This window comes from Hordeum vulgare, chromosome 6H (genome assembly GCF_904849725.1).
Source record: "Hordeum vulgare subsp. vulgare chromosome 6H, MorexV3_pseudomolecules_assembly, whole genome shotgun sequence".
Lineage (NCBI taxonomy): Eukaryota > Viridiplantae > Streptophyta > Magnoliopsida > Poales > Poaceae > Hordeum > Hordeum vulgare.
Genome location: NC_058523.1, coordinates 53,776,132 through 53,920,310, shown reverse-complemented (window position 1 = coordinate 53,920,310; position 144,179 = coordinate 53,776,132). Strand labels below are relative to the sequence as shown.

Below are 144,179 nucleotides of genomic sequence, written 5' to 3'. Positions count from 1 at the left end.
TTTCCAGTATAAGAATAATTCTAGAAATGTTTAAAACTTCAAAATTCATAGAAATTAATCTGTAACTCCAATGAAAATAATTTATACATGAAAAAGTATCAAAAAAATTCAAGGAATCTGAATATGTTATTTTCAATCATGTTTGAAAAAGTTACAGAACCCAGAAATGTAGATTAATGATTATGTCAATTCTTATAAATACTTTATAAATGGAATATGGAAAATATTTAATTTTCTGTATGAATGACATGATCACACATTGTTCTAATTACAAACCAGTACCTTAACATGACATCTCATGCATGTTAACATCAAGTTGATCTCAGCATCACGTCGAATCAATTAAATCGGTATCCGAGAATACCTCGTTTGAAGTGATATTTGAATGTGATTCAAATCAACTTCAAACCTAATACATGTTGATTATAATAGTATATCACCTTGCATTCTCATGCCATGCTCATGCATCATCTTGATTGCATATGTTAGTTATTGATTGTTGTCATTCCTTCGGTAGGCTTCGCTCCCCCGGATTCCATCGAATATCCGTCTGACGGATATTGTCACTCCTCTGAGCAACAAGGCAAGCAACCATTTTGATCATCCCGATAAATCCCATGTTCTTGCTCCTGCACTTACTTATTGCATTAGGATCAAATGATTGAACTGCTTTTGCCACGTTAGTTGAACCCACTTCCTTTGCATGACCTATCCTTGTCACAGTAAATAGCCGAACCTTGCAACCTAGCATACCTGGTAGTTGCTTGAGCCATGATGTGTCTTATCCTGCTATGCATGCTATGCTTAGAGTTGTGTATGGTCTGTCATCTGGGAGATGAACAGAATTGTGATAATGTGTTCGGTAAGCAAAGGTTGTGTGTTGAACCTGATTTGGTAAAGGTACCGGTGAAAGGCTGTGTAGGAGTACATGGCGGGTTGTTTCATTGGAACCGTCCTTAGGAACTGAGTTCCGTGTATGTAATCCAAGACTAGATACTACCACATGCTCGGCCCTGAAATATGACCCCGCTCGGCCTATTAGTCGCTTAGTACTCGGTCCAGGAGTTGCAAGTAGTTTCTGGTGTTTATAGTAATGCTGGAGGCCGTGCATAGTGCTGACCTGAGAGGTGAGCTATGATGCGGTAGGCAGTGGCATGGTGTACCAAGTGGCACCCGGATGGTGGGCTTGGGAACCCTGCGCACATCGTTTGAGGCCGTGGCGGAAACCTCGGCCGGACTTCCGTACGGGTTACTCTCAGATAGGCAATAAACCTGGACTAGGTACTAGTGTGGTTAACGGTCGTGGCCGACTCCCTCGCTAGGCTTCCGCTTGAAGGTTGCCGAGGTGCATGACGTGCACATGGCGATAAGTGGCGAGAGCGTGTGTGACGAAGTACACCCCTGCAGGGTTATGATCTATTCGAATAGCCGCGTCCGCGTATATGGACTACTTGGAGGCATATGTTGTTCATAGATAACTTAAATGGCTACTCATAAAATTGTCAAGATAAGCGTGAGTGTCGTGGACGGCATTTCCGTATGGAGACGGGATGATTCCACGATGGTGTATTGTTGTGGTGTTAGTGGACTCGTGTGCGAGAAATCAAGTTGTCAAAATTATTTAAAAATGCAAGTTGTCTAGCCACGAGTCAAATGCTGGCTTTCCGCATGAAACCCCACAATACCTTCTTGATACTTTGCATGAGTAGATAGTTATCCTAAAGTCTTGCTGAGTACATTCGTACTCATGTTTGCTTAATAAATGTTGCAGAGGTTGCTAATGACCCTAATGGAGGGTTCTTCGTAGACATCGACGACGACGAGTAGCTGGTGTCCCAGCTACGATCTGGCCCTACGTTGGGTCTGTAGTATAGTAAGGCCATGTGCCTTCTAGTTGCACCTGTCTGTACTCAGACAGTTTTAAACTCTTCCGCTGGCTTGTAACTGAATGACTGCTATTATGGGTCGTGAGACCCTTAATGTGTAATATTATGTGTGTGGCTCTTCCGAGCCTCTTAAATAAAGCTTGTATGTTTATGGTTATGTTGTGATGCCATCGATGTATCTATACATATCGGTATGCCATGCGTACGTGTGTCGTACTTGATATGTATGGGGTTCGATTACCTAGTCGTGAACTTTAGTAGCACTCCTTACAAGGAAATGCCCCTTTGTGATCCAACGAGCCTTGGTAGTTCGCTACTGCTCCGGACACATTGGTTGACCGGCATGTGTCCTCCTTAGCTGATGTGTCTGTCCCCTTTGGGGAAATGTCATGCGATGTAATGGAGTCCTTGTAGCTTGCTACGACTCGTCTACACTCGCTGGTGATCGGCACCTGCTTTGTTGGGTCATGTATGCCTGTCCTTGTGCGGTACTACCACTTTGGTTTGTGACTAGACTTGTCGATCCGGGTTCTTTGACATTGGAATGCTAGCGACACTATTGCATACGTGAGTCAAAAGACGCAAACGGTCCCGGCTAAGGTAAGGCTGCAGCCGTGGAGTTAACCGTGCGTGAGACCGCAAAGGGATGCGATGTGTTAGAGGCTGGATTCCTATGACTTAGGATCGGGGTCCCGACATAAACAAAACATTCAAAGTTGACAAGATAACAGCGTGAAACCATCAAAAATTATATATACGTTTGAGACGTATCACCAAGCTATAAGTTTTATCATTATAAAGGGCTTCTTGCAAGACTGCAAGATCTGGGGAACTAAGTGACCCAGCTTTCTGAGGCCAATCAAACATTTTCCCACAAATAATGAGAAGTACCTAAGCACGGGAAAATGAATGCTAGCAGCTCTAGCGCAAGACACTCCTCCCTCCTCTCCTACAGCAATTGTGTCGATGAAAGCTTCCAAGTACTATGGACGAGGTTCATGAATATCCCCAACGTAAGGTAATTTGCAAACATTGCAAAAATCCTGGAGTGACATGCGTTGGGGGATATCATAAAGTTTGAACTCAATCATAGGATGATTCTTCCTCGGATAGAAGTTAAAGCTTTGTATGAAGATATTAGTGAGGAGGAGGTATTGCTGACACTTATCTTCGAAGAAGGCGGTAAGGCCTGCGGTCTCCACCAAGTGATAAAAGTCCTCATAAATTCCAGCGGCGCGTAAGAACATGTCGCTTGGCCACTCGCACGCTCGAACTTCTGCGACTCGAGGGACCATGTACTTGGGCTTCTTCTCACTTCTATCATCCTTGGGGTCACGGCTTGAAGAGCCTCTTAAGAACCTCCTCATCTTTTCCTTTTTCTATCTCTAAAAATTTTAGTGACTCTAAGGAAAAGTGAACAAGGCTCAACGAAACTCGTAGCAACTACTCCAACAAGTGCCTAGAGGCCATATTACACATCAAAACTACTTGGGACCAGCTTAAATTAGCATGCAAATCTCGAGAACAGGGTCACCAAGGCAGCAAAAATACGCGAAGTATAAGGCACTAGAGCAAAAACTAATTGGACCAATGGTGGAGTCACTTACCAAGGAGTAATTTCCCCAAAACAGTTCGGAGAATGGTGCTTTGAGCAAAGAGATTGAAAATCCCAGCAAGAGGAGCAAGAACACGGTTTTGAGCTGCAAAATGATTTTTTCTGGAGATAGGAGAACCAGATGAGAGCAAGAATGAGTGGAGGGGGTGCCTGTGGGCCACACAAGCCTGGGTGGCACGACCAGGGGGGTGCCCGCGCCTCCAGGGCTTGTGGCCCGCTGGTGCAGCCCCCACACAAGCTCTTGGTCTCAGTATTTTTCAAAAAATCCAGAAAAAATCATACTTCATTTTCAGGTCGTTCGGAGAACTTTTATTTTCGGGGTACTTTTCTACCGGACGCTAAAGCAGAAAACAGGGAAAACTAAACTAAATCTATCATTTTTCTTCTAAGCAACCGGAGGTGAAAGCTTGGAACAGAGGTTTGTGACTCCTCGATTCATCCATCTCATGGTCATCGAAAGAAATCCGTCAATGAGGTCGATCAAGTCTTCTCGACAAACCTTTTCGAATCGCAAAAGAGAATGGAGAATTTTCGAATAGTCACTAAGTCACCTCAATGGGGATGTGTATCTCCCCAACAAGCAAATCATACTTCATCTTGGTAGGAGGAATAGGGCATTCAAAGCTCCCAATAAGAATTGATGAAGTTTTTTCGATAGCATTGATGCAATGTACTCGATATTGTTTCTTTGTAAAGTGCAGTGTATGCTCATTACCGTTGACATGGAAAGTGACATTGCCTTTGTTGCAATCTATAACAGCCCCTGCAGTGTTTAAAAAGGGTCTTCCGAGGATGACCGCCATGGCATCGTCCTCGGGAATATCCAAGATAACAAAGTCTGTTAAGATAGTGACATTGGCAACCACAACAGGCACATCCTCACAAATGCCAATAGGGAAAGGAGTTGATTTGTCGGCCATTTGCAGAGAGATTTCAGTGGGTGTCAACTTATCCAGTTCAAGTCTATGATAAAGAGAGAGAGGCATAACACTAACACCGGCTCCAAGGTCGCATAAAGCAGTTCTAACGTAGTTTCCTTTAATGGAGCAAGGTATAGTGGGCACACCGGGATCACCTAGTTTCTTAGGAGTTCCACCCTTGAAGGTATAATTAGCAAGCATGGTGGAAATCTCAACCTCAGGTATCCTCCTCTTATTAGTCATAATATCTTTCATGTACTTAGCATACTAGATATTTTGAGCATATCTGTCAAACGCATTTGCAGAAAGACATGTCTAATCATTTCAACAAAGCGCTCAAAATCATCATCATCCTTTTTCATGGATGGTTTGGGAGGAAAGGGCATGGGTTTCTGAACCCATGGTTCCCTTTCTTTACCATGCTTCCTAGCAGCAAAGTCATTCTTATCGTATCTCTTAGTCTTAGGCTGTGGGTTATCAAGATTAACAGGTTCAATCTCCACATCCTTTTCATTGCTAGGTTGAGCATCATCAGGAACATCACTATTGATATTATCATTAAGCTCATGTTCAACACCAGATTGTGTTTTAGCATCAGAGGCAGAGACATCGTTTGGACTCTCAGGTGTAGCAGCAACAGGGTTGCTAGCGTGCAAATCCCTATCATCTTTCTTCTTCCTAGGATGACTAGGTGCATCAGTGCTAACTCCTTGAGAATCTTGTTCAATTCCCTTTGGATGACCCTCAAGATACAAAGGTTCCTGGGTCATTCTACCATGTCTAGTGACGACTCTGACGGAATTGTCATTCAACTCATTGAGCAAGTCATTTTGAGCCTTAAGTACTTGTTCTACCTGAGTAGTAACCATAGAGGCATGTTTACTCAGAAGCTTAAGATCATTGACATTTCTGTCCACACAAGCACTTAAAATGACTAAGCTAACATAATCATTGAAACTCTGTTGTTTGGCAACAAATTTATCAAATTCATCCAGGCATAAGCTAGCAGGTTTATCAAAAGGAATATCACTCTCTTCAAACCTACGCACAGAATTTACTTCTACCTGTATAGGGTTATCAAGACCATGGATCTCTTTGATGGGTGGTAGATTTTTGACATCTTCAGATTTAATGCCTTTCTCTCGCATAGATTTCTTAGCTTCTTGCATATCTTCAGGACTGAGGAATAGAATACATATTTTCTTTGGAGTTGGCTTAGGAGGTGGTTCGGGAATAGTCCAAGCATTCTCATTGCACAAGATGTTATTCAATAGAATTTTAGCTTGTTCTACGGTTCGTTCCCTAAAAACACAAACAACACAACTATCTAGGTGGTATTTGGAAGCATCAGCAAGTCCATTATAGAAGATATCAAGTATTTCATTCTTCTCAAGAGGGTGATCAGGAAAAGCATTCAGTAGCTGGATGAGCCTCCCCCAAGCTTGTGGGAGACTCTCTTTTTCAACTTGAGCAAAGTTATATATTTCCTGCAAGGCAACTTGCTTCTTATGGGCAGGGAAATATTTTTTAGAGAAGTAGTAGACCATATCTTGGGGGCTACGCACACAACCAGCAGCAAGAGAAGTGAACCAGGCTTTAGCATCATCCTTTAGTGAGAAAGGAAAGAGCTTGAGGATATAGTAGTGGCGGATCTTTTCCTCACTCGTGAATAGGGTGGCTATATCGTGTAGTTTGGTAACATGGGCTACAACCGTTTCAGACTCATAACCGTGAAAAGGATCAGATTCGACCAGAGTAATTAACTCAGGGTCGACAGGGAATTCATAATCCTTATCGGTCACAAAGATAGGCGAAGTGGCAAACTTCGGGTCGTATTTCATCCTAGCGTTCAGAGATTTTTCTTTCCACTTGCGCAGTAAATTCTCAACATCATAGCTATCCTTACACGCAAGAAAATCCTCAGCTATCTCTCCCTCCATAACATAACATTCAGGCATAACAGGCAATTCAGGCATAATAGCAGGTTCTACTTCAATAGTATAAGCAGTTTCAGAAGTATCATCACATCTAGCAGCAACTCTAGCAATTTGTGCATCAAGGAATGCACCTAGTGGCAAAGCAGTATCAGGCATAGCATCATCAGGCAAAGCAGTATCAAGCATAGCATCATCATAAGCATCATGGGCAGCAGAAGTAGCATCATCAAGCACAGGCGACATATCAAGATTTCTAGCAGGAGGTGGTGTTGCAAAGTTACTCATAACTGAAGGTGAATCAAGTGCACAGCTAGATGGCAGTTCCTTACCTGTCCTCGTAGTTGAGGGCCAGACTTTAGTTCTTGGATCTCTCAGATTCTTCATAGTGACAAGCAGACGTAAATCCCAAGTGACTCAGAGAATATAGTTGTGCCTCCCCGGCAACGGCGCCATAAAAAGGTCTTGATAACCCACAAGTATAGGGGATCGCAACAGTTTTCGAGGGTAGAGTATTCAACCCAAATTTATTGATTCGACTCAAGGGGAAGCGAAAGAATATTCTCAAGTATTAGCAGTTGAGTTGTCAATTCAACCACACCTGAAAGATTCAGTGTCTGCAGCAAAGTATCAGTAGCAAGGTAGTATTATAGGAGCAGTAGCAACAGTAACCAGTAGCAGCAGAGTAACAACAGTAGCAACAGAGTGACAGCAGCAGCAGTGACAGCAGTAGCAGCAAAGTAACATAACAAGGACCAGTAGTAAAAGACTCGTATGCATTGGATCGGTGATGGATAATTATGTCAGATGTGATTCATCATGTAACAGCTATAACACGGAGAGATATGTAACTAGCTCCCGTTCGTCAATCTAATGTAGGCATGTATTCCGTATGTAGTCATACGTGCTTAGGGAAAAGAACTTGCATGACATCTATTGTCCATCCCTCCCGTGGCAGCGGGGTACTAATGGAAACTACGGGATATTAAGGTTCTCCTTTTAATAAAGAACCGGACCAACGCATTAACACTTGGTGAATACATGAACTCCTCATAATATGGTCATCTCCGGGAGTGGTTCCGGCTATTGTCACTTCGGGGTTGCCGGGTCATAACACATAGTAGGTGACTAAAACTTGCAAGATAGGATCTAAAACACACATATATTGGCGACAACATAATAGGTTCAGATCTGAAATCATGGCACTCGGGCCCTAGTGACAAGCATTAAGCATGGCAAAGTAGTAGCAACATCAATCTCAGAACATAGTGGATACTAGAGATCAATCCCCGTCAAAACTAACTCGATTACATGATAGATCTCATCCAACTCATCACCGTACAGCAAGCCTACGATGACATTACTCACGAACGGTGAAGAGCATCATGGAATTGGCGATGGAGGAAGGTTGATGATGACGATGGCGACGATTTCCCCTCTCCGGAGCCCAGAACGGACTCCAGATCTGCCCTCCAGATGAAGAACAGGAGGTGGCGGCGCCTCCGTATCGTAAAACGCGATGAATCCTTCTCTCTGATTTTTTTTCGGGTGAGACAGACTAAATAGAGCTGACATTGGAGGCGGTGGAGCTCTGTGGGCCCCACAAGCCTGGTAGGCGTGGCCAGGGGGGTGGCCGCGCCTCCTGGGCTTGTGGCCCACTGGCTCACCTCCTCCGGTGGATCTTTGAGCATGTATTTTTCATTAATTCTAGAAAAATTCTCCGTAAATTTTCAGGTCATTTCGAGAACTTTTATTTCTGCACAAAAACAACACCATGGCAATTCTGCTGAAAACAATGTTAGTCCGGGTTAGTTCCATTCAAATCATGCAAATTAGAGTCCAAAACAAGGGCATAAGAGTTTGGAAAAGTAGATACGACGGAGACGTATCAGTGAGCACCAAACTCGAAACTCGGATATTCACCCCCACGATCAGACCATAGGAACTTGATCTTCTTGTTACGATGATTTTCAACTTCACTCTAAAATTGCTTGAACTTCTCAAACGTTTCAGATTTGTGCTTCATCAAGTAGACATAACCATATCTACTCAAATCTTCAGTGAAGGTGATAAAATAACGATATCCGCCGCACACCTCCACAATCATCAGAACGCACACATCGGTATGTATGATTTCCAACAAGTCACTTGCACCTTCCATTGTTCCGGAGAACGGAGTCATAGTCATGTTCCCATGAGGCATGGTTCCCACGTGTCAAGTGAATCAAAATTAAGTGACTCAAAAAGCCCATCGGTATGGAGTTTCTTCATGCGCTTTGCACCAATATGACCTAAGCGAGAGTGCCATAAAAACATGGCACTATCATTGTTAACTCTAACTCTTTTGGTCTCAATGTTATGTATATGTGTATTATCGCTATCAAGATTCAATATGAATAATCCTCTCACATTTGGTGCATGACCATAAAAGTTATTACTCATAGAAATAGAACAACCATTATTCTCTGACTTAAACGAGTAACCGTCTCGCAATAAACAAGATCCAGATATAATGTTCATGCTTACCGCAGGCACTAAATAATATTTATTTAAGTTCATAACTAATCCTGATGGTAACTGAAGTGAAACTGTGCCGACGGCGATTGCATCAACCTTGGAACCATTTCCCACGCGCGTCGTCACTTCATCCTTTCCCAGCCTTCACTTATTCCGCAGTCCCTGTTTCGAGTTGCAAATATGAGCAACAGAACTGGTATCGAATACCCAGGCACTACTATGAGAGCTGGTTAAGTACACATCATTAACATGTTTATCGAATATACCTTCTTTTTCCTTGGCCGCCTTCTTATCAGCCAGATACTTGGGGCAGTTGCGCTTCAAGTGACCCATACCCTTGCAATAATAACACTCTGTTTCAGGCTTAGGTCCAGCTTTGGGTTTCTTCGTCGGATTGGCAACAGGCTTGCCGCTCTTCTTGGAATTACCCTTCTTTCCTTTGTCGTTTATCTTGAAACTAGTGGTCTTATTCACCATCAACTCTTGATGCTCTTTACGGAGTTCTGAATCTGCGACTTTCAGCATCGCGAATAACTCGCCTGGTGATTTGTTCATCCCTTGAATGTTATAGTTCAACACAAAGCTTTTATAGCTCGGTGGCAGTGATTGAAGAATTCTGACAGTGATAGCCTCTTGCGGGAGTTCAATCCCGAGCTCAGCTAGACGATTTGAGTACCCACACATTTTGAGCACATGTTCACTGACAGACGAATTCTCCTACATCTTGCAAGCATAGAATTTATCGGAGGTCTCATACCTCTCGATCCGGGCGTTCTTCTGAAAGATAAAGTTCAACTCCTGGAACATCTCAAATGCTCCATGACGCCCAAAGCGACGTTAAAGTCCCGGCTCTAAGCCATAAGAGACTGCACATTGAACTACTGAGTAGTCCTCCTTACGGGTTAACCAAGCGTTCTTAACATCTTGGTCAGCCGTAGCGGGTGGTTCATATCCTAGCGCAGCATTAAGGACATAGTCCTTCTTCCCAGCTTGCAGGAGCAACTTAAGATTACGAGCCCAGTCTACAAAGTTGCTTTCATCATCTTTCAACTTAGCTTTCTCTAGGAACGTATTAAAATTCAGGGTGACTATCGCGTGAGCCATTGATCTACAACACAAATATTTTCAAAGTGGACTTAGACTATGTTCAAGATAATTAGAGTTTAACTAATCAAATTACTTGCTAAACTCCCACTCAAAAAGTACATCTCTCTAGTCATTTGAGTGGTACATGATCCAAATTCACTAGCTCAAGTCCGATCATCATGTGAGTTGAGGATAGTATTAATGGTAAGCACTGATACGTCCATTTTGCATCATGCTTTCATGTTGATATTTATTGCTTTATGGGCTGTTATATTACTTTGTGGTACCATATTTATGCCTTTTCTCTCTTATTTTGCAAGGTTTATTTGAAGAGGGAGAATTCAGGCAGCTGGAATTCTGGACTGGAAAAGGAGCAAATCTTAGCCCCACTATTCTGCACATCTCCAAATGCCCTGAAAAGTTACGTGGATTTTTTTGGGATTATATAAAAAATACTGGGCGAACGAAGTACCGGAGGGGGGCCACCAGGGCGCCACAAGCCCTGCCACCGCCACCCCCCTGGTGGCGGAGGGCAAGCTTGTGGGCTCCCTGACAGCCCACTAGCCCCCTCTTTTGCTATATGAAGGGTTTCGTTCCAAAAAAAATCATTCGGGAGCTTTTTTGTGGTTTCGCCGCCGCCACGAGGTGGAACTTGAGTAGATCCAATCTAGATCTCCGGCAGGACGATCCTGCCGGGGAAACTTCCCTCCCGAAGGGGGAAATCGTCGCCATCGTCATCACCAACACTCCTCTCATCGGAGGGGAGGCATCTTCATCAACATCTTCATCAGCACCATCTCCTCTCCAATCCCTAGTTCATCTCTTGTAATCAATCTCCGTCTCACGACTCCGATTGGTACTTGTAAGGTTGCTAGTAGTGTTGATTACTCTTTGTAGTTGATGCTAGTCGGATTACTTGGTAGAAGAGTTTATGTTCAGATCCTTGATGCTATTCATTACACCTCTGATCATGATTATGATTATGCTTTTTGAGTAGTTACTTTTGTTCCTGAGGACATGGGATAAGGCATGCTGATAATAGTCATCTGAATTCGATATTCGTTCGGTATTTTGATATGATGTATGTTGTCTTTTCTTCTAGTGGTGTTATGTGAACGTCGACTACATAACACTTCACCATACTTGGGCCTAGAGGAAGGCATTGGGGAGTAGTAAGTAAATGATGGGTTGCTCGAGTGACAGAAGCTTAAACCCTAGTCTATGTGTTGCTTCGTAAGGGGCTGATTTGGATCCACTAGTTTAATGCTATGGTTAGACATTGTCTTAATTCTTCTTTTGTAGTTGCGGATGCTTGCGAGAGAGGTTACTCATAAGTGGGATGCTTGTCCAAGTAAGGGCAGTACCCAAGCTCCGGTCCACCCACATATCAAACTATCAAAGTAACGAACGTGAATCATATGAACATGATGAAACTAGCATGACAGAAATTCCCGTGTGTCCTCGGGAGTGTTTTTCCTCCTATAAGACTTTGTTCAGGCTTGTCCCTTGCTACAAAAGGTATTGGGCCACTTGCTGCACCGTTTCTACTACTTGTTACTTGTTACTTTTCGCTTACTACGTTTCACCTCACTACACCATCACTTGTTACCGCTACTTTCAGTGCTTGCAGTTATTACCTTGCTGAAATCCGTTTATCAGAGGCTTCTGCTCCTTGTTGGGTTCGACACTCTTACTTATCGACAGGACTATGATTGATCCCCTATACTTGTGGGTCATCAAGCATCTCTATGCTAACCATATCAACTAGACGATTCATGCTCGACCTTTTGGTCTCATGTGTTCCGAGGCCATGTCTGTACATGCTAGGCTCATCAAGCTTAACCCGAGTGTTCCACGTGTGCAACTCTTTTGCACCCGTTGTATGTGAACGTTGAGTCTATCACACCCGATCATCACGTGGTGTCTCGAAATGACGAACTGTAGCAACAGTGCACAGTCGGGGAGAACACAATTTCGTCTTGGAATTTTAGTGAGAGATCACCTCATAATGCTACCGTCGTTCTAAGCAAAATAAGGTGCATAAATGGATTAACATCACATGCAATTCATAAGTGACATGATATGGCCATGATCTTGTGCTTCTTGATCTCCATCACCAAAGCACCGGCATGATCTTCTTGTCATCGGCGCCACACCATGATCTCCATCATCGTGCCGCCATCGAGGTTGTCGTGCTATCTATGCTATTACTACTAAAGCTACGTCCTAGCAATATAGTAAACGCATCTGCAAACACAAATGTTAGTTTAAAGACAACCCTATGGCTCTTGCCGGTTGCCGTAGCATCGACGTGCAAGTCGATATTAACTATTACAACCTGATAATCTCATACATCCAATATATCACATCATGTCTTTGGCCATATCACATCACAAGCATACCCTGCAAAAACAAGTTAGACGTCCTCTAATTTGTTGTTGCATGTTTTACGTGGTTGCTATGGGTATCTAGTATGATCGCATCTTACTTACGCAAAAACCACAACGGAGATGTGCAAATTGCTATTTAACCTCTCTCCAAGGACCGTCTCGGTCAAATCCAGTTCAACTAAAGTTGAAGAAACCGACACCCGCCAGTCATCTTTATGCAATGAGTTGCATGTTAGTCAATGAAACTAGTCTCTCATAAGCGTACAAGTAATGTTGGCCCGGGCCGCTTCAATCCAAAAATACCGCCGAATCAATAAAAGACTAAGGAGGGCAGCAAATCGAACATCAACACCCACAAAAAAATTTGTGTTCTACTCGAGATAACATCTACGCATGAACCTAGCTCATGATGCCACTGTTGGGGAACGTTGCATGGGAAACAAAAAAATTCCTACGCACACGAAGACCTATCATGGTGATGTTCATCTACGAGAGGAGATTAGATCCACATACCCTTCTAGATCGCTAAGCGGGAAGCATTAAGAAACACGGTTGATGTAGTGGTACAGCTTCATGATTCAAATCACCGTCGTCCCACGATCCATCCCACGATCCGTTTCGATCTAGTGCCGAACGGACGGCACCTCCGCGTTCAGCACACGTACAGCTCGATGACGATCTCGGCCTTATTAATCCAGCAAGAGAGATGGAGAAGTAGATGAGTTCTCCGACAGCGTGACGGCGCGTCGGTGGTGGTGATGATCTACTCCTGTAGGGCTCCGCCCGAGCTCCACAGAAATCCGATCTAGAGGAAGAACTACGTGGTATAGGTTTCAGTTGCACATGGCAAATTAAAAGTTGTGTCTCAAAAGCCCAAAAACCACCAATATATATAGGAGGAGGAGAGGGGCTAGACTTAGGGCTCAAAGGAACCCCAAGGGCGCCGTCCAAGGAGGAGGAGGTGGACTCCCACCTCAATTCGGTTTGGGGGAAGGAGTCCAGTCCTTCCTTCCCACCTCCCTCTTTCCTTGTTTTTCTTTTTCCTTCGGATTTTTATTCTTGTGGTGTCATAGCCCTCTTGGGCTGGCCTTACCAGCCCACTAAGGGCTGGTGCGCCACCCTAGAGTTACTGGGCTCACTCCTGGGTGGGTGCCCCCCGGTGAATACCCGGAACCCATTCGTAACTCCCGGTACACTGCCGGTAATGCCCGAAAACTTTCCGGTGAACAATGAAACCATCCTATATATCAATCTTCATTTCCGGACCACTCCGGAAATCCTTGTGATGTCCGTGATCTCATCCGGGACTCCGAACAACCTTTGGTCACCAACACATATAACTCAACTATACTAAAACATCATCGAACCTTAAGTGTGTAGACCCTGCGGGTTCGAGAACTATGCAGACATGACCCGAGACATTCCTCGGTCAATATCCAATAGCGGGACCTGGATGTACATATTGGACCCTACATATTCTACGAAGATCTTATCGGTTGAACCTCTGTGCCAAGGATTCATATAATCCCGTATAACATTCCCTTTGTCCTTCGGTATGTTACTTGCCCGAGATTTGATCGTCGGTATCCCTATACCTATTTCAATCTCGTTACCGGCAAGTCTCTTTACTCGTTCCATAATACAAGATCCCATGACTTACACTTGAGTCACATTGCTTGCAAGGCTTGTATGTGATGTTGTATTACCGAGTGGGCCCTGAGATACCTCTCCATCACACGGAGGGACAAATCCCAGTCTTGATCCATGCTAACTCAACGGACACCTTCAGAGATACCTCTAGAGCACCTTCATAGTCACCCAGTAATGTTGTGACGTTTGATACACACAAGATATTCCTCCGGTGTCAGTCAGTTACATGATCTCATGGTCATAGGAATGAATACTTGACACGCAGAAAACAATAGCAACAAAATGACACGATCACATGCTACTTTCATAATTTGGGTCTTGTCCATCACATGATTCTCCTAATTATGTGATCCTGTTATCAAGTGACAACACTTGTCTATGGCCAGGAAACCTTGACCATCTTTGATCAACGAGCTAGTCAACTAGAGGCTTACTAGGGACAGTGTTTTGTCTATGTATCCACACATGTATTTGTGATTCCAATCAATACAATTATAGCATGGATAATAAACGATTATCATGAACAAAGAAATATAGTTATAACTAATTTATTATTGCCTCTAGGGCATATTTCCAAAGCCCTAACAAAACTAACTCAATTACATGATGAATCTCATCCAACTCCTCACCGACCAGCGAGCCTACGAAGGAATTACTCACTCCCGGTGGGGAGCATCATGGAATTGGCGATGGAGATGTGTTGGTTATGATGAAGATCGAAGATTCCCCTCTCCAGAGCACCAAACGGACTCCACATCTGGCCTCCTGATGAAGAACAGGAGACGGTGGCGGCTCCATATCGTGAAACGCGATAATTCTTTTTCCCTGATTTTTTCTGGAATAATGTGATTTTACAGTGTCGGTCTCACGGTCATAGGGGCCACTAGGTGGGGACAACCCACCCAGGCGCGCCTGCGCGGGGGGGGGGCAGGCGCGCCCTGGCGGGTTGTGCACACCCAGGTGCCCCCCTCAGGTGGCTCTTTGCTCCAGAAATTCTCCTTATTGATATAAAACATCCTCTCATAGTTTTGTTCCATTCCGAGAACTTTTATTTCTGCACAAAAACAACACCATGGTAGTTCTGCTGAAAACAGCGTCAGTCCGAGGTTAGTTTCATTCAAATCATGCAAATTAGAGTCCAAAATAAGAGGAAAAGCGTTAGGAAAATTAGATACATTGGAGACGTATCAACTCCCCCGAGCTTAAACCTTTGCTTGTCCTCAAGAAATTCAGTTGATAATCTGAAAGTGAAAAAGAAGAACTTTTACGAACTCTTTTGCTCTTGTTTCATAAATAAGCTTAAACAACACCCATGTTTTCAGCAAAGATTATAACTAACCATGTCGATAATAACTCCTAAAAATTATATTAACTCATATCAATGACATAATCAACTAGAGAGCAATAATAAGATATCTCAAACAACAACACGTTTTCAAAACAACCATGATACAATATGACAATAGTTGTATCTGGCTAGCCCTTTCTGAGACCGCAAAACATAAATGCAGAGCACCCCCAAAGTTCAAGCAGCAACTAAACATTGTAATTCATGGTAGAAAAGATCTAGTCATGATGCAACCAACATTAGCTACACATAATGCATTAACATGACAACAGTGCTCTCAGGTTCTCGTGATGTCGAGGTTCTCATCCGGGACTTCGAACAACTTTTGGTCACCAACATACATAACTCAATAATATCGAAACGTCACCAATCCTTAAGTGTGCAGACCATGCGGGTTCGAGAACTATGTAGACATGACCTGAGACACTCTTCGATCAATAACCAATTGTGGGACCGGGATGGCCATATTGGATCCTACATATTGTACGAAGATCTTTATCGTTTGAACCTCTATGTCAAGGATTCAGTTCATACCATATAACGTTCCCTTTGTCCTTCGGTATGTTACTTGCCCGAGATTCGATCGTCGGTATCTCTATATCTATTTCAATCTCGTTACCGGCAAGTTTCTTTACTCGTTCCGTAATACAAAATCCCATGGCTAACTCTTTAGTCACTTTGCTTGCAAGGCTTGTTTTTGATGTTGTATTACCGAGTTGGCCCCGAGGTACCTCTCAGTCATACGGAGTGACAAATCCCAGTCTATATCCATGCTAACTCAACGGACACCTTCAGAGATACCTATAGAGCACCTTTATAGTCACCCAGTTACGTTGCGACATTTGATACACACAGGGCATTCCTCTGGTGTCAGTGAGTTACATGATCTCATGGTCATAGGAATGTATACTTGAGATGCATAAAGCAGTAGAAATAAAATAACGCAGTTACATGCTATGTTCATAGTTTGGGTCTTGTCCATCACATCATTCTACTAATGATGTGATCCCGTTATCAAGTGACAACACTTGTCTATGGCTAGGAAACCTCAACCATCTTTGATCAATGAGCTAGTCAACTGGAGGCTTACTAGGGACAGTGTCTTGTCTATGTATCCACACATGTATTTGTGTTTCCATTCAATACAATTCTAGCATGGATAATAAACGATTATCTTGAAATAGGAAATATAATAATAACTATTTTATTATTGCCTCTAGGGAATATTTCCAACAATCTCCCACTTACACTAGAGTGAGTAATCTAGCTTCACATCCCTATGTGATTTACAATGTAACGAATCTAACACCCATACAATTCTGGTTTTGATCATGTTTTGCTCGTGGAAGAGGCTTAGTCAACGGGTCTGCAACATTTATATCCGTGTGCACTTTGCAAATATTTATGTCCTCCTCCTTGATGTAATTGTGGATGGCATTGAAGCGTCGCATTATGTGTCTGGTCCTCTTGTGAAACCTTGGTTCCTTGGCTAGAGCAATGGCACAAGTGTTGTCAGAGAACAAATTTATTGGATCCAATGCACTTGGCACAACTCCAAGATCTGTCATGAACTGCTTCATCCAGACACCCTATTTAGACGCCTCCGAGGCAGCTATGTACTCCGCTTCGCATGTAGAATCAGCTACGACGCTCTTCTTGGAACTGCACCAGCTTACCGCACCCCCATTTAGAATAAATATGTATCCGGTTTGCGACTTAGATTCAACTGGATCAGTGTCAAAGCTTGCATCGATGTAACCCTTTACGACGAGCTCTTCGTCATCTCGATAAACGAGAAACATTTCCTTAGTCCTTTTCACGTACTTCAGAATATTCTTGACCGATGTCCAGTGCTCCATTCTTGGATTACCTTAAAACCTTCCCACCATACTTATGGCAAGGCTGACATCAGGTCTTGTGCACAACATTGCATACATGATAGACCCTATGGCTGAAGCATAGGGGACGACACTCATCGTTTCTCTATCTTTTGCAGTCACCGGGCATTGAGTCTTACTCAACTTTATACCTTGTAACACACGCAAGAACCCTTTCTTGGATTGTTCCATTTTGAACTTATTCAAAATCTTATCAAGGTACGTGCTTTGTGAAAGTCCTATGAGGCATCTTGATCTATCTCTATAGATCTTGATGCCAAATATGTAAGCAACTTCTCCCAGGTCCTTCATTGAAAAACTTTTATTCAAGTAATCGTTTACGTTTTCCAAAAGTTATATATTGTTTTCAATCAGCAATATGTCATCCACATATAATATTAGAAACGTTATAGAGATCCCATTCACTTTCTTGTAAATACAAGATTCTCCAAAAAATTGTATAAACCCAAATGCCTTGATCACCTCATCAACGCAAGCCACGGCCCCCAACTGTCATGGAAGCACGAGCATCGCGCGCCCCATGAGGGTCGTGAAGTGGGCCCACGGGAGCGTTGCCGCCCATGTCGCTTCGCCTATCCACCGAGCGGTCACGTCCGCGAGGGCCGTTGGGTGTGGTCAGGCCGCACCTATGCCATTCAATGAGAGCAATAATGGCATGCGCGGTTCTCGAAGATCGTGTCGTCGCGTCCTGGCGCACCCCGGACGCCTCGAGGAGTGAGAGCGTCACCATATGGCTGATCGACACGTGTGCCGCCTGGCCCGCAGGAAAATAGGGCCTGCGACGGTTCAGGCTGCCCTCAAGGCTTCGCCAAGAAGCCAACCCGAGTGCGTCATGGGCCCGGGGGCTACTATCGGCGTTCTGGGAATGAGTACCTAGACTTGCCTGCCTACGGCCCAAGGCTGGCTCACTTCATCAAGCAAACCAACGGGCCTGGCATCGCACAAGGCAACGCCCTCGTGAGGGGCCAAGCCTCACGAGGAGGAACGACATCAGGACCCGCAGGGGACCTCCTGAGGACCCCTCCAGAGCGACGGATATTCCGAGGCGAGGCCCGGCCTCAGGAGTCAAGGCTGACGCAGAGGAAAGATAGGCGGGTAGCAGACAGCAGGACGGAGCAATTTTCCCTTTGGTGCAAAGGGGGCAAGGACGAACGCAAGTTCCCAAGGCATCTTCTAAAGGTTTCCATTCTTGTGCAACAATACCATGGCCGCCCGCCGGCAGGACGGACGTCATCCCTGAACCCACCCGTGCAGCGCTAGCAGCCACTTTGCAGGCGAATACCCCTTTTGTACATGGGAAGCATATTCCCTTGTCCCCCTTCAAAATTGGCCGTTGTGGGATCCCTTCCCGCCGAATGATAAGGGGAGAGGACCAGGGCCTCCACTATAAATACAGAGGGTAGGACACTTCGTAAGGGGAGGCAATTCATTCTCATTCACCCACCTTCACACCACTAAGGCCACCTAGCCTCAGGAGGACAAAGAACACTATACTAGTTCATCCACCAACCTCCACGAGAGGCAATCCACCGGAGCAGGAGTAGGGTTTTACGCTTCGTAGCGGCCTGAATCTGGGTAAACTGTTGTGTTTTGTGTTTCCCTCGCCATCAGTGAGCTCTTCGTCGTTCCCATCGAGTAGCGTGCTAGGCGAGGTTAGGTCGTAAAAGATCTACGTACACGCCCCTGAGTTCGAATCTTTAGGGTTTTACGGAGCCCGAAATCCGACACACTTGCTCTCCAAAGTGGCTGGTTTTATTGACTCGATGACAAGTTGTTGGGATGCTGATCTGGTTACGAGTTCTTTCCACCATGATGATGCTCAGATTATCCTTCGAATTCCCATCTCATCCCAAGCTGAGGATTTTCTGGCCTGGCATTTTGACAGCAAAGCGTCGATCAAATCGGCGTACAAAGTCCATGTGCAAATGCTAAAAAAATGAAGCCACAAGAGAACACGGTCAAGTTTCTGCGGATTGATAATCATAGTGCTAGTTTCTTCAGAATACTATGAAAATTCCGTGCTCGCCGCGTTTTCACCACTTCCTCTAGGCTCTGGCGGTTTGCTCACAACAACCACCCTGTGTATATGAATACGGAAAGGTGTGACACCACCCGGGAGTCTCGACACCCTCTAATCTTGTCTGTCCAGTTGTATTACGATTCATGCGAGCCACTGTACATCTACAGATGTTATGCAGGACCAGCTTGTTTTTTTTTTAAGAGTACGCGGAAGCATACCACATTTTTATAGAAGGCGGAATTTCAATTACAAGACGACTACAACTTGTTGCGAACAACAAGCCTAGCACAAACTCCACACCAGGGCCAGTCCGAAGACAGCCGCCACCAACAACACAACTACACATCTACAAGAGCCTGACCGCAGGTAAGCAACATCGCCGCGTCATGACCAACGCCGATCACCTCCGAAGACAGCCAACTCCAATTGTACTTTCCTCGTCAACGCACCATCCACCATTGATGCCAAAAAGAGGTGGCAAGTAGATGGCGGAAGTTGGTCGACACACTAAAGCCATCGTCTTGGAAGCACCAGTTGTGACGTAAATTGCGCCTCTAAAGCTCACCTTGGACAGCAGCGAACACCATAGATAGCACAACAAGGAACCTCAAGACCCGGCCTTCAAGCACGATGCTCCCAACAGAGTAGCGACGATGAGGATGCCGCCATCACGCCGGTTCAACTCCGAACCTAGGCTTTCGCCCGAAGACACATACCAATCCAATGAGCGAGTGAGGGAGATGCCAACTCACCTTTGTGACGCCTCCAAGGAGGGAAACGACACCCACAAACGGCGTTGCCACCTGCACCGACCGAATACGGGCTGGAAATTCTTTAGAATTGCCGCACACCTCCATCCCTGCCCTTTGGATTGGGGCCACGCCGTCCAAGTTTACCACTCCGCCGTTGCCACGGCACTTCGCCGATGTAGTCGAGCTGTCGTGATCCACTGAAGACACGCAAAGACAAAAGCAAACAATCCTACAACCAACCTCCCCGCGGCTATGAACTCGCGGCTCTCCCTATTAGCCGAACCAGGAACGGCAGGAGCCGCACACACAACCGCCAAGCCAGCTCCGGTAGACGCCTGTACCGCGGCCCCACGGCCCAGATCGGGCCCATTCGGCCCGCGCCGCCACCTCCATCTTCCACAACCGCGACCTGGAGCAGGGACCCCGACGGAGGCGTCCGAGGATGCAGCATACTCGGCCGCTGCAATCCAGCCACTCCTGGCCGAGCGCCACCACGCCTCCATGGCCTCGTCGCGCCGCCACCCACTTCCCCGCGCTGCCACCTCCTGGAGGATCCACCGCGCCGCGACCGTCTCCTCCCACGAGCCGCAGCCGCCTTCTCCTCTCCGCCCCAAAGTTTCGTCGCGCGCCATCTGCCCCGCCGTGTGCCATCAGATCCGTCCCGCACCGCCCGGAAGACATCGCTCCCCTGCGCGAGGGAGGCCTATCGGGGCGTGCCGACCGTGCCGACGGCGTCGGCAGCAAGGGGAACTTGGGGCACGTGGGAAGGTGGGGCCTAGCTAGGGTTTCGGCTCCCCGGGGTCGCCCGTGCGTGCGACCCGGGAGGGAGGGGATTTTTTTTGAACCAAAGGTTTTAGGACCAGCTTGTTTAGTGAGGCTCTTTTAAGCAGACAAACAACAACGGGAGGAGGACGTGGCATGGAGAAATAGGTTTGGCAGAAGTAGGCCTGGCAGAAGGTGTCCACGCGATGGTTGAAGTGACCGCAGATGGAGCAGGTGCGAGTAGTTTGCATGCAGCATGGGACAACCATCTCTCTTCTCACCCTTGCATGTAGGGATTTTTTCACTGTTTTGATGTATTGTTTGAAGTTGTGCACAAAATGAAGCCAGTTTGAAAGTATTTCACGATCTGACTATTTTATAAACACCACAGTCCGTGACGTTGCTGCTGCACTTAAAAACACTGTTCTACCTCGCGTTTCTGTCCAATTTAGACACGCCGGTCTAGCTCGCGTTTCTGTCCAACTTAGAAATGCCACAAGCTATGACGTTGTTGTCCAATATATAAACGTCGTGCGCCACTGGTTACTGGCATGACCCACGACAATCTGGCTGCTGATGTGGCTAAGCTGAAAACGCCATTATTGTCGGCGTTTCCACCAACGCCACAGAGCATGGCGTTTGCTCATGGGCCGGCTAGCTTGCGCTCTATTTTCTTTATCTTATTCAGGCTGCTCTTCTTGCTTTGTGTTTTAGGAGGGATTAATAAAGAGACTAATTATGTAGTATTATAATAGGCAGCTAAAGAGAAGTTGGCCTCTCTTTTCCACTCTTGTTTTCTTTTTGACATTTTCTACTACAGAAGAGATTCCCCATCTACACTATTTCAGCTGTGATGTAAGAGCATCTCTAATAGAACCCTCAAACCCTCAAACCCTTAAAAATAACCGCTTTTTTACAGTTTTCATCGGAAAAACGGCGTAGACTAGAACCCTTAAACCCTTAAACCCGTAAAAAAATTTAGAGGTCGAACCCTCAAACCCCTTCCCAGCCTGTAGAAGTGAGGGTTGGGGGGGGGGGAAACTGCCCCCAACCCGCACTCATTTTCCCTCCTCGCGCGGGAGGCAGTTGGTTCCCCCGCGCGAGAGGAAATCCCGCGGCCGCATCTCGCCCCGCCGCCGGCCCGCGCTTCGGCCGCCGCCCCTCCACGCTCTGGTCGCCGCCCCGCCGCCCCTCCGCGCCCCCGCCTCGTCGACCCGCCGCGCTGCCGCATCTCGCCACCGGCCGCTCCGCCGCTCCGGCCGCCGCCTCGCGCTCCGGCAGCCGCCCCTCCGCGCCCCGGCCACCGCCCCGCCGCGCCCCGGCCGCCGCCCCTCGGCACCCGCCGCCGTCCGCATCTCGCCTCGCCGCTGCCCCTCCGCTCCGGCCGACGCCCCGCCGTCCCCACGCTCCGGCCGCCGCCCTGCCGGCCCTCCGCGCCCCGGCCGCCGCCCCACCGCGCCTCGGCCGCCGCTCCTCCGCTCATCGGTGAGTTTTTTTTTTTACTTTTTTAGTTTTAAATTTTTGCTTCATTGACACTAATTGTAGCCACTTCGTATGCAGATGGACTCGTTGTCGGATTCGTCGGATTGGTCGTCATCCGACGATTCGGACATTAACGAGTTGTTGCAAGACGACGACGTCGAGATGATGAGCCTCCTCGTCGACGTGCAAGCGTTTGAAGACCGCGTGAAGCTTTTGGATCAGAGGAGAGGGTCGAAGATGGGGCGACTCACCATCTACCGGAACCGCGCTCTCGGACACGAGCATTTGATGCGAGACTACTTCGCGGAGGTACCTACATACCCTCCTCGTCTCTTTCGCAGAAGGTACCGGATGAGACGTAGTTTGTTTGTGAAGATTGTCACCGATTGTGAGGCCGCCTCGTATTATTTTACACGTCGTAGATCCGCCGCCGGTATCATGGGGTTTAGTGCATATCAAAAGATATCGGCTGCAATGCGGGTACTCGCTTATGGCATACCCGCGGATTATACCGACGAGTATCTTCGCATTGGGGAAGATACAACCACGGAGTCCGTCCGTAGGTTTGCCAAGTTGGTCATCCGGTTGTATGGTGAGAAGTATCTTCGGGCATCAAACGAGGAAGATACAAAGAGATTAATGGAAATGAATGAAAAAAGGGGATGGCCGGGGATGCTTGGTAGTCTTGATTGCATGCATTGGAGGTGGAAAAATTGCCCAAAGGCATGGCAGGGAATGTATTGCGGTAAAAGCCGTGATGCTACCATTGTTCTTGAGGCCGTAGCATCGGAGGACACATGGATTTGGCATGCATTCTTTGGGTTGCCGGAAACACTCAATGATATCAATGTCCTCAATAGATCTCGCTTGTTCAAAAGATTAATTTCTGGGGATGCTCCAGCTTGCAACTACAAAATCATGAACAATGAGTACTCAATGGGATATTATCTCACCGATGGCATCTATCCCGAATGGGCAACTCTTGTGAAGTCCATCAAGGAGAAAAATGGGGTGCCTTTAATAAGAAAACAGGCTCATTTCACCAAGGCACAAGAGGCAGCCCGCAAAGATATTGAGAGAGCTTTCGGTGTTTTGCAGGCAAGGTTTGCCATAGTTCGGGGTCCAGCAAGGTTTTGGGACAAAAAAACCTTGATGAACATCATGAAATGTTGTGTGATTCTACACAACATGATCCTGGAGGATGAGAGAGGGTTAAACCTCCCATGTTTCTATGACAATGTTGGTACCCGTGTGCAACCGGAAAGAAACCCTTCTCGCATACAAGCTTTTCTTGAAGCACATCGTGAGATTGAGGATGGAACCACTCATGGTCGGCTCCGGGATGATCTAGTAGAGCACCACTGGCATTTGGATGGGCGGCGCATTGGCCCATGATGTATCTTTGTTTTACTTTTCTATGTCCTATTTGATTCGAACAATTGTTGTTATTTGCTCAAACATTTTTGTAATGATTTGAATGATTATTGTTTTATTCGGTGTTGTAATAATAACTAGAATGATTATTGTTTTATGTCAAATGTGATTGAATTTGTGATATGTCATATGATGAAATGTGTGATATATGAATGACAGTTTTAAGGTTTGGGGTTGGGGCAAAGACTAGAACCCTCAAACCCAACCCTTATAACGGAATATTCCGTTATAAGGGTTGGGTTTGAGGGTTCTAGTCTTTGCCCCTGTTTTTCAACCCTTAAAAGAGTCAAAAATGTGCAATTCTCAATCCTTAAAACTGGTTTTTATTTGAAGGGTTTGAGGATTCTACTAGAGATGCTCTAAGCAGTTGCTCTAAGCAGTGCAAAGAAGGGCCTTCCGTCTCCACAACTCAAAAGTCAGTATAGAATGTAGCTAGCCTTAGCTAGCTAGTAGCTAGATAAGGCTAGAGGCCACAGCGCCACATGCACATTGCCAGCGCCACAGCCAAACATCTCCTCGCTCCTCCATGCACGGCAAGAGGCGGCATGCATGCATGCATGCACGGAACAGTGGCCGGCTGGATGGATGGTGCATAGGTCATGTTCATGGTGACTGCTTCATGGCGCCGGCGTTTTTGTTAGCAACTCCAAGCTGCATGGCGTTGCAGCCTGTATAAAAATGCCAAAGTGCATGGCGGTCTGCGTCGCAGTAGACTGGCGTCTGTATTTAAAGCGAAAACGCCAGAATAGACTGGTGTTTTGTAAAATACTTTTAGATCGAGTTTATTCTGTGCATTCTTTTTATCTCATGGGTTAAAACAGTAAAAAAAACCTGCATGTAACACTCTCTCTTTCTTAAAATATTACGCAACACATACTCTCTTTCTCTCTCGGGTCCCTCTCTATCCTTCCGACACACTCTATTTTCCTTTAATTTATTTCAATTCTAAGCATCTTGTGCAACTGAGCAAGCACAGAGTGACACTGTTGTGCTGGTGTCCTTGTGCATCCTCCATGCAAAAGCTGAAATTGGTGATCACATGGTTACAGGACGAGCATGCTAAAGTGTTTAGACAAGATCGATCCTGAGATTTCGGGGCCCGGGGCCGGGACGAAAGTTTAATTCTGAGGCCCCTTAATACAAATACTAAAATGATTTTGTTAAAGCACACTAGATGTATTCTAAGTATTTATATCTAAATCATATAACACTGGTTTTAGACCGAGATTGGTGATGTGCGCTAGGCAGACCATAAAACAATAACTAATTTTGTAGCAGCATTATATACGTGAGTGTTGCTCATTCGATAGAACGCATTACGACAATCTAGCGGAGCACTTACACACCAAGCGTAAACATGAATCATTCAGAGAGTGCATGAGCGTTACTGCATTAAAATATGTGACATATATGCATGAAATATTATCAATAGACACTTAAAAGTGCATCAAAACAATGTTCATATGATATCGAAACATACCCTATGTAAACGCATCGTGTGAAAACGGTGCGGTCTCCTCTTGGTGACTCAATATCTGGCCTCTCGACGTGGCCATGAGAGGTGTCAATGGGGAACCTCGGAGTCACATACACATTCTGGGGGGCTACATATCTTTTTGAAGAAAAAAACTGTCAAGATTTGATGGTTTATAAATCACATTTGTTCGACGAGAGAATCGCAAATTTGTGTAAAAAGATCGAATGATACCTTACAAGTTCTTCAGAAGTCAGCGAGATGTCCATCTACCCAACATCAAGTTGTAACCTTCTTGAATCAAATTCAGAAGAAGAATAAAAATACTGCTGCATCCTTTATTTGGTTTTGCTGCTGCTTTACATGTGCCGTTCCTGAAACTTCATAGTCAATATATGTTCACAAGTCATATAAGAAAGATGTTAGGCAGGCTAATGTTAGGTTTATCTCCATCTTCATCTCATAGCGACCATACATGGGCAATAGATAATGAATTACATCATGGGTAGGAGAAATCAGACCATCAGAATGGGTTGACGTGGACGAATTAGGACAGACTTATACCCTTTCGTACCCTACACATCTACTGTCAGACTTATACCCACGACAGTTGGCGCCCACCGTGGGGCAGGCGTCTAAGCGACTTCCGGCGAGTTTGCGACTACATCTTTTTGTCATGTCATCCGGTGGAGATTCGAGCATGGGTCGCGAGATCCTCTTCGGTGCTCTCTCCTTCATCGTTGACGATTTGGCATGGCTCCGGGACGGCCCTCTCGGCGTCGAGGCGCTCCCCCGTCGCGGAGCTACTCACTTCCGTGCCGGCGCCCGCGACATTCTCCTTCTCTAGCAGTCGGCTCTGGTGTCGACTTACACCGCCGTCACGCGCCGCAACAAGCGGTCCCGCCGTCCGCGGCTCGAGCGTTGGGTGCAACACGCCCAGGCGCGCCAGAACGCGTCTTCACAAGTGGCGGTTCTAGAGTCGGTTGTGGTTGCCCCGCCGTCCCAGCGCTCGGACTCGGTTCCGACTGAGTTTCCTTCCGAGTACTTGGGTCGCGGGCCTGCAGCAGAAGTACACATGGCCAACTCCCATGAAAGTCCCCGCCAAACTGGCCGGAACGAGCACGAGATCGGCGAAACATCCGGCGCTCGCTGTCCACCTCGCCGTTCTGCCAGTCGGCACACTCGGCGAAGCAACGTGGAGTTGTTCCGCACACCCATCCTCAACTTGGCTGCCGCCGCCAAGATAGCAGATTCCCTTCAGCCGACTGATTCAGAGGCTGGTAGGGGGATAGAGCAAATCCGCGCCCTGCTGCACACGGCGCAGCAGCAAAATTCGGCGGTCTCCCAGTCGCACAACAGGGTCCATAATAGTTCTGTTCATGCGAACACGCATCGGTCAGTTCACAGCCCTGGTTCTCATCAACGACAGAGGGGAGGCAGCCGTTCCATAAATCCCGAAGATCGTCGCCGTTCACGCACCCCTCCGCGGGGTGGGCCCTACGGGCCCCGACATCATGATGATCGGCGTTCAGTCGGCGACACTTACCTCCAAGGCCCGATGCAAGAGGGCATATCGCCCAGCGGAGGGTCGACAGGGGCCGAGCCCACCGCGATGGTCACGATATTGACCGTTCGAGTGGAAGCAGGACCATCGTTTCTGGTCCCGAGTGTTTCAGTCGAGCCATCCGTTCGGCTGACATCCCTCCCAACTTCCGATTGGCGACGGGGATCAGCAAGTTTACAGGAGAGTCCAAGCCAGAAACGTGGCTGGATGACTACCGAGTGGCAGTACAAATCGGAGGAGGTGATGACCACGTCGCCATGAAGCACCTCCCTCTGATGCTCGACGGTTCGGCGCGAGCGTGGCTGAACCAATTGGCCCCCTCAATCATCTACAGCTGGGCCGATCTGGCCCGAGTGTTCATCAGGACCTTCGAAGGGACGTGCAAGCGCTCTGCTGGCCTCGTGGAGCTCCATCACTGTGTCCAGAAGCAGAATGAGCCCCTGCGCGATTTCATTCAGCGTTGGACGACCCTCTACCACACGGTGGAGAACGTCACAGAGCACCAAGCAGTCTGCGCCTTCAAGGCAGGCGTGCGGTACAGAGATCTGTACCTGAAGTTCGGTCGAACATGCGACATCTCCATGAGCAAGATGATGGAGATAGCGGCACGCTATGCAAATGGCGAAGAAGAGGACCGCATCCGTAGCGGCAAGCACAAAACAGTCGCCGATGGAGATGGGAATAACACCCGGAAGCAGAAGCAGAAAGCTCCGTCCACTCCGCAGGCAGAAGCCGCAGCTGTTACCAATGCCAAATTCAAGGGCAAGGGGAAGGCTCAGTTCACCCCCAAGAAGAAGCAGTTCAACAACCCCATCCTAGACCAGCCATGTTCGATTCACACAAAGTTGGATGAAGAGGGCAACGCCATATATCCGAAGCATACCACTCGGCAATGTCGCCTCCTGTTCCAGGGGTTCGGAGAAGGGCAACCGAGTGAAAAGGGTAATGAACAGGATGAGGAGGACAAGGAGGATCCGTTCCCCCAAGTCCATGCAACGCTGATGATTTTTGCTGACGTTGAGAGCAAGAGTCGACTGAAGCTGGTGAACAGGGAGGTGAACATGGCCACGCTTACCAACCCCAAGTTCCTCAAATGGTCTCAGATTGTGATCACCTTTGACCAGTCGGATCATCCAGCACACGTACCCACCCCAGGGAGACAGGCTCTGGTCGTCGACCCGGTGGTGGAAGGAGTCCGACTGCGCAAAGTCCTCATGGACGGCGGCAGTGGCTTGAACATCATGTAGGCCGACACTCTCAAGGGGATGGGCATTCCGATGTCCAAACTTAGAGAGAGCAGCATGCAGTTCCATGGAGTCGTCCCTGGACGAAAGGCCAAGTCACTCGGCCAGATCGCGTTGGACGTCGTTTTCGGCTCCGACAAGAACTTCCGCAAGGAAAAGCTGACGTTCGAGGTGGTGGACTTCCAGAGCGTGTACCACGCAATTCTGGGCCACCCGGCGTATGTGCGTTTCATGGCCCGTCCATGTTACGTGTACCTGAAGCTAAAGATGCCAGGCCTGAAAGGTGTGATCACTATCACAGGCAATCGACAGCGGGCCGAAGAGTGTCTGCAGCAGGGTTCAAGGATCGTCGATCAGCAGATGGCTATCCTCGAGCTTGACGAGTACGAGAAAACAGTCGACCCCGCTGACTTGATGCGTGCGAAGAAGCCAGCTTCGGAGTCTGCATTCCAGTCAGCAGGAGAGACGAAGAAGGTCAGCATCCACCCGACAGACGACACCGCTGCCCCGACGAACATCTCCACCACCCTCGATCCTAAATAGGAAGCCGAGCTCACCCAATTCCTCCGTGAGAACTGGGACATCTTTGCATGGAAGCCCTCTAACATGCCAGGTGTACCCACGGAGTTGGCTGAGCACCGACTACATGTGGACCCCACCGCTCGGCCTGTCCGAGAACGCCTGCGCACAAGAGGAAGGCAATCGGAGAAGAAGTGGCCAAGCTTTTGGCAGCCAACTTCATTCGCGAGGTACACCATTCCGAGTGGCTCGCCAATGTTGTCATGGTGCCCAAGAAGGACAAGTCGCTCCGAATGTGCATCGACTTCAAGCATCTCAATAAGGTCTGCCCGAAAGACCATTTTCCGCTCCCCCGGATCGATCAAATTGTCGATTCGACTGCGGGTTGCGAGCGTTTGTCATTTCTTGATGCCTACTCGGGCTATCATGAGATCCGTCTGTATGGCCCCGATGAATTAAAAACCACCTTCATCACCCCATTCGGGTGCTTCTGCTACATCACTATGCCATTTGGTTTGAAGAATGCAGGAGCAACCTTTATGCGCATGATCCAAAAATGCCTCCTCGACCAGATCGGTCGGAATGTGGAGGCGTATATGGATGATATCATAGTCAAGTCACGCAAAAGGTTCCGACCTGCTGACTGACTTGGCAGAAACATTCGCCAACTTTCGTAGGTACGATATCAAGCTCAACCCCGCCAAGTGTTCATTCGGCGTTCCCAGCGGAAAGTTACTCGGTTTCTTCATTTCCGAACGAGGGATTGATGTCAACCCCGAAAAGATAGGGACCATCGTCCGAATGGAGCGGCCGGTCAGAATACACGATGTTCAACGGCTCACATATTGCCTAGCGGCTTTGAGCAGGTTTATCAGTCTACTCGGCGAGAAAGCACTTCCTCTGTACCGACTCATGAAGAAATCAGATACTTTCGAGTGGACAGACGAAGCCCAAGTTGCATTCGACGACCTCAAAGTACTACTTTCCACCCAGCCGGTTCTTACTGCTCCGCTGAGTAAAGAGCCCCTTCTTCTGTACATCGCGGCTACAAATCAAGTCGTCAGCACTGTTCTCACAGTCGAACGAGAAGAAGAAGGCAAAGCATACAAAGTTCAGCGGCCAGTGTATTACGTCTCCGAAGTCCTGACTCCTTCCAAGCAGAGGTATCTCCACTATCAAAAACTTATCTACGGGATTTACATGACTGCGAAGAAGGTGGCTCATTATTTCCAAGACCACTCGGTGTCTGTCGTTTCTGATGCTCTGTTGTCGGAAATCCTCCACAATCGGGACGCATCGGGCCGAGTGGCGAAGTGGGCAATGGAGATGTTGTACTACGACATCAAGTTCGAGGCCAAGAAAGCTATAAAGTCTCAAGCTCTGGCTGACTTCATAGCAGAATGGGTAGAACAACAGCAACCGACCCACATCTACTCGGCTCATTGGACAATGTTCTTCGATGGGTCCAAGATGTTGAATGGCTCCGGCGCTGGCGTTGTGATCGTATCGCCAAAGGGCGACAAACTCAAGTATGTGCTGCAGATACACTTTGATTCCTTCAACAATGAGGCAGAGTATGAAGCTCTTCTTTATGGAGTGCGCATGGCCATCGCACTCGGCGTCCGTCGACTGATGGTCTATGGCGATTCGGATTTGGTGGTTAACCAAGTGATGAAAGAGTGGGACGTCAGGAACCACACCATGACCACATACTGCAATGCAGTGAGGAAGCTCGAGAAAAAGTTTGAAGGTCTAGAACTCCACCATGTTCCGCGACTGAAGAACCAAGCAGATGATGAGTTGGCAAAACTCGGATCCACTCGGAGACCCGTCCCGAGCGACGTCTGGCTCGAGCACCTCCACCTTCCTTCAGTGAAAGAAGATCCTTTCACAGAGGAACCAGTACAACCAAAGAGCTCGACTGATCCGACTGAAGTCGACGTACCTGCTGTGGTTGATTTGATCATGGAGATTCTTGCTGTCATCCCCGATTGGACTGTGTCGATCATTGCATACATCCTGAGGCAAGAATTACCAGAAGACGAAGTCCAAGCCAGACAGATTGTCCGCATGTCAAAATCGTTCACTGTCATCGACGGCCAGTTGTACAAGGAAAGCGTTTCAGGCGTCCTTCAACGATGCATCTCCCCAGAGGAGGGACAGTTAATCCTGGAGGAAATTCACTCGGGAACCTGCGGTCATCACGCCTCTTCAAGAGCAATCGTCGCCAAAGCATTCAGAGCTGGCTTCTTTTGGCTGCAGGCGAACGAAATGGCTAAAGATATGGTCGACCGATGTGAAGGCTGTCAGTTCTACTCCAACAAGTCCCACAAGCCAACATCTGCGTTGAAGACAATCCCCTCTTGTTTGGCCATTTCCAGTATGGGGATTAGATACAGTCGGTCCATTCAGGACAGGCCAAGGGGGATACACACATCTGTTGGTGGCAGTCGACAAGTTCACAAAATGGATTGAAGCCAAGCCCATCAAGAAGCTCGACGCCCTAACGGCCATCAAGTTTGTCAGGGACATCATCTCCAGATTCGGGGTACCTCACAGCATAATCACGGAAAACGGGACAAACTTTGACTCGGACAGATTCAAAGGTTTCTGTGCAAGCCAAGGTATCCGAGTGGATTTTGCATCTATGGCGCATCCTCAAACAAACGGACAAGCAGAGCGGGCGAATGGACTTATTCTGCAAGGTTTGAAGCCTCGACTCCTGCGAGAGGTGGGACATGCCGCTGACGCATGGGTCACTGAGCTACCTTCGGTGCTTTGGGGTCTCCGCACAACCCCGAATAGATCTACAGGGCGATCCCCGTTCTTCCTCGTTTACGGAGCAGAAGCGGTCCTTCCGAGTGACTTGCTTCACAACGCTCCACGAGTTGAACTCTTCTCCGAAGCTGAAGCAGAACAAGCAAGGCAAGACGGAGTGGATCTTCTAGAGGAGGAGCGCGAGATGGCACTGACTCGCTCAACCATTTATCAACAAGATCTGCAGTGCTTTCACGCGCGACACGTCAGGAGTCGTACATTCCAAGCAGGCGACCTGGTGCTCCGAGTGGATCAGCAGAGACCTCACAAGTTGGCTCCAGCCTGGGAAGGACCCTTCATCATCTCCAAGGTGCTGAACAACGGAGCATACAGACTCTACAACATCGACAGGGAAACGAACGAGCCGCGAGCATGGAACGGAGATCTCCTGAAGCGCTTCTACACGTGATCGTCGACTGAAGCAATGTAAAGAACAAGTATCGGTGAAATAATACAAAGCAGATTGAGTTTTTGCAGGTTCAAAATTCTTCCGCGGTCGCAGACTCCGGTCTCAAAAAAAAACTTAGCTACGATCAAGAATCGCCTAAGTATTAACTTTCTCTGAGTGTGCACTAAACATCGCACTCGGGGACTTAGCTGCGATCCAGAATCGCCTAAGTATTAACTTTCTCCGAGTGTGTACTTAACGTCGCCTTCGGGGACTTAGCTGCGATCAAGAATCGCCTAAGTACTAACTTTCTCCGAGTGTGCACTAAACGTCACACTCGGGGACTTAGCTGCGATCAAGAATTGCCTAAGTATTAACTTTCTCCGAGTGTGCAATTAACGTCGCACTCGGAGACTTAGCTGCGATCCAGAATCGCCTAAGTATTAACTTTCTCCGAGTGTGTATTTAACGTCGCACTCGGGGACTTAGCTGCGATCAAGAATCGCCTAAGTACTAACTTTCTCCGACTGTGCACTAAACGTCGCACTCGGGGACTTAGCTGCGATCAGGAATCGCCTAAGTATTAACTTTCTCTGAGTGTGCACTTAACGTCGCACTCGAGGACTTAGCTGCGATCAAGAATCGCCTAAGTATTAACTTTCTCTAAGTATGCACTTCACGTCGCTCTTGGGGACTTAGCTGCGATCAAGAATCGCCTAAGTACAAGTTTTCTCCGAGTGTGCACTAACCGTCACACTCGAGGACTTAACTACGATCAAGAATCGCTTAAATAGAAAGCTTCCTTCGACTGTATCCAACAGATACACTCGGAGACTCAGCAGACCCTCAGTGAGGCTCATGCAGATGTCAAGACAACTGACAATTACATGCTCCGCATGTTTGCCATTGGCTTCACCAAGAAACGCCAAACAAAAACCACGAGCCAAAATCGTATCAACAACTCTTTGGCAAAAGAAGAGCAAAAGATTCGATTCAAATTCAAAGTTCACCTAAGGATAGTTGGCTCGGTGTAGGTCAAGCTTATCCACACCGAACCAAGAATGTGACGGCCAACAGCAGTGGCCAAAGTTTCTTACAACCAACACTCGGCATACCGAGGTAAAAGTTTTCTCAAACGTCGTCAGGACTAGCGCTGGGACTGGCAGGCTCTACGAATGTGTTGAGGTCGATCCCGTCGGCGATGCGAGTGGCACTCTCAAGGAAGGTCTCCATGAAGTCTTCGAATCGAAGCTTTTTCGTGTTGGCGACTTGCAACGCCTTCAGCTTCTCTTCGCGAGCCTCCTTGCAATGCACTCGGACCAGAGACAGAGCAACGTCCGCACCACAGCAAGCCGCAGACTTCTTCCATGCCTGCACTCGGTTCGGGACCTCCTCCAGCCGAGTCATCAAGCCTTCCATCTCGTGTCGAGACTCGTCTTCAGGCCAAAGCTCCTTGTCGATTCGGCCGACGACTTCTCTCAGTCGACCAATGAAAGGTCCAACTTTCCTAGGCGAATGTGCGCTCGGAGCAGATCTCGATTGGCGTCCTCGCCGAGTGGAACGTTCTCAAGAATCGACTGCTCAACGTCAGCTGCCTCAATCTCAGCGTCCATGCAAAAATCTGCAAAGATAGGACGAGCAAACAATAAGCGCCGAATGAAATGCACAGTCCACAAGCACTCGGAAAAACAGAACTTACCACCGAGAAGCGCTATCATCTTCCGGGCCCAGTCACTGACGTAATTTTCCTGTGCTATACACCGCCTGTTCAACACTTTCATTTGTCCCATCAACTCGGTCCTTTGTTTCCCCATTTTCTCCACTTCAGCAGTCAATGCCTTGTTTGCCTCACGGGCCTGCTCCAAGGACTTTTCTCGTTCCGCCAGAACATCCTTCATACCAGCCATTGCAACCATCGCTGCATCCAGTTCCCCAGCAAACTGAACATTCTCATCCCTCAGAGTCTCGTACGCTGCTCCCATCTCGCAAGTTTTCTGCAAGTCAGTGCCAAGAGACGATCAGACAGATTCAACAAGGACAACAATAAAAATCCTAAGTTCTTCAGACCCCTGCCGACGCAAGCAGTCGACAGCGGTCTCGGGGACTACACCCAGTGGGTTCACTAAGAGTGACCCCACTGTCATGAACCTCAAACAGGTCCGCCCTATTGAGGTACATGGCAAAAAACAAGCCTATGAGGTTACTACTACCCGACCTGAGTAAAATTACTCTCGGGGACTCATCCAGTAGGTGCACTCGGAGTGCCCCCACTGCTAACATTCGAGCAGATTAGTTTTTTATCTGATCAAGTTAAAGAAAATATGTATAAAGACAACTGCCGGTGCAAGCACTCGACAGAAGTCTCGGGGACTACACCCACTGGGTTCACTAAGAGTGAACCCACTGCAAAATAATCATACAATATCCGAGTGCAATGCTCAAACACCCAGTGGGTTACAAGAGGAAAGTAAATACTTACTAGCCCACTTACTCGGATATCGTGTCGCAGTTCCAAGCTTCGCTTGTACACGGACGCGATGGAGTCGTACGCTTTCTTGGCTTCTCCCGCCATCAGCTCCGCCTGCACCATGGCCCCCTTGGCAGCTCCCACCTGATCTTCCGGGAGGCGCTGGACGTTGTACTCGATAGTCGACGGGCCCGCCATCGTAAGAGGCTCCTTAGGCATCACAAGGCCTGCTCCAGTCGGTTCAGCCGCGATCGGCGCCGTTTCAGTCGACGGCATCGCCTCAGTCGGCGGCGCGTCCATGGCGAGAGTGGTAACCGGCGGAACAACCTCAAGGACAGGCACCGCAGCTTGCTCGGACCTCCTCTAGTCGCCCTCCTCCACATAAATCACCCCTGAGGGAAACCCGACCGAACGGCGTGAGACCGCAGGAAAAAGGCAAGACCAAAGACACAATTCATGATGCAATAATGTAAACTCTCGGAATCGCCACGACGCACCTGGCTGGGATGTGACAACGTTGTCCAGATCCATGGGATCGTCCCCCTGGTGTGCCGGAGAGGTGGCAGAGGTGGCAACTCTGTCGAGTAAAATTCATTCGACCAATAAGCAGGAGTTCGATCAAATACTGAAAGAAGATAGAAGAACCATGCACTTACGTTGAGGTGACGAGAACTGTGACCCTCATCCGCGGCAGAGCCTTCCGAGGCTTAGATCCACTCGGTTTAGCCACCTTAGAGGGCTGACCTGCAGGCTCAGCAGCAGAGTCCCTGGTCCTCTTTGTGCTCCGAGCACTCGGAGCCACGGGAGCGGCTGGCGAAGCACTCGGTACCACAGGAGCAGCTGGTGGGGCTGGCGGCGCACTCGAGGATGCTGGTGGAGCTGAAGGAGCCACAGGTTCATGACGGTGCTTAGTCCGAGGCTCTGGCGGTGGAGGTGGCGAGTTCTGCTCCTCATCTGCCTCTTCTTCTTCTGCGGACTCCTCCTCCGTCTCCCCACTGTCGGAGACGTACTCGACGCTCTCCACGCTGCCCTCCTGGCTGCCTTCCTCCTCCTCGGCCGGATTCCCGTTCGAGACGGGAGAAAACCAGTTAGTCCACTCCTGCACAAGATACAGTCGACAACATCAGACGTCAGACAGCGATTCAAGAAAGCAATAAATCTAAGACAGTTGTGTGCACTCGACAAGTTGTACTCACTGCGTTTGGAGGAGGGTTGTCCGCGCGGAAGGCCTTCACTCGCCGAGCTCCTCTATGCTTTTCGCAGGCGCCAGTGATGTTGAGGACCCACGACGCCACCATCTCCCCGGTCACGCACTCGACGTTAGTCCGAGTGGAGTCCTCAGGTCCTGTGTAGTGCCACATGGCGTGGTGTCGAGCTTGCAGAGGTTGGATACGCCGACCTAGGAAAACCTCCAACAAATCTATGCCAGTGACTCCCCTTCGAACGACCTCTACAAGCGCATCGACCAGAGGCTGGATCTGGGTTTTCTCCGCCTTCGTGAGCGCGAGCTGCCTAGGAGGAGTCGGTCAGTCTAAGCTAAAAGGAGGGAGTCCAGTGGTAGCATTCGGGCAAGCAACGTCCTGGCAGTAGAACCATGTCGACTGCCAGTTCCTAACAGATTCACACAGCTGCAGAGCAGGATAGCTGCTTTTACTTTTCTTTTGGAAGCCTAAGCCTCCGCAGAGCTGGAGAAGGTGGGTTTTGTCATCCGACTGGCTGAGTCGTTTGATGGTCTGAGACCTAGCAGAGAAGATGTGTTTGAGAAGCCCCCAATGGGGAGGACAGCCGATGAAACACTCGCACAGCACGACGAAGGCAGAGAGATGAGCTATGGCATTGGGAGGAAAATGGTGGAGATGCGCCCCGAAGTGGTTCATGATACCTTTGAAGAAGGGATGAGGAGGCAGAGAGAAACCTCGGTGCACGTGGCTCAGCAGCAAGACGCGCTCCCCCTCCCGGGGCGCTGGCTCGGTCTCACCTTCCGCCGGCAACCTCCACGACTTGTGCCCAATCATCCCGTGCTCCACCAACTCTAGCAAGTTCTCCTCCGTCACCGTGGAGGGGAGGAAATCCCCTTGGATCCACCTCGCCGGTAGCGCTCGCTGCCGCCGCTGAGCAGGAGCCGCCGCCTTCCCCTTCTTCTTCCGCGCCTCTAGCTTGCTAGTCTGCCCCTTTGTCATGGCAAAGGCTGCGGATTCACGAGGGAGAAGGAGAGGGCAGGAGCTTAGGATGCGCAAAGGATGGCGAGAGGAGTGGAGCAAATGCAAATATCCGGCGAGTGTAACGCAAAAACCCTCGCCGCAGAGGGTTAAATAAGGTTCCGACTTGGTCACTGGCAAGTGGACCTGAAATCTTATCCCCCGACCGGTCACGGCGATATCAGTGGAGAAGATGAAGGCGCGGGAATCGAGGCGTCAGGTGCTACTCGAGCGCGATGTCGTCATCCCCGCTGAGCACACAGCAACCAAAATTTGAGGATCCCGGAAAATCTGCCGCTGTCAGTTGACTGGTCACGTCAGAAGATACCACGGAAGCACTCGGTCCCCGACAGTTTGTTTCACAAATATTTCCACTCGGATCGTTGGTCAAAGAAGATAAAATGGATCGAGGCAAGCAACGCCAAAGTCGCATCCGTACCAGTCGGATCCGTACTCCAAGCATCGCTTCGTCGTTCCAACCCCAATCCATTCGGGGACTAATGATGGGGTTATAGTCCTAGGGTAGGGTCGTAGGCGTGCCCTATAAGTCCTACCCAAGGACTATCCTTCATAAGGGATAAGGTCCTTAGTCAGTTCCGACTGAACTAAGGACTTTCCATTATCCAATCAGTAACGAATCATCCACCATCCAGTCGGAGATGAGCATTCGGAGTGTATCAAACTAACGACTGGATTCCACTCTATGCATCGTAACCCCCCTGGAGGGAAACGGTCGTACGTTTCCCTGTGCCTTTATTAGCATTTAAGACATACATTACCTGTAACGTAGGCATTTATTCGCCACTACTCCACCCCTGTGCACCGAACCGTTGTGGAGGGCAGCGCACTCTATATAAGCCGCCCTTCCCCACTGGTGCAAGGGTTATCAATTCACTGTAGGGCTATTACCTCCACCGTAGAGGGGCATGAACTCATACAACCTCGCCGTAGCTAAGGCTCTGCCCATCCTTTCGTACCCTACACATCTACTGTCAGACTTATACCCACGACAAGCGGAAAAAGATAGAGTGGAAAATAGAGATGCATGTGCATTAGAGTTTTTTTTATGATGCATTCTAATGGTATAGCTTGCATTGGAGAAAAAAGATCAATATAGATGCATCAAGATACTTTTTGTCATGGGGTATCTGTATCCATATGCCACCATTGTATATGCCGTAAGGACATGTACAATGCATAGCCTCAGGGTGATGCCACATATGCCATGTAAGGTCGAATATAAAAAAATATGTTCGAATAAGGAAGCCGGATCCTATGCAGGAGGCGGGTGTTTGAAGAGAAAATGTGTGATCCGGTGTAAAAATGAAAAAAAAATTGAAAGTAGAGATGCATGTGTATTAGAATCTGTATTTTTTATGTTTTATTTTTTAATAAGGCATCCTGATGATAACTTGTATTAAAAAAATCATGCCTCAAGCTACTTCTATCATGGGACATTTGTATTTATATGTCACCGTTGTACATGTCTTTGTGTTGTTAAAACTAATTATGTAATTAGGGGAAAATCTCCCCTTGCCCAACCGTCAAGCGGTTCCTCCCGCAATGACGGTTCTCTCTCTTTTCTTCCTGGAACCGACACATCCCTTGGATGATCGCGTCTCCTCCCGTTGTATAAAATGGCAGATCCCTGTCATCATTGAATCAAGAATCTCATTTTCTTCAAACACGTTATCAGCACGAGTCTACCAGAAAAGGAGCGAATAGAGAAACAGAGAAGGAAAGAGAGACTCGCCGCTGGTGAGATGTCGCCCTTGACTACTTTCTTCCTTCGCCTCATCAAGGAGGACAACCGCCGGAACCGCCTCGTTGCCCGTCGCCCCCGTACCCTCGCTGGACGCGGCCTGAACGCCGCTGGAAGCGGCCGGAACGCCACTGCACGTGGTCGGCGTGCCACTGGACGCGGTCAGAATGCCGTCGGTGGCTTCGCACGGGGCGGTTACCGCCCCCCCAGGCATGCGGGTGGCCAGCGCGCCACAGAGGACGCCGCCCAGGGCGCTCCTGTCGGCCTTGGTGCCGCCGCGCATCCCCCCGTCGACCTTGATCCGTGGCTGCTCGCCGGCCCGGCCGCGCCGATGCTACGCGCGGATCCATCCTCGCCTCCTCCCCCGCCCGAGGCATGGCTCCCGCCATGGACGCCAACGCCTGGCGCTGCAACCGCTGGTCCGAGTCGCAACCCGCCTGGCTACGCCCCGGTGCCCATGCGTTCCGAGGTGGATGCGGAGGCGGCCCTCGCGTTCATCTCCGCGCCAACCGGCGCCTCCGGCGTCGTGCGCCTTGGAGCCGGGATGGAGGCCTCACCACAGCAGGAGGTGGCCACGGATCCGGGCAGCCGCGTGGAACGACGCTTCGGGCGCGGTGTCGCTGCCATCGACCGTTGTCCCGGCCGCCACGCCGGCTCGTGGGCTCCGGCGAGTCTCGGCCTTGGCGCCGCTCGCTAGGACCCCGTCGTCGGCGCCTCCTCTTCGGACGAGGAAGGGCCCTCCTGGGGGCGCCGGTGATAGCCGGAGTTGTGGAGCGAGTCGGCGGCCCTCACTCCGCCCGCCACCGCCTGGCTCTTCCATGGCCCTGTGGCGTGGTGGAGAAGGAGAGGCGAGGTGGAGAAAGAGATAATGGGAGGTGGTGGTGCGGTTCGAGGCTTCCAGCACTAGATCTGCCCACTCCCCTTTTTCTTTTTTTCTTTTTATCTCCTATGCATGCGGTGGTGGGGTTTGACCCGTTGGGCTGCTGACAAACCGAATCATTTTTTGATTCGATGGAATATGCTGGGGCTGCTACTCGTGTGGTTGTATTCCTGTAGCGTTTAGTACTAGTTTTTTTTCTTGTTTAGTACTAGTTAGTACTAATTATTGTACATAATGTAGTTTTACACTATGCTTAGTACTGTTTTAGTACTACTATTTACACTTAGTCTAGTTCTAGATTTACTCTAGATTAAGATTTGTGTAATTATAAGTGTGTTTATGTTATGCAATGGATTGATGATATAAATAAAGTACCGGATTTCATCTGGGAAGAATGACATGTTTCATGTGTTTACCACATATTTTTTTGAACATGTTTCTTATTGCGATTGAGATCAGCTTCTCTCGCATATCAAACTTGCAAATTTTTGAACATTTCTCCCTCGTCTTATTTGGAATCACAAGGTGATGAGTTGGGATCTACTGCTCATTTGCAGACTATCCCCTCTTACTGTAAGGTCTACGCTTTGTCAATCTTGACATGCGATTACCTTCAACGTGTATTCCTTTATATCTAAATTGTAGCATACACAAGGTAATGGCCATGCAGCCTATTACTGTGAGATCTAAGTGATCTTCAATGTGTTATGTTCACACAATTGAGGTTGAGAATTTTTCAAGTTTTACACTTGACTATCAAATTTTTGCATTCTTATTACACAACCATGCTGGGTTTTTTAATTTACCGCCCGTAAATTAATTATCTCTGGTTCCCCATGTAGGCCAAGATGACTGCCAAAGAGTTTGAGGAGCTTGCCCTCAATGGCCACAACTATCCTACATGGGCCATGGACATCAAGATCAGTCTTGCGTCCCGTGGGATTGCGCGTGCAATCCAGCCCCCGGAGACTCATCTCCCGGCTGGAGCCACGCCGCTGATAGAACAACAGAATTATGCTGCTTTATTCATCATAAGGCACCATATTCATCCAGATCTCAAGTCTGAGTATTTACAGGAGGAATCTCCTAGTACTCTGTTTCTGGCGCTCAAAACGAGGTATGAACAGCAGAAGGCAATGGTCCTGCCTGAAGCACTTCATGATTGGACTCATCTTCGCCTTCAGGATTTCAAGTCCATTGGTGAGTACAATCATGTTGTTCATAAGATATGTTCCAAACTGCGCTTTTGTGAGAAGGAACCTACTCAGGGGGAGATGATAGAGAAAACTTTATCTACTATGATCCCTTCTGATAGGATCCTCCAACAGCAATACCGTGCTCGCAACTACATTGTCTATTCCGAGCTTATTCACATGTTACTTCAGGCTGAAAAGCATGATGAGCTACTCGCTAAGAATGGCTCTCAGCGCCCAGTTGGGGCACAACCTTTACCTGAAGTTCATCTGAATGTAGCGAATAGACAGAAGTTTAATGGTACCTTTCGAGGTAAACATTCCAATTCTGAGCACAAGCACAAGCGCAGTGGGAACAGAAAATTCAGAAACATGGGCAAGGGCAAAGGCGCTGCAAAGCCAAAGTTCGATAAAACTAAACTTTGCAACAAGTGTGGATGCTACTCGCATTCTACTGAAAAGTGCTCAATGCCCAAGCATCTGGTCATGCTGTACCAGCAATCTCAGGGACGCAAAGCACCTCAAGGGAAAAGGCTTGAAGCTAACTTCAACCTACATCCGCATAGCGCAAATGGAGCTCGCGATTCACAGGATATTCCTCCTGGACCAAGCAACGCCAAGATTCCTTATCCACTTGAGGACCGTGCTGAAACGGAGGCCATGTTACTTGAGTACACCTCAAACGATGTGTTTGGTGACTTTGACTAGTCCCTCGACCTCCTTAGTGATCTATTTAACTATGTCCATTTGTGATGATTTTAATAAGAACATAAGTTTGTTGTTGTCTTTATATTGTATTGTATCAGCACATTTTATATAATAAAGATTGTATTCTATGTATTAACATAAGGTTTTCTTATTGAAAATTCTTTCGTTTTTATATAGTTTTTCTATGGGGACAATCCGATGGAAGAGGAATTATGCCTTGTGGACAGTGGTACCACAAACTCCATACTGAGGGAGATAAAATATTTCCAAACTCTGAAAAAGATGAATGGTGATATTCTAACTATCGCTGGACGCGATACAGTGATTGTTGGTACTGGACATGCCATATTCACACTCCCAAGTGGTACACAAGTGATGATAGAGGATGCTTTATTGTATCCTGACTCATCACATACCCTGGTCAGTTATCGAGATATCTGTAAGAATGGTTTTCATATTGAAACCCATGAAGACAACAAAGAGGAGTATTTACTCTTTACTAAAGATCACAGATATGGCAAAAAGGTACATGAGAAAATTCCTTCTCTATCGTCTGGTTTGTACTATACGTACATCAAACCCGTGGAACATGTTGCATACAAAGTAATTTTTCAGAATGTTGATGCATTCTAAACCTGGCATGATCGCCTGGGCCATCCCGGAATCGGGATGATGAGAAAAATTACTAGCAATTCCATTGGTCATAATTTGATTGAGTCAAAATTTCCTCAATCTTCTGATTTTGTGTGCACATCTTGTGCCATGGGAAAGCTAATTTTGAGGCCCTCGCATCTCAAAATACAAGCTGCACCACTTCAGTTCCTTGAACATATTCAAGGAGACATTTGTGGTCCTATTCAGCCATTATCTGGACCATTCTGGTATTTCATGGTTCTGATTGACGCATCTACACAATGGTCACATGTGTGCCTTCTATCCACACGAAACCATGCATTTGCCAAGATAATGAGGCAAGTCATTAAGTTTCAAGCCCATTATCCTGAAAGTCGAATTAAGACAATTCGAATGGACAACGCTGCAGAATTCTCCTCACGTGCCTTCAATGATTATTGCATGGCTTTGGGGATTGAAGTTCAGCACTCTGTTCCATATGCCCATACACAAAATGGTTTGGCTGAAGCATTGATTAAGAGGATTAAACTCATTGCAAGACCTTTGTTGATGAATTGCAACTTGCCAACCTCTTGTTGGGGTCATGCAGTTTTACACGCTGTTGACTTGATACAATTGAGGCCAACTGCATATCACAGTTCTTCCCCTCTGGAATTGGTACGTGGAAATCCTCCTAGCATTTCCCATCTGCGTAAGTTCGGATGTGCTGCATACATCCCAATCTCACCACCACAGCGGACATCTATGGGCCCACATAGAAAGTTGGGGATCTATGTGGGGTACAAATCACCGTCGATTATCAAGTACCTGGAACCCCTAACTGGGGATCTGTTCACAGCCCGTCACGGTGATTGCATATTTAATGAGGAACATTTTCCGGCATTAGGGGGAGATTTCAAGTACCAGAAAGAATGCCCGGAAATTGATTGGAATGCTCATTCCATTTCATCCTCTGATCCACGTACCCATGAGACCGAACTTCAAGTTCGGAAGATCATTAATTTGCAACAACTTGCAAATAATCTGCCAGATTCATTTACTGATCTAAAAGGTGTTACAAAATCCTTAAATCCGGCCAGAAACGCGCTAGAAAGAGTGGAGGTACCAATAAAAACCACTCAACTCCCTGTTCCTAAAAAGAGGGGGAGTAGTATGGCCTCTGACCTGGAGCTAGCTTCTAGCAAGCAGCAAAGGAAATCGAGGAGAAAATCCTCAGAGTTAGTAAATGTAGGTCAACTCAACGTTGACAAACACCTGATGTGTAGTTCACACCCAGTGGAAGGACAACCTCCACAACCCAGCTCCAGTGTGCACAAACTGGCTGGAACATCGGAACACCCAGACTCAACCATATTGGGAAATCACGAAGAGTCTCTAGGGGTGCAGGAAATTTCTATCAACTATGTTGATTCTGGAGAATCATTTGACCGCAAGACTACGACTGTCGACATATATTTTGCTGAAAAGATTGCAGATACCCTTATCACTGATCATGATCCAAGGTCTATCGTCGAGTGCCAAAGGCGCTCCGACTGGCCTAAATGGAAGGATGCAATCCAAGCAGAAATTGCCTCGCTTAACAAAAGGAAGGTATTCACTGAAGCAATACCTACACCTCCCAATGTTTTCCCCGTGGGATTCAAATGGGTTTTCCTCCGGAAACGGAATGAGAACAATGAGGTGGTGAGATATAAAGCAAGGCTCGTAGCACAAGGTTTTACGCAGAAACCCGGCATTGATTTCAATGAAACATACTCTCCAGTAATGAGTGGAACCACTTTCCGATATCTTATATCTATGGCAGTGCAAAATCGTATATCCATGCAGTTGATGGACGTCGTGACCGCATATCTTTACGGGTCACTAGATTCAGACATATATATGAAGGTTCCTAACGGAATCTCCGCCCCGAATAACAGTGCAAAACGCAACATGTATTGTGTAAAGCTGAATAAGTCATTGTATGGCTTAAAACAGTCGGGACGGATGTGGTACAACCGACTAAGTGAGTTCCTTCTTCAGAAAGGTTACTCAAATAGTGATGATTGCCCATGTGTCTTCATCAAGAAGTCCTCTACAGGATTTTGCATCATTTCTGTGTATGTTGATGATCTCAACATCATTGGCAGTGCACCAGACATTGATGAAGCACGCAATCACCTAAAGATGGAATTTGAGATGAAGGATTTGGGTAAAACCAAATTTTTCTTAGGTATTCAACTTGAGCACCTTCCCTCAGGAATCATAGTACACCAAGCTGCCTATATCCAAAAAATATTGGAGAAATTCAATATGGACAAATCCTATCCATCTAAAACTCCTATGGTCGTTCGATCTCTAGACGTAGAGAAAGATCCGTTCAGACCGAGGGATGATGGAGAAGAGGTGTTGGGACCTGAAGTTCCATATCTCAGTGTTGTTGGAGCGCTTATGTATCTTGCAAATTGCACAAGACCTGATATTGCATTTGTAGTGAATCTACTTGCTAGACACAGCGCAGCTCCCACCAAGCGACATTGGTCTGGAGTAAAGAATATCTTTCGATATCTCCAAGGCACAAAGGATCTTGGCCTATTTTTTCAGTTCCAGCAAAATCTAGACTCTGATATGATTGGGTATGCAGATGCCGGTTATTTGTCTGATCCCCATAATGCCAGATCTCAGACCGGTTTTGTGTTCCTACATGGTGGTACAGCTATATCATGGAAGTCTCCCAAACAGACTGTAGTGGCTACATCTACCAATCATTCTGAAATAATTTCATTATTTGAAGCATCATGTGAATGTGTATGGCTTCGCAGAATGATAAACCACATACAACAGTCATGTGGAATTGGTTCTATTGAATCACCCACCATTATCTATGAGGATAATGCGGCATGTGTTGCACAGATGCAGACAGGATATATCAAGAGCAATATCACTAAGCATATTTCTCCTAAATGGTTTTTCCCCCACAATCTTCAGAAAAGCGGGGAAATAAGCATTCTGCAAGTCAAATCATGTGACAACCTTGCTGATTTGTTTACTAAGTCTCTACCAAACTCAACATTCCAGAAATATGTTCACGGAATTGGTATGCGACGACTTAGAGATTTGCAGGCAACAGGGGAAGTTTCTTCTTGAGATATCCTTGTTCGAATAACATCACATTATGCTATCTCTTTGTGAGTTTACATTTCAGGTTCACATCAAAGTCTTCATGAAGAACTTTTGAAGAAGAGTTTTTGAGATGATAAAGCTTTCCGGACAATCATGAAGATAACTCCACATGGTCAAGTATAGATTAGGGGGAGTGTTAAAACTAATTATGTAATTAGGGGAAAATCTCCCCTTGCCCAACCGTCAAGCGGTTCCTCCCGCAATGACGGTTCTCTTTCTTTTCTTCCTGGAACCGACACATCCCTTGGATGATCACGTCTCCTCCCGTTGTATAAAATGGTAGATCCCTGTCATCATTGAATCAAGAATCTCATTTTCTTCAAACATGTGTCTCTGCCAATTAATCATTGCCAGCGAGCCATGCATGGGCTGGGCAGCAGTTGCCGCCAATCTCCTCTTTTTAAGCACGCTAAGCTCAGCCGATCCCACACCCCACACTCCCACAGATCCAGTCTTTTCGTTCCGACCGATCAGCGCGAGACAAGCTTGGTGAGTTGGTAGGTGTCGGCAGCGGCCGTCGGCATGTGGAGGCTGAAGGTCGGGGAGGGCGGCGGGCCGTGGCTGCGGTCCACCAACGGCTTCCTCGGCCGTGCGGTCTGGGAGTTCGACGCCGGCGCCGGCACGCCGGAGGAGCGCGCCGCGGTGGAGAAGGTGCGTCAGGAGTTCACTGATGGCCGGTTCCGGCGCAGAGAGTCTGCCGACCTCCTCATGCGTTTGCAGGTATGCCCTATATATGCATGCATGTTAACGAGTACTCGTTACGTAGATGTCTGTTCGACACGGACGTAATTTTTTTGTCAAATCGATTAATTAAGCAGAGAAAAAGATGTCGGGTTAGTTCGTTATATGCATGTACAGTAAGTAGATGGCTTCTCTGGAGAACAACGGTTCCCTGCCTTTCTGCAGGGGCTGAATCTTGATTCTTGAATGAAGTATGACCCCATATATTCCGTCTACAGTGGTGATGCTGTCCTCTGTGAAGCTCTAGCATGGCCGTCCTAGCATAACATTTCTATATATGTCCGGTTTGGTAGTTTGTACTACTCCCTTTGTTTCATCATAATATAACGTGTATTGGCATTAGTGCAAGTCAAACTTGTACTTCCTCTGTTTCTAACTATATGAAGCTAATAAAATGTCATATACTCTCTCTGTTTTTAAATATAAGTCTTTTTAGATGTTTTACTAGAGGATCAGGGGACTATATACGAATGTGTATAGACAAATTTTATAGTGTAGATTCACTCATTTTGCTCCATATGTAATCTCCTAGTAAAATTTAAAAAAAAAATAGGAATGGAGAGAGTATTTAGAAATGGATAAAATATACATTTGACTGAAATTAGACAATAGATTATCAACATCTAGAATACAATGTAAATAAAACAAGAAAATACTTTCATCATGGATGTAATGATATAAATTTGATATTATAAGATATTGATATTTTTTTCTAAAAATTTGGTCAAACATGAATATACTTGATTTCCTGAAAAAATCCGCCATTGCTACTGCATCATTCCTGTGTCTTGTCTGTGTGTGCCAACTATACTATGTAAACTTTTATTCCAAAGCACCTAACCTGGTTGGTACGTGTTAGGAAACTTGTACGATCTGCTATTGTTGTTAATCTTAAATTCTTAATTATGTTTGTGCGGATCTTTTGATTAAACAAATACACCTTACATTTTGAAATTTTTCTAACAAAAATGCAACTTAGATAAAGGAACGGAGGGAGTACTTAAGAACATCTACAGTCGGGCGCCTCAAATAATCCCTCGCACGTTCATGAATGTGTCCGGTCAGTGAGCGGGTAGGGGAAAGAAGAAGAAAAGTGCAATCAGATCCCTCATATTATCCCTATATGTTCACGCTGACTATAAATTCTCATATCCTTCTCAAATATGTGGAGGATACGAGGGTTTGCGGACGCGTTCGGACCCGTCCGATCAGTCTGTCACATTGGACGCGACCTTATTCTGGACCACATTTTTTCCTTATCTTTTTTTCTTTTTTCCTCTTCATCAATTACGTGCAAGTGACCGGACATGTAAAAAAGAAAATAAGAAATGTTAGTATGTACTCCCTCCATTCCTAAATAGAAGTCTTTAATTTTTTTTTCATTAGTGGACTACATACGGATGTATATAGACATACTTTAGAGTGTGGATTCATTCATTTTGCTCCGTATGTAGACTCCTAGTGAAATATCTTAAAAGACTTATATTTAGGAACGGAGGGAGTAGAAAATAAGAAATGATAGTCCCAAAACACTAAGGCACATTACATTAGTATTTGTTGCATGCATATTAATTAGACCCCATCTATTAATTGAAGGACGAATGCATGTAATTTATGTGGCACGCTTTCTGAATTTGAAGAGGTCTCTTAATTAATAGCATGTTTTAGTTAAAAAAGAAATAGTGTGATTGGCTTCCTCTGTAATTCAATTTTTTTTATCCAATCTTTGTGCCTAGGTTGGAGTTCAGCTTTTAAAATGCCTATGCATCGAGACAGAGGGAGTAGTAACTTGGACTATACACCCGGACGGAGGAAGTTACTCTATATTACCCCTTAAGCCTCGTTTGGTTAAGGGGGATTGGGAGGGTTTGAGAGGAAAATCCTCAGGGGGCCCAGAAACCCCACAGATCACCGCGCGCCCATTTGGTAGAAGGGGTTTGCTTAACCCAATTCCCTCCGTTCCCCTTCAATCTCTTTCTATCCATGTGTTTCAAAACCCTCCTCGGAGGACTAATGGAAGCAAAACCCCGGGGATTTGAGAGGATTGGCTGGAACAAAGGGATTCATCCAATCCTCTGAAATCCCTCCCTCCCAAAACCTCTCCAATCTCCCACCAAAGGGGGCCTTATTGTGAATAGTCTTAATCAAATAGTAGTACGTATACCTCCATCTTGTTGGAATCTGTACTCCTGGGTCCATCAATGTGACGTGCAAAAGTCGTTCCTCAATTGTTCGTTCTGAGACTTCACAGCCGAATTAACACTGTAACAACCAACTTGTCAGGTGATTGAATGCGCCATTTACGAGTGCCTAGCTGTCTGCCTGTCTCTCACAAACCTTTATTTCTTACCACACCGCGCAATAGTTGCTACGCACTTGCTCACTGTGTATTTCTTCGAAATTTAGTCGTCCAAGTGCAGTCTTACTGTTGTTGATTGTCGGAGATGCTACAGCATGATGCGGCTCTCTTCAAGGGTTTATTCTCAGAGCCACTCCAATGCATACAAGACTAGCGCCAAGCACATAACAATTCTTAAACAACAAACCTCAACAACCAATTCTGAACTTCACCGCTGTCTCTTCGCCATCGTTTTCGCACGATTGTTTTAAGTTTTAACTAAACCTGTGTCCATCGATAGATCTGACGTAGGAATCGTATATATCCTTTCCAAATAGCACCAACTCTAGTTTCAAGATTGCTTTTATTAGCAATTGGGTATGAGCTGCCCCGCCTATCTCTTGTCTTCGCCGGATATGGGATGTTGAGGAAGATGAACAGTAAGCTCTTGGATTAGATCCTTGCTCCTTTTTGATCAGGCAACGGAGGGAATGCTGGTAGATGTAAAGTAATGGTCTAGCTGCAGCTCGAAAGAGAGTTAATGCATTGTGTCCTGTATTCTAATGTTCGTCATGCACACATATTAAATGACCACGCACAGATCTGAACTGTTTAGGTGTGTGTCGGTTAGTATTCACTTATTACGAGAAACTAGACTAGTTGCTGCGAAAAACTTGTTAAAAAATATATGGATAAATTTTAGAAAACAAATGGTAATGCAAAACCCATTATAAAAATGCGTTGCTTAATAACCTAGAAAAAATTCATGCATGAGGATATGTTTTGCATGAAGAGATTAATAAAAAAAAGTAACTTATAACTACATGCATGGCTTGATGATGTGACATTGTTGCATGAAGAGGAAAATTGAATAATGGGTTCTAGCTATTTAAGAATAGAAGATTACTTTGTCAAAAAATGCATGCATCCCGAGATAGCACGGGAGCGGGCGTAATTTCAATGTGCAGCGTCGCCGAGTGTTCGTACTCCACTTTTGCAGGACCAGTTGGTTTCTTCATAATATGAGTGACGTAATGTATAACAAGATAAAATAAGTCTATAAATAAAATAATAAGTAAAAGTCCCAATGTTATTATTTTACTGTGAAGGTAATAACTTAGATTAATAACATATACTTACTTCTCATTTAAGTAGTCTGAGTAACTAACTAATTTCTCTTTACTGTGGAGTACTCAATTTTTTTTTCTTTTTATTAATTAGTTATCACATTACATTTTTTGCTTAGGTGACATCTATGTTACATTTATTATGGTTAGTCTTAATGAAAATTGAAGAGAGTGGTCTTTTTTATCATTTTTTCCTATATATGTCCAGAAGTAAGGACAATTATTATACTCCTATACAGGTTTGGGACCGAATTATGGAAAAGTCATGGTTGCACCCAACTTCGGTGCATCCATAGGTGCATCCATACAATGAACAGGAAATCTTTTAAAGAAATCTAAAACTTCGTCGATATGATTATGAGCAACTGTTTTAGGAGACTGCAAAGTTTGGTTACCAAAAACATCAAAATGATCTCAATACAAAATGAAATCTTCTGTTTTTAAATAGCTATAATCCATTACCTATGTTTTTTAGCCATGCAATCATAACATATAAGCAAGTATGCATGCAAGACATAAATAATATCTTTTGCATTATTCTACGCATGCCATGGCGCCACATCGTCAATTTATGCATATTAGTCCTAAGTAGTTTTTGCATTAGAGTTCATCATTCATATTTTGTTAGAAACTACATTGTAACTATAATTTTCACTCTCTTTTTATACGCTTTGTACTTTATTGTTTTTAAGCTTTCATTCGCAATAGTAGAAATAAGGGCTTTCGTCCCAGCTCGAAAAACACATTAGTCCCGGTTCCTTTACGAACCAGGACTAATGTTATTATTAGTCCCGGTTCAAGCGGCAAAGGCGCCGGTCGGGCATTAGTCCCGGTTCAAATGGGACCTTTAGTCCCGGTTTGTGTCTCGAACCGGGACTAAAGGGTTTGGAGGCTTTAGTCCCGGTTCGTGTCTTGAACCAGGACTAAAGGGTAGACCTTTAGTCCCTGTTCGTGACACGAACCGGGACTAAAGCACGAACAGGGACTAAAGGTGTTCAGATTTTTTTTTTCTGTTTTTAAATTCTTGTTTGTAGTTTCTGTTTTAAATTGCTTATATCTTTTAGGATATTTGATGTTTTTGATTGATTCTTTTTGCATTAGATTCAAAATTTTGTCTAGTTTCTGTTTGTGCCATTAGTTTTCAAATTTGAATGGTTTAAATTTGAATTTGTTTAAATTATTTCAAACCCAGTTTTTGAATAACTTGAGTTTACAAATAGTTTTTGATTTAATTCTTTTTTCTCCCACTCATGTGTTAGATTGTTGTCACAGTAAGATTTATTTGGTTATTTTTATAATAACTTAAATTAGGATTTTAATTAAAGAAATATTGTTTTGCTTATATAGTTGTTTTAGTCATTTAATTGTTGTTTTTATTATTTTTAGTTAGTTCTTTTTGTAGATTTTAACATGTTGTAGTATGGTGCATATTTAATGCACAAAAAAAAATTACAGTTCAATTAATTTTTAAAAAATGCCTTTGTAGCAGATGGGTTTTCGTCTGAAACCTTGATACTTTGAGTTTTGTAGAAAATAAACAAAAATGATAAAATCTTCAAAAATTAAACAAAAATGATAAATTCTTGAAAAAATAAAATCCTTTGAGATGTTGTTAGGTTTTAGTGTCTAGTCGGTATAGAAATTTTGAGATATGAATTTTGACCGTTTTTTCAAACAAAGGAAAAAAATAAACGGCCATAACTTTTGCATACGACGTCCAAAAAAATTTAATATATAAAAAAAAACTAGAAAAAATTGGTACTCGATTTCACCCGGGCTTGCCTGGTGAAGTTTTCTCACATGCTCAAAATTCCAAATGAAAAAAGAGTTATTTCAAAAAGAAGTTTTTTCCAAAAAAGAAAATAATAATTTTATTTAAAAATATTAGGTTGTTTTCATTGAAATTCACTATTATTGTTACTTATTAAGTTTATTTTAATAATTGTTTGTAATTCAAAAAATTAAATCATGTGACATGACATCAAGACCCAAGTTGTTTAGGATTGATAGCTTACTATTGTCAGGAAAACAACAAGTGCACACTTGCAACTAGGGGCGATAGAACCAGAAAGTTAAGCGTGCTCGGGCTGAAGCAGTGAAAGGACGGGTGATCGGCCAGGAAGTTAGACGATTTGAAATGAGTGATCCACGCTAGAGCAGTGAGGATGGGTGATTAGAGATTAAATTGTCAAATAATTCAAAGATTTGAAAATTGGAATAAAACATAAAAAATATTCAATTTTAAAAAAATCTACCTTTTCGGGTCAAACAAACAAAATAAACAGACGGATCCTTTAGTCCCGGTTCGTAAGTAGAACCGGGACTAAAGGTACTCCCTCCGAGGCGCCCACGTGGAGCACCTTTGGTCCCGGCTTGGAACAGGGCCGGGACTAAAGGTTAGGCCTTTAGTCCCGCCTCTTTGGTCCCGGTTGGTGAACCGGGACTAAAGCCCCTTACGGGCCGGGGCTATAGGCCCTGTCCCCACTAGTGTCGCTTTCGTTTTTGATTTTTTATAACAACTATTTATCTATTTTTAGCAATGTTCCTGCAGCAACGCCCGAGGCATCATCTAGTACAAATAATGTTGTGCAATCAAGTTTACTGTTCACATGTTTATAAAAACTTTATTGTTGTTGTTTTTTTTACAGAGCTCCTTAGATGCCATTTGGCCATCAATTTTGCAAGCACCTAAAATATTTGGTCATAATCATTCACAAAACTTTAGATTTTCTTTTGATATATTTTGCTAAGTTTTTTTTATCGTGGGTGCACAGGCACGCAAAGGCACTGGGTACACAAAAACCACACTCACTATTATTTGGACCCACAATTCCAATCATGAATTAAATGTGCCGATCTACCAACCTATAGCTATCTAGATAGTTTGGAGTTGCCAGCCAACAAGCCTTGGACACTCAGTCCACATTTTTCAGGACTGACATGTTACTTTAGCTTTAATTTGTGTCGTAAGTATAGGTGACACCCACAAACTAACAAACTAAACTTAACCTACTATATTTGTAGTATGCACAACAGAACAAGCATCAAGGGAGGGACCGTTGCCTACCGCCCATGCAGAAGCTCGAGGAGAAAGACAAGGTCACTGAGGAGACCGTGTTGGTGTCGCTGAGGAGAGCCCTTGATCAGGTCTCTTTGCTCCAATCGGATGACGGTTGTTGGCCCGGGGACTTCAGCGGGATAATGTTCATCATGCCTGGTTTGGTTTGTAATTTTTGATGACTATTTTATATGTCAAAAAACATCTTACATTTGGAGACAAAGGGAGCATATATGAGTAATTATAGCCCGGTTAACTTAGAAATTATTATTTCTTAATCAACATTGATAGCCTTCTGATCATATAAAAGTGTTTTTGCATGAATCACATGTTCAAATTACATGGTTGTTGACGGTAACTTGAAAATAGTTACTTCTTAGATGTCTAAGAAATAGCCAAAAAAAGTCATACATGTACTTGATATTCTCGTTATTTTTTGTTGTTGTGTGCACTTGCAGATATTTGCCCTCTATGTAACTAGATCACTCAACACCTTGGTGACGCCAGAACATCGACGAGAGATATGCCGCTATATATACAATCATCAGGCATGACATCACACACTTTCATATTGCACTTTCGGGTGTATAGGCTGGGAGAATTATTCTTCAATTGTGTGATTTTTTTTTTGTTCACACACCGATCATTCATATTTATTTCCTTTACCTTTTTATTTATTGTAGAACGAGGATGGGGGATGGGGCACCCTAATTTTAGGATCGAGCAGCATGTTTGGTACATGCTCAAACTACATCACTCTGAGACTTCTCGGAGAGGAGCTAGATGGTAACGGGGCGTTGGCTAATGGGCGCCAATGGATATTGTCCCACGGAGGCGCTACTCTTGTGCCACAGTGGGGGAAGATATGGCTCTCGGTATGTTTACTTGTTCATGAATAGCACCCCAACACATAAATAATCTTGGAGCATTAATATACATGGACGGATTAAGGAGACAAACAAGCTACTTAAGTTTGGATTAAAATAATGGTCGCAGATACTTGGGGTGTATGACTGGTCCGGGAACAACCCGATCTTCCCCGAACTATGGCTTGCGCCGCAGTTCCTCCCGTTTCATCCAGGTATGTTGTCGATCCATGGATATATTTTTCAGGCAGTCCTAATCTTTTGATGCTGGATTTTCATGTAGTCTTCCATCATTTGAAGCATTTACATATACTTATAGTAATACCTCCGCAAACGAATATAAGATGTTTTAAATCACCGTAGTGGCGATCTAAAATGTCTTATAATATTAAAATAATGATCTAAAATGTCTTATATTAGTTTACAGAAAAGTACTATATTCAAAGTTTTGTTTAGAAAAACATAATCGATAAGGTCTTTTTTATAAGAAAACATAATGGTTTTTTTAAATATAAAGGTATTTTTCTTTTGCATGTACATGTAGAGGACACCTATATAAAGTGTGGGGGTAGAATATTTGTTTGCCCTGGCCACATGCGAATTTCTTTACGAGGAAAGTATTCCCTCTATACCTAAATACTCTATTTGTTATTAAAGAACACTAATACAAATATCCCAACTACAAATATTATGGTATAAAGAAAGTACTAATTAAAGTTTCACGTGTTGTGCATAGGGAAATTCTGGTGCCTATGCCGTATGGTGTACCTTCCCATGGCTTATCTTTACGGGAAGAAATTCGTCGGGCCCATCACCCCAATAATTTTGGCGCTACGGGAGGAGATCTACGACATGCCGTACCACAAGATCAACTGGGGCATGTCACGTAATGCATGTGCTAAGGTTCGTTCAGTTTTTAATGAACGCAATCTTTTAAGGGAAACACTAACAATCAACTGATGGATCTCTCGGTCGCATCCATCACCCTCTCCACTTGCCACGTGCCCTTTTAGACCTACTCGTTTCTATCTTAAAACAAAAGCAACATGTGTTAGGTGCTCTGCAACAGGACCAATGTTGTAAAAAGTTTCTGCAAAAGAAAAAAAGGTTGGGAAGACCTCTATTTCATAAAAAAACTGCAACGGAACCTCTGTTGCACAAAGCTTCTGCGAAAGAAAAATGTTCGAAAAAAATCCGTAACAAGATCCCTGTTGCACCAAAAGTCCACAACAATACCTCTGTTGCAATAGTTTCCGCAACATGATTTTTGTTACAAAAGATTCTGCAACACAACCGTTGTTGCAGTGATAAGACGAGGCTAACCGGTGGTTGACACCAGATCAAAGGGCTGGCATGGTGGCTCATAGAATTGCCATAATCCTCAAAAAATTGAACACAACCCTGTTGTTCATTTTTCATTTTGACAGAACAGAACATGGTTTTGTTAACCAAATGAAACATAAAACTGGATAAAACAGAAAGAACAATTGTTTCCATATCAAGTTTTATTCATAACCACAGTAAATTCCACCAAGTAAATGAGAACATAACGTGGAAGATATATCACATCCGCTTCTACCGTGTCCCGCATCGAGAAAAAACAGTTGGCGGGAGCCCAACTGCCACGGAAACTTCTGCGTCCGCCGTCCACGTCCACCGTACGCCGCCCCGGACGTCGGCCCGGACGTCCCCGAACATTAGTCTTATCAAGAAAGGCTTGGCCATGAAGCTCTACAACCGGACAAATAGGGGACGCGCCCAACTTTAGAGCATTTAGGGGATCATATTTACTATGTCCAGTTGTAGATGCTCTAAAGTTTAAATTCACCACTTTGATTGGCCATGAAGCTAAGACGAATGGAAACCGACTAACAAAGCATCAAGAGGGACATCATCTCGTGAGACCGGTAATCCAAATCCGTAACCGCAACACTAGCCTAATTACCTTGCAATCAGCAACCAAGAAAGGCCAACACATAGATGGAGACGTTGGGACATGATTACATAGGAAGCTACTATTGTCCACACGGAAATAACCCAGAATAAACCTCAAACATACCCTGAACTATGGTGATAAATAAAGAAACAAGACTACTTCTATCTCGTGAATCCAAAGACTAATTTGAAGCCAACTGTGGCAATGAGTTCAGTTCAGAAAAAGCGAGCCAAAGAGATTTGGATATTGGGAATGGCTAGAGACTAACGTTTCAAATGGTAATGTCGTGGTTTTGATAACCTTAATTTCCACTTCACGAGCTAATGTTGTACTTTCTCCATGCTTCAAAAGAAGGGGTATAAATTTTGTTGGAAGAGAAATTGCACAAAGTTCAAGTAAATTATATAAAAGATTTCAACCAGCATAATACCCCCTCCGTCCCAAAATAAGTGCCTCAAAAATGACTCAACAACATTTTCTAATACACGTCTAACATTTTCTTAATACAAATTAAACATTTTTGTAGCATATGGTGAATATTTTTCTATACACATGTTAAACATATTTCAAATACTTTATTAATATTTATAAATATACGAACAATGTTTTTTGTACATGTTCAATATTTTTCTATACATTTAGAAAAATGGTTGATTAACATTTTAGAAAAAAAATACATGGTCAAGTATTTTCTATACACATTTAACATTTTCCAAAAGCTTGATTAACATTTTCTAAACACTTTGTGAAAAAACAAATGCTTTATTTGCTTGATTATCATTTTTATATACATGACCCAATTTTTTCATTATTTTTTAATACATGGTCAATTTTTCCTATACACATTTAACATTATTCAAATGTTAAATTAACATTTTACAAATACTTGTCCAAAAAAATTCAAATGTTTGATTAACATTTCTATATACGTGATAAAAAAATCATTTTTAATACCTGATAAACATTTTTTGTATGCACATTTAACATTTTCTAGTTTCTTGATAAACATTTGTCAAATACTTTTTCAACATTTTTTAAATGCTTGATTAACATTTTTATATACATAATCAATCTTTTTTTATTGTTAAAATACATGTCAACATTCTTTCTGTACACATTTAACATTTTTTAAATATTTGATGAAAATTTTCAAAAATTTGTTCAACATTTTTTTCATAATGCTTCCTTAACGTTTTTATAAACATGATAGAAAATCCTTTTTTAATACATCATGAATAATTTTTATATACATATTTAACATTTTTTGAATGCTTGTTTGATATTTTTCAGATACTCAACACTTTTGAAATACTTATGAAAAATTGAATTTTTTTTGGTAAAGTGCTTTTTGTAATGTATATATATTTAAAATATTTTAAAGCATAAAGAAATTGCAGTAATAAAGGGAAAACGAAAATTAAAAACAAAAAAAAGGTTGTGACCCGCCGCACGTGTGGGCCGGCCCATCTCGCTTGCCACTTTAGTGAGTCGGAACTTGGACTCGCTAAAGGCTGAGATACACGGTCCGTGAGCAAAGTGGCGGCACACCCACATGCGGAGGTGACCGCAGTAAGTAGTGGCTCCGAGTGGCCGAAGGCACATCACCGGCCTCTGCGTGCATGCCTTCACCAGCACGAGCACCCTTCACTCTCTCTCTCTCTCTCTCACACACACACACACAAGTAAATGGCGGCTAATTCCTTCATGTTGTTGCTCGTCGAAGAAAAATATTTTTGAATGAAAAGGATTTTCCCGTCGCCCACTTTTTTTATAGATTTTTTTCGGAAAGGAGGCAAAGATTGCCTCATCCGTTAAATAAGCACAAGATAATTGCCCAGTTAATTATGGAAAACTGGGCGAAAACGGTTACAACTGTTGAGTGACACACATAAAAAAGCTCACGCACACGACTTCGAAGAGGGTCTCGACAAGACAACACTAGGCGTCATCGTCATCACTCCTCCCCTAGAGGCGTCATCGTCATCACTCCTCCCCTAGAGGCGTCATCGTCATCACTCCTCCCCTAGAGGCGTCATCGCCATCCATACACTGTGGGAAAACTACTTTGACTCCGCCGTAGGCGATCATCGACTCAACCCACCCTGAAGAGGACACGTGAAGCTGCATGAAGAGCTATGCCATAATCTGAACTAGGTGCGACCAGATGACGCAACTCCGACTCTGACGAAGAACTTTGAGGGACAAAACCAGGCACGGCTGGCGCCATGGGAGATCACCGAACGGGTTACCTGCAGCCAGTCATCGTATACCATAGGCCCCCGCCGCCGCACCTTCGACTCCGTAGCAACAAACAAACCGAGGCAAAAACCATGGACACACCAAAGAAGAGTCAACTACCACAACCATTGCCGCGTCGCCGACATCGCTCCCACCATCATCGTTGTCACAGAAGCCTGGACGCCACACCCGTCGCCAACCGCCATCCAACGGTCCTGCTCGCCGATGCCAAGCTCCCAAGACGAAGCTCCCAAGAGGGAATACGACACCAAGGCACCGCCATCGTCCGATCATAGATCGGGATTTCCCCCGGAGAGTCCAAAATTACCGGATCCGCGCAGGAGGGGTGGGAGAACAATCAACGATGCCTCCAAGAAGGTCAACAACGGCCATAGCCGCCGCCATTGCTAGTCACGACACAAGTCCAAGACATGGTTTTCACCAAGATCCACACCGCCTCAACCGCACATCATCCTGCAATGGCGTCGGTAAGCCCACCCAACAACACCACCACTGAAGCTTCCCATCGACAAAGAAGCACAAGATCCACTGCAGCCAACCGCACCTCGCGGAGGCCACCGACGGCCGGAGACCGGAGCGCACTTCGTCGTAGCCATGGGCCTCCGATCCGCGCACCTCTAGGGGCGTCAATGCGGTGCCAGACCGCGCAGACATCCACCAGTCGTGCCCTTCAAGGCTGAAGCTGCTGCTCGAGCACCGTACAGGCCGCTCAAGCCCCTCCACCATGAGCTCCATGCCAGATTAGCCGCACACCATGCCCATCACATCCTTGTGCGTCCGCCCATCGACTCCTGAGGAGCGATGCCCGTAGAGCATGCCTGCCCCCACGCCACCCAGCTTGCCCCGCCGCCGCGGCCCGCAAGCAGCTGACCGTAGGTGAGCCAGATCCGGGTCTGGATCGAGATCGAGAGGCCCAACCCCGCCACCCCCATGAACAGACACACACCACCTGCCCACGCAGCCACCGCCGCAGGCAAGCCTACGCCGCCAACGCAGGCGCACATCTCATCGTCGTCGCGCCTCGCGCTAAGCACGGTGACCTCGCCGGCCACCATGTCCCACGCCGCGAGTCACCACCGACGCGGGCCAGGCTTTGCCCGGCAGCTCCCTCTGGTGGCGGCGATGAGAGGGAGATGCGAGAGGCGGACTAGGGCCGATGGCGCTTAGGGCTCCGCCCAGCCGCTCGCGGGAGGGGTCGGGACGAAGCGAAGGGGAGAAGAGGCTGAGCTCCATCGTCGCTTAAACACAGGAGAAAGTTTTTTATAGAATGAAGCAAAGCAGTTCAACATGGTTCGGTATTGCTGCTCCAAAACTGGAGAACAGCTAGAGAAACTAAACAAACCTGGCCTCATGGCCCTACAACTCTAAAAACAGACATATGTGAAAGCAAAAGTTCCCTCAAGCTATGAATTAACTCTTGTATTACAGGCCCAAATAGAAATCAAACGCTAAAACCACCATGTAATCAACACTGATGCACTTTCCCAGCGATTTCAGTATCTCCTCCATGGACTCCTTGCTTGACACCTAGGCGACCCGAAGTAGCTCCCCACATCGCTTGTCCAGAAGTCGAATACAGTGTTGAACAAGCGCTCCATGAGCATCGTCGCAGAGAATTTTCCACTAATTCAGATAGATGCTTAACTTAGCAAGAATGCACTTTACACTTCTCCAAGTACGACCCTAAAAACAAAATTCATTTCTCAGTTTTCAGATGCTCTACAATAAGGCGACAATAACCAAGTTAAGCACTGCATTTTTCTTAGGATTATGCCAAAGAGTGATAACCTCTCCAAACCCAAAGATCTTTTGGATTACAAAAGCGTGAGAGACATAATCCCATAAGTGTTGCACAACAACACATTCAAAAATAAGGTGATGCACTGATTCATTTTCATCATAGAATAAGCAAGTGAAATCATCCACAGGTTTACGTTTATCTAGATTATACCTAGTGAGAACTTTATTGCAAACACACAACCACAAGAAAACATGAATTTTGTTGCGGGCAGACCACTTTCCATAACTTATTGCCAATAGCAAAAACTATGCCACCAAAATTATTTTTCTCATAAAATGATTTGACCGAGTAAATACCATTAGGCTCTAGTGTCCAGATAGGCTTATCCGCAATATTCGGAACACCAAATTGCCCCCACCGACCCCACCAACTGATCCCAAAGAACTAAACCAGATTGTTATACCCATCTCCTAAAAGTCGATTTCAAAGTAGTCCCTTCCCACACCTATGACATAGTGCAATCTCATTGATTACACATTCTAAATAACTCCCAAAACTGCACTTTAAAGGAACAATCCTTAATCCAAACATCATGCCAAAAGCTGATGAATTCCGCGTTACCTAGCTCCTATTTATAAAAAAATTAACCGTAAATAATGCCCAGGTGACAGTCTTCCAAAAGGTCGGACCAGTCCCAACCCTAGCCCAAAAAATCTTTGGAGAATTCACTCTATATTTGTAAGCAATGACCTTTTTCCAATCCTTATCACCACCATCATAATAATGTTTACCCCATGATGCCAGTAAGGCCATATTAAATTCCCTAAGGCTGGGAATTCCCAAACCTCCAAATTCCTTCTTTCTAGGAATCAACCCCCAATTGGCAAAGTGATATCTTTGTTGGTCACCCACATTCCCCCAAAAGAAGTGGGACATTTGTGAATTGATTGCATTAGTTGCCCATTTGGGAAACTTCATCATGGACATAAGATAGGCATGAATACTAACAATGCAAGCACAAAGCAGAATTATTTTTCCTCTTGAAGTAAGAAACCTCCCCAACCATCCAGAGATTTTTTTATCCTATCAATAATAGGTTGCAGATCCTCTCTTTTAAGTTTATCATACTACAGAGGGACTCCTAGATATTTGATAGGGAAGGAACCCAGTTTACAGCAAAAAATCTGGGAAAATTCCCTAGCAACATCTTCTTCCATATTAATGGCTATAAAATCACTTTTGTGGAAGTTTATTTTCATACCCCGAGAGATTCACAACCATTTAAATTCCCTAGCTTTATGTGGTGATTTTTTTTTGAAAAAAGGATAGTCTTATCTGCTTATTGCAGACTTAGCCACCCCGTGGGATGACATGAGGCAGAAGCCCCACAATCGAACCTTGAGCAACTGATTTTTGTAGCATTTTAGTAAAAACATCAGCTACCAAATTAAAAAGAATAGGAGCAGAACGATCCCCTTGTTTAAGGCCACCCCCCAAATTGAGTATGAACAATGACATTAATCTTCACACTAAAGGTGATATTAACCAAATTACTTTTAATCCAAGAAACCCATTTAGAACCAAACTCCCTAGAATGTAGCATATCAAACAAAAAATCTCGGCTAACTCTATCATAAGCTTTCTCATAATCAAGCTTAAAGAACTAAACCTTGCGATCCAATTTTTCCACCTCATAAATAACCTCATGGGCCATAACCACACTTTCCATAATATACCTACCTTTAATAAAAGTTGTTTGATTAGAAGAAATCAATTTATGACCAACAGGGGAAACTCTATTGGTCATAGCTTTAGAGAAGATTTTAATACCACAATTACTTAGGCTCATAGGTCTAAAACAATTCATATCTTTCGCATCAATTTCTTTAGGAATAAGCACAATCAAAGAAAAGTTTAATCTATGCACATGTAAAGTACCAACTTTAGAATCCCTAACTAGCGCCATAAAATCAGCTTTAATAATTTTCCAAAAAGCCTGGTAAAACAAAAAGGAAAGCACATCTGGGCAAGGTGCCCCATGGGCATAGGACCCAAATAAATCTTCCTTAATATCTTCGTCAGTGAAACTCCTTTGAAGGAGTTCATTTTGATCATCAATAACTAATTTTTCTTCCTTCCAAAAGGAAGGGCCCAAGCTGATATTATGTTTATGTTGAAAATCAAAGAGGTTTTTGTAAAATGAAGTGGCCATCTCAAGCTTTTCTTTGGTAGTATGCACTGGTCCATTGTCACCATTTAATTCAGGGAGGTGGTTTTTTCTATGTCTATGGTTAGCTGACGCATGGAAATATGTATTTTTTGTCTCCATCTTTAATCTTACGATCTCTTGATCGTTGTCACAAGGCAGTTTCTTCATGTTGCTCGATTTGCGCAAGTTCTACCTTAATCTCGGCAAGACTTACTTGTTCTCTTGCTTCAAGTTGTATTTTCTCAAAAAAATACATTTAGAATATGAAACTCCACCAAAAGTTATTTTTTTCTTCTTCTTAATACCCGCCTCTATGTTAATGCTCCAACCTTTAATGTTCTTCCAAAGAAGTCTGCTTTTGTTCATCCAGATGTCAATAGCACTATCCTGAGGAAGCAAAGTGTTCTAAATGTCCGCAACCAGCGTCCTGAATTCATGGTGGTCAAGCCACCAATTTTCAAAATGAAATAATTTCGGAGAGGTAACCCTTCGAGCTCTAGTATTAATGATCAGCAGGGTGTGATCACTACCCACTCTAGGACGGACTATCAGAACTGGCAATGGGTAGTGAGCATCCCACGACACAAACACAAACACTCAATCAATCACAACAAATATAGGATTGTCCTGATTTTTACTCCATGTATAACTCCTATTAGCAATGCTAATCTCCATCAATGCCCACTTATTCACCCATTCATTGAACATGTAGGCGAATTGAGTATTAACCACACCATTATTCTTATCAATAGCAGATCAAACCAAATTGAACCCCCCCCCCCAAATCACTAGATACATAAGCCCACACATTGTTTCCATTACAAGAACTATGCTAATACACGACGCTATATTTTCGTCGCTACATCGTCATGGTTTTTAATTTACGACGATCTTACGACGAAAAAACAAGCGTAGAAAACGAAGCATAAAAAACTGTCAGCAACGATGTTTTGATCGAAATCGTTGTAACTTTTACGACGATTCCTGGATCGTCGTAACCTTTACGACGATCCTAAATCGTCGTTGGCAATCTAATCCCGTGGCAGTCCTATGTGGAAAAATTACGACGAAATCAAAACGTCATGGTTGAAATCAGCCCAACCCATTTCAATTGATCACTTGGGTTGGTTTTATTTTTGGGCCTTTTTCTTATTGGGCTTCTTTTTGAGCCTTAGCCTATTTACATCCACTTCTAGTATTTTTTTGAATTTTTGGTATCATTATAATTTGGGCCCTGGCCTTTTAGTGCCCAAATACATTTGGTCCAGTTTCAGTTTTGGCCTTTTTTCATTTTTGAATTCAGCAACTTTTTGTTCCAGAACTTGGTTTCATTTCTATTTGTTGGGCCTTTTCAACCCAAATATTTGTCTAATATTAAATCCAACACTATTTCATATTCAAATCAAGAAAACTCCAAGTCAAATTAAAATTATCCATCATATAACATCACATAATACATCTCCCAGGTTTACATAACACAATAAGTCATCTACTAAATAAATTTCCTTACACAGGAATATAGCAAAAACAAACAGAATTAGACAATAGAACAATGACACATCTGCTACTGTCACTACAATGGACTTCATTCCACTCTCCTATGATACATGCTCGAGATGCGACAACTTGTCATCCTACAAGTAGACTCTCCTGCTCATGTATCTTTGTAGCTTGTGCCTTGTCCAACATAGCACCAAGATTTGCCCCCTCCCGGGCTCCTAGACCATAAGTCTTGCGGCACTCGGCAACTACTCTCTCAGCAGTTTCACACGCACTCGCAATCATCTCTATCCGAGCCTGAAAGAGCAGCAAATCCAATTTTATTTAGCAGACAACCAACAAATCAATCAATAAGTGATACATGTTTGTATTTTCCGCATCAAGAACCTTTAACTTTGCCATTTGAGAAGGCACAAGTAGATTTGTTATTCCAGATAACAACTGTTCCCTCTTTGTAGTTTCCTCGACTTCCATCTCCGGTAAGAGCTTTGACGACAGCATCACAAGCAGTACTGCGATACTCATACAGGTCAAACAGGAAAAATGATGTGATACTAGTAGAAAATGAAGAACAATTGTATGCATCAAAAAAAGTAAGACGGGACAACTAAATTACAACGCATCAGACCAACTTAGAGAAATCAAAAATAGCATTTTGGCAGTTCATTTGGTACTGATTCCTGTCACACTTATCTATCCGTGAAAAAACTCACAACAACATCACCAGTATATGAAACTATACACGGTTCTTCGTATAAGATTCACACCTAAAATTGCATTTTGGTAGTTGATTTGGTACTGATTCCTGTCACACTTATCTATCCCTGAAAAAAAACTTACAACAACAACACCAGTATATCAAACTAGACAGGGTTCTTCGTATAAGATTCACGCCTAACTTAAACTGATATATCTGAATCCATTCACAGAAAAATCATGCACCACACGTAGGTCATGATGACTACAGAACAAAGAGCGAGCAGCATCAACGTCAGGAAACAGACCAACATTTGTGTGAGGAAACCACGGGTGCCCAATCGATAGAGAGAAAGAGGGAGGCGCAGGGAGGAAAGGGAGGCGACCTTAGACGAGATCCATGGCATTGGGAAGAGCAGAGTCCCAAGAAAAAGCGCATGAACAAAGGAATCACTGGTCGATCCCACGCTCGAGCACCTCCGGACTCCTTCTCCTGAAGTTGCGGAAGATTTGGAAGCGCTGCTGCGCATGCTTGGTGTTGATGCCATCGTGGTTGCAACTCTGCTTCTTAGACACCACCTACACAAACAAAAGAGGGAGAGAGGGAGTAGCATCAACTTCACGAACATGGCAACATGGGCAGGAATGTCACTTGCATGCGTGCACGAGAGCCAAATCGACACACAAAGAGAGGCGTAGGTAGGAGAGGAGGATCGACCTTGACGAGATCCATGGCGTCGGCATGCGCGGAAGAGCATCGTCTCTAGATCCATGCAACTGACGTGGTGGCACAAACCATGGCTGATGGTAGTTCATGCATGGCCACAGGAGAACACGCCCATCGGATCCTGTCGACACCATCACCGTCCTACTTGCTAGAGAGTCGTAGCCGACGCGGGACAAAGCCACCGCCAAACCCTAGATAACGTGTCGCCAAGGTTCGGCCCCACTCGATCTGTTGTGGGAGGAAGGCTGGGTGGAGCGACTGGGGCATGAGCCAGTGGAGGAATGGAGGATGGCGGAGGCTATGGGAGGAGGGGGCGACAAGGGAGGTGCTCTGGCTAGGTGTGAGAGGCGATGGCATCAATCTGGATCAGTGGATCGGGGAGAGGGAGAGACAGTGAGGCGGCAGCGTCGATCTAGATCCGAAAGAGGGAGAGAGACAGGGGGCTCTGGGAAGGTGTGCGGCAGCTGCTAGGGTTTGGGTTGGCCTGCTGAGCGACATTGGATCGATCGGGTGTCAAACGGTTGAGATCGTCAAAGGTGGGGTGATCCATAGGAAGAGTGTTGATTGGTTCAAAACATATGTGATTTAAAATAGTTTCGAAGTGCTATAAATAGAGGAATTTTGTGAACCATCTATCAAAAATTTGTTAAAAAGATCTAATATTGTGCGTAAGGGTGCATATTGGAATGGCAAACAATGTTTCTTTAAGGAATTTATATTTTGTTTGGACGAAAACAATATTTTTCATTTTTCGAGTGCCCAAAATGAGTTTTTTTATGAAGGACGTACCATATATTTGTTGTGAAATTTGACCAAATCATTTTTCTAAAATACCAAGTCATATTTAATGTACAATTGCCCAAATGGTTGGGTGTCGAAATCTTTTATCCACCTCTCATGAAAAAGATAAATTTTCGTCGATACAGTTGGAAGCGGGTCAAATTTAAACTGCAGCTGCCTCATATTTTTCTCTTTATTTTTTCCAAATATCATTTATAGTTACAAAAGTATCTATTTTATCAGAGAAACACCAACAGTTTTCCAAGACTCCACCACTAGCTTGGAACGATCATACTAGCCTTTTTTGACCGCATTTTGAATCAGCTCGAAGCGGGTCAAATTTGAAGTGCAACTACATTATAGTTTGCTATTTATTTTTCCCAAAAATCATTTCTAAGTACACAACTATCTATTTAATCAGAGAAACACCAAAAATATTTCCAAGATTCAACCACTAGGTAGGAAAGGTCATACCCGTTGTTTTGGCCGCATTTTGAAATGTCCATGAAAATTTAAAAAACACAAAGAAATGGAAAACCATTGTATTGTGTCATTATATGTGACAAAGTTACCAGGAAAAATAATAAACTTGTAATACGATAATTATTTTTTAAAAATATTCTTAGAAATGGGCTATCATGTGTGAAGATTCATGGCTTTCAAGCCAAATGATCAATCTTATGACCACATTCATGACATAGTTTGTTGAAATGATATAACATTATACACAAGGGTGCATATTGGAATGGAAAACAATGTTGATTAAGGAAGTTTTCATTTTCCTTGTATGTAAAAAATATTTTCCATTTTTCAAGTGCCCAAAATGATTTTTTTTTGTGAAGGACCTACCATATATTTGTTTCAAAATTGGACCAAAACATTTTTATAAAATACTAGGCCATATTTAATGTAAAATTGACAAAATGGTTGGGTGTTAAAAGCTTTTATCCACCTCTCGTGAAAAAGACAAATTTATGTCGATTCAGTTGGAAGCGGGTTAAATTTGAACAACAGCTACATTATAGTTTGCTTTTTATTTTTCCCAAAAATCATTTATAGGTACATAAGTATCTATTTAATCATAAATACATGGTGTGGTGGCTTAACGTCGAGGTTTGGATGGTGGTCGAGGGCCCCACCTCCAGAGCGCGTGAACTTGCATGCCAGCCGCATGGTCATCGCCTGACTGTTGCGTTGCCATTCGTTCTAGGTGGAATAGACATGTGTGGTGGGTTGGACAATCCCTCGGTAGGTGTTAGGAAGAAGAATACAATAGAAGAATCTCACGAGGAGACTGAACTAAGCTCAAACATGAATTAGCAGCCAAGTGTTTGATTAGCGGTGCAGGTAAACAACATAGACAATGTGCCTAAATTTTGGTGAGGATAATCATCTACTAAGGAGATTCTCGTGGCAAATTTTTAGCTCAAATGGATGAACCTAGGTGGCACTTGCTTTGCAAAGTAACACACTATGCAGAAATATGGATGTTGAAGCTGGGATCAAATGAATGAATGGATTGAGCTAAAATTTGGTGTATGATGTTAATTTAGGCATATGAAGGCACTGTAAAAAATTATACCATTTGGACATGCCAAAGTCACACTTCCTTCACACTATGCCAATCTAGAAAAAAATGGTAATTGAAACTGGGCTCACATAGATGATTGGATTGAGCTGAAATTTGGAGGAGGATGATAATTTGGACACATTAAGGCACTGTATTTTTTTTATAAAATTTGGATAAACAAAAATTGTACTTCCTTCACAATGCTCTCTACTGAACAGAATATTGGGAAAAATATTGAGGGAAATTGGCTGAATTAAATGAGGTCAAATTTGGTGGAGTGAGGTTATATGGTCAGTTTTATTCCGTGGTAAATTTTCGTCAACTATAAAGCACTATAAAATGTAGTTGCTTCACAAACTGAAAATATTACCAGAAACAAAGATTGAACGATGAGATCACATGGATTGTTAGATGGGGCTAAAATTTTGTGGAGAGCTATGTTTTGAGCACAGAGAAGATGTAGAAAAAATTCAACTCATCGGGATATTCCTATCTAGTACTTCCTTCACAAAGCTGTTAGCTGAACACAAACTTTGGAAATTTGCTGAGAAAGATTTACTAGGCAAATGGTTACGTAAGTTTTCATGAGGCAATGATTTGGATAGGAAAGAGTGCCCAAAAAATATGAGGGTAATTAAAGAAATTGAAATAGCACTTACTTCACAAAGTGCTATTCTGAACATAATAGGAAAATGAATATTGTTGAATTATTTTTGAACTATGAAAGGAAGGATTTTCACATAGTTGATGAATATATGATGAAAAGTATTTATGAGAATTTTTCAAGAATTTTTGGAATGACAGAATAGTAGTTTGGTTCACAAACTTGGATGAGGTGGGATAGAATGGACCCACGAGTGACATGTCAACATAGTTAGAACATGTTTCGACATTTTTATAATCGTCGTAAAAGTTATGAGGATCTCATCTTATGCGGTTACGACGTTTTTGACTCACATCGTCGTAATTTATATGTAGATTTGATCACCTCAAATGGCTTACGATAATCTCGGATGCAATCGTCATAGATTTATGATGAATTCATCAACGACATCTTAAAGAATGTCATGTATGAGCATATTTCTTGTAGTGGTCATGCAACTCAGCGATACAATCTAGTTTTTATTGATTATAAGCAGTACCATATATTGCAACAAGATGCCAAATAAAATTATCATTCTTCATTTTTAATAGTCACAACAATGCAATTTTTTTTAACAAAACCAGTAATGTCAAAGAGATCATTCTTTAGACACACAAGGACCCCCCCACACACACACACAGTGTTGACAACAGGTAGAACATGCCTACTAAAGTCATTCCTACCCGCAATACTTTTGAAAACATGGTTCTCAATAACCTCTCTTTTGGTTTCAAAGAAACCAACAAAGTCTACTCTATTATTATTTTAAAAATCCCATGGGAACTGTAATTTACCAGGTTGTCCTAGACCATGAATATTCCAGAATGCAACAATAATTTAACTTTAAAAGGATGTGACAAGACACAAGGCTTCCTTTTAGTATTTAAAATTGCGCTTTCCTCCTCCGTATCAGTAGTGCCCCTCATACACAAGGATAAATATCCCTAGGTTCTCTAGTATTACTGATTTTAATGAAATTATGCATATCTAAGGTATCAGGAAGAATAGTCTTAGGACTAGTATCCACAAAATGAAGGCATCTAATTTTTTTCATCTCTAATTAATTCACTTATGATACCATCTAGCTCTGTTTTGTTGTCTTCAATGCAAATATCAACCTTATTGGTGTGAGAAGCCAAAATGTCAGGAGTTATGGTAGAAAAAGATTTACCTTTGAAAGTAGATGGAATTTCCAAGTTCTTATTTTGCATGTAAGCAACAATTTTATCCATAATCTTGACATCCCCATGGTCTTCTGGTTTTTGGTCTATTGATAAGGACTGGTCCCCAAGCTGTAGTTATTTGAGTGTTTGGTTTCTTGTTTTGACCTTTCTCCTTTTCAAAAGTGTCCAGTGGAGACCTCTTCACAGATCGTAGTGCAATAGATAACTCTTCAGGCCACACTGCATCTCAGGCATCAAATCCTCTCCCTCCTCCTCATATTCGACCATTTCAAACTTACTAAGTTGCTTAGAACAATAATTTAAATGGACTTACATAGGTGTGGAACTTGCACAAGCAGGTGACATATTGTACTTGAAATGACTCTTCTCTTCATCAATCTCTTGATCACCCACTTATTTCCTGGGAGAGGTTTTCCTAATTTCATCCACAAAATCCTCATGAACTTCATCCAACATGATGTGTGCATAAAGCTCAGCTGCAGAAACAACCAACATGTGAACATCTTTACTAGTACTTGCATGATCAGTAGATTTGTGAGGAAAGTTTGCTTTGTCCAGTTCATCAATTGCTTCCTTTTATTGATCATCGCCCAATCCTTCTTTATCAGAGTTTTTTCATGTGTCATTATTACCTTCTTCAATGTTGTCTTCCTCAGGATCCGGGTCATCTCCATCAGATTCTTCCCCAATTTTCTCAAATCATTCAACAGTGAAGAACAGTATGTAGAGCTTTCTTTTCATCTCCACCAATCTTTGAAAAGGTTTTTTCTTGGGATATCTACATGCAAACTTAATCCCAATTATCTCATAGAAACTTTTGAAAATCCCATTCCAGTCCACATCCACCAGAATCATAAAGCAAGCAGCATTTGTGCAAACACTTTCCAAGCACACCATTTGGGTCAGATCCCCTCAATATGCACCCATGCTTCTGTCAGTTCTCCAAATGAGTCCAGCATCCCTTGCCATTCACAGACTTTATCAGATATACCATCAATTGGCGGGTCAAAAGCAAGAAATTCAATCAAATCATCTACATTTTTCCAAGGAGAAAAACTTAGCAAGAATTTCTTGTCCTCGAGCTCTCTAATCTGCCAAGGCCACTCTTTGTTTTTGCAGAAAATCCCATTCAACTGAATCAACAACTCCGAAGCAGAAACTTCACCCTTTATCACTTTAAGGACAACTGGACAACACAATTTTTGTAATTTAACCAACTATATTCAGCCACCACCGGAGTGTGAATATGATAGAACCCCAGCCCGGCTGCTCCACTTTGAAAATAGGTCGTAGTAGGTTGATTGTTCACATTATGATTACCAGCACAAATGAAACACTTTTTAGGATCTATACAATTCCCTTCATAATGCCCTGGCCATCTGAAGTTGAAGCATACCATATCCTTGTATTTTGGGGTCAACAGGTTGGACAGTAGGAACCTGAGGTGGTGGTGGGACGACAGCAGCCCGAGAAAAAGTTGGCCACAATTCCTTTTAGGTTTGGTTTGTGCTCAGTCGTAGAATTCACAGCACGCTTGTAATTTGAAAAAAATATCTGCTGCTCGTGAAAACCAACACAGGGGGAGAAAGACACTAGCAAACCCTGAATTCACTCCTTAATTACATGGTGTTTAATCATCTGTTTTTTCTTCTTCTTCTCGGTAATTTCAGGAGGACCTTGTGTGCCCACGTACAATGCTGCAGAACGTCGTGTGGACCTCACTCTACAAGTGCATGGAGCCGATGCTGAGCAGTTGGCCGATCAGCAAGCTCAGGGACAGGGCTCTGAAGAACCTCATGGAGCACATCCATTACGAGGATGACAATACGCAGTACCTCTGCATATGCACCGTCAACAAGGTAACGTGTCGTCTGCGTTATTCTTGATCTTTCGTCTAGGCGGAGGGGATTGGTATCACACTTGGTTATTATGTTTTTTTGTGTGATGTTTAGGCTCTGAACATGGTGTGTTGCTGGGTGGAAGATCCAAGTTCCGAAGCATTCAAGCGGCATCTTGCGAGGGTACCTGATTTCCTATGGATCTCGGAAGATGGCATGAAGGCGCAGGTATGATGATATTTCAGTTTCATGCACTTAAGTAGTAAGAAAGTCTTAACCTCCTTTTCCAAAAAAGTAAGAAGATAATATGTTTTCAGTACTGTTTGCCATGATTGGATGATTCGTGGATGCACTACTGGTATCAAATTAGAATCACATTGCCTTACCCTGAATATTTATCTCAATTCAAAATAAATTAAGCCGATTTATGGGAGAAACCAGGTTGAAAACCATTGTACTTTATGCTCTCGGTAATTTATAAACTAATTGAGGAGAAGGAGAAAATTATTGTCAATTTTACATTCAGTGATACATATTGCATGTGTAGGAGTTACAACAGCTAGAAAAACATATCTTGTTTTGACTCGTCAACGGCGACCTTACACCGGCCTGAACCATATATTACTTCGAAGTGATAGTTACAAGGAAGTTGGTTACAGGGGGTTGGTGATAGTGGTAAGGGGTAAAGTGAAGAAGTTAATTTACATAGTGGTTACAATCTTGCGGCAAGGTGTGACAACATGGTACCCTAGTCTCGGAGGAGTGCTTTAACGCTGGATATTCTTGCATCGTTGAGACCAAAGAGTTAGATCATCAGCCGCAGACCTAGCAATGTGGTGAATGTGTATAGTCTCATGTAAAAAGACATTGGCATGACGACATTTCCAGGTGTTCCAAAATATTGCCAAGAGAACCATAGATCGAACTTTTTCTGCCAGAACCTGCTGCCGGACGTCCCCTAGGATGTGCGGCGTCCCTCCATAGAGGCTGTCCAGTTCAGCCCAGAGAGGTCGGAGAGAGGAGCAACTGAAAAGCAGATGGGTGATGCTCTCACATGAGCCGCAGAACGGACAAGCACGCGAGGTAGTGAGAGATCGCCGTAGCCTTCGCTCGATGGTGTAGACACGATCATTGTGAGCAAGCCAAAGGAAGATACTGCACTTGTTGGGTGCGTAGTTTTCCATATTGCTGTCACCATCGGATCAGTGGGGTGGTCATGCCAGATTGCTTTGTAAGCCGGACTGGTGGAAAGAGCCTTGCCGTCCTACCTGCTTACCAGGTAGTCTGCAACCTACAAATCCAAGATAACTAAAGCCAAAATACTACGCAAGCTGTTCAGCTCACTCTGCACCACATGGGATAATCTAGGTGTAAGATCGAGGTTCAAATCCGGAGAATTAAGCACCCAAGCAGTGGATGTCGTCTGTGTGTTGGAGTGAGTGTATAGAGCAGAAAATTGGCATGCAAGAGTAGTCTGGTGGTTGGGAAGTCAGATGCCATGCCAGAAGGAAGTGGTAGCCTCATTTCCGATTTTGACGGCGGTAATGGACCAAAAGAAAGTCAATTGTTTGAAAATGTCTCGCCACACCGGCGTGGCATTTGCGATCCCGGTGCCCAAGGTCGTGCACAGGAGACTAGCCATAGTTGTTAACAATGTATGTGGACGCCGGTGTAGAGATTGAATCATAAAGTTTAAATAGGTGTATTAGTAGAAGGCATACGTTCATATGCTTAAGAGAGGTGAAACCTAAACCCTCATTTGCGAACGGCATACACACGAGGTCCCACGCAACTTTGGAATGCCCTCATGTAGTTTTCGCATGGCCAGACCAGAAGAAAGCCTGACATCGCTTGTCAATTTCCTGCAACGTCCCAACAGGCAGCAGCAGTGCGCTCATAGCATAAATAGGCAGAGCACAAAGGGCAGCGTGCACTAGGATGGCCCTACCTGCCACTAGGATGGCCATCCAGCTAGTCGTCGATCTATTTTATCAATCAAGAAGGAGAAGGCGGAGATGTTTAGCATTGCGGTACACATCGGAAGGCCTGGGTAGGATTGAGGGAAACCAGCCACAGGACACCCTAGGATCGCAGGTAGTCTTGTAGAAGTATCGGTGTGATTAATGTGATCTTCTGCATCCTCGCAAAGGGGTTCGCTAATAGAGTGACCTTGCTCGCTGACCACATCACCCACCCGAACCAGAGGGCATTCATTCAGGGCCGGTTCATCCTGGATGGGGTTCTGGTGTTCCATGAGTTCCTTCACGAGGTTTGCGCCAAGCTCTTGAAGGCGATCTTCGTGAAGATGGACTTCCATAAGGCCTATGACACTGTTCACTGGCCATTCCTTTGGGAAGTTTTGCTCCGCAAGGGCTTCGATGACCATTGGGTTACCCTGGTCCTTCACATGGTCTCCTATGGTTGTATGGTGGTGAACATTAATGGCGAGATCGGCCCCTATTTCCCCGCCCTTTGTGGGATTCGACAGGGTGATCCTTTTTCCCCGTTTTTGTTTAACATGGTGGTGGATGCCCTCGCTACCATCCTCGACAAGGCCAAAGTTGCTGGCCACATCCGTGGGGTTTTCCCTCATCTGATTGGAGGGGGTGGGTTCTCCCTCCTGCAATATGCCGATGACACCATTATCATGGTGGAGGGGACTCACGAGGACATTGCGAATGTAAAATTCTGCTCCTGTGCTTCCAGCAGATGTCCGGACTGATGATTAACTTCGACAAGAGTGAGGTGATGGTCCTTGCATACTCCCCGGAGGACTATCAGAGCATTGCAGACTGGCTTAATTGTCAGCTGGGCACCTTTCCCACGACTTATCTAGGGGTGCCCATTAGTGATTTCTGTTTGACCGTGGCAGATCTTCGTCCCACTGTGTCTGAGCTCCAACATTGTGTGGAGCCTTGGCATGGGCGTTAGCTCTCCAAAGCGGCATGGGTGATGCTCATAAACTCCTCTCTCTACAGTGTGCTCCTGTTTCTCATGAGCTTCTACAACCTGCACGAGACCCTCCACCAGGAGAGAGCCAGGTACCAGTCTGGCTTCTACTGGGCGGACGATGGTGATAAGCAAAAAATGCCCCATGGTTAGTTGGCCCGACATCTGCAAGCCCCGCACCCAAGGTGGTCTTGGGATCATGTTGTCCCGCCGCACGAACATTGCTCTCCTCTCCCGTTAGCTGTGGCAGATTGTCAAGGGAGAGGGGCCTCTGGCTTGACATCATCCATGCGAAATATCTGTGTGGGCAACCGCTTGCGTTCTGTCAACGCTCGGGTGGCTCCCAGTTCTGGCAAGAGGTCGTCCAGCTCCTCCCGGTCCTTCGCATTGGGACCTCTATCTCGGTGGGATCGGGAGCAGCTACCCTATTCTGGTTTGACCAGTGGGTTGGGGACACCCCCTTCGCCGCCCGCCTTTCGGAGTTGTTCACCATTGCGATCGAACCTAAAATCTCGGTCAAGATGGCCATTATTGACTTAGGGCGGCTCGTGTTCCCGAGGCCATTTAGGCCTCCAGAGCTCTCCGCCTGGGAGGCTCTCCTTGATTGCATCGCCCTGCAGCCTTAGGAGGTGGATCATGCTGAAGACCTCATCTCCTGGCACCTGGAACCCTCGGGTTGCTTCTCCACTGAGTCCTTCTACGGGGCAATCGCGCTGACGCTTGAGCCTGCTGCTTTCCTCCAGATTTGGCCCATTAGGTTTCCCCTGAAGATCCGGATATTCTTGTGGCAACGGATCCGTGGTCATCTCCCCTCGAGTGTGGGAGTGCTCAAGCGGAATGGCCCCGGTGATGGCCTCTGTCCGCTCTACGGGGCGGTGGAGGACTCCAATCACACCTTCTTCTTGTGTGTTTCTGCTCAGTTCTTGTGGAGTTGCTTCCGGGAAGTGGTCGGTGGATCGTGGAGTCACACTAACTTCCCCAATCTTATGGAGAATCATGCGTTCCCACCCCGCTCCCGCCACATTAGGTGGTTGGCTGTTGGCGTGCTCGCTTGAACCCTGTGGGCCGTGCACAACAAAATTATGATTCAGCGTGTTCCTCTCCGATGGGCTACTGATGCAGTGTTTAAATTCTATGGTTATTTGCAGCTCTAGCGCCCGCTTAGCCGCCCTTAGGATCGAGACGCCATCAGTACCTTCATTGCAGATCTGCGCATGATGGCTCTCAGCTTGGCGCCGCCGCTCCCTTCTCCGCCTCCCGAGCCAGATTAGCTGTCGCGCTCCTGCCGCCGATGCTGCTGCTACTATTGCAGATGCAGCCTTTGTCATATATTTTCTTTGGGCTTGTTGAGTTGTGCCCTCAACATTAACCTTTCGTATTTTTCATGGATCTATTTTTCTTACGTGTGTGTGTGTGCGGTGTGAACCTTGTTGGACTTTATGGCTCTGGTGGTTGCTTTATATATAAACCGGGGCGAAAGCCTTTTCTCGGAATAGGCGAGTAAGTGCTTTTGTGGAATTTGATAGTCAACCCAGTGGCCTTGGAGAATTGGAGGAGCAATCGTTTTAGGTGATGTAGTTGTTCCGCAATAGCAGGGAGAACGATTAGAGTATCGTGAGCATATTGGAGTACCGGGCATGGCAGAGTGTCATCAAGGTGGTGAGAGAGAAGGCCAGTTTCTGAATCCTGGATTATCATGCGCTGGGGAACATCGACGATCACAAGGAAAAGGTAGGGAGAGAGAGAGTCTCCCTGCCTAAGACCACACTTACACGGGAACCAAGGGCCAGTTCGTCTGTTGAGAAAAATGGTCGAGTGAGCATTGTTGTTAAGAAGAGTAATCCATCTAGCCCAAAGCATAGGGAAGCCTTTGGCTCGGAGGACCGTGGTCATGGCGTCCCACTAGACAGAATCGAAAGCCTTATGGAAGTCAAGCTTTAGAACAATGGTCGGGGTTTTCCTTTTATAGCAAGACTAGGCGGATCCACGTTGGCACAACCGGTGTCACAGGACACCGGGTAAAATTTCTGCTTACCCTGTATAGCCCCGTATATTTAGGCTATGACACCGGTCAATTCCAGAGCTGGACACCGGTTGGACCGGACTTTTAGGCTAGAGAAACCAAGCGTGGGATAGCTAGGAGTGGCAGCCCATCCGATCGGTTGGAGGCAGATCGATCTTCTCCTCGATCTTCTCCTCTGTACATGTGTGTCTACTCGCCTCCTGACCTCGAATCTAATCACGGCGAGATGGCATCGCTTGCTCGGCTAGCCTCCGTCGATGCGTCGCCACTTCACCAGCCGCCCCTGTTCTTGCGACCACGCACACTTCGGCCACTCGCAGATCGCAGAATCACTCCCCGCTTGTAACGTCGTCAATCTCTCTATTGTTCGTCTAGTTCCCTTTTTTCTTAGTTGTATTTCTAGGGATTATAAATTTAAGTCTATTACAGTTGAAATTAGATGGCCACGAATTGCTAACTTCTCACGGTTTCACACCTAATCGCATTATTCGTTGATTGTGTGCAGTGGGGAGTAAGACACAATTCAAGTTCTGTTATGCTAGACGGTCAAGGTCTATAGTTTTTCTTTTTGAAATAAACCCAACCAAGGTCTATAGTTGTATGTTGTAGCTTTTATTTTTGTTCTTTGGTCTTGTGATATTTTAGTGTCCATGTTCACATAATCATCAAGTATTTCAGGTGAAACACTTTATTTCGGTAACCATCTTTACTACAAAACATTTTAAGTTATTTTTCAAGAAACACAGTACATTACATTCTTATGAGACACACAAATGTTATCTTTATGTAAAGTATTGTTTGGTATCCGTCATGTATGGTGTACACATGGACACCGGTGCATTTTGGTCCTGGGTCCGCCAAGACATATCTTCTTAATACTTTACCTCTGAAATTGCAGGGATGTATTACAAAAAGGGGTAATCGATCCACATGTGCATTGTTAAATTATGAATTATTATTTTCATAATAACTTTGATATTTGGTCATGTAAAAGGCCAATACAAATACTGGTGCAACCGTAAGTTGCTTGGACATATTGAATAGTGAATATTGTTCCATACAATTTTGTCATCATTAGATAGATACAATCATATAAACAATTGGTTACATATAACATGGATTCCATTGTTTCAGAAATTGCTATTTTTCTAGAGAGAAAATGGAAATATCTTTAATTTTCTATCATATCAATGATAGGTATATGATGGTGTTCAGAGCTGGGAGACATCTTTCATTATTCAAGCATATTGCGCTACAGATCTCGAGAGCGAATATGGCCCAACCCTCGAAAGAGCCAATGCATTCATGAAAAAATCGCAGGTTCTTCGGTACCTTATAGTCATTTGAATTGATAAAGTAACCATTACATTGTAATCTAACACAGTGGGCATGTCCATTCTTGAAGGTTCTTTGGAATCATCCTGGTGACCAAAGTTATTCACATCGCCACAGATCAAAGGGTTCATGGACTCTTTCAAGTGCAGACAATGGATGGTCTGTATCGGACACTACTGCAGAAGCACTTAAGGTCTTTTTTTATATCTTACTATTAGTGTGTGAAATTATTTATTAAACAAGTGGTAAGTGATATTATCTTTACCTATATATATATATATCTTTACCTATATATCTTTACCTATATATATATTCGCATATATATATATATATATATATATATATATATATATATATATATATATAAAATAAAACTAATAAAGCAAATAGTGCTTCTTCAGTACATCATTCAAATTGTCCTTAAAGTTGACTAAAATTACCCATCAATGCCACCTATAAGTCAGAAAAAACTTTTCAAACAGGAAAATCTTCGTACCGGGCCGGCCCATGTAGGCACCTCCTATATTACGCTCTGGGCGTTGGAAAATGATGCAGCACACCTGTTTGGGCCAGCCCATGCGTGGGCGCCTGTGTTTTGAGTTTAGTTTTTTTTATTTTTTCTTTTCAGTTCCATTTTGTTTTTCTACTTTAAATAATTTAGAACTTCAAACAACTTTTCTCAATTTTAAGAAATTGAGAATTTCGAAATAAAATATTCAAAAAAACAATTTTTTTTCTGAGAATTCAAAAACTATTCAGGAGTTTTGAAAAATGTTTGCATATAAAAATATATTTAAACTTTGAGAAAATGTCCATAAAATAAGAAGTCAACGATTTTAAACAAAAGTCCGTGTAAAAATCTTAAAAACAGTCAATTCCTCTGTTTTTAGTCTCATTTTTTATTTTCATTTTTCTGTTCCATTTTTTAGGTTAAATAATTTAGAACTTTGAAAAACTTTTGCAATTTATAAAACTGGGAATTTTGAAATAAAAGTTTGAAGAAAATATAAAATGTTTGTGAATTAAAAAAATGCTTAGAATTTTTATAAAAATATTCGCATATTCAGAAAAATGTTCATAATTTTGAGAACAATGTTGGTGAAAACAATAAAAATTCATGATTTTGAAAAAAAGTTTGTGTATTATTTTTTGAGTGCAATCAAAAAAAAAAGTTTGCTAATTCAAAAAATGTTCATGCATTTCAAGAAATGTCCTAAAATTTTAAAGACATAATATGATCAGCATCATTGGAGATTATACTCTCTCCCTAATAATAAAGCAAATTCGGTTTTTAGTCGTCCGTCTTGAAAATTACCTCTAAAGTTCGCACAAATTACCCACCATGCCACCGGTAAGTAATAGAAAACGTTTCACAAAACGAAAAATCTTGGACCAGGCCGGCCCATGTAAAAACGTCCTATATTACGCTCTGAATGCTGGGACCATATCCAGCACACCGTATGTGCCGGCCCATGCACAGGCACCTGCTTTTAGTTCCGTTTATTTATTTATTTTCAGTTCCGTTTATTTTTTTTATTTTAAATAATTTAGAACTTTAAATAACCTTTAAAATTTTAATAAACTGAAAATTATAAATCAACATATTTAAAAAATTAAAATGTTTGTGACTTCAAAAACTGCTCGGAGTTTTGTAAAAAAATGCTCGCATATACAATAAAATGTTTGCAATTTTATAAAAATATTTGTACAATAAGAATAGTTCATGATCTCAAATACAATTCCATGTATTAAAAACTATTAAATGCATTTAACAAAATGCTTTCTAATTCAAAATACGTCCTAAAATTTTAAAAATAGCTAATGCCTGTTTTGATAGTTTCTTTTTTTTATTTAAAATTTTCCCTTACATTTTTGTTTATTTATAATTTAAATAATTTAGAATTACAAAAACTTTTGCATATTAAAAAATAGGAATTTGTATTAAAATGCTGATGAATTTTGATTTTGAATTAAAAATAGGATTCAAAAAAGCGCCGGATTTTTATATTTTTTGCAAATTCCAAAACAATGTCCATGAATTTAATAAATATATTACTGATTTATAAAAATGTTTGTTTATTCAGAAAAACTTCATGCATTTCAAAAAATGTTTGTGAATTTAAAATAAAATCCTCCAACATAAAAAATTATGTTCGTGTTTTCTTAAATTGGTGGCCAATTCAAAAGAAAATATTTAAACCCGTTCGAAATATAAAAAATATTCACGATTTTTAGTAATCGTTTGTAAATTGTAAAAAATGTTCTCGATTTTAAAATCGTTTCCATATTTGTAAAATTGTTCACGAAAGATCTAATGTATGTAGTTAAACATTAATGCTTCTAAGTCTTTGTGACAATATAACTGTGTGAATTTTGAAGAATTAACTGTTCGATGGGTCGGATTATTATTGTATGTTTTCTAAAAAAAAATCTTGAAATTCAGAATAAATCTTTGAATTACCAAGATTTTTGACAACCATGATATATATTTTTTGAAAATGTAAAGATTGCTTCAACTTGTGAATAAATTTAAAACAAGAAACATTTTCTTGCGTTTGTGCACAAAATTTCTAAATCAAGCGATGATATATGAACATAATGTGGTCACCATCATTGGAGATTATGTTTTTTTCTTCCGTGGCAACGCACAAGCCATTTTTCTATACTAATAAAGCAATTAGTGCTTCTGTCGTCCGTCATTAATATTACCCCCAAAGTTGACATAAATTACCTACACCTCCCAATGTTTTCCCCGTGGGATTCAAATGGGTTTTCCTCCGGAAACGGAATGAGAACAATGAGGTGGTGAGATATAAAGCAAGGCTCGTAGCACAAGGTTTTACGCAGAAACCCGGCATTGATTTCAATGAAACATACTCTCCAGTAATGAGTGGAACCACTTTCCGATATCTTATATCTATGGCAGTGCAAAATCGTATATCCATGCAGTTGATGGACGTCGTGACCGCATATCTTTACGGGTCACTAGATTCAGACATATATATGAAGGTTCCTAACGGAATCTCCGCCCCGAATAACAGTGCAAAACGCAACATGTATTGTGTAAAGCTGAATAAGTCATTGTATGGCTTAAAACAGTCGGGACGGATGTGGTACAACCGACTAAGTGAGTTCCTTCTTCAGAAAGGTTACTCAAATAGTGATGATTGCCCATGTGTCTTCATCAAGAAGTCCTCTACAGGATTTTGCATCATTTCTGTGTATGTTGATGATCTCAACATCATTGGCAGTGCACCAGACATTGATGAAGCACGCAATCACCTAAAGATGGAATTTGAGATGAAGGATTTGGGTAAAACCAAATTTTTCTTAGGTATTCAACTTGAGCACCTTCCCTCAGGAATCATAGTACACCAAGCTGCCTATATCCAAAAAATATTGGAGAAATTCAATATGGACAAATCCTATCCATCTAAAACTCCTATGGTCGTTCGATCTCTAGACGTAGAGAAAGATCCGTTCAGACCGAGGGATGATGGAGAAGAGGTGTTGGGACCTGAAGTTCCATATCTCAGTGTTGTTGGAGCGCTTATGTATCTTGCAAATTGCACAAGACCTGATATTGCATTTGTAGTGAATCTACTTGCTAGACACAGCGCAGCTCCCACCAAGCGACATTGGTCTGGAGTAAAGAATATCTTTCGATATCTCCAAGGCACAAAGGATCTTGGCCTATTTTTTCAGTTCCAGCAAAATCTAGACTCTGATATGATTGGGTATGCAGATGCCGGTTATTTGTCTGATCCCCATAATGCCAGATCTCAGACCGGTTTTGTGTTCCTACATGGTGGTACAGCTATATCATGGAAGTCTCCCAAACAGACTGTAGTGGCTACATCTACCAATCATTCTGAAATAATTTCATTATTTGAAGCATCATGTGAATGTGTATGGCTTCGCAGAATGATAAACCACATACAACAGTCATGTGGAATTGGTTCTATTGAATCACCCACCATTATCTATGAGGATAATGCGGCATGTGTTGCACAGATGCAGACAGGATATATCAAGAGCAATATCACTAAGCATATTTCTCCTAAATGGTTTTTCCCCCACAATCTTCAGAAAAGCGGGGAAATAAGCATTCTGCAAGTCAAATCATGTGACAACCTTGCTGATTTGTTTACTAAGTCTCTACCAAACTCAACATTCCAGAAATATGTTCACGGAATTGGTATGCGACGACTTAGAGATTTGCAGGCAACAGGGGAAGTTTCTTCTTGAGATATCCTTGTTCGAATAACATCACATTATGCTATCTCTTTGTGAGTTTACATTTCAGGTTCACATCAAAGTCTTCATGAAGAACTTTTGAAGAAGAGTTTTTGAGATGATAAAGCTTTCCGGACAATCATGAAGATAACTCCACATGGTCAAGTATAGATTAGGGGGAGTGTTAAAACTAATTATGTAATTAGGGGAAAATCTCCCCTTGCCCAACCGTCAAGCGGTTCCTCCCGCAATGACGGTTCTCTTTCTTTTCTTCCTGGAACCGACACATCCCTTGGATGATCACGTCTCCTCCCGTTGTATAAAATGGTAGATCCCTGTCATCATTGAATCAAGAATCTCATTTTCTTCAAACATGTGTCTCTGCCAATTAATCATTGCCAGCGAGCCATGCATGGGCTGGGCAGCAGTTGCCGCCAATCTCCTCTTTTTAAGCACGCTAAGCTCAGCCGATCCCACACCCCACACTCCCACAGATCCAGTCTTTTCGTTCCGACCGATCAGCGCGAGACAAGCTTGGTGAGTTGGTAGGTGTCGGCAGCGGCCGTCGGCATGTGGAGGCTGAAGGTCGGGGAGGGCGGCGGGCCGTGGCTGCGGTCCACCAACGGCTTCCTCGGCCGTGCGGTCTGGGAGTTCGACGCCGGCGCCGGCACGCCGGAGGAGCGCGCCGCGGTGGAGAAGGTGCGTCAGGAGTTCACTGATGGCCGGTTCCGGCGCAGAGAGTCTGCCGACCTCCTCATGCGTTTGCAGGTATGCCCTATATATGCATGCATGTTAACGAGTACTCGTTACGTAGATGTCTGTTCGACACGGACGTAATTTTTTTGTCAAATCGATTAATTAAGCAGAGAAAAAGATGTCGGGTTAGTTCGTTATATGCATGTACAGTAAGTAGATGGCTTCTCTGGAGAACAACGGTTCCCTGCCTTTCTGCAGGGGCTGAATCTTGATTCTTGAATGAAGTATGACCCCATATATTCCGTCTACAGTGGTGATGCTGTCCTCTGTGAAGCTCTAGCATGGCCGTCCTAGCATAACATTTCTATATATGTCCGGTTTGGTAGTTTGTACTACTCCCTTTGTTTCATCATAATATAACGTGTATTGGCATTAGTGCAAGTCAAACTTGTACTTCCTCTGTTTCTAACTATATGAAGCTAATAAAATGTCATATACTCTCTCTGTTTTTAAATATAAGTCTTTTTAGATGTTTTACTAGAGGATCAGGGGACTATATACGAATGTGTATAGACAAATTTTATAGTGTAGATTCACTCATTTTGCTCCATATGTAATCTCCTAGTAAAATTTAAAAAAAAAATAGGAATGGAGAGAGTATTTAGAAATGGATAAAATATACATTTGACTGAAATTAGACAATAGATTATCAACATCTAGAATACAATGTAAATAAAACAAGAAAATACTTTCATCATGGATGTAATGATATAAATTTGATATTATAAGATATTGATATTTTTTTCTAAAAATTTGGTCAAACATGAATATACTTGATTTCCTGAAAAAATCCGCCATTGCTACTGCATCATTCCTGTGTCTTGTCTGTGTGTGCCAACTATACTATGTAAACTTTTATTCCAAAGCACCTAACCTGGTTGGTACGTGTTAGGAAACTTGTACGATCTGCTATTGTTGTTAATCTTAAATTCTTAATTATGTTTGTGCGGATCTTTTGATTAAACAAATACACCTTACATTTTGAAATTTTTCTAACAAAAATGCAACTTAGATAAAGGAACGGAGGGAGTACTTAAGAACATCTACAGTCGGGCGCCTCAAATAATCCCTCGCACGTTCATGAATGTGTCCGGTCAGTGAGCGGGTAGGGGAAAGAAGAAGAAAAGTGCAATCAGATCCCTCATATTATCCCTATATGTTCACGCTGACTATAAATTCTCATATCCTTCTCAAATATGTGGAGGATACGAGGGTTTGCGGACGCGTTCGGACCCGTCCGATCAGTCTGTCACATTGGACGCGACCTTATTCTGGACCACATTTTTTCCTTATTTTTTTTTCTTTTTTCCTCTTCATCAATTACGTGCAAGTGACCGGACATGTAAAAAAGAAAATAAGAAATGTTAGTATGTACTCCCTCCATTCCTAAATAGAAGTCTTTAATTTTTTTTTCATTAGTGGACTACATACGGATGTATATAGACATACTTTAGAGTGTGGATTCATTCATTTTGCTCCGTATGTAGACTCCTAGTGAAATATCTTAAAAGACTTATATTTAGGAACGGAGGGAGTAGAAAATAAGAAATGATAGTCCCAAAACACTAAGGCACATTACATTAGTATTTGTTGCATGCATATTAATTAGACCCCATCTATTAATTGAAGGACGAATGCATGTAATTTATGTGGCACGCTTTCTGAATTTGAAGAGGTCTCTTAATTAATAGCATGTTTTAGTTAAAAAAGAAATAGTGTGATTGGCTTCCTCTGTAATTCAATTTTTTTTATCCAATCTTTGTGCCTAGGTTGGAGTTCAGCTTTTAAAATGCCTATGCATCGAGACAGAGGGAGTAGTAACTTGGACTATACACCCGGACGGAGGAAGTTACTCTATATTACCCCTTAAGCCTCGTTTGGTTAAGGGGGATTGGGAGGGTTTGAGAGGAAAATCCTCAGGGGGCCCAGAAACCCCACAGATCACCGCGCGCCCATTTGGTAGAAGGGGTTTGCTTAACCCAATTCCCTCCGTTCCCCTTCAATCTCTTTCTATCCATGTGTTTCAAAACCCTCCTCGGAGGACTAATGGAAGCAAAACCCCGGGGATTTGAGAGGATTGGCTGGAACAAAGGGATTCATCCAATCCTCTGAAATCCCTCCCTCCCAAAACCTCTCCAATCTCCCACCAAAGGGGGCCTTATTGTGAATAGTCTTAATCAAATAGTAGTACGTATACCTCCATCTTGTTGGAATCTGTACTCCTGGGTCCATCAATGTGACGTGCAAAAGTCGTTCCTCAATTGTTCGTTCTGAGACTTCACAGCCGAATTAACACTGTAACAACCAACTTGTCAGGTGATTGAATGCGCCATTTACGAGTGCCTAGCTGTCTGCCTGTCTCTCACAAACCTTTATTTCTTACCACACCGCGCAATAGTTGCTACGCACTTGCTCACTGTGTATTTCTTCGAAATTTAGTCGTCCAAGTGCAGTCTTACTGTTGTTGATTGTCGGAGATGCTACAGCATGATGCGGCTCTCTTCAAGGGTTTATTCTCAGAGCCACTCCAATGCATACAAGACTAGCGCCAAGCACATAACAATTCTTAAACAACAAACCTCAACAACCAATTCTGAACTTCACCGCTGTCTCTTCGCCATCGTTTTCGCACGATTGTTTTAAGTTTTAACTAAACCTGTGTCCATCGATAGATCTGACGTAGGAATCGTATATATCCTTTCCAAATAGCACCAACTCTAGTTTCAAGATTGCTTTTATTAGCAATTGGGTATGAGCTGCCCCGCCTATCTCTTGTCTTCGCCGGATATGGGATGTTGAGGAAGATGAACAGTAAGCTCTTGGATTAGATCCTTGCTCCTTTTTGATCAGGCAACGGAGGGAATGCTGGTAGATGTAAAGTAATGGTCTAGCTCCAGCTCGAAAGAGAGTTAATGCATTGTGTCCTGTATTCTAATGTTCGTCATGCACACATATTAAATGACCACGCACAGATCTGAACTGTTTAGGTGTGTGTCGGTTAGTATTCACTTATTACGAGAAACTAGACTAGTTGCTGCGAAAAACTTGTTAAAAAATATATGGATAAATTTTAGAAAACAAATGGTAATGCAAAACCCATTATAAAAATGCGTTGCTTAATAACCTAGAAAAAATTCATGCATGAGGATATGTTTTGCATGAAGAGATTAATAAAAAAAAGTAACTTATAACTACATGCATGGCTTGATGATGTGACATTGTTGCATGAAGAGGAAAATTGAATAATGGGTTCTAGCTATTTAAGAATAGAAGATTACTTTGTCAAAAAATGCATGCATCCCGAGATAGCACGGGAGCGGGCGTGATTTCAATGTGCAGCGTCGCCGAGTGTTCGTACTCCACTTTTGCAGGACCAGTTGGTTTCTTCATAATATGAGTGACGTAATGTATAACAAGATAAAATAAGTCTATAAATAAAATAATAAGTAAAAGTCCCAATGTTATTATTTTACTGTGAAGGTAATAACTTAGATTAATAACATATACTTACTTCTCATTTAAGTAGTCTGAGTAACTAACTAATTTCTCTTTACTGTGGAGTACTCAATTTTTTTTTCTTTTTATTAATTAGTTATCACATTACATTTTTTGCTTAGGTGACATCTATGTTACATTTATTATGGTTAGTCTTAATGAAAATTGAAGAGAGTGGTCTTTTTTATCATTTTTTCCTATATATGTCCAGAAGTAAGGACAATTATTATACTCCTATACAGGTTTGGGACCGAATTATGGAAAAGTCATGGTTGCACCCAACTTCGGTGCATCCATAGGTGCATCCATACAATGAACAGGAAATCTTTTAAAGAAATCTAAAACTTCGTCGATATGATTATGAGCAACTGTTTTAGGAGACTGCAAAGTTTGGTTACCAAAAACATCAAAATGATCTCAATACAAAATGAAATCTTCTGTTTTTAAATAGCTATAATCCATTACCTATGTTTTTTAGCCATGCAATCATAACATATAAGCAAGTATGCATGCAAGACATAAATAATATCTTTTGCATTATTCTACGCATGCCATGGCGCCACATCGTCAATTTATGCATATTAGTCCTAAGTAGTTTTTGCATTAGAGTTCATCATTCATATTTTGTTAGAAACTACATTGTAACTATAATTTTCACTCTCTTTTTATACGCTTTGTACTTTATTGTTTTTAAGCTTTCATTCGCAATAGTAGAAATAAGGGCTTTCGTCCCAGCTCGAAAAACACATTAGTCCCGGTTCCTTTACGAACCAGGACTAATGTTATTATTAGTCCCGGTTCAAGCGGCAAAGGCGCCGGTCGGGCATTAGTCCCGGTTCAAATGGGACCTTTAGTCCCGGTTTGTGTCTCGAACCGGGACTAAAGGGTTTGGAGGCTTTAGTCCCGGTTCGTGTCTTGAACCAGGACTAAAGGGTAGACCTTTAGTCCCTGTTCGTGACACGAACCGGGACTAAAGCACGAACAGGGACTAAAGGTGTTCAGATTTTTTTTTCTGTTTTTAAATTCTTGTTTGTAGTTTCTGTTTTAAATTGCTTATATCTTTTAGGATATTTGATGTTTTTGATTGATTCTTTTTGCATTAGATTCAAAATTTTGTCTAGTTTCTGTTTGTGCCATTAGTTTTCAAATTTGAATGGTTTAAATTTGAATTTGTTTAAATTATTTCAAACCCAGTTTTTGAATAACTTGAGTTTACAAATAGTTTTTGATTTAATTCTTTTTGCTCCCACTCATATGTTAGATTGTTGTCACAGTAAGATTTATTTGGTTATTTTTATAATAACTTAAATTAGGATTTTAATTAAAGAAATATTGTTTTGCTTATATAGTTGTTTTAGTCATTTAATTGTTGTTTTTATTATTTTTAGTTAGTTCTTTTTGTAGATTTTAACATGTTGTAGTATGGTGCATATTTAATGCACAAAAAAAAATTACAATTCAATTAATTTTTAAAAAATGCCTTTGTAGCAGATGGGTTTTCGTTTGAAACCTTGATACTTTGAGTTTTGTAGAAAATAAACAAAAATGATAAAATCTTCAAAAATTAAACAAAAATGATAAATTCTTGAAAAAATAAAATCCTTTGAGATGTTGTTAGGTTTTAGTGTCTAGTCGGTATAGAAATTTTGAGATATGAATTTTGACCGTTTTTTCAAACAAAGGAAAAAAATAAACGGCCATAACTTTTGCATACGACGTCCAAAAAAATTTAATATATAAAAAAAAACTAGAAAAAATTGGTACTCGATTTCACCCGGGCTTGCCTGGTGAAGTTTTCTCACATGCTCAAAATTCCAAATGAAAAAAGAGTTATTTCAAAAAGAAGTTTTTTCCAAAAAAGAAAATAATAATTTTATTTAAAAATATTAGGTTGTTTTCATTGAAATTCACTATTATTGTTACTTATTAAGTTTATTTTAATAATTGTTTGTAATTCAAAAAATTAAATCATGTGACATGACATCAAGACCCAAGTTGTTTAGGATTGATAGCTTACTATTGTCAGGAAAACAACAAGTGCACACTTGCAACTAGGGGCGATAGAACCAGAAAGTTAAGCGTGCTCGGGCTGAAGCAGTGAAAGGACGGGTGATCGGCCAGGAAGTTAGACGATTTGAAATGAGTGATCCACGCTAGAGCAGTGAGGATGGGTGATTAGAGATTAAATTGTCAAATAATTCAAAGATTTGAAAATTGGAATAAAACATAAAAAATATTCAATTTTAAAAAAATCTACCTTTTCGGGTCAAACAAACAAAATAAACAGACGGATCCTTTAGTCCCGGTTCGTAAGTAGAACCGGGACTAAAGGTACTCCCTCCGAGGCGCCCACGTGGAGCACCTTTGGTCCCGGCTTGAAACAGGGCCGGGACTAAAGGTTAGGCCTTTAGTCCCGCCTCTTTGGTCCCGGTTGGTGAACCGGGACTAAAGCCCCTTACGGGCCGGGGCTATAGGCCCTGTCCCCACTAGTGTCGCTTTCGTTTTTGATTTTTTATAACAACTATTTATCTATTTTTAGCAATGTTCCTGCAGCAACGCCCGAGGCATCATCTAGTACAAATAATGTTGTGCAATCAAGTTTACTGTTCACATGTTTATAAAAACTTTATTGTTGTTGTTTTTTTTACAGAGCTCCTTAGATGCCATTTGGCCATCAATTTTGCAAGCACCTAAAATATTTGGTCATAATCATTCACAAAACTTTAGATTTTCTTTTGATATATTTTGCTAAGTTTTTTTTATCGTGGGTGCACAGGCACGCAAAGGCACTGGGTACACAAAAACCACACTCACTATTATTTGGACCCACAATTCCAATCATGAATTAAATGTGCCGATCTACCAACCTATAGCTATCTAGATAGTTTGGAGTTGCCAGCCAACAAGCCTTGGACACTCAGTCCACATTTTTCAGGACTGACATGTTACTTTAGCTTTAATTTGTGTCGTAAGTATAGGTGACACCCACAAACTAACAAACTAAACTTAACCTACTATATTTGTAGTATGCACAACAGAACAAGCATCAAGGGAGGGACCGTTGCCTACCGCCCATGCAGAAGCTCGAGGAGAAAGACAAGGTCACTGAGGAGACCGTGTTGGTGTCGCTGAGGAGAGCCCTTGATCAGGTCTCTTTGCTCCAATCGGATGACGGTTGTTGGCCCGGGGACTTCAGCGGGATAATGTTCATCATGCCTGGTTTGGTTTGTAATTTTTGATGACTATTTTATATGTCAAAAAACATCTTACATTTGGAGACAAAGGGAGCATATATGAGTAATTATAGCCCGGTTAACTTAGAAATTATTATTTCTTAATCAACATTGATAGCCTTCTGATCATATAAAAGTGTTTTTGCATGAATCACATGTTCAAATTACATGGTTGTTGACGGTAACTTGAAAATAGTTACTTCTTAGATGTCTAAGAAATAGCCAAAAAAAGTCATACATGTACTTGATATTCTCGTTATTTTTTGTTGTTGTGTGCACTTGCAGATATTTGCCCTCTATGTAACTAGATCACTCAACACCTTGGTGACGCCAGAACATCGACGAGAGATATGCCGCTATATATACAATCATCAGGCATGACATCACACACTTTCATATTGCACTTTCGGGTGTATAGGCTGGGAGAATTATTCTTCAATTGTGTGATTTTTTTTTTGTTCACACACCGATCATTCATATTTATTTCCTTTACCTTTTTATTTATTGTAGAACGAGGATGGGGGATGGGGCACCCTAATTTTAGGATCGAGCAGCATGTTTGGTACATGCTCAAACTACATCACTCTGAGACTTCTCGGAGAGGAGCTAGATGGTAACGGGGCGTTGGCTAATGGGCGCCAATGGATATTGTCCCACGGAGGCGCTACTCTTGTGCCACAGTGGGGGAAGATATGGCTCTCGGTATGTTTACTTGTTCATGAATAGCACCCCAACACATAAATAATCTTGGAGCATTAATATACATGGACGGATTAAGGAGACAAACAAGCTACTTAAGTTTGGATTAAAATAATGGTCGCAGATACTTGGGGTGTATGACTGGTCCGGGAACAACCCGATCTTCCCCGAACTATGGCTTGCGCCGCAGTTCCTCCCGTTTCATCCAGGTATGTTGTCGATCCATGGATATATTTTTCAGGCAGTCCTAATCTTTTGATGCTGGATTTTCATGTAGTCTTCCATCATTTGAAGCATTTACATATACTTATAGTAATACCTCCGCAAACTAATATAAGATGTTTTAAATCACCGTAGTGGCGATCTAAAATGTCTTATAATATTAAAATAATGATCTAAAATGTCTTATATTAGTTTACAGAAAAGTACTATATTCAAAGTTTTCTTTAGAAAAACATAATCGATAAGGTCTTTTTTATAAGAAAACATAATGGTTTTTTTTAAATATAAAGGTATTTTTCTTTTGCATGTACATGTAGAGGACACCTATATAAAGTGTGGGGGTAGAATATTTGTTTGCCCTGGCCACATGCGAATTTCTTTACGAGGAAAGTATTCCCTCTATACCTAAATACTCTATTTGTTATTAAAGAACACTAATACAAATATCCCAACTACAAATATTATGGTATAAAGAAAGTACTAATTAAAGTTTCACGTGTTGTGCATAGGGAAATTCTGGTGCCTATGCCGTATGGTGTACCTTCCCATGGCTTATCTTTACGGGAAGAAATTCGTCGGGCCCATCACCCCAATAATTTTGGCGCTACGGGAGGAGATCTACGACATGCCGTACCACAAGATCAACTGGGGCATGTCACGTAATGCATGTGCTAAGGTTCGTTCAGTTTTTAATGAACGCAATCTTTTAAGGGAAACACTAACAATCAACTGATGGATCTCTCGGTCGCATCCATCACCCTCTCCACTTGCCACGTGCCCTTTTAGACCTACTCGTTTCTATCTTAAAACAAAAGCAACATGTGTTAGGTGCTCTGCAACAGGACCAATGTTGTAAAAAGTTTCTGCAAAAGAAAAAAAGGTTGGGAAGACCTCTATTTCATAAAAAAAACTGCAACGGAACCTCTGTTGCACAAAGCTTCTGCGAAAGAAAAATGTTCGAAAAAAATCCGTAACAAGATCCCTGTTGCACCAAAAGTCCACAACAATACCTCTGTTGCAATAGTTTCCGCAACATGATTTTTGTTACAAAAGATTCTGCAACACAACCGTTGTTGCAGTGATAAGACGAGGCTAACCGGTGGTTGACACCAGATCAAAGGGCTGGCATGGTGGCTCATAGAATTGCCATAATCCTCAAAAAATTGAACACAACCCTGTTGTTCATTTTTCATTTTGACAGAACAGAACATGGTTTTGTTAACCAAATGAAACATAAAATTGGATAAAACAGAAAGAACAATTGTTTCCATATCAAGTTTTATTCATAACCACAGTAAATTCCACCAAGTAAATGAGAACATAACGTGGAAGATATATCACATCCGCTTCTACCGTGTCCCGCATCGAGAAAAAACAGTTGGCGGGAGCCCAACTGCCACGGAAACTTCTGCGTCCGCCGTCCACGTCCACCGTACGCCGCCCCGGACGTCGGCCCGGACGTCCCCGAACATTAGTCTTATCAAGAAAGGCTTGGCCATGAAGCTCTACAACCGGACAAATAGGGGACGCGCCCAACTTTAGAGCATTTAGGGGATCATATTTACTATGTCCAGTTGTAGATGCTCTAAAGTTTAAATTCACCACTTTGATTGGCCATGAAGCTAAGACGAATGGAAACCGACTAACAAAGCATCAAGAGGGACATCATCTCGTGAGACCGGTAATCCAAATCCGTAACCGCAACACTAGCCTAATTACCTTGCAATCAGCAACCAAGAAAGGCCAACACATAGATGGAGACGTTGGGACATGATTACATAGGAAGCTACTATTGTCCACACGGAAATAACCCAGAATAAACCTCAAACATACCCTGAACTATGGTGATAAATAAAGAAACAAGACTACTTCTATCTCGTGAATCCAAAGACTAATTTGAAGCCAACTGTGGCAATGAGTTCAGTTCAGAAAAAGCGAGCCAAAGAGATTTGGATATTGGGAATGGCTAGAGACTAACGTTTCAAATGGTAATGTCGTGGTTTTGATAACCTTAATTTCCACTTCACGAGCTAATGTTGTACTTTCTCCATGCTTCAAAAGAAGGGGTATAAATTTTGTTGGAAGAGAAATTGCACAAAGTTCAAGTAAATTATATAAAAGATTTCAACCAGCATAATACCCCCTCCGTCCCAAAATAAGTGCCTCAAAAATGACTCAACAACATTTTCTAATACACGTCTAACATTTTCTTAATACAAATTAAACATTTTTGTAGCATATGGTGAATATTTTTCTATACACATGTTAAACATATTTCAAATACTTTATTAATATTTATAAATATACGAACAATGTTTTTTGTACATGTTCAATATTTTTCTATACATTTAGAAAAATGGTTGATTAACATTTTAGAAAAAAAATACATGGTCAAGTATTTTCTATACACATTTAACATTTTCCAAAAGCTTGATTAACATTTTCTAAACACTTTGTGAAAAAACAAATGCTTTATTTGCTTGATTATCATTTTTATATACATGACCCAATTTTTTCATTATTTTTTAATACATGGTCAATTTTTCCTATACACATTTAACATTATTCAAATGTTAAATTAACATTTTACAAATACTTGTCCAAAAAAATTCAAATGTTTGATTAACATTTCTATATACGTGATAAAAAAATCATTTTTAATACCTGATAAACATTTTTTGTATGCACATTTAACATTTTCTAGTTTCTTGATAAACATTTGTCAAATACTTTTTCAACATTTTTTAAATGCTTGATTAACATTTTTATATACATAATCAATCTTTTTTTATTGTTAAAATACATGTCAACATTCTTTCTGTACACATTTAACATTTTTTAAATATTTGATGAAAATTTTCAAAAATTTGTTCAACATTTTTTTCATAATGCTTCCTTAACGTTTTTATAAACATGATAGAAAATCCTTTTTTAATACATCATGAATAATTTTTATATACATATTTAACATTTTTTGAATGCTTGTTTGATATTTTTCAGATACTCAACACTTTTGAAATACTTATGAAAAATTGATTTTTTTTTGGTAAAGTGCTTTTTGTAATGTATATATATTTAAAATATTTTAAAGCATAAAGAAATTGCAGTAATAAAGGGAAAACGAAAATTAAAAACAAAAAAAAGGTTGTGACCCGCCGCACGTGTGGGCCGGCCCATCTCGCTTGCCACTTTAGTGAGTCGGAACTTGGACTCGCTAAAGGCTGAGATACACGGTCCGTGAGCAAAGTGGCGGCACACCCACATGCGGAGGTGACCGCAGTAAGTAGTGGCTCCGAGTGGCCGAAGGCACATCACCGGCCTCTGCGTGCATGCCTTCACCAGCACGAGCACCCTTCACTCTCTCTCTCTCTCTCTCTCACACACACACACACACACAAGTAAATGGCGGCTAATTCCTTCATGTTGTTGCTCGCCGAAGAAAAAGATTTTTGAATGAAAAGGATTTTCCCGTCGCCCACTTTTTTTATAGATTTTTTTCGGAAAGGAGGCAAAGATTGCCTCATCCGTTAAATAAGCACAAGATAATTGCCCAGTTAATTATGGAAAACTGGGCGAAAACGGTTACAACTGTTGAGTGACACACATAAAAAAGCTCACGCACACGACTTCGAAGAGGGTCTCGACAAGACAACACTAGGCGTCATCGTCATCACTCCTCCCCTAGAGGCGTCATCGTCATCACTCCTCCCCTAGAGGCGTCATCGTCATCACTCCTCCCCTAGAGGCGTCATCGCCATCCATACACTGTGGGAAAACTACTTTGACTCCGCCGTAGGCGATCATCGACTCAACCCACCCTGAAGAGGACACGTGAAGCTGCATGAAGAGCTATGCCATAATCTGAACTAGGTGCGACCAGATGACGCAACTCCGACTCTGACGAAGAACTTTGAGGGACAAAACCAGGCACGGCTGGCGCCATGGGAGATCACCGAACGGGTTACCTGCAGCCAGTCATCGTATACCATAGGCCCCCGCCGCCGCACCTTCGACTCCGTAGCAACAAACAAACCGAGGCAAAAACCATGGACACACCAAAGAAGAGTCAACTACCACAACCATTGCCGCGTCGCCGACATCGCTCCCACCATCATCGTTGTCACAGAAGCCTGGACGCCACACCCGTCGCCAACCGCCATCCAACGGTCCTGCTCGCCGATGCCAAGCTCCCAAGACGAAGCTCCCAAGAGGGAATACGACACCAAGGCACCGCCATCGTCCGATCATAGATCGGGATTTCCCCCGGAGAGTCCAAAATTACCGGATCCGCGCAGGAGGGGTGGGAGAACAATCAACGATGCCTCCAAGAAGGTCAACAACGGCCATAGCCGCCGCCATTGCTAGTCACGACACAAGTCCAAGACATGGTTTTCACCAAGATCCACACCGCCTCAACCGCACATCATCCTGCAATGGCGTCGGTAAGCCCACCCAACAACACCACCACTGAAGCTTCCCATCGACAAAGAAGCACAAGATCCACTGCAGCCAACCGCACCTCGCGGAGGCCACCGACGGCCGGAGACCGGAGCGCACTTCGTCGTAGCCATGGGCCTCCGATCCGCGCACCTCTAGGGGCGTCAATGCGGTGCCAGACCGCGCAGACATCCACCAGTCGTGCCCTTCAAGGCTGAAGCTGCTGCTCGAGCACCGTACAGGCCGCTCAAGCCCCTCCACCATGAGCTCCATGCCAGATTAGCCGCACACCATGCCCATCACATCCTTGTGCGTCCGCCCATCGACTCCTGAGGAGCGATGCCCGTAGAGCATGCCTGCCCCCACGCCACCCAGCTTGCCCCGCCGCCGCGGCCCGCAAGCAGCTGACCGTAGGTGAGCCAGATCCGGGTCTGGATCGAGATCGAGAGGCCCAACCCCGCCACCCCCATGAACAGACACACACCACCTGCCCACGCAGCCACCGCCGCAGGCAAGCCTACGCCGCCAACGCAGGCGCACATCTCATCGTCGTCGCGCCTCGCGCTAAGCACGGTGACCTCGCCGGCCACCATGTCCCACGCCGCGAGTCACCACCGACGCGGGCCAGGCTTTGCCCGGCAGCTCCCTCTGGTGGCGGCGATGAGAGGGAGATGCGAGAGGCGGACTAGGGCCGATGGCGCTTAGGGCTCCGCCCAGCCGCTCGCGGGAGGGGTCGGGACGAAGCGAAGGGGAGAAGAGGCTGAGCTCCATCGTCGCTTAAACACAGGAGAAAGTTTTTTATAGAATGAAGCAAAGCAGTTCAACATGGTTCGGTATTGCTGCTCCAAAACTGGAGAACAGCTAGAGAAACTAAACAAACCTGGCCTCATGGCCCTACAACTCTAAAAACAGACATATGTGAAAGCAAAAGTTCCCTCAAGCTATGAATTAACTCTTGTATTACAGGCCCAAATAGAAATCAAACGCTAAAACCACCATGTAATCAACACTGATGCACTTTCCCAGCGATTTCAGTATCTCCTCCATGGACTCCTTGCTTGACACCTAGGCGACCCGAAGTAGCTCCCCACATCGCTTGTCCAGAAGTCGAATACAGTGTTGAACAAGCGCTCCATGAGCATCGTCGCAGAGAATTTTCCACTAATTCAGATAGATGCTTAACTTAGCAAGAATGCACTTTACACTTCTCCAAGTACGACCCTAAAAACAAAATTCATTTCTCAGTTTTCAGATGCTCTACAATAAGGCGACAATAACCAAGTTAAGCACTGCATTTTTCTTAGGATTATGCCAAAGAGTGATAACCTCTCCAAACCCAAAGATCTTTTGGATTACAAAAGCGTGAGAGACATAATCCCATAAGTGTTGCACAACAACACATTCAAAAATAAGGTGATGCACTGATTCATTTTCATCATAGAATAAGCAAGTGAAATCATCCACAGGTTTACGTTTATCTAGATTATACCTAGTAAGAACTTTATTGCAAACACACAACCACAAGAAAACATGAATTTTGTTGCGGGCAGACCACTTTCCATAACTTATTGCCAATAGCAAAAACTATGCCACCAAAATTATTTTTCTCATAAAATGATTTGACCGAGTAAATACCATTAGGCTCTAGTGTCCAGATAGGCTTATCCGCAATATTCGGAACACCAAATTGCCCCCACCGACCCCACCAACTGATCCCAAAGAACTAAACCAGATTGTTATACCCATCTCCTAAAAGTCGATTTCAAAGTAGTCCCTTCCCACACCTATGACATAGTGCAATCTCATTGATTACACATTCTAAATAACTCCCAAAACTGCACTTTAAAGGAACAATCCTTAATCCAAACATCATGCCAAAAGCTGATGAATTCCGCGTTACCTAGCTCCTATTTATAAAAAAATTAACCGTAAATAATGCCCAGGTGACAGTCTTCCAAAAGGTCGGACCAGTCCCAACCCTAGCCCAAAAAATCTTTGGAGAATTCACTCTATATTTGTAAGCAATGACCTTTTTCCAATCCTTATCACCACCATCATAATAATGTTTACCCCATGATGCCAGTAAGGCCATATTAAATTCCCTAAGGCTGGGAATTCCCAAACCTCCAAATTCCTTCTTTCTAGGAATCAACCCCCAATTGGCAAAGTGATATCTTTGTTGGTCACCCACATTCCCCCAAAAGAAGTGGGACATTTGTGAATTGATTGCATTAGTTGCCCATTTGGGAAACTTCATCATGGACATAAGATAGGCATGAATACTAACAATGCAAGCACAAAGCAGAATTATTTTTCCTCTTGAAGTAAGAAACCTCCCCAACCATCCAGAGATTTTTTTATCCTATCAATAATAGGTTGCAGATCCTCTCTTTTAAGTTTATCATACTACAGAGGGACTCCTAGATATTTGATAGGGAAGGAACCCAGTTTACAGCAAAAAATCTGGGAAAATTCCCTAGCAACATCTTCTTCCATATTAATGGCTATAAAATCACTTTTGTGGAAGTTTATTTTCATACCCCGAGAGATTCACAACCATTTAAATTCCCTAGCTTTATGTGGTGATTTTTTTTTGAAAAAAGGATAGTCTTATCTGCTTATTGCAGACTTAGCCACCCCGTGGGATGACATGAGGCAGAAGCCCCACAATCGAACCTTGAGCAACTGATTTTTGTAGCATTTTAGTAAAAACATCAGCTACCAAATTAAAAAGAATAGGAGCAGAACGATCCCCTTGTTTAAGGCCACCCCCCAAATTGAGTATGAACAATGACATTAATCTTCACACTAAAGGTGATATTAACCAAATTACTTTTAATCCAAGAAACCCATTTAGAACCAAACTCCCTAGAATGTAGCATATCAAACAAAAAATCTCGGCTAACTCTATCATAAGCTTTCTCATAATCAAGCTTAAAGAACTAAACCTTGCGATCCAATTTTTCCACCTCATAAATAACCTCATGGGCCATAACCACACTTTCCATAATATACCTACCTTTAATAAAAGTTGTTTGATTAGAAGAAATCAATTTATGACCAACAGGGGAAACTCTATTGGTCATAGCTTTAGAGAAGATTTTAATACCACAATTACTTAGGCTCATAGGTCTAAAACAATTCATATCTTTCGCATCAATTTCTTTAGGAATAAGCACAATCAAAGAAAAGTTTAATCTATGCACATGTAAAGTACCAACTTTAGAATCCCTAACTAGCGCCATAAAATCAGCTTTAATAATTTTCCAAAAAGCCTGGTAAAACAAAAAGGAAAGCACATCTGGGCAAGGTGCCCCATGGGCATAGGACCCAAATAAATCTTCCTTAATATCTTCGTCAGTGAAACTCCTTTGAAGGAGTTCATTTTGATCATCAATAACTAATTTTTCTTCCTTCCAAAAGGAAGGGCCCAAGCTGATATTATGTTTATGTTGAAAATCAAAGAGGTTTTTGTAAAATGAAGTGGCCATCTCAAGCTTTTCTTTGGTAGTATGCACTGGTCCATTGTCACCATTTAATTCAGGGAGGTGGTTTTTTCTATGTCTATGGTTAGCTGACGCATGGAAATATGTATTTTTTGTCTCCATCTTTAATCTTACGATCTCTTGATCGTTGTCACAAGGCAGTTTCTTCATGTTGCTCGATTTGCGCAAGTTCTACCTTAATCTCGGCAAGACTTACTTGTTCTCTTGCTTCAAGTTGTATTTTCTCAAAAAAATACATTTAGAATATGAAACTCCACCAAAAGTTATTTTTTTCTTCTTCTTAATACCCGCCTCTATGTTAATGCTCCAACCTTTAATGTTCTTCCAAAGAAGTCTGCTTTTGTTCATCCAGATGTCAATAGCACTATCCTGAGGAAGCAAAGTGTTCTAAATGTCCGCAACCAGCGTCCTGAATTCATGGTGGTCAAGCCACCAATTTTCAAAATGAAATAATTTCGGAGAGGTAACCCTTCGAGCTCTAGTATTAATGATCAGCAGGGTGTGATCACTACCCACTCTAGGACGGACTATCAGAACTGGCAATGGGTAGTGAGCATCCCACGACACAAACACAAACACTCAATCAATCACAACAAATATAGGATTGTCCTGATTTTTACTCCATGTATAACTCCTATTAGCAATGCTAATCTCCATCAATGCCCACTTATTCACCCATTCATTGAACATGTAGGCGAATTGAGTATTAACCACACCATTATTCTTATCAATAGCAGATCAAACCAAATTGAACCCCCCCCCCCCAAATCACTAGATACATAAGCCCACACATTGTTTCCATTACAAGAACTATGCTAATACACGACGCTATATTTTCGTCGCTACATCGTCATGGTTTTTAATTTACGACGATCTTACGACGAAAAAACAAGCGTAGAAAACGAAGCATAAAAAACTGTCAGCAACGATGTTTTGATCGAAATCGTTGTAACTTTTACGACGATTCCTGGATCGTCGTAACCTTTACGACGATCCTAAATCGTCGTTGGCAATCTAATCCCGTGGCAGTCCTATGTGGAAAAATTACGACGAAATCAAAACGTCATGGTTGAAATCAGCCCAACCCATTTCAATTGATCACTTGGGTTGGTTTTATTTTTGGGCCTTTTTCTTATTGGGCTTCTTTTTGAGCCTTAGCCTATTTACATCCACTTCTAGTATTTTTTTGAATTTTTGGTATCATTATAATTTGGGCCCTGGCCTTTTAGTGCCCAAATACATTTGGTCCAGTTTCAGTTTTGGCCTTTTTTCATTTTTGAATTCAGCAACTTTTTGTTCCAGAACTTGGTTTCATTTCTATTTGTTGGGCCTTTTCAACCCAAATATTTGTCTAATATTAAATCCAACACTATTTCATATTCAAATCAAGAAAACTCCAAGTCAAATTAAAATTATCCATCATATAACATCACATAATACATCTCCCAGGTTTACATAACACAATAAGTCATCTACTAAATAAATTTCCTTACACAGGAATATAGCAAAAACAAACAGAATTAGACAATAGAACAATGACACATCTGCTACTGTCACTACAATGGACTTCATTCCACTCTCCTATGATACATGCTCGAGATGCGACAACTTGTCATCCTACAAGTAGACTCTCCTGCTCATGTATCTTTGTAGCTTGTGCCTTGTCCAACATAGCACCAAGATTTGCCCCCTCCCGGGCTCCTAGACCATAAGTCTTGCGGCACTCGGCAACTACTCTCTCAGCAGTTTCACACGCACTCGCAATCATCTCTATCCGAGCCTGAAAGAGCAGCAAATCCAATTTTATTTAGCAGACAACCAACAAATCAATCAATAAGTGATACATGTTTGTATTTTCCGCATCAAGAACCTTTAACTTTGCCATTTGAGAAGGCACAAGTAGATTTGTTATTCCAGATAACAACTGTTCCCTCTTTGTAGTTTCCTCGACTTCCATCTCCGGTAAGAGCTTTGACGACAGCATCACAAGCAGTACTGCGATACTCATACAGGTCAAACAGGAAAAATGATGTGATACTAGTAGAAAATGAAGAACAATTGTATGCATCAAAAAAAGTAAGACGGGACAACTAAATTACAACGCATCAGACCAACTTAGAGAAATCAAAAATAGCATTTTGGCAGTTCATTTGGTACTGATTCCTGTCACACTTATCTATCCGTGAAAAAACTCACAACAACATCACCAGTATATGAAACTATACACGGTTCTTCGTATAAGATTCACACCTAAAATTGCATTTTGGTAGTTGATTTGGTACTGATTCCTGTCACACTTATCTATCCCTGAAAAAAAACTTACAACAACAACACCAGTATATCAAACTAGACAGGGTTCTTCGTATAAGATTCACGCCTAACTTAAACTGATATATCTGAATCCATTCACAGAAAAATCATGCACCACACGTAGGTCATGATGACTACAGAACAAAGAGCGAGCAGCATCAACGTCAGGAAACAGACCAACATTTGTGTGAGGAAACCACGGGTGCCCAATCGATAGAGAGAAAGAGGGAGGCGCAGGGAGGAAAGGGAGGCGACCTTAGACGAGATCCATGGCATTGGGAAGAGCAGAGTCCCAAGAAAAAGCGCATGAACAAAGGAATCACTGGTCGATCCCACGCTCGAGCACCTCCGGACTCCTTCTCCTGAAGTTGCGGAAGATTTGGAAGCGCTGCTGCGCATGCTTGGTGTTGATGCCATCGTGGTTGCAACTCTGCTTCTTAGACACCACCTACACAAACAAAAGAGGGAGAGAGGGAGTAGCATCAACTTCACGAACATGGCAACATGGGCAGGAATGTCACTTGCATGCGTGCACGAGAGCCAAATCGACACACAAAGAGAGGCGTAGGTAGGAGAGGAGGATCGACCTTGACGAGATCCATGGCGTCGGCATGCGCGGAAGAGCATCGTCTCTAGATCCATGCAACTGACGTGGTGGCACAAACCATGGCTGATGGTAGTTCATGCATGGCCACAGGAGAACACGCCCATCGGATCCTGTCGACACCATCACCGTCCTACTTGCTAGAGAGTCGTAGCCGACGCGGGACAAAGCCACCGCCAAACCCTAGATAACGTGTCGCCAAGGTTCGGCCCCACTCGATCTGTTGTGGGAGGAAGGCTGGGTGGAGCGACTGGGGCATGAGCCAGTGGAGGAATGGAGGATGGCGGAGGCTATGGGAGGAGGGGGCGACAAGGGAGGTGCTCTGGCTAGGTGTGAGAGGCGATGGCATCAATCTGGATCAGTGGATCGGGGAGAGGGAGAGACAGTGAGGCGGCAGCGTCGATCTAGATCCGAAAGAGGGAGAGAGACAGGGGGCTCTGGGAAGGTGTGCGGCAGCTGCTAGGGTTTGGGTTGGCCTGCTGAGCGACATTGGATCGATCGGGTGTCAAACGGTTGAGATCGTCAAAGGTGGGGTGATCCATAGGAAGAGTGTTGATTGGTTCAAAACATATGTGATTTAAAATAGTTTCGAAGTGCTATAAATAGAGGAATTTTGTGAACCATCTATCAAAAATTTGTTAAAAAGATCTAATATTGTGCGTAAGGGTGCATATTGGAATGGCAAACAATGTTTCTTTAAGGAATTTATATTTTGTTTGGACGAAAACAATATTTTTCATTTTTCGAGTGCCCAAAATGAGTTTTTTTATGAAGGACGTACCATATATTTGTTGTGAAATTTGACCAAATCATTTTTCTAAAATACCAAGTCATATTTAATGTACAATTGCCCAAATGGTTGGGTGTCGAAATCTTTTATCCACCTCTCATGAAAAAGATAAATTTTCGTCGATAGAGTTGGAAGCGGGTCAAATTTAAACTGCAGCTGCCTCATATTTTTCTCTTTATTTTTTCCAAATATCATTTATAGTTACAAAAGTATCTATTTTATCAGAGAAACACCAACAGTTTTCCAAGACTCCACCACTAGCTTGGAACGATCATACTAGCCTTTTTTGACCGCATTTTGAATCAGCTCGAAGCGGGTCAAATTTGAAGTGCAACTACATTATAGTTTGCTATTTATTTTTCCCAAAAATCATTTCTAAGTACACAACTATCTATTTAATCAGAGAAACACCAAAAATATTTCCAAGATTCAACCACTAGGTAGGAAAGGTCATACCCGTTGTTTTGGCCGCATTTTGAAATGTCCATGAAAATTTAAAAAACACAAAGAAATGGAAAACCATTGTATTGTGTCATTATATGTGACAAAGTTACCAGGAAAAATAATAAACTTGTAATACGATAATTATTTTTTAAAAATATTCTTAGAAATGGGCTATCATGTGTGAAGATTCATGGCTTTCAAGCCAAATGATCAATCTTATGACCACATTCATGACATAGTTTGTTGAAATGATATAACATTATACACAAGGGTGCATATTGGAATGGAAAACAATGTTGATTAAGGAAGTTTTCATTTTCCTTGTATGTAAAAAATATTTTCCATTTTTCAAGTGCCCAAAATGATTTTTTTTTGTGAAGGACCTACCATATATTTGTTTCAAAATTGGACCAAAACATTTTTATAAAATACTAGGCCATATTTAATGTAAAATTGACAAAATGGTTGGGTGTTAAAAGCTTTTATCCACCTCTCGTGAAAAAGACAAATTTATGTCGATTCAGTTGGAAGCGGGTTAAATTTGAACAACAGCTACATTATAGTTTGCTTTTTATTTTTCCCAAAAATCATTTATAGGTACATAAGTATCTATTTAATCATAAATACATGGTGTGGTGGCTTAACGTCGAGGTTTGGATGGTGGTCGAGGGCCCCACCTCCAGAGCGCGTGAACTTGCATGCCAGCCGCATGGTCATCGCCTGACTGTTGCGTTGCCATTCGTTCTAGGTGGAATAGACATGTGTGGTGGGTTGGACAATCCCTCGGTAGGTGTTAGGAAGAAGAATACAATAGAAGAATCTCACGAGGAGACTGAACTAAGCTCAAACATGAATTAGCAGCCAAGTGTTTGATTAGCGGTGCAGGTAAACAACATAGACAATGTGCCTAAATTTTGGTGAGGATAATCATCTACTAAGGAGATTCTCGTGGCAAATTTTTAGCTCAAATGGATGAACCTAGGTGGCACTTGCTTTGCAAAGTAACACACTATGCAGAAATATGGATGTTGAAGCTGGGATCAAATGAATGAATGGATTGAGCTAAAATTTGGTGTATGATGTTAATTTAGGCATATGAAGGCACTGTAAAAAATTATACCATTTGGACATGCCAAAGTCACACTTCCTTCACACTATGCCAATCTAGAAAAAAATGGTAATTGAAACTGGGCTCACATAGATGATTGGATTGAGCTGAAATTTGGAGGAGGATGATAATTTGGACACATTAAGGCACTGTAATTTTTTTATAAAATTTGGATAAACAAAAATTGTACTTCCTTCACAATGCTCTCTACTGAACAGAATATTGGGAAAAATATTGAGGGAAATTGGCTGAATTAAATGAGGTCAAATTTGGTGGAGTGAGGTTATATGGTCAGTTTTATTCCGTGGTAAATTTTCGTCAACTATAAAGCACTATAAAATGTAGTTGCTTCACAAACTGAAAATATTACCAGAAACAAAGATTGAACGATGAGATCACATGGATTGTTAGATGGGGCTAAAATTTTGTGGAGAGCTATGTTTTGAGTACAGAGAAGATGTAGAAAAAATTCAACTCATCGGGATATTCCTATCTAGTACTTCCTTCACAAAGCTGTTAGCTGAACACAAACTTTGGAAATTTGCTGAGAAAGATTTACTAGGCAAATGGTTACGTAAGTTTTCATGAGGCAATGATTTGGATAGGAAAGAGTGCCCAAAAAATATGAGGGTAATTAAAGAAATTGAAATAGCACTTACTTCACAAAGTGCTATTCTGAACATAATAGGAAAATGAATATTGTTGAATTATTTTTGAACTATGAAAGGAAGGATTTTCACATAGTTGATGAATATATGATGAAAAGTATTTATGAGAATTTTTCAAGAATTTTTGGAATGACAGAATAGTAGTTTGGTTCACAAACTTGGATGAGGTGGGATAGAATGGACCCACGAGTGACATGTCAACATAGTTAGAACATGTTTCGACATTTTTATAATCGTCGTAAAAGTTATGAGGATCTCATCTTATGCGGTTACGACGTTTTTGACTCACATCGTCGTAATTTATATGTAGATTTGATCACCTCAAATGGCTTACGATAATCTCGGATGCAATCGTCATAGATTTATGATGAATTCATCAACGACATCTTAAAGAATGTCATGTATGAGCATATTTCTTGTAGTGGTCATGCAACTCAGCGATACAATCTAGTTTTTATTGATTATAAGCAGTACCATATATTGCAACAAGATGCCAAATAAAATTATCATTCTTCATTTTTAATAGTCACAACAATGCAAATTTTTTTAACAAAACCAGTAATGTCAAAGAGATCATTCTTTAGACACACAAGGACCCCCCCCCACACACACACACAGTGTTGACAACAGGTAGAACATGCCTACTAAAGTCATTCCTACCCGCAATACTTTTGAAAACATGGTTCTCAATAACCTCTCTTTTGGTTTCAAAGAAACCAACAAAGTCTACTCTATTATTATTTTAAAAATCCCATGGGAACTGTAATTTACCAGGTTGTCCTAGACCATGAATATTCCAGAATGCAACAATAATTTAACTTTAAAAGGATGTGACAAGACACAAGGCTTCCTTTTAGTATTTAAAATTGCGCTTTCCTCCTCCGTATCAGTAGTGCCCCTCATACACAAGGATAAATATCCCTAGGTTCTCTAGTATTACTGATTTTAATGAAATTATGCATATCTAAGGTATCAGGAAGAATAGTCTTAGGACTAGTATCCACAAAATGAAGGCATCTAATTTTTTTCATCTCTAATTAATTCACTTATGATACCATCTAGCTCTGTTTTGTTGTCTTCAATGCAAATATCAACCTTATTGGTGTGAGAAGCCAAAATGTCAGGAGTTATGGTAGAAAAAGATTTACCTTTGAAAGTAGATGGAATTTCCAAGTTCTTATTTTGCATGTAAGCAACAATTTTATCCATAATCTTGACATCCCCATGGTCTTCTGGTTTTTGGTCTATTGATAAGGACTGGTCCCCAAGCTGTAGTTATTTGAGTGTTTGGTTTCTTGTTTTGACCTTTCTCCTTTTCAAAAGTGTCCAGTGGAGACCTCTTCACAGATCGTAGTGCAATAGATAACTCTTCAGGCCACACTGCATCTCAGGCATCAAATCCTCTCCCTCCTCCTCATATTCGACCATTTCAAACTTACTAAGTTGCTTAGAACAATAATTTAAATGGACTTACATAGGTGTGGAACTTGCACAAGCAGGTGACATATTGTACTTGAAATGACTCTTCTCTTCATCAATCTCTTGATCACCCACTTATTTCCTGGGAGAGGTTTTCCTAATTTCATCCACAAAATCCTCATGAACTTCATCCAACATGATGTGTGCATAAAGCTCAGCTGCAGAAACAACCAACATGTGAACATCTTTACTAGTACTTGCATGATCAGTAGATTTGTGAGGAAAGTTTGCTTTGTCCAGTTCATCAATTGCTTCCTTTTATTGATCATCGCCCAATCCTTCTTTATCAGAGTTTTTTCATGTGTCATTATTACCTTCTTCAATGTTGTCTTCCTCAGGATCCGGGTCATCTCCATCAGATTCTTCCCCAATTTTCTCAAATCATTCAACAGTGAAGAACAGTATGTAGAGCTTTCTTTTCATCTCCACCAATCTTTGAAAAGGTTTTTTCTTGGGATATCTACATGCAAACTTAATCCCAATTATCTCATAGAAACTTTTGAAAATCCCATTCCAGTCCACATCCACCAGAATCATAAAGCAAGCAGCATTTGTGCAAACACTTTCCAAGCACACCATTTGGGTCAGATCCCCTCAATATGCACCCATGCTTCTGTCAGTTCTCCAAATGAGTCCAGCATCCCTTGCCATTCACAGACTTTATCAGATATACCATCAATTGGCGGGTCAAAAGCAAGAAATTCAATCAAATCATCTACATTTTTCCAAGGAGAAAAACTTAGCAAGAATTTCTTGTCCTCGAGCTCTCTAATCTGCCAAGGCCACTCTTTGTTTTTGCAGAAAATCCCATTCAACTGAATCAACAACTCCGAAGCAGAAACTTCACCCTTTATCACTTTAAGGACAACTGGACAACACAATTTTTGTAATTTAACCAACTATATTCAGCCACCACCGGAGTGTGAATATGATAGAACCCCAGCCCGGCTGCTCCACTTTGAAAATAGGTCGTAGTAGGTTGATTGTTCACATTATGATTACCAGCACAAATGAAACACTTTTTAGGATCTATACAATTCCCTTCATAATGCCCTGGCCATCTGAAGTTGAAGCATACCATATCCTTGTATTTTGGGGTCAACAGGTTGGACAGTAGGAACCTGAGGTGGTGGTGGGACGACAGCAGCCCGAGAAAAAGTTGGCCACAATTCCTTTTAGGTTTGGTTTGTGCTCAGTCGTAGAATTCACAGCACGCTTGTAATTTGAAAAAAATATCTGCTGCTCGTGAAAACCAACACAGGGGGAGAAAGACACTAGCAAACCCTGAATTCACTCCTTAATTACATGGTGTTTAATCATCTGTTTTTTCTTCTTCTTCTCGGTAATTTCAGGAGGACCTTGTGTGCCCACGTACAATGCTGCAGAACGTCGTGTGGACCTCACTCTACAAGTGCATGGAGCCGATGCTGAGCAGTTGGCCGATCAGCAAGCTCAGGGACAGGGCTCTGAAGAACCTCATGGAGCACATCCATTACGAGGATGACAATACGCAGTACCTCTGCATATGCACCGTCAACAAGGTAACGTGTCGTCTGCGTTATTCTTGATCTTTCGTCTAGGCGGAGGGGATTGGTATCACACTTGGTTATTATGTTTTTTTGTGTGATGTTTAGGCTCTGAACATGGTGTGTTGCTGGGTGGAAGATCCAAGTTCCGAAGCATTCAAGCGGCATCTTGCGAGGGTACCTGATTTCCTATGGATCTCGGAAGATGGCATGAAGGCGCAGGTATGATGATATTTCAGTTTCATGCACTTAAGTAGTAAGAAAGTCTTAACCTCCTTTTCCAAAAAAGTAAGAAGATAATATGTTTTCAGTACTGTTTGCCATGATTGGATGATTCGTGGATGCACTACTGGTATCAAATTAGAATCACATTGCCTTACCCTGAATATTTATCTCAATTCAAAATAAATTAAGCCGATTTATGGGAGAAACCAGGTTGAAAACCATTGTACTTTATGCTCTCGGTAATTTATAAACTAATTGAGGAGAAGGAGAAAATTATTGTCAATTTTACATTCAGTGATACATATTGCATGTGTAGGAGTTACAACAGCTAGAAAAACATATCTTGTTTTGACTCGTCAACGGCGACCTTACACCGGCCTGAACCATATATTACTTCGAAGTGATAGTTACAAGGAAGTTGGTTACAGGGGGTTGGTGATAGTGGTAAGGGGTAAAGTGAAGAGGTTAATTTACATAGTGGTTACAATCTTGCGGCAAGGTGTGACAACATGGTACCCTAGTCTCGGAGGAGTGCTTTAACGCTGGATATTCTTGCATCGTTGAGACCAAAGAGTTAGATCATCAGCCGCAGACCTAGCAATGTGGTGAATGTGTATAGTCTCATGTAAAAAGACATTGGCATGACGACATTTCCAGGTGTTCCAAAATATTGCCAAGAGAACCATAGATCGAACTTTTTCTGCCAGAACCTGCTGCCGGACGTCCCCTAGGATGTGCGGCGTCCCTCCATAGAGGCTGTCCAGTTCAGCCCAGAGAGGTCGGAGAGAGGAGCAACTGAAAAGCAGATGGGTGATGCTCTCACATGAGCCGCAGAACGGACAAGCACGCGAGGTAGTGAGAGATCGCCGTAGCCTTCGCTCGATGGTGTAGACACGATCATTGTGAGCAAGCCAAAGGAAGATACTGCACTTGTTGGGTGCGTAGTTTTCCATATTGCTGTCACCATCGGATCAGTGGGGTGGTCATGCCAGATTGCTTTGTAAGCCGGACTGGTGGAAAGAGCCTTGCCGTCCTACCTGCTTACCAGGTAGTCTGCAACCTACAAATCCAAGATAACTAAAGCCAAAATACTACGCAAGCTGTTCAGCTCACTCTGCACCACATGGGATAATCTAGGTGTAAGATCGAGGTTCAAATCCGGAGAATTAAGCACCCAAGCAGTGGATGTCGTCTGTGTGTTGGAGTGAGTGTATAGAGCAGAAAATTGGCATGCAAGAGTAGTCTGGTGGTTGGGAAGTCAGATGCCATGCCAGAAGGAAGTGGTAGCCTCATTTCTGATTTTGACGGCGGTAATGGACCAAAAGAAAGTCAATTGTTTGAAAATGTCTCGCCACACCGGCGTGGCATTTGCGATCCCGGTGCCCAAGGTCGTGCACAGGAGACTAGCCATAGTTGTTAACAATGTATGTGGACGCCGGTGTAGAGATTGAATCATAAAGTTTAAATAGGTGTATTAGTAGAAGGCATACGTTCATATGCTTAAGAGAGGTGAAACCTAAACCCTCATTTGCGAACGGCATACACACGAGGTCCCACGCAACTTTGGAATGCCCTCATGTAGTTTTCGCATGGCCAGACCAGAAGAAAGCCTGACATCGCTTGTCAATTTCCTGCAACGTCCCAACAGGCAGCAGCAGTGCGCTCATAGCATAAATAGGCAGAGCACAAAGGGCAGCGTGCACTAGGATGGCCCTACCTGCCACTAGGATGGCCATCCAGCTAGTCGTCGATCTATTTTATCAATCAAGAAGGAGAAGGCGGAGATGTTTAGCATTGCGGTACACATCGGAAGGCCTGGGTAGGATTGAGGGAAACCAGCCACAGGACACCCTAGGATCGCAGGTAGTCTTGTAGAAGTATCGGTGTGATTAATGTGATCTTCTGCATCCTCGCAAAGGGGTTCGCTAATAGAGTGACCTTGCTCGCTGACCACATCACCCACCCGAACCAGAGGGCATTCATTCAGGGCCGGTTCATCCTGGATGGGGTTCTGGTGTTCCATGAGTTCCTTCACGAGGTTTGCGCCAAGCTCTTGAAGGCGATCTTCGTGAAGATGGACTTCCATAAGGCCTATGACACTGTTCACTGGCCATTCCTTTGGGAAGTTTTGCTCCGCAAGGGCTTCGATGACCATTGGGTTACCCTGGTCCTTCACATGGTCTCCTATGGTTGTATGGTGGTGAACATTAATGGCGAGATCGGCCCCTATTTCCCCGCCCTTTGTGGGATTCGACAGGGTGATCCTTTTTCCCCGTTTTTGTTTAACATGGTGGTGGATGCCCTCGCTACCATCCTCGACAAGGCCAAAGTTGCTGGCCACATCCGTGGGGTTTTCCCTCATCTGATTGGAGGGGGTGGGTTCTCCCTCCTGCAATATGCCGATGACACCATTATCATGGTGGAGGGGACTCACGAGGACATTGCGAATGTAAAATTCTGCTCCTGTGCTTCCAGCAGATGTCCGGACTGATGATTAACTTCGACAAGAGTGAGGTGATGGTCCTTGCATACTCCCCGGAGGACTATCAGAGCATTGCAGACTGGCTTAATTGTCAGCTGGGCACCTTTCCCACGACTTATCTAGGGGTGCCCATTAGTGATTTCTGTTTGACCGTGGCGGATCTTCGTCCCACTGTGTCTGAGCTCCAACATTGTGTGGAGCCTTGGCATGGGCGTTAGCTCTCCAAAGCGGCATGGGTGATGCTCATAAACTCCTCTCTCTACAGTGTGCTCCTGTTTCTCATGAGCTTCTACAACCTGCACGAGACCCTCCACCAGGAGAGAGCCAGGTACCAGTCTGGCTTCTACTGGGCGGACGATGGTGATAAGCAAAAAATGCCCCATGGTTAGTTGGCCCGACATCTGCAAGCCCCGCACCCAAGGTGGTCTTGGGATCATGTTGTCCCGCCGCACGAACATTGCTCTCCTCTCCCGTTAGCTGTGGCAGATTGTCAAGGGAGAGGGGCCTCTGGCTTGACATCATCCATGCGAAATATCTGTGTGGGCAACCGCTTGCGTTCTGTCAACGCTCGGGTGGCTCCCAGTTCTGGCAAGAGGTCGTCCAGCTCCTCCCGGTCCTTCGCATTGGGACCTCTATCTCGGTGGGATCGGGAGCAGCTACCCTATTCTGGTTTGACCAGTGGGTTGGGGACACCCCCTTCGCCGCCCGCCTTTCGGAGTTGTTCACCATTGCGATCGAACCTAAAATCTCGGTCAAGATGGCCATTATTGACTTAGGGCGGCTCGTGTTCCCGAGGCCATTTAGGCCTCCAGAGCTCTCCGCCTGGGAGGCTCTCCTTGATTGCATCGCCCTGCAGCCTTAGGAGGTGGATCATGCTGAAGACCTCATCTCCTGGCACCTGGAACCCTCGGGTTGCTTCTCCACTGAGTCCTTCTACGGGGCAATCGCGCTGACGCTTGAGCCTGCTGCTTTCCTCCAGATTTGGCCCATTAGGTTTCCCCTGAAGATCCGGATATTCTTGTGGCAACGGATCCGTGGTCATCTCCCCTCGAGTGTGGGAGTGCTCAAGCGGAATGGCCCCGGTGATGGCCTCTGTCCGCTCTACGGGGCGGTGGAGGACTCCAATCACACCTTCTTCTTGTGTGTTTCTGCTCAGTTCTTGTGGAGTTGCTTCCGGGAAATGGTCGGTGGATCGTGGAGTCACACTAACTTCCCCAATCTTATGGAGAATCATGCGTTCCCACCCCGCTCCCGCCACATTAGGTGGTTGGCTGTTGGCGTGCTCGCTTGAACCCTGTGGACCGTGCACAACAAAATTATGATTCAGCGTGTTCCTCTCCGATGGGCTACTGATGCAGTGTTTAAATTCTATGGTTATTTGCAGCTCTAGCGCCCGCTTAGCCGCCCTTAGGATCGAGACGCCATCAGTACCTTCATTGCAGATCTGCGCATGATGGCTCTCAGCTTGGCGCCGCCGCTCCCTTCTCCGCCTCCCGAGCCAGATTAGCTGTCGCGCTCCTGCCGCCGATGCTGCTGCTACTATTGCAGATGCAGCCTTTGTCATATATTTTCTTTGGGCTTGTTGAGTTGTGCCCTCAACATTAACCTTTCGTATTTTTCATGGATCTATTTTTCTTACGTGTGTGTGTGTGCGGTGTGAACCTTGTTGGACTTTATGGCTCTGGTGGTTGCTTTATATATAAACCGGGGCGAAAGCCTTTTCTCGGAATAGGCGAGTAAGTGCTTTTGTGGAATTTGATAGTCAACCCAGTGGCCTTGGAGAATTGGAGGAGCAATTGTTTTAGGTGATGTAGTTGTTCCGCAATAGCAGGGAGAACGATTAGAGTATCGTGAGCATATTGGAGTACCGGGCATGGCAGAGTGTCATCAAGGTGGTGAGAGAGAAGGCCAGTTTCTGAATCCTGGATTATCATGCGCTGGGGAACATCGACGATCACAAGGAAAAGGTAGGGAGAGAGAGAGTCTCCCTGCCTAAGACCACACTTACACGGGAACCAAGGGCCAGTTCGTCTGTTGAGAAAAATGGTCGAGTGAGCATTGTTGTTAAGAAGAGTAATCCATCTAGCCCAAAGCATAGGGAAGCCTTTGGCTCGGAGGACCGTGGTCATGGCGTCCCACTAGACAGAATCGAAAGCCTTATGGAAGTCAAGCTTTAGAACAATGGTCGGGGTTTTCCTTTTATAGCAAGACTAGGCGGATCCACGTTGGCACAACCGGTGTCACAGGACACCGGGTAAAATTTCTGCTTACCCTGTATAGCCCCGTATATTTAGGCTATGACACCGGTCAATTCCAGAGCTGGACACCGGTTGGACCGGACTTTTAGGCTAGAGAAACCAAGCGTGGGATAGCTAGGAGTGGCAGCCCATCCGATCGGTTGGAGGCAGATCGATCTTCTCCTCGATCTTCTCCTCTGTACATGTGTGTCTACTCGCCTCCTGACCTCGAATCTAATCACGGCGAGATGGCATCGCTTGCTCGGCTAGCCTCCGTCGATGCGTCGCCACTTCACCAGCCGCCCCTGTTCTTGCGACCACGCACACTTCGGCCACTCGCAGATCGCAGAATCACTCCCCGCTTGTAACGTCGTCAATCTCTCTATTGTTCGTCTAGTTCCCTTTTTTCTTAGTTGTATTTCTAGGGATTATAAATTTAAGTCTATTACAGTTGAAATTAGATGGCCACGAATTGCTAACTTCTCACGGTTTCACACCTAATCGCATTATTCGTTGATTGTGTGCAGTGGGGAGTAAGACACAATTCAAGTTCTGTTATGCTAGACGGTCAAGGTCTATAGTTTTTCTTTTTGAAATAAACCCAACCAAGGTCTATAGTTGTATGTTGTAGCTTTTATTTTTGTTCTTTGGTCTTGTGATATTTTAGTGTCCATGTTCACATAATCATCAAGTATTTCAGGTGAAACACTTTATTTCGGTAACCATCTTTACTACAAAACATTTTAAGTTATTTTTCAAGAAACACAGTACATTACATTCTTATGAGACACACAAATGTTATCTTTATGTAAAGTATTGTTTGGTATCCGTCATGTATGGTGTACACATGGACACCGGTGCATTTTGGTCCTGGGTCCGCCAAGACATATCTTCTTAATACTTTACCTCTGAAATTGCAGGGATGTATTACAAAAAGGGGTAATCGATCCACATGTGCATTGTTAAATTATGAATTATTATTTTCATAATAACTTTGATATTTGGTCATGTAAAAGGCCAATACAAATACTGGTGCAACCGTAAGTTGCTTGGACATATTGAATAGTGAATATTGTTCCATACAATTTTGTCATCATTAGATAGATACAATCATATAAACAATTGGTTACATATAACATGGATTCCATTGTTTCAGAAATTGCTATTTTTCTAGAGAGAAAATGGAAATATCTTTAATTTTCTATCATATCAATGATAGGTATATGATGGTGTTCAGAGCTGGGAGACATCTTTCATTATTCAAGCATATTGCGCTACAGATCTCGAGAGCGAATATGGCCCAACCCTCGAAAGAGCCAATGCATTCATGAAAAAATCGCAGGTTCTTCGGTACCTTATAGTCATTTGAATTGATAAAGTAACCATTACATTGTAATCTAACACAGTGGGCATGTCCATTCTTGAAGGTTCTTTGGAATCATCCTGGTGACCAAAGTTATTCACATCGCCACAGATCAAAGGGTTCATGGACTCTTTCAAGTGCAGACAATGGATGGTCTGTATCGGACACTACTGCAGAAGCACTTAAGGTCTTTTTTTATATCTTACTATTAGTGTGTGAAATTATTTATTAAACAAGTGGTAAGTGATATTATCTTTACCTATATATATATATATATCTTTACCTATATATATATTCGCATATATATATATATATATATATATATATATATATATATATATATATATATATATATAAAATAAAACTAATAAAGCAAATAGTGCTTCTTCAGTACATCATTCAAATTGTCCTTAAAGTTGACTAAAATTACCCATCAATGCCACCTATAAGTCAGAAAAAACTTTTCAAACAGGAAAATCTTCGTACCGGGCCGGCCCATGTAGGCACCTCCTATATTACGCTCTGGGCGTTGGAAAATGATGCAGCACACCTGTTTGGGCCAGCCCATGCGTGGGCGCCTGTGTTTTGAGTTTAGTTTTTTTTATTTTTTCTTTTCAGTTCCATTTTGTTTTTCTACTTTAAATAATTTAGAACTTCAAACAACTTTTCTCAATTTTAAGAAATTGAGAATTTCGAAATAAAATATTCAAAAAAACAATTTTTTTTCTGAGAATTCAAAAAATATTCAGGAGTTTTGAAAAATGTTTGCATATAAAAATATATTTAAACTTTGAGAAAATGTCCATAAAATAAGAAGTCAACGATTTTAAACAAAAGTCCGTGTAAAAATCTTAAAAACAGTCAATTCCTCTGTTTTTAGTCTCATTTTTTATTTTCATTTTTCTGTTCCATTTTTTAGGTTAAATAATTTAGAACTTTGAAAAACTTTTGCAATTTATAAAACTGGGAATTTTGAAATAAAAGTTTGAAGAAAATATAAAATGTTTGTGAATTAAAAAAATGCTTAGAATTTTTATAAAAATATTCGCATATTCAGAAAAATGTTCATAATTTTGAGAACAATGTTGGTGAAAACAATAAAAGTTCATGATTTTGAAAAAAAGTTTGTGTATTATTTTTTGAGTGCAATCAAAAAAAAAGTTTGCTAATTCAAAAAATGTTCATGCATTTCAAGAAATGTCCTAAAATTTTAAAGACATAATATGATCAGCATCATTGGAGATTATACTCTCTCCCTAATAATAAAGCAAATTCGGTTTTTAGTCGTCCGTCTTGAAAATTACCTCTAAAGTTCGCACAAATTACCCACCATGCCACCGGTAAGTAATAGAAAACGTTTCACAAAACGAAAAATCTTGGACCAGGCCGGCCCATGTAAAAACGTCCTATATTACGCTCTGAATGCTGGGACCATATCCAGCACACCGTATGTGCCGGCCCATGCACAGGCACCTGCTTTTAGTTCCGTTTATTTATTTATTTTCAGTTCCGTTTATTTTTTTTATTTTAAATAATTTAGAACTTTAAATAACCTTTAAAATTTTAATAAACTGAAAATTATAAATCAACATATTTAAAAAATTAAAATGTTTGTGACTTCAAAAACTGCTCGGAGTTTTGTAAAAAAATGCTCGCATATACAATAAAATGTTTGCAATTTTATAAAAATATTTGTACAATAAGAATAGTTCATGATCTCAAATACAATTCCATGTATTAAAAACTATTAAATGCATTTAACAAAATGCTTTCTAATTCAAAATACGTCCTAAAATTTTAAAAATAGCTAATGCCTGTTTTGATAGTTTCTTTTTTTTATTTATAATTTTCCCTTACATTTTTGTTTATTTATAATTTAAATAATTTAGAATTACAAAAACTTTTGCATATTAAAAAATAGGAATTTGGATTAAAATGCTGATGAATTTTGATTTTGAATTAAAAATAGGATTCAAAAAAGCGCCGGATTTTTATATTTTTTGCAAATTCCAAAACAATGTCCATGAATTTAATAAATATATTACTGATTTATAAAAATGTTTGTTTATTCAGAAAAACTTCATGCATTTCAAAAAATGTTTGTGAATTTAAAATAAAATCCTCCAACATAAAAAATTATGTTCGTGTTTTCTTAAATTGGTGGCCAATTCAAAAGAAAATATTTGAACCCGTTCGAAATATAAAAAATATTCACGATTTTTAGTAATCGTTTGTAAATTGTAAAAAATGTTCTCGATTTTAAAATCGTTTCCATATTTGTAAAATTGTTCACGAAAGATCTAATGTATGTAGTTAAACATTAATGCTTCTAAGTCTTTGTGACAATATAACTGTGTGAATTTTGAAGAATTAATTGTTCGATGGGTCGGATTATTATTGTATGTTTTCTAAAAAAAAATCTTGAAATTCAGAATAAATCTTTGAATTACCAAGATTTTTGACAACCATGATATATATTTTTTGAAAATGTAAAGATTGCTTCAACTTGTGAATAAATTTAAAACAAGAAACATTTTCTTGCGTTTGTGCACAAAATTTCTAAATCAAGCGATGATATATGAACATAATGTGGTCACCATCATTGGAGATTATGTTTTTTTCTTCCGTGGCAACGCACAAGCCATTTTTCTATACTAATAAAGCAATTAGTGCTTCTGTCGTCCGTCATTAATATTACCCCCAAAGTTGACATAAATTACCTACTGTGCCATCCATAAGTAAGGAAAACGCTTTGAATTTTTTTCCCAAAAGTCGCGGCGTAGTCCTTTATTTTATGAAGATGTTAGAATAGCATCACCAATAGACTAGCGCTGTAGTGGCTGAGGCCTAGCACTCATAGCCAGGAGACCAGGGTTCAATCCCCACATCTTGCACATTGTTTTCGTTTTCTCACACAACGCCTTCCCCTATGTGTGTGTCTTCATGAGCCGGGCCGGCCCATCTGTTGATCTACATTTCGTTGTCTTTTTCTCATTTTCTTTTTCCTTTTTTTCTTTTCTTATTCTGTTCTCTTCCTTCTTTATATTAATTTGGGGTTTTCAAATTTCAAATATGATGAGTTATAAAGAAACATTCGAGATATTATAAAATGCATGAGACTTTGATTTTTAAGGAAATTATAGAAGTTTCATGGATTCAAAATATATTGGTGTATTTGTAAACTGTTTGCAAATTACAAAACAAAATCACAATTTGAAAAATAAATAGTCGGGAAAGAAAATCATGTTCTTGATTTTGAAAAAAATGATCATTTGTTCAAAACATATTCGGGAATCTGCAAAAAGTGTCCATCAAATTTTACAAAGTGTTCACAAAAAGTAAAAAAAACACAAATTTTAAAATTTGTTCCCCCATTTTAAAAAAGTAAAACGATTCAAAACATGTTTGTTGAGTCAAAAAATGCTCATGAATTCAAAAAAAAATCCATGCATTTCACAAAATGTTCGTACACAAAGCAAAAAGGCAAAAAATGTTCGTACAGAAAATACATTTCAGAATATGTGCACAAAAAATATTCAGGAATCTGCAAAAAGTGTCCATCAAATTTTTGAAAATGTTCACAAAAAAGTAAAAAAACACAAATTTTAAAATTTGTTCTCCAATTTTAAAAAAACTTAAGTGATCCATAACATGTTTGTTGAGTCAAAAATGCTCATGAATTCAAAAACTTTTCTTGCATTTCAGAAAATGTTTGTACACAAAACAAATGTTTTCAATGTTAGAGTAAGCTAATTGAGTTTTCCTTTTTCTCTCTTGACTAGCACAAATGCCTGAAGGCGATAGTCACGCAGATTGATTTGCCACTTTTTGATTTGTATCACTACCACTAGCTTTATCTGCGTACATAGATGTATGATATGCATGTAAAAACTAAGTTTTGGATTAGTATCGTTCTTAATTCTCTAGAGCAAGTATGACAATGCTTTGTCAATGTGAACAAATTGTACTACCCTCCCGAGTGGTTTCCTGATAAATCTCAGTTTGTTCGTAATGAACCTATGCTTTTTTTGTAGTAATATGTTTTGAAGATCTATAGATGGAAATGTGTATATCATTAGGTGATTTGTTAACAATTTAGATTTTTGTTGCAAATAATTATGTTTCATCTTCTTTTCATTTGCTGTACTTCAAATTTGAAGGTTGATATTATATAAATTGTATCAAATTAATAAATATTGGTTGTGAGAAAAAATTTAGTATGTAACAATCACGAACATTAGGAAGCAATTCAAGGAAGGCGGCCCTCACGGTCTAGCTTAGCAAGATTAGTTTTTAAAGTTATAAATGTTCTCTTATGCCGGTGTGGTTAAATGGCATTGTGGTGGATGAGTTTATCGCCTCAAGATTGACCATGTTCACACATGTGCGACAAGGTGAACGACCTAATGGTACAAAGAAGGATAACTATGAGACGGATGGGTTACCGTATTTAAGTGCATGAGGCAGATTGTGTGTGCGGTGATGGATTTTGATGTTCTTATCTTTCACTCGGTGCAACGCACGGGCATTTGTACTAGTTATTAATAAATCAATTAGTGCTTCTGTCGTCCGTCATTAACATTGCCCATAAAGTTGGTGAAAATTACCCACAATTGCCACTTATAAGTCATAGAAAACGTTTTAAACAGGAAAATCTCCGGACTGGCTGGCCCATGTAGGCACCTCCCACATTACGCTCTGGTCATTGGAAAAAGATGCAGCACACCTATTTGGGCCGGCCCATGCGTGGCCGCTTGTTCTTTTAGTTTAGTTTTTTTATTTTACTTTTCAGTTCCATTTTTTTCTATTTTAAATAATTTAGAACTTCAAATAACTTTTCTTAAATTAAATAAACTGAGAATTTTGAAATAAAAAATGAAAAAACATATTTTTTTGAGAATTCAAAAACTACCCAGGAGTTTTGAAAAATGTTTGCATATACAAAAAAATGTTTAAATTTTTAGAAAATGTCTGTAAAAATAAAAAAAGTCAATAATTTTAAACAAAAGTCCGTGTAAAAATCTTAAAAACAGTTCGTGCCTCTGTTTTTAGTCTCATTTTTTATTTTCATTTTCTGTTCCATTTTTTTAAATTTAAGTAATATCGACTTTTGAAAAACTTTTGCAACTTATAAAACTGAGAATTTTGAAATAGAATTTTGAAGAAAACATAAAATGTTTGGGAATTCAAAAAATGCTCGGGATATTTGTAAAAGTATTCCCATATTCAGAAAAATGTTCATAATTTTGAGAACAATGTTGGTGAAAACAATAAAAGTCCACGATTTTGAGAAGAAGCTTGTGTTTTATTTTCTGAGTGCAATTGAAAAAAATGTTTGCTAATTCAAAAAATGTTCATGCATTTTAAGAAATGTCCTAAAATTTTAAGGATGTAATATGATCAACATCCTTGAAGATTATAATTATTTTTCTCCCGTTACAACGCACGGACCCTTTTGCTAGTATGACTTATCTCAATAAATGAAAGTACATCCAGCAAAGTCAAACACTTATACAGTGTCCACCTAGTTCAGTTGTGGACCCTGCATTGTTTTTAGTTTCTTTATACAAGAAAAACTTACAAAATCTGATTTTCAGGCCGTACTGCTCCTCTCAAAGACCTCTAGGAACATCGTTGGCGATCCAATAGAAAGAGAAAGGGTGCATGATGCTGTTGATTGCCTTTTATCTTTTGTGGTATGGATTCTTAAAATATTAATCCATGTAACATGATTGTGCAATTTCCAAGCATTCGTTCATATTTAAATAAATATGGATATGTCCCACAAACTTACAGAGGAAAAAATGTATCTAAAATGTTTTTCCAATTTTAGTTTATAAATGTGGTGAATTCAGCATTCATACTGTTTGCACAATGTTCCAGCTCCTTTAGGTAGTCAGTCAGTAGATTTAGTAATTGATGTCCAACTATGCCATGCATGTCACAAATGTTTAAAAAAATGCTATTTTTTATTTTTCTATGCTGTAAATATCACTTGGTTAACAGTGAACCATTTTTTGTTGTAGAATAAAGATGGGACCTTTTCTACATATGAATGTAAAAGAACTTCTGCTTGGATAGAGGTGAGTTTTTACAAGCTGCTACTCGTCTGATTCAGTAAATTGAGAGCCGACCATTAATATTTATGAGTGCTCAATTGTTGTTTTTTAATATATAATATGATATTTTCAATTTACCATATTTTACCTTGTTACTGGTTTATTACATTTTCCATGTCTTTTACTAGTATTGAGAGATTTGCATCTCAGGATTTAGATACTTTCGTAATTCTATATGACTGTGAAAATGTTTAAATATTAATTATTTATTGACTCCTATATGTTTTAAACTTTTAATAGTCTAATATTTCTGGAATTAGCCCAGCAAAACTCATAATCAAGGTTTTCTTAGCAATGCTCTAACATGGTATTTTCTTTTGGTAATCTAGATCCTCAATCCTTGTGAGAGTTTTCCAAACATGATCGTTGATCATCCGTAAGTGATGAAAATAAGATATTGATTGGAAGAATCTTGTCAAAACCCATTTTGTTTTCACTTGAGAATCAAACTAATGGTGTATGACAAAACATGACAGATATCCGGAATGCACTTCCTCGGTGCTTCAAGCTCTTATATTGTTCAAAGAAATACATTACGTTTACCGAACTAAGGAGATAGAAAAGTGTATCAGAGATGCAGCAGCATTTATTGAGAGCAGACAAGGAGAAGACGGTTCATGGTTCGTAAGCAGGCCACATTTCCTCACTTACCTTATAGAAAATATTAGCTCACTTCCACTTCAACAATTCATAATGCAATTGGTACTTTTCGTAGGTTAGGTACTTGGGGCGTGTGTTTCACCTATGGGGCCTTCTTTTCGGTGAAAGCATTAGTTGCTGCTGGAAGAACATATGAGAACAGTTCTTTCATCAGGAAAGGATGCCACTTTATATTGTCAAAGCAGCTCATTACTGGTGGATGGGGAGAAAGTAATGTATCTAATGAAACAAAGGTAATCTTCTCCTCTGCTTATCTAGCTACTTTCTCTTATGGTTTCTCTTTTATTGGGAGCATTGCTTGCAAATTCTAATATACAAAATGCAATATGGTAAAAATCTGGTCATTACCATGAAAACGAATCCAGTGAGACATATTGGGACTTTCTTTTCTTAGGATATTCTCAATCCATTTCATGAGAAACAAGTGCTTCTCTGGTTGTAATTATATTTAATAAAGAACTTATTTTTTGTCTCTACTTACATTTATTGTGGTCTAAAATTAAACAGGTGTATGTTAACATCGAAGGTGACCGTGCTCATGCGGTGAATACTGCTTGGGGGATGTTGACTTTAATATATGCTGGACAGGTATGTTATGTAGATTGTTTAATTCAACTGTGACAGGAATATGATGTTTATCAGAACATATCTGATTTCCTTACTGAATACCAGATGCAACGAGATCCAGCACCGCTGCACCGTGCCGCAAAAGAACTGATCAATATGCAGATGGATACAGGAGAATTTCCACAGCAAGTAAATTCTCTTTTCGTTTGTGCTGTTTTTTTATATTTTCATACTTTTCTGGTTTGAGCGGTCATTTGATGGAATGTTGTGTCGATAAAAGTCCTATTACTATATCATTTATTTAGATCCGATTACACATGCTAACTAACCTGACTATGCTTGCGTTTTGCTGATAGGAACATGTCGGATGCTTCAACTGCTCCCTTTTCTTCAATTACCCAAACTACCGCAACTTGTTCCCCATTTGGGCTCTTGGGGAGTATCGGCGCTGCCTTTGCGCAAAAAACATAGACGTGTGTGCACCCTCGTCATGAAGAACACGCGTATGATATGGCAGGAACACTTGAAGTCAGCCACAAATATTGTTGTAAACAGTTTAACTATTTATATCTGGAAACGTAAACAGTAATATCTTAGGCACATCATTCGTCCGCATGAGGGAAACCCCTTCCTTTTCAATAAAATAAATATACTGTAACACTATGGTACTAGACTGTAACTGTAAAAGCTTGACGCCTATAAATTAAAATAAAATTGATGATGTATCCTTGGGATGCATTGCAGACAATTGACTTTGTTGTGAAAGAGACAAGCATCGATGAGATTTTTTTGAGAAATTCTTATAGCCTTTTATTGAATAGTGTTCAGAGGTACAAGAATTTGATCAGGAGGAGAACCCAACTATAAGTGACCGCCTAAAGCCAAATTACAAGCAAACTTTGCTAAACTATCAGCCTCAAAATTAAAAATCCTACTTTCAGAAACAAAAACACAAGACTGGAAACCACCCGCGGTCTTGGTGATCTCCTTGATAATTGCTGCATTCCTCCCGCCTCTTCTTTGGTGTGTCTCATTGATTACGAGCTAACAATCCGAGGCAATATGAAGATGTTGAGGAAAAATCATGTGAGAATGAGCAAACCGACGCCCCACCTACCCCTGTGCGTGGCGATTGCCAGCGCCCCACCTAGCCCCATTAATGGCGACTCCTCGGCCATCAAGGGGCTCGTGCCCATCTCGCAGCCACCTACTGCGCCTTCTCACATACCCGATACACCGCGCGCTCTCTCTTCTCCCCAGTTCGTCTAGTTCGAGATGGCTGGAGGGCGCAAGGTGAGATTGAGGCGAGCGCAACCCGTGCATATGGTGGCGCCGCCGCCGGCTCTCCCTCCGATGGCGGAGGAACCGCTACCGGAGCCGGTGACGGCGACGCTGCGGCCATTTCCATCGATGGAGCTGCTTTGGGTGGAATCGTCGACTCCGGAGGCCAGGGCGGAGATGGTGCGTGTGGTGCGGGAGAGGTTCCCCGACCGCTCAAGGTGGCCCGAGATCTGCGTCGAGGTCATCCGGTGCTCGGAGTTTGCCGAGAGGATGAGGTTCATCGGGGACTACGGGGCAATGGATTACGAGATGGTGTTTTGGGCGATTCAAGAGGCGGAGTCCGCAGATCCGGTGCAGGCAGAGAGATGGATGCGGGTCAGGACAAGGAACCCATCCAGGCTCAACATCTGTCCGCCTCCGGTGGTGAAGATTTCAAGTATCCCCCCGAAGTTCCTGTCGCCGGGGACGGTGCTCCCCCGGGTCCCCTTAAGAGATTGAACCCCGGAAGGAGGGTGTGGCGGGGCAATTTGGAGCCGCCTCCCTGGCCGGGGGATCGTGGAGCAATTGCACCATCTGTTCAGGTACGTCATTCCAAATCCCATTCTCGTTATCATTCGGAGAAATTTCAATTCGTGATGAAGGTTGATAGAAAGCTAGATGGTAATGAGGGTAATTTGGGGGTTGTCCCTCTGAGTGATTTAGGAAAGGATTCTGGCCCTAGCGAGGTTTCGGTTGAGAAAGTATCAGGGGATAATCGAGAGATTGCTTCTGCAATCGGGGGGGGGGGGCATGATATGATTTGGCCTAAGATCGCTGGGAGCCGTCCGATCACTCCTAATCCAGCCATACATGGATGTGTGGTCAGGAAGAAAGTGCCTAAGAAAAAGACGTCTTCTCACTTAGATCGCGGGGTTTCAGAAGAGGTGGTGGATTTTTCTGGACAGCTGTGGGTGGTTCCATCCCCGTGTCAACGTCCAAGGAATTATAAAAAGTAGCCCGGTCCTCCAAACCCTAGCTCCTCGTTCCCCAAACTCTTTTGGGTGAGGAAAGATCTGTTTCTAGCTAGAAATTTCACTCTTCAAGACTGCTTCCCTGTGAGATATGTTGGTCGTTCTGACCCATCCCCCACTATCTTCAAGGTTTCCTCCGTGGGGGTTGCCTCTGGATCTAGATCGTTCGCCCAAGTTGTGCGGGGGGAGATGGAGAACAAGGGCAGGGGAACCAGATGAGGAATCGTCGACCCCCTCCTAGCAAGAAGAATCCCCAGGAGGCTAATGTTGCCCCTGCTGGAAATCAAGCGAAAGCAGCGCGGTGGCCAAAGCTAGGACTTGAGGGAAATGGATCCCTGCGCCTACCCCAACCCCGGCTGACAAACCTCCTGCACCCCCTCAGATCGCAGCGGTGCGGGCCCTTTACCCCAGGTACAAGGACATGATTTTCTTTAATTTTAGCTGGCCAGGACACTATGTGGGGAACTGTATTGAGGCAAAGAGATGTTTCATATGTGCGGGCAGTCATAATGTGAACAATTGTGTTGCTTGGGCTAAACCACAACCTACTACTACATGTTTTGGTAGTGCAACTGTTGGGTTGGGTTTTTACCATATTGATATTCTTGTGGCTGCGGAGTCAAGCTGGCTAAACTATAAAAACTGTGCCATCCTTAAGGTGATTAAGGGTGAAGTTTCTGCTTCAGAGCTCCTAACTCTGTTAAATGGGATCTTTTGTAAGAATAAGGAATGGCCATGGCAGATCAGAGAGCTGGAGGACAAGAAGTTCCTGCCGAGGTTTCCACCTTGGAAGAATGTTAATGACCTGATTGAATTTCCTGCTTTTGAGTTGCTAATTGATGGTGTGTCTGTGAAAATATGCGAATGGCAAGGCATGTTAGACCCATTTGGAGAGCTAACTGAAGCTTGGGTTCAGATTGAAGGAATTCCTCCAAAGTGGTGTGCCTGGAAGGTCTTTGCTTAAGTTGCTGCATGTTTTGGCATCCTTGTGGATGTGGATTGGAATGGGATTTCCAAGAGCTTTTATGAAGTAGTCGGGATTAAAGTTGCCTGCAGGGACCCCAAAAAAGTTCCTTTTGAAAGGTTGGTGGAGATGAAAAGGAAACTTTATATCCTGTTTTTCACTTTGGAAGGCTTTGATCAGATTGGTGAAGAGACTGATGGAGATGATGTTGATCCTGATGAAGATAACCATGAGGTAAATGATGAAGAACAAGGGGGAGAAGAGGAGGGAGATGACATGGGTGAGGATGGAGAGGATGAAGCAATTGATGAGATTGATAAGGCCAATTTTCAGTCCAAGAATTTGGAAAATGGGAGTGACAATAAGTGTGTTCAAGTGGGTGATGTTTGTGCAGCTAATTTCCACCCCCATATTCTGTTAGATGAGATGCATGAGAACTTTGTTGAGGAAACTAGGGAAAAATTGCCTCAAGAAGGGATGTTGGACCTGGAAACAGATATGGGGAAGGAGTTGGATTGGGATATGGGCTCTCCCATTTGTACCAGTGATGTGCCTATGTCAGTCCATCTGGACTACTGTTCTGAACAGCTCCGCAAAATTGATATGATGGAATCTAATGAGGAGGAAGAGGATGTGATGCCTGAGATGCAGTGTCTGGCTAAAGAGATATGTACTGTATTGGGGTCTACCAAGAGATCCTTGCTGGACACCTTGGAGAAAGAAGCAGGGCAAAAGAAGAAGATCAACGCTGGTAAAGATGGGAGGTGGGGCCCTGTCCTCAGCAATAAACCATGGACCAGGGAGCATGGGGGGGGGGTCAAGATCATGGATAAAGCTGCTGCATACATGCAGAAGAAGAATTTGGAAATTCCAGCTAATTTCAAAGGTAAATCATTTGCTACATTTTCTCCTGAAACTTTAGTTTCTTATACAGATAAGGTTGATATATGCATAGGGGAAAATGAGGTGGAATAGTTAGATATAATTTCTGATATGATTTATGAGGAGAAAGTTAAGTGTATTCAGTTTGCAAATGAAAACCCGGAGATTGTTCTCCCTGATAATCTGGACTTGGGTTGTGGATTAGTTGAAAGTGATGCTAGGCAAAATCCATCTTTTACATGAGGGGGCACGGCTGATGTGGAAATGGAGAGTCCTAAACTTCGAACAAAATATAAGCCCTGTGGCTTATCACACCCTTTTAAGATTAAATGATTGGGGCTTTTTGGAATATCCGAGGTCTAGGTAAACCTGGTAAAGTAGAGTGCCTTTGTGAATTTCTGAAATCAAATAAAGTGGACTTTGTTGGTTTCTTTGAAACTAAAAAAGAGATTATCGAGGATAGTATTTTGAGGAATTGTGGGTGGTAGGTACTTTACCTGGCACTCCCTGCCTGATGTTAATACAATAGGAGGGATCCTTGTGAGTATTAATAATGAGTTGTTTGATGTCATAGGTTTTGTGGACATAAAATTTTGTTGTATTGCTACTCTTAAGAATAAAAAAGATGGTTTTTTTTGGCATCTAGTGGCAATTTATGGCACGACATATAATGAGCTTAAAATGGAGTTTATAGCTGAGCTTCATGATGTGATGGCTGGGCTCACCTATCCAGTCATCTTTGGGGGAGACTTTAATCCGGTAGGTTCCATTGCAGATAAGAATAATGGGGTAGTCAATCATTAGTTAGTATATTTGTTTAATGATTGGATTAATAAATGGGCTTTGATGGAGATTAACATTGCTAATAGGTGTTACACTTGGGGTAACAACCAGGAGAATCCTATCCTTGCGACCATTGATTGTGTACTGGTTTCTGCCTCTTGGGATAGTCATTTCCCTCTGTTAGTATTGACAGCCTTGCCTAGAGTGGGAAGTGATCACACCCCCATTGATCCTTCATACTGGAGCTTGGAGGGTTACCTCCCCTAAGATGTTTAAGTTTGAGAAATGGTGGCTTGACCAACCTGGCTTTAGAGCATTGGTGGTTAGTATTTGGAATACCTCTATCCAAGGGGAGAATGCCATGGATAGATGGATGAACAAAACTAGACTCCTTCGGGAAAAATATTAAAGGCTGGAGTATTAATATGGAAGTTGGCTTTAAGAAAAAAAGAGAACTTATGCTTGAATATGATATATTAGATGTTTTCTCAGAAAGAAATCAGTTAAATGCGGAGGATAGATGTAGGTTGAATGAGATTAAATCTGAACTCGATTTTATTTGGAAACAGGAAGAAACTACCTTGTGACAGAGATCTAGATATCGTGATATTATTGATGGGGATAAGAATAATGCATATTTTCATGCTATGGCTAACCATAGACACCAAAAAAATCACCTCTCTGTGTTGAATGGTGACAATGGTCCAGTTCAGTCTATTGAGGAAATGCTGGAAGTTGCAACTTCCTTTTATAAGAAGTTATTTAGCTTTGAACCGAAACATAGCATTAACTTGGGTGCTTTCTTCTCGGAGGAGGAGGAACTGGTGACTGAAGTGGAGAATGATACCCTCTAGAGAGACTTCTTGGAGGAGGAGATCAAAACTACCATTTTTGGTAGCTATGCCAATGGCGCTCCTGGCCGTGATGGGTTATCTTTCTTGTTTTATCAATCCTTTTGGGATGTGGTTAAAGGAGATTTTATGGCTTTAGTTAGAGATTTTGAGCATGGGGAACTTGATATTCACAGATTGAACTTCGCTTTGATCGTTCTTATTCCTAAAGAGCAAAATGCCAAGGACATGAAATTTTTTACACCTATCAGCGTGAGCAATTGTGCGGTTAAAATTTTCTCCAAGGCTATGACCAATATAATTGCCTCTATTGGACATAGACTGGTCTCCACCAACCAAATAGTGTTTATTAAGGGGAGATATATTTTAGAGAGTGTGGTTATGGCTCATGAGGTCATTCATGAAGTAAAAAAGATTAGGACACATGGGCTAATTCTGAAATTTGATTATGAGAAGGCATATGATAGGGTGAGCTGGGAATTTCTTTTTGATATGCTTCGATCTAGAGGGTTCAGTAATAGATGGATATCTTGGATTGAAAGTATCTTAATTAATAGCACTTTTACTGTGAATATTAAAGACTCACTTGGACCCCGTTTTGTTTGGGGTAAAGGACTTAAACAGGGGGACCCATCTTCTCCAATGCTCTTTAACTTGGTGGCTGATGTATTTACCAAAATGCTTCAAAAAGCTGCTAACCAGGGGTTGATTGCGGGGCTTCTACCTCACATCATTCCTGGGGGAGGGGTGATTAGCTTACAATATGATGATGATACCATTCTCTTTCTGGAGAATTCTGTTGATAAGGCTAGACATTTCAAATGGTTGCTGACCTATTTTGAAAACCTATCGGGTCTGAAGATCAACTTCCACAAGAGTGACCTTATGACCATTATTGTGGAAGAAGATCTGACTAGGGAGTTTGCACAGATTTTCTGTTGCAAGCTTGGTAGTTTCCCTATAATATACCTTGGCATTCCTCTGCATTATGATACCCTCAGATATGAAGACATCCAGCCAATTATGGATAGAATCATTAAGAATCTTTCTGGCTGGATGGGTAGGTTTTTGACATACAAAGGGAAAATTATTCTGCTTTGTGACTGTATTATCAGCATACCTGCATATCTTATGTCCGTGATTAGATTCCCCAAATGGGTGATTAATGCTATCAATGCCCAGAAGGCACATTTCTTTTGGGGAGATTTAGATGACCAACATAAGTATCATTTAGCTAGCCTGGGGCAGATTACGAGGACAAAATAATATGGAGGTTTAGGGATCCGTAATTTGAAAGAATTTAATATGGACCTGTTGCCTTCTAAGGGAAAACGCTTTATGGATGATTCAGTCCGGGACTGGATAAAAATTATTAGTTACAAATAGATTGTAAACTCCTCAAACATCTTCTGGAGTGGGGGTGGAAGTGGCTCAACCTTTTGGAAGAGCGTTACATGGGCTCTAGCTGGAGCGGAAGTCTTTTATGGATGGAAACTGGGTAATGGGGAATCAATTAGTTTCTGGCATGACGTTTGGGTTGGGGATTGTTCCCTGAAGGTCTAATTCTGGAAACTATTTGAAATTTGAAATCAAACAGACTGTACAATGGCCCAAGTTTGGGATGGAAATATATTAAGACTCACATTCCGAAGATGTGTGGACCGCGCAGGTTTAGCTCTCTGGGACCATCTTATTGAGGTGGTGAGACAAGAAACTTTCTCAAATGATCCTGATCTCCCTATCTAGAAGCTAGAGTCGAATGGCTCGTACTCGATCAAATCTTTTTATAGTCAAATTAATATTTGGGGTGTGGTTTCTACCTTTAGTGATAATCTGTGGAAAGTAATTTGTCCACAAAAAATTCACGGTTTCCTTTGGTTATTTGTGTATAACAAGGTACTAATTAGAGATAACCTAGAGAAGCGTAGGCCGGTGGAAGATGCTACTTGTCTCTTCTGCAGCTATAAAGAATCAGTGCAACATTTTTTTTTGATTGTGTAGTCGCTAAGCAACTGTGGGGGTTTATATATGAGGTGTTTAATAGACCAGAAATCTTAAATTTTGATGATATTTCATTGCTGTGGAATAATCCTAAACCTAATGTTGTGATAAACATGATGGTTGATGCCTCCTTGTGGAGCATCTGGAAATTAAGAAACGAATTTTGCTTTCAGGGCCGATCCTGGAGAAGTGTAAAATGCATTCTTGCAAAGCTGGACATCTATCTAAATCAATGGAAGATATTGTTCACCGATGCTCAGCCAACTCTTCTGCGGGACTACATCAGATTGTTGAACAAGATACGTGGGGAATTGCTTCGGATTGCGTGGAGATGATGCTGGGAGGGCACATGGGAGCTGAGTAGTTTTGTTTTTTCTGTGTGTGTAATAAAAGATTTCTATAAGGCTCTTCGATGCGTTGGCTGAACTTCACTCCTAGTCTATCTGGTTTTTAGTTGGACTTTGCTTAGATCATCCCTAGTTCTGTGGTGGTTTATGTAAGACTCTGTTGCTTCATTTTGAATAAAATGGGGCAGGGGGAACCCCTTTCGTTCAAAATAATACGAAGATGTTGAATATTAATATCCGCTGTCAGCGCTAGAGCTTCTCGTAGTGCCAACGTTTTCAAAAGTACAGGGTTTCTCAATGTTGGTACTCCTTTTGTATAACAGGAAAGCTAGATGTTTTATGTGTAAAAATGGAGCGCTGTAAATATCTGCACCAAGGATGAATGGATGAGGTAGCCTGACCAGAAATTCGAGAGTCTTCCCCTTCTCACCTTTGAATCCTCTCTGATTAGGCGTGTGTTCTTCAACATAGCATCATACCAGGGTGGTTTTGGGGCCTAATTAGCGATTGTGGAGAGCTGAATCGGTGCTGGGTTGGTAGGCCGTGGTGGAGCAAGGTGACTGGCGGTGGTTGAGGCGGAGCGAGGGCGTGCAACGTTGGTCAGCAAAGCCGCGTCGGACATCAACAAGGCAACGAGTTTCAGCCACTTCGGTGAGTCGGTTTAGCATTCCCTTGGTTGCTGGAGCTGAGCAGGTCAGGCGCTTGGGTACTCAGTCTGAGGTGTCTGTGTTGAGTGTGGAGGAAATGAAGGTAAAGCAGGCACAGAAAATCCCCAGCGGGAGTGACACCGGGGGAGCTTGTTGCTATTTTGGAGGCGATTGATGAGAAGTATCGGGTGTTGTTTTATGCAATTAACAGGCAAGCAGGGAACTCAAGATCAAAAGTGGAGATCAAAGAAGAGGTGCATCCTTTGCAAATGGCCCATCTAAAATTAGAAGAGCCTTGGTTAGTGAGTTGGGCAGAGCATACAGAGACCATTTTGGTTTCTAGGAAACTTGAAGGTTACATTCTAGGCATGGTGGAGAAGCCTGTAGATGAGAGTTCCAAAGAAGACCAGAAGTGGAAGGCGACAAATGCACTTGTGAGGGCCTGGTTATTGAGTTATGTATCACCTCAGATCGCTAAACAAATTGAAAGGATTAAATAGGCTTTTGAAATATGGGACTGTTGAAAGGGACATTCAGAGGAGTAGGAAATGAAATTCTTGCTTGCAAGATTTGGAAGGAGTTGCAGGACCCAAGCCAAGGCGATAAGATAGTGGTTGACTAAATTTGTAAGCTGAAACGACTTTGGAGCGATTTGGATTATTATGATCCAATTGAGATGGAGTGTGGAAAGTGTACTGGAAAATACAATAAATGGACCGAGAGGAGGCGTGTTAGGGATTTTCTAAATGGGCTTAATTCTAAGTTTGAAAACAGAAGGGCTGCATTGTATGGTAGTGGGGAACTACCTAACGTGGAGCAAGCAATCTTTATAATTATTAATGAGGAAACTCGATTGAAGCTGGAGGCTACAGGATCAGCTACACATGGCATCGCACAAAGGCGCTTAGTCTTCCTTGCTAAAGAATGGAAAAAAAATTCAAAGATTAGGAGCAAGTATAAATGAGAAGAAATGTTTTGAATGTGGCCAGTCATGACACTTGTGAGCCTCTTGTCTTGAATTAGTTGGAGCATGCCGGGGTAGAGGACAAGAGTGGTGTGGCAGGGTCGTGCACGTGCATGTGATGTACGCGGAGGCAACCGAGGGCGTGGTGTGCGTACTGCAGGCAGGGCAAATATCTCATCAGTTATTGAAGAAGCCCCACAAACTATGAAAGTAGAGATATCAGTTGATGACTCGGAGAGGTGGAGCAAATTTAAGGGGATGTGTTTGGAGGACAAGCAATCCATCGTGGCTTCTACTACATCCACATCTGCCGCATCTGCCAACTTTGGTGGTAAAAATTCTTCCACTATGAATTATGAAGTTACTGATATACCATGGTTAATTGACTCTAGGGCTTCTAGACATATGGATAGTTCTTATAGAAATTTTGTTGATTATGCTCCTGATTTAAATAGGCAAAGTGTGAAATTGGTTGATGGCTCCTCTCAAACTGTTCTGGGTCAAGAACAGTCAAGCGTGGATCTAATATGTATCTTTCGTCTCATCTCCATGTTCCCTCGTTCCCAATTAATTTGCTATCCATTAGTTGCATTACAAAAGAGCTTAATTGTGTTGCTATCTTCTTGCCATCATGGTGCTTATTTCAGGAATTTGGTGTGAGATTTATGGTAATCATCTTGCCTCATTATAGGTACGCAATACGTGTTAAATAGGAGGGGTGCACCTCCCTGGATAGCGCATACAACGTTGGTTGAGATTACAAATTGAGATGCAAGAAATAGGAGGAGATAGACTAGGCTACGGTTGGAGAAGATAAACCTCATTAGGGCTATCCACAACCTCCTAACCGCAGCCAGAGATCCTAAGTTACATCTCATGTGTACACTGATACGTCCATTTTGCATCATGCTTTCATGTTGATATTTATCGCTTTATGGACTGTTATTATACTTTGTGGTACCATACTTATGCCTTTTCTCTCTTATTTTGCAAGGTTTATTTGAAGAGGGAGAATACCGGCAGCTGGAATTCTGGACTCGAAAAGGAGCAAGTCTGAGTCCTCTATTCTGCGCAACTCCAAATGCCCTGAAAATCAACGTGGAAACTTTTGGGATTATATAAAAAATACTGGGCGAAAGAAGTGCCACAGGGGAGCTGCCAGGGGCCCACAAGCCTGGTAGCCGCGGCCTGCCACCCTGGCCGCGACTACAGGGCTTGTGGGCACCCTGGTGGCCCACTGGCCCCCCTCTTCTGCTATATGAAGGGTTTCGTCCGGAAAAAAAAAATCAGGGCGGAGCTTTTTTGTGGATTCTCCGCCGCCACGAGGCGGAACTTGAGCAGAACCAATCTAGAGCTCCGGCAGGATGATCCTGCCGGGGAAACTTCCCTCCCGGAGGGGGAAATCGTCGCCATCGTCATCACCAACACTCCTCTCATCGGAGGGGACTCGTTGATACGTCTCAAACATATCTATAATTTTTGATGGTTTCACGCTGTTATCTTGCCTTCTTTGTATGTTTTATGTATCTTTTTATATCTTTTTGGGACTAACTTATTAATTCAGTGCCAAGTGCCAGTTCCTATTTTTTCCGTGTTTTTGACTCTTTTCAGATCTGATTTTGGAACGGAGTCCAAACGGAAGGAAAACCCCGAAATGATTTTTTCCCGAACGGAAGAAGTCCAGGGGGCTTTTGGGCCAAGCCAGGTGGGCTCCAGGGAGCCCACAGGCCCCCACTCCGCCACCAGGGGAGGCGCCGGTGGGCAGGCTTGTGGCCTCCCTGGCCGCCCCCTGACCTAGGTATTTGGCCTATAAATTCCCAACTATTCCGCAAAAAATCAAGGGAGCCTCGAAAATACTTTTCCGCCGCCGCAAGCTTCCGTTTCCGCGAGATCTCATCTGGAGACCCTTCCCGGCGCCCTACCGGAGGGGACTTTGGAGTTGGAGGGCTTCTTAATCATCATCATCGCCCCTCTAATGACTCGTGAGTAGTTCAATTCAGACCTACGGGTCCATAGTTAGTAGCTAGATGGCTTCTTCTCTCTCTTGGATCTTCAATACAATGTTCTCCATGATCTTCATGGAGATCTATCCGATGTAATCTTCTTTGGCGGTGTGTTTGTCGAGATCCGATGAATTGTGGACTTGTGATCAGATTATCTGTGATATATATTTGAGTCCTTGCTTATTTCTTATTTGCATGATTTGATATCCTTGTAAGTCTCTCCGAGTCTTGGGTTTTGTTTGGCCAACTAGATCTATGATTCTTGCAATAGGAGAAGTGCTTGGTTTTGGGTTCTACCATGTGGTGACCTTTACCAGTGACAGTAGGGGCAGCAAGGCACACATCAAGCATTTGCCATAAAGGGTAAAAAGATGGGGTTTTTATCATTGGTTTGAGATTATCCCTCTACATCATGTCATCTTGCTTAAGGCGTTACTTTGTGTCATGGGTATAAGTCTGACAGTAGAAGTATAGGGTACGAAAGGATGGGCAGAGCCTTTGCTACGGCGAGGATGTGTGAGTTCAGGCCCCTCTACTGTGGAGGTAAAAGCCCTACGTCTCAGTGCTCTTGGGAGCTTAGTGTCGAGTGGATTATAGGATTACAACAAGTGCCAACCCTTGAACCAGTGGGGAAGGGCGGCTTATATAGAGTGCGCTGCCCTTCATAATGGCCCGATGGACAAGGGTGGAATAGTGGCGAATAAATGCCTACGTTACAGGTAACGTAAGCCTTAAATGCTAATAATGGTGTATGAAAACGTATGACCGTTGCCCTCCTAGGAGGTTACGATGTACAGAGTGGATTCCAGTCGGTACGTTAAATATGCTCCGAGTGGATCGTCGCTGACTGGATGATGGGGGCGTCCTTAGTTCAGTCGGAACTGTCTAAGGGTCTTGTTTTCTATGAAGGGTAGTCCTTGGGTAGGACCTATAGGGCAGGCCTATGACCCTACCCTGGGACTATAACCCCATCACTAGCCCCCGAATGGATTGGGGTTGGAACGATGAAGTGATGTGTGGAGTATGGAACCGGCTGGTATGGAGGTGACTTTGGCGTTGTTTGCCTCGATCCATTTTATCCTTTCAACCAGTGATCCGAGTGAATATACGAGTGAAACGAACCGTCAGGGACCGAGTGCTTCCGCGGAATCTTTCGACGTGACTGGTCAAACTGACAGCGCCGGATTTTCCGGGATCCTCAAATTTCGGTTGCCGCGCGCTCAGCGGGGATGACGACATCGCCATCTAGTAGGTTTTGCCTCCTCGATTACCATGCCTTTATCTTCTCCACTAACCTCGCAGCGGCCGGTTGGGGGGATAAGATCTCGGGTCCACCTGTTAGTGATCCAGTTGGAAGCCTATTTAAGCCTCCCCGTCGAGATTTCCTGTTGCGTTGCTCAACCTCCTCTCATTAATCTCGCACCTCCCGCAGCTCTCTGCACACCTCAAGCCTCCTCCTTCCCCTCCTCCTGTGCGAATCCTTCGCCTTCGCCATGACGAAGGGGCAGACCAGCAAGCTTGAGTCACAGAAGAAGAAGAAGAAGAAGGGGGCGGCCCCTACTCAGCGGCGGCAGCGGGCGCTGCCGGCGGGTTGGATCAAGGGGGATTTCCTCCCCTCCTCGGTGACGAAGAACGACGTGCTGGAGCTGGTGGAGCATGGCATGGTCGTCAACAAGTCCTGGAGGCTGCTGGAAGGCGAGACGGAGCCAGCGCCGAAGGAGGGGGAGCGCGTTCTGCTGCTCAGCCATGTGGCCAGAGGCTTCTCCTTGCCTCCCCATCCTTTCTTCCGAGGTATCATGACTTACTTCGGGGCACAGCTCCATCACTTTCCTCCGAACGCAATAGCTCACCTTGCTGCATTCGTCACCCTCTGCGAGTGCTTCATTGGATGCCCTCCCCACTGGGGGCTCTTTAAGTATGTCTTCTCCGCTAGATCCCAAACCGTCAAAAAGCTTAGCCAGTCGGACGATAAGACCCACATCCTCCAGCTCTGCGGGGGTTTAGGCTTCCAGAAGAAAAGAAAGAGTAGCTATCCCTCTCTCCAGCTATCCGAGTCAGTCAGGAACTAGCAATCGTCCTCGTTCTATTGCCAGGACATTGCTTGTCCAAATGCTTCGAGTGGGTTGCCACCTTTTAGTTTAGACCGTCCGGGCCCTCCCAGGAAGCTTGCGCTCTCTAAGGGGGAAAGGATCCAGATCCAACCTTTGGTCGACGCGCTGATAGCCGTCGTCCGTAAGGGAGTCACCGGCACAAACCTGCTGGAGACTTTTCTGAATCGGCGCATCCAGCCGCTGCAGGCCCGACACCACGCCATGTGGCACTACGCGGGGCCTTCGGATTCCACTCGATCTCACCCAGAGGACGTGAGCGGGGAGACTGTGAGTGCGTGGGTCCACGGCATCACAGGCGCGTGTGATAACCCCGTGGGAGTCCGGCGGGTGAAGCCCTTCCGCGCCGAATGAGGTGAGTACATCTTGTCGAGTGCTTTTAATCTTCTTAGCTTTATTGCTTTTCTTGTCCCACTGACTGACGTTGCCGACTGTGTTTTGTGCAGGAGTGGACTAACTGGCATTCTGCACTCTCGAACGGGAATCCAGCCAAGGAAGAGGAGGGCAGCCAGGAGGGCAGCGCGGATAGCGCCGAGTACGTATCTGACAGTGGGGAGACGGAGGAGGAGACGGAAGAGGAGGAGGAGGAGGATGGGGAGCAGAGCTCGCCACCCTCACCACCAGAGCACCGAACCAAGCGCCGTCATGACCCCACTGCTCCGCCGGCTCCTCCAGCGGCCCCGAGTGCTCCACCAGCTCCTCCCGTGGCTCCGAGTGCTCGGAGTGTGAAGAGGACCAGGGGCACTTCTGCCGAGCCCGTGAACCAGCCGTCCAAGGTGGCCAAACCTAGTGGCCCTAAGCCTCGGAAAGCTTTGCCTCGGATGAGGATCGCTGTTCCGGTCGCCTCAGCATAAGTGTCTTGTTCTTCTATCTTCCTTCAGTATCCGATTGAACTTCTCTTTTTGGGAACTCATGTTTATCCGTCGAGTGGATTTCACTCAACAGAGCTGCTACCTCCGCCACCTCTCTGCTGCGCCAGGAGAATGATCCCATGGACACGGATAATGCCGCCACGTCCCAGCAAGGTACGTTGTCACGACTCCGAGAGCTGTATTACTGTTTCGCGAGTGCTGTCTTTGATCTTGACCTTTTTATGTAATTTCATTTTGTTCAGTCGGGCTTCCTTCGGAGGTGATCCATGATGATGACCAAAGGGGGTCGGAGCCGGCTTTGGCGCCTGTCCCTGGGGTTATCCCATCCGCTGCCGATCCCACCATGAACGTGCCGCCTACTGAGGCGGTGCCACCGACTGAGACGGTGGCCCTCACGGCGGAGCCGACTGGAGCGGAGCTCGGGATGCCCAGGGAGTCTTCTGCTGCGCGGGGTCTGTCGGCCGTTCAATATGATGCCCGGCGCCTCCCGGAAGATCAGGTAGGAACCGCCAAGGATGCCATGATGCAGGTGGAGCTGATGGTGGGCGACGCCAAGGGAGCGTATGACTCCATCGCGTCCCTGTACAAGAAGAGCTTGGAGCTCCGGGACGATATCCGAGTAAGTGCGCTAGTAAGTGTTTACTTTCCTCTTGTTACCCACTGGGGGTTTCAGCGATATACTCGGATACAGTAGGATGATTTTGCAGTGGGTTCACTTCGAGTGAACCCAATGGGTATAGTCCCTGAGACTTCTGCCGAGTGCTTGCACCGGCAGTTGTCTTTATATGTATTTTCCGTAATCTGAACAGATCAGAGCTGATCTGCCCGAATGGTACCAGTGGGGGCACTCCGAGTGCACACACTGGGTGTAGTCCCCGAGAGTAGTGTTACTCGGGTCGAGTAATAGTAATCTCATAGGGTTGTTGGTTTGATATGGAGCTCAATAGGGCCGACCTGTTCGAGCTTCATACCAGTGGGGTCACTCTCAGTGAACCCACTGGGTGTAGTCCCCGAGACCGCTGTCGATTTCTTGCATCAGCAGGGGTCTGAAGAATTTTGAGCTTTGATTGTTTTGCCATATCTGTGGAGACTTTTTCCTTGTTGAATGTGGCTGATCCTCCCTTTGTGTCTCTTTGGCAGAAGACTTGTGAAATGGGATCGGCGTACAATGCTCTCAAGGCTGAGAAGATTCAGCTTGCTGCGGACTTGGAGGTGGCTGTGAATGACCTGGCTGGTGTGAAGAAGGCTCTTGCTGACCGAAAGAAATCTTTGGAGGAATCCCTGGAGACCAACAAGGCACTGGTGGCCGAGGTAGACAAAATGAAGGAGAGATCTGACTGGATGGCCGAGGTAGACAAAATGAAGAAGGTGATGAACACTCGGTGCAGAGCGCAGGAGAACTACGTCAGCGACTGGGCGAGGAAGATGGTCGCACTGCTTGGCGGTAAGTTCTTGCCGAGTGTTTTTTGACTTTGGAGTTCACTCCACGCTTATTTTCTGCTTGTCTTTTCTTTGCAGATTTCTGTCGGGATGTTGAGGCTGAAGCAGCCAAAATTGAACGGTCGCTTGTTCCGAATGTTCCACTCGGCGATGAAGCCAACCGGGACATGCTCCGAGCTCATTCTCGCCTTAACAGGGTGGACCCTTTCATTGGCCGCCTGAGAAAAGTTGTTGGCCGAATCGACAAGGAGCTGTGGCCAGAAGACGACTCCCGGAGCGAAATAGATGGGTTGATGACTCGGCTGGAGGACATCCCAGGCAGAGTGCAGGCATGGAAGAAGTCTGCCGCTCGGTGTGGTGCGGACGTGACGCTATCTCTGGTCCGAGAGCACTACAAGGAAGCCCTCGAAGAAAAGCTGAAGACGTTGCAGGTCGCCAACACTAAGAAGCTTCGATTCGAAGATTTCATGGAGACCTTCCTCGACACAGCCACTCGCATTGTAGACGGAATCGACCTCAACACCTTTGTGGAGCCTGCCAGTCCCGGCGACGCTTGAAAAAACTTTATGGTGAATGCACATTTACCTCGGTATGCCGAGTGGTATCTGTATTAAACTTTGGCCACCGCTGTTGGCCGTCACATTCGTGGTTCGGTGTGGATAAACTTGATTCACACCGAGCTGACTGATCGTGGATCCAACTTGAATTCGAATCGGATCTTTTGCTCTTCTTTCGCTGAGTTTTTTTTGACACGATTTTGGCTCGTGGTTTTTGTTTGGCGTCTCTTGGTGAAGCCAATGGCAAACATGCGGAGCATGTAGTTGTCAGTTGTCTTCACATCCACATGAGCCTCAATGAGGGTCTGCTAAGCCTCCGAGTGCGCACTCGGAGCGAGTTTTTACTTAGGCGACTCTGGGTCGCGGTTAAGTCCCCGAGTGTGACTCTTAGTGCGCACTCGGAGCGAGTTGTTACTTAGGCAACTCTGGGTCGTGGCTAAGTCCCCGAGTGTGACTTTTCATGCACACTCGGAGTGAGTTGTTACTCATGTAGTTGTCAGTTGTCTTCACATCCACATGAGCCTCAACGAGGGTCTGCTAAGCCTCTGAGTGTATCTCGAGTATACACTCCGAGGAAGCTTTTTTACTTAGGCGACTCTAAGTCGCAGCTAAGTCCCCGAGTGTGACTTTTCGTGCACACTCGGAGCAAGTTGTTACTCATGTAGTTGTGAGTTGTCTTCACATCCACATGAGCCTCAATGAGGGTCTGCTAAGCCTCCGAGTGTATCTCGAGTATACACTCGGAGGAAGCTTTTTTTACTTAGGCGACTCTGAGTCGCAGCTAAGTCCCCGAGTGTGACTTTTCATGCACATTCGGAGCGAGTTGTTTACATAGGCGACTCTGGGTCATAGCTAAGTCTCCGAGTGTGACTTTTAGTGCACACTCGGAGCGAGTTTGTACTTAGGCGACTCTGGGTCGCAGCTAAGTCTCTGAGTGTGACTTTTAGTGCACACTCGGAGCGAGTTTGTATTTAGGCGACTCTGCGTCGCAGCTAAGTCTCCGAGTGTGACTTTTAGTGCACACTCGGAGCGGGTTTTTACTTAGGCGACTCTGGGTCGCAGCTAAGTCCCCGAGTGTGACTTTTAGTGCACACTCGGAGTGAGTTTGTACTTAGGCGACTCTGGGTCGCAGCTAAGTCTCCGAGTGTGACTCTTAGTGCACACTCGGAGCGCGTTTGTACTTAGGCGACTCTGGGTCGCAGCTAAGTCTCCGAGTGTGACTTTTAATGCACACTCGGTGCGAGTTTGTACTTAGGTGACTCTGGGTCGCAGCTAAGTCTCCGAGTGTGACTTTTAGTGCACACTCGGAGCGGGTTTTTACTTAGGCGACTCTGGGTCGCAGCTAAGTCCCCGAGTGTGACTTTTAGTGCACACTCGGAGTTAGTTTTTTAGACCGGAGTCTGCAAACGTGGAAGAATTTTGAATCGGCAAGAAATCAATCTGCTTTGTATTACTTCAATGATACTTGTTCTTTACATTGTCTCCGTCGGCGGTTACGTGTAGAAGCGCTTCAGTAGATCTCCATTCCATGCTCGCGGCTCGTCCGTTTACCTGTCGAGGTTGTAGAGTCGATATGCTCCGTTGTTCAGCACCTTAGAGATGATGAACGGTCCTTCCCAGGCGGGAGCCAACTTGTGTGGTCTCTGCTGATCCACTCGGAGCACCAGGTCGCCTGCTTGGAATGTGCGGCTCCTGACGTGCCGCGCATGAAATCGCTGCAGATCTTGTTGATAAATTGTTGAACGGATCAGTGCCATCTCGTGCTCTTCTTCTAGAAGATCCACTCCCTCTTGCCTGGCTTGCTCTGCTTCGGCTTCCGAGAAGAGTTCGACTCGTGGAGAGTTGTGAAGCAAGTCACTCGGAAGGACTGCCTCTGCTCCATAAACGGGGAAGAACGGGGATCGCCCTGTCGATCTATTCGGAGTTGTGCGGAGGCCCCACAACACCGAAGGCAGCTCGGTGACCCATGTGCCGCCGGCATGTCCAACTTCTCGCAGGAGTCGAGGCTTCATCCCTTGAAGAATAAGTCCATTCACCCGCTCTGCTGGCCCGTTTGTTTGAGGGTGCGCCACGGATGCAAAATCCACTCGGATACCTTGGCCTGTGCAAAAACCTTTGAACCTGTCTGAGTCAAAGTTTGTGCCATTGTCGGTGATTATGCTGTGCGGAACCCCGTATCTGGCGATGATGTCTCTGATAAATTTGATGGCCGTAAGGGCAGCAAGTTCTTGATGGGCTTGGCTTCAATCCACTTGGTAAACTTGTCGACTGCTACCGGCAGATGAGTGAATCCTCCTTGGCCTGTTCTGAATGGTCCGACTATATCTAATCCCCACACGGCGAATGGCCAAGCAAGAGGAATTGTCTTCAGCGCAGACGTTGGCTTGTGGGACTTGTTTGAATAGAACTGACAGCCTTCGCAACGGTCGACCATGTCTTTTGCCATTTCATTGGCCTGCAACCAGAAGAAACCAACTTTGAATGCTTTGGCGACGATTGCCCTTGAGGAGGCATGATGTCCGCAGGTTCCCGAGTGGATTTCTTCCAAGATTAACTGTCCCTCCTCAGGAGAAATACACCGCTGAAGGACGCCTGAAACACTTTTCCTGTATAACTGGTCATCAATGACGGTGAAGGACTTCGATCTGCGAATAATCTGCCTAGCTTGGACTTTGTCTTCTAGTAACTCTTGCCTCATGATGTACGCAATGAACGGCACAGTCCATTCGGGAATGACAGCTAGAATCTCCATGATCAAATCAACTACAGCGGGGACCTCGACTTCAGTCGGATCTGCTGAGCTCTTCGGTTGTACTGGTTCCTCTGTAAAAGGATCTTCTTTCACCAAAGGGAGGTGTAGGTGCTCGAGGCAGACATCACTCGGGACCGGTCTCCGAGTGGATCCAAGTTTTTGCTAATTCATCTGCTGCTTGGTTTTTTCAGTCCGGGAACATGGTGAAGTTCCAGACCTTCAAACTTCTTCTCGAGCTTCCTTACTGCGTTGCAGTATGCAGTCATGGTGGGGTTCCTTACATCCCATTCCTTCATTACTTGATTAACCACCAGATCTGAGTCGCCATAGACCATCAGGCGACGGACGCCGAGTGTGATGGCCATGTGCAACCCATAAAGGAGAGCTTCGTACTCTGCTTCGTTGTTGGAAGAATCAAAATGTATCTACAACACATACTTGAGTTTATCACCTTTTGGGGATATGATCACTACGCCGGCACCGGAGCCATTCAACATCTTGGACCCATCGAAGAACATGGTCCAATGAGCCGAGTAGATGTGAGTCAGTTGCTGTTGTTGTACCCATTCTGCTATGAAGTCAGCCAGAGCTTGAGACTTTATAGCTTTCTTGGCTTCGAACTTGATGTCGCAGTATAGCATCTCCATTGCCCACTTTGCCACTCGGCCTGATGCGTCCCGATTGTGGAGAATTTCCAACAACGGAGCATTAGATATGACAGACACCGAGTGGTCTTGGAAATAATGAGCCACCTTCTTTGCAGTCATGTAGATCCCATAAATAAGCTTCTGATAATGGGGATACCTCTGCTTGGAAGGAGTCAGGACTTCGGAGACATAATATACTGGCCGCTGAACCTTGTATGCTTTGCCTTCTTCTTCGCGTTCGACTATCAGAACGATGCTGACGACTTGATTTGTAGCCGCGATGTACAGAAGAAGGGGTTCTTTACTGAGCAGGGCAGTAAGAACCGGCTGGGTGGAAAGCAGGGCTTTGAGGTCGTCGAATGCAATTTGGGCTTCGTCTGTCCACTCGAAGGTATCTGACTTCTTCATGAGTCGGTACAGAGGTAACGCCTTCTCGCCGAGTCGAGCGATAAACCTGCTCAAAGCCGCTAGGCAACCTGTGAGCCTTTGAACATCATGTATTCTTACCGGCCACTCCATTCGCACAATGGTCCCGATCTTTTCGGGGTTGACATCGATCCCTCGTTTGGAAACAAAGAAACCGAGTAACTTCCCGCTGGGAACGCTGAATGAACACTTGGCTGGGTTGAGCTTGATATCGTACCTACGTAGGTTGGCGAATGTTTCTGCCAAGTCAGTTAGCAGGTCGGAACCTTTGCGTGACTTGACTATGATATCGTCCACATATGCCTCCACATTTCGACTGATCTGGTGAAGGAGGCATTTTTGGATCATGCACATAAAAGTTGCTCCTGCATTCTTCAAACCGAAAGGCATAGTGATGTAACAGAAACACCCGAATGGGGCGATGAATGCTGTTTTTAATTCATCCGGACCATACAGACGGATCTGATGATAGCCCGAATAGGCATCAAGGAAGGATAAACGCTCGCAACCCGCAGTCGAATCAACAATTTGATCAATGCGGGGGAGCGGGAAGTGATCTTTCGGACAGACCATATTGAGATGCTTGAAATCGATGTACATACGGAGAGACTTGTCCTTCTTGGGCACCATGACAACATTAGCGAGCCACTCGGAGTGGTGTACCTCGCGAATGAAGTTGGCTGCCAAAAGTTTAGCCACCTCCTCTCCGATTGCCTTCCTCTTGTGCGCGGCGGACCGACGCAGGCGTTCTCGGACAGGCCGAGCAACAGGATCCACATGCAGTCGATGCTCAGGCAACTCCCTGGGTACACCTGGCATGTCAGCAGGCTTCCATGCAAAAATGTCCCAGTTCTCACGGAGGAATTGGATGAGCTCGGCTTCCTATTTTGGATCAAGGGTGGTGGAGATGTTTGTCGGGGCGGCGGTGTCGTCCGTCGGATGGATGCTGACTTTCTTCGTGTCTCCCGCCGACTGGAATGCGGACTCGGAAGCTGGCTTCTTTGAACGCATCAGGTCAGCGGGGGTCGATGGTCTTCTTGTACTCGTAAAGTTCGAGAATGGCCATCTGCTGATCGGCAATCCTCGACCCCTGCTGCAGACACTCCTCGGCCCACTGCCGATTGCCTGTGACCGTAATCACGCCTTTGGGACCTGACATCTTCAGCTTCAAATAGACGTAAAATGGACGGGCCATGAAACACGCATATGCCGGACGACCCAGAATCGCTTGGTATGCACTCTGGAAGTCCACCACCTCGAATGTCAGCTTCTCCTTGCGGAAGTTCTTGTCAGAGCCGAAGACGACATCCAACGCAATCTGGCCGAGTGACTTGGCCTTTCTTCCTGGGACGACTCCGTGGAACTGCATACTGCTCTCGCTAAGTTTGGACATCGGAATGCACATCCCCTTGAGAGTGTCGGCATACATGATGTTTAAGCCGCTGCCGCCGTCCATGAGGACTTTGCGCAGCCTGACTCCTTCCACCACCAGGTCGACGACCGGAGCCTGCCTCCCTGGGGTGGGTACGTGTACTGGGTGGTCTGACTGATCAAAGTTGATCGCAGTCTGTGACCACTTGAGGAACGTGGGAGTGGATGGAGTTGCCATGTTCACCTCCCTGTTGACCAGCTTCAGTCGACTTTTGCTTTCCACATCAACAAAAATCATCAACGTTGCATGGACTTGGGGGAACGGATCCTCCTTGTCCTCATCATCCTGTTCGGTATCCTTCTCACTCGGCTGCTCTTCATCGAATCCTTGGATCAGGAGGCGACACTGCCGAGTGGTATGCTTCGGCAATATGGCATTGCCTTCTTCGTCCATCTTCGTGTGGATTGGACACGGGTGATCCAGGATGGAATTTCCTGACTGCCTCTTCTTGGGGGTGTACTGAGCTTTCCCCTTGCCTTTGAACTTGGCATTTGTAACGGCTGCTGCCTCTGCCTGCGGAGTGGATTGAGCCTTCTGCTTCTGCTTCCAATTGCTGTTCCCATCTCCATCGGCGACTGACTTATGCTTGCCGCTACGTATGCGGTCCTCCTCTTCGCCATTTGCATAGCGCGCGGCTATCTCCATCATCTTGCTCATGGAGATGTCGCCTGTCCAACCGAACTTCAGGTACAGATCTCTGTACCGCACGCCTGCCTTGAAGGCGCAGACTGCTTGATGCTCCGTGACGTTCTCCACCGTGTGGTAGAGGGTCGTCCAGCGCTGGATGAAATCGCGCAAGGGCTCGTTCTGCTTCTGGACACAGTGTTGGAGCTCTACGAGACCAGCAGAGCGTTTGCACGTACCCTCGAAGGTCTTGATGAAGACTCGGGAGAGATCTGCCCAGCTGTAGATGCTTGACGGAGCTAACTGGTTCAGCCAGGCTCACGCCGAACCGTCGAGCATCAGTGGGAGATGTTTCATGGCGACATGGTCATCTCCGCCACCGATCTGGACCGCCACCCTGTAGTCGTCCAACCAAGTTTCTGGTTTGGACTCTCCTGTGAACTTGCTGATTCCCGTCGCCAATCGGAAGTTGGGAGGGATGTCAGCTGAGCGGATGGCCCGACTGAAGCACTCGGGGCCAGAAACGACGGTCCTGCTTCCACTCGGACGGTCTCTATTGTGACCATCACGGTGGGCTCGACTTCTGCCGACCTTCTTCTGGGCGATGTACCCTCTTGCATCAGGCCTTGGATCATGCGCGTCACCGACCGAACGACGATCATCGTGATGCCGGGGCCCGTAAGGCCCACCCCGCGGAGGGGTACGCGAACGGCGATGATCTTCTGGATGAGACCGAATGGGAAGCGGATTCCGACTCTGGTCCCTGGAACAGCTGCCCCCTCTGCGCCGCTGATGAGAGTCGGGACTGAAAACCGACCGATGCGTGTTCGCGTGAACAGAACTGTTGTGGATCCTGTTGTGTGACTGGGAGACCGCCGAATTTTGCTGCTGCGCCGTATGCAACAAGGCAGGATCTGCTCGATCCCTCTACCAGCCTCTGAATTAGTTGGCTGGAGAGAATCGGCTATCCTGGCGGCCGCAACCAAGTTGAGGATGGGTGTGCGGAACACCTCGACGTTGCTCTGGCGAGAGCGTTGACTAGAAGAACGATGGGGTTGACGACGAGCACCGGATGTTTCTCCGAACTCACGCTCGTTCCGTCCAGTCCCGAGGGGACCTTCGTGAGAATCGGCCATGAGAACTTCGGATGCAGGCCCGCGACCCGGATACTCGGAAGGTAGCTCAGTCGGAACTGACTCCGAGCACTGGGATTGCGGCGGGACCACAACCGATTCGAGCATCGCCACTTGAGAGGACGCGCTCTGTCGCGCCTGGGCGTGTCGCACCCAACGCTGGAGCCGCGGACGATGGGATCGCTTGTTGCGGCGTGTGACGGGGGCGAGGATCGACAACGGGGCCGATGGCTGGAGAAGAAGAACACCGCAGGAACTGGCACGGAAGTGCGTAGCCCCGCGACTGGGAAGCGCCTCGACGTCGAGGGGCGCATCCCGAAGCCATGCCGAATCATCGGCGATGAAGGAGAGGGCACCGAAGAGGATCTCATGACCCATGCACAGATCTCCGCTGGACAACATGAAGAAAAGATGAAATCGCAAACTCGCCGGAAGTCGCTTAGACGCCTGCCCCAAGGTGGGCGCCAACTGTCGTGGGTATAAGTCTGACAGTAGAAGTATAGGGTACGAAAGGATGGGCAGAGCCTTAGCTACGGCGAGGATGTGTGAGTTCAGGCCCCTCTACGGTGGAGGTAAAAGCCCTACGTCTCAGTGCTCTTGGGAACTTAGTGTCGAGTGGATTATAGGATTACAGCAAGTGCCAACCCTTGAACCAGTGGGGAAGGGCGGCTTATATAGAGTGCGCTGCCCTTCATAATGGCCCGGTGGACAAGGGTGGAATAGTGGCAAATAAATGCCTACGTTACAGGTAACGTAAGCCTTAAATGCTAATAATGGTGTATGAAAACGTATGACCGTTGCCCTCTTGGGAGGTTACGATGTACAGAGTGGATTCTAGTCGGTACGTTAAATATGCTCCGAGTGGATCGTCGCCGACTGGATGATGGGGGCGTGGTTAGTTCAGTCGGAACTGTCTAAGGGCCTTGTCTTCTATGAAGGGTAGTCCTTGGGTAGGACCTATAGGGCAGGCCTATGACCCTACCCCGGGACTATAACCCCATCACTCTGTTCTTATGGACTTAATACACTAGATGCATGCTGGATAGCGGTCGACGTGTGGAGTAAT

General features: G+C 43.7%; 2 protein-coding genes across 2 annotated transcripts; both read left to right on the top strand.

Annotated features, from left to right (window-relative positions):
* Positions 1-45,152: 45,152 nt before the first annotated feature.
* On the top strand, positions 45,153-76,461 carry LOC123405066 (achilleol B synthase-like). The gene is made up of 10 exons (XM_045098918.1): positions 45,153-45,423; positions 51,934-52,131; positions 52,426-52,515; positions 52,651-52,842; positions 52,964-53,048; positions 53,570-53,736; positions 69,749-69,937; positions 70,031-70,144; positions 76,086-76,208; positions 76,294-76,461. Exons 1-10 carry the CDS (start codon positions 45,226-45,228, stop codon positions 76,459-76,461), a joined length of 1,524 nt encoding a protein of 507 aa, XP_044954853.1. The 5' UTR covers positions 45,153-45,225.
* Positions 76,462-80,956: 4,495 nt separating this feature from the next.
* On the top strand, positions 80,957-120,112 carry LOC123403138 (achilleol B synthase-like). Its single transcript, XM_045097101.1, has 18 exons — positions 80,957-81,227; positions 87,737-87,934; positions 88,229-88,318; positions 88,454-88,645; positions 88,767-88,851; positions 89,374-89,540; positions 105,563-105,751; positions 105,845-105,958; positions 111,900-112,022; positions 112,108-112,230; positions 117,641-117,739; positions 118,070-118,126; positions 118,492-118,538; positions 118,639-118,782; positions 118,878-119,055; positions 119,330-119,410; positions 119,495-119,578; positions 119,746-120,112. Exons 1-18 carry the CDS (start codon positions 81,030-81,032, stop codon positions 119,881-119,883), a joined length of 2,307 nt encoding a protein of 768 aa, XP_044953036.1. The 5' UTR covers positions 80,957-81,029; the 3' UTR covers positions 119,884-120,112.
* The last annotated feature ends 24,067 nt before the right edge of the window (positions 120,113-144,179 follow it).

Excerpts from the sequence above, each read along its gene's own strand:
- LOC123405066 (XM_045098918.1), top strand. The coding sequence starts at position 45,226 with ATGTGGAGGCTGAAGGTCGGGGAGGGCGGCGGGCCGTGGCTGCGGTCC. Across the intron at positions 45,424-51,933 it reads ACCTCCTCATGCGTTTGCAG|TATGCACAACAGAACAAGCA; the intron begins GTATGCCCTATA and ends CTATATTTGTAG. Across the intron at positions 70,145-76,085 it reads AAGATGGCATGAAGGCGCAG|GTATATGATGGTGTTCAGAG; the intron begins GTATGATGATAT and ends TATCAATGATAG.
- LOC123403138 (XM_045097101.1), top strand. The coding sequence starts at position 81,030 with ATGTGGAGGCTGAAGGTCGGGGAGGGCGGCGGGCCGTGGCTGCGGTCC. Across the intron at positions 105,752-105,844 it reads GCATATGCACCGTCAACAAG|GCTCTGAACATGGTGTGTTG; the intron begins GTAACGTGTCGT and ends TGTGATGTTTAG. Across the intron at positions 119,579-119,745 it reads CAGGAGAATTTCCACAGCAA|GAACATGTCGGATGCTTCAA; the intron begins GTAAATTCTCTT and ends TTTTGCTGATAG.